Here is a 143,084-nt window from a genome sequence, read left to right on the forward strand (position 1 = left end):
CCTGCCCGCACCCCCTCTATCCTACAGCATATTTAGGGCTGGGGTGATGAGTCCAATTTCTGTGAGCTGTACCCAAGGCCATGCTGACCAGCGCCATCCCTAGGCATCCTCACAGGAATTGGACGTTGGGGAACGCGGGTTGAAGTGGAGTCACCTTGGACTCCAAAGGGCTTTAGTTACTGAATTGCCACGTGCAGATCTGAGCCAGGTGTTGTCAGGAAGGAAGGAGTTCCTGTTTTGCAAATTTTCATCCTTCTTCAGCCAACTAGCTGAGGCTTCAGAGTAAGGGCTACTGCCAGTGGTCACAAAAATAAAATTATAATCATTAATAACCTAATTGGCTGATTATTGCTTAATTAGTACTAATTTTACTGCGGCTAATAATTATTCTCATTTCTTATGCGCTCACAACGCTAGACCAATTAACTTATACACATGAGCTCATTTAGGCTTCCTAACGGCCCCTGAAGGACACGTTACCATTTCTGTTTTATTACCGAGAAAACACGTTCACTCATTTATTCATTCAGTCGATGGTGAGGGATGCAACGTGAATGAAACGGCTGCTGTTTCACTGTTGATGGCTCGCCCACATCCCTTCACTGGGCAGGTGGGCCCGTCTCCAGTGGCTCTGACCATTGGCCGCTAATGCCTCACAGAATTGCCCTTGACCAAAAGGGAGCTGCTTCAACTGGGAGGCTCCCCGGCCTGCTCCCCTGCAGCCCACGATTCACCTGCACGTAGAGGAGCAAAAAGCTGGCTCCCTTCTCACCTCAAGATGGACAAGCCCTGTGGTGTAATTCATGCTCTAGAGCTCCCCATGGGACTAGGCTGAAGAAATTACCTAGTTTCCAGCTAAGACTATATCCTTCCTTTCACATCCTTTCCCGTCCTCACCCCCTTTCTCTTGTGAATGCTTCCTATATAAGTGATGTGCACTGGTGTCTCAGGCTCCATTTCTGGTGGGCCCACCTGCCACAGCTGGGCAGTAGAATGAGCATAGGCTTTTGTTTCAGACAGACCTGAGTTCAAATATATCTGTGTGGCTGTGTAATCTTAGGCAAGTCAATTAACCTCTCTGAGTCCTAATGTCTTTATCAGTTTTTAAGAGTTGAAATAATACTACTAATTTAATCTTCATTCCTTCCTCCTGGCAATAAACTTTAACATTAGACTCTACGCTGGGAAAATAGAGACGAAAATGCATGTTGTGAGAGAGCAGGTTCTGCGACTCTTCTATCCCTTCCTCTTGCTCTCAACGCCACCCTGCTCTGGGATTCTTCCACCCGCTTACTCCACTGCGGCGAGCTTGCCTGAAGGGGCCTTGGACTGCTCACTGATGATGTACAGTGGCAGCAGGTTGGGGGCCCTGAAGGAGTGCGTGTGGATCACAGCACACCCAAGGATGCTGGGCCTTGGGGTTCAAAGAATTCAAAGGATCAAAGTGCTGACCAGGAGAGGTTGACCACCAAGGGGCACCATTTACAGAGTTTACTCCAAGCCAAGCACAGGCTACGTGGGCTTTACATATGTAGCATCAAACCCTTACAATAACATGGAAAGTTAGATATTATTAGCTTCATTGTCCAGATGAGGAATTTGAGGCTCAGAGAAGTTTACTGCTTTGCCCAAAGTTACACAGTAATTGCTAAGCCAGTATTTGAAGCCAAGCATACCTGACTCCAAAATGCCTACTCTTACACTGTCCATCCTTGAGTATGTTGCTGTCTTGTAACATCTTAACTTGCAATGAACAGTTCAGCATATAATAGGAACTCAATAAATACTTTTTGTATGAATGAACAGATGGACAGATGGATGGGATGGTTTGGGGTGCCACAAGGAGCTGTCCCTTGAACTCCAGCCCTTTGTTGACTTTTCACCTGTGTTGGAGAATATTTGGCTCTGTATATGTGAAAGGTACAATTTTTCTGAATGAAGACACACTATTCATCAAACTAATTATCATCAATGACAATTTTTTTTTTTTTTGCGGTACGCGGGCCTCTCACTGTTGCGGCCTCTCCCGTTGCGGAGCACAGGCTCCAGACGCGCAGGCTCAGCGGCCATGGCTCACGGGCCCAGCCGCTCCGCCGCATGTGGGCTCTTCCCGGACCGGGGCACGAACCCGCGTCCCCTGCATCGGCAGGCGGACTCTCAACCACTGCGCCACCAGGGAAGCCCATGGAACTTCTTTTTAATTATTGAAAGAGAGAAGGTTTTGTGAGGCCTGGAAATAAACCCTGGGGCTCCGCTGGACACTGATCATTTTTAGCTGCCCGACCTCTGAGCCCCACGTGTTCGTCCCAGCCTCCCTGCAGGGGGCACAGACTCATGACCAGGCTCAGCCTGTCAGGCACACCCACCAGACTTGGACACAGAGAAGCAGGGGCCTGGCAAGACCACCTTGGTGGTGATGGGGGCAGCAGTGGTGGCCACATCCTGGAGTAACCCACTGCAGTACCAGTTGTGTTGACATTGCCATGCCTGGCGCTGGACTAGTTCTGAGGCTCAGAGCCTCCCTCTTTCTTGTCCCACTTCCTAAGTCTGATTTTCCAGCATTCTTGATGATTTTATGAGCTCCCCAATATCCTTTACTATAAATTTATCTTCTGCTTATAGAGGCTAAACTCAGGTTTCTGTTGCTTGCCATTAAGAACCCTGACTACTACAGGGCTCTGCTCTGTGATACTCCATAGCAATAAGCACCAGCACCAACAGAGGGTGGAGACGTTCAGTGACTACTGAGATCAGAGGGATGACTGGAAAAGCAGTAGCCTCATATAAGCCTTCCTAACCTCTCACAATCTAGCTTCCCAAATGTGGGCAATTAGGTATTCTTTGCATCTCACAATTTGAAGTCATTCGTCTCTGTGCTTTTTCAGAGTGTCTGTGGTCTTTGGAAGAGATGTCTATATTTGAAGTTATTATGCATCTGGGCATTCTGGCGTCTTCTTCAGACGGATTTCCTGCACGTGACGTGAGCTATCCAAGCTGGTGGTAATTTCACCACATGGAGGCAGAATTTGGATGGGAAGCTTTCAGCCCGAGCGTTCATGACCCAGGACTCCTCTGGGGGATATTCTTCTAGAGCTCCATTTCCAGGATATTTGCATATCTTATTTTATTTTTTATTTTTTTGCAGTACGCAGGCCTCTCACTGTTGCGGCCTCTCCCATTGCGGAGCACAGGCTCCGGACGTGCAGGCTCAGCGGCCACGGCTCACGGGCCCAGGTGCTCCACGGCATGTGGGATCTTCCAGGACCGGGGCACGAACCCGTGTCCCCTGCATCGGCAGGCAGACTCTCAACCACTGCGCCACCAGGGAAGCCCGTATATCTCATTTTAACATGACAGCCACTGCAGCTGTGCTCAGGAGACCTGATTGAGGAAGAGGTTTCCCTGCCTATCCCTAGCTCCTTTTTCTGAGCTCTGCCTTAGTTGGGAGCTACCGCATGATTAAGGATAGCCTTCTATCCTTAATCATGCATCTTAGTTTAGTACAGAGGTAGGCACATAATAAATAACTTTAAAAAGCAATCCAGGGCTTCCCTGGTGGCGCAGTGGTTAAGAATCCGCCTGCCAATGCAGGGGACACGGGTTCGAGCCCTGGTCCGGGAAGATCCCGCATGCCGCGGAGCAACTAAGCCCGTGCGCCACAACTACTGAGCCTGTGCTCTAGATCCCGCGAGCCACAACTACTGAAGCCCGCGCCTAGAGTCCGTGCTCCGCAACGAGAGAAGCCACCGCAATGAGAAGCCTGTGCACTGTAACCAAGAGTAGCGCCCGCTCGCTGCAACTAGAGAAGGCCGCACGCAGCAAAGACCCAATGCAGACAAAAATAAATAAATTAAATAAAAAAAAAAAAAGCAATCCAAGGCTTTCTCTTCGGCTGGTCTGTGCACTGCAGATAAGAGTAAACGGAGACCTGGACTTCCCTGGTGGTCCAGTGGTAAAGAATCCACCTTCCAATGCAGGGAGTGTGGGTTTGATCCCTGGTGGGGGAATAAGATTCTACATGCCGTCGGGCAACTAAGCCCACACGCCACAACTATTGAGCTTGTGTGCCTCGACGAGACAGCCCGCATGCCACAAACTCTAAAGCCCATGCACCCTGGAGCTCTCGTGCCATAACTAGACAGAGAAAAAACCCGCACACCACAACCAGAAAGAAGCCCGCACGCCACAACTAGAGAGAAACCCCAACAGACCGTGCACCATAACGAAAAGTTCCCACATGCCTCAACAAAGATCCTGTGTGCCACAACTAAGACCTGACACAGCCGAAAAAAATAAAATAAAATAAGGAAAATTAATTTAAAAAAATAAATATTAAAAAAAGAAGAGTAAATGGAGACAGTTTTAAGACAGTTTTAAGTAATTGATAAGTAAAACTGAGGGATGCATGGAAGTCAAGTCCAGTGTCGGAGGCTGTGGACTCTAGAAACTGGGATGGGGCAGTAGGAGCTCATCTGTCATTTTGGTTACTACTGTTCAGGGAGAGAAAGATGTAACGACCGTGAGGGATTTCTGTTGTCTCTAAGTCCACTGTGTTGCACTTGGCTTCACATCCCCTCTGTGCCTGGCAGAGCCATGCCATCAAATGAATGCTGGACCTTAAGGGTGGAGGGTACCTGCCCATTTCAGGGCCCTGGCAGAACATCTGGAGAGGAGGATGTGGCCCTGGAGCCAGTCAACAAGTATTTATCAGGTAGTTACCAAATGGATGGAGTGTCCATGCCACAAGATGCAAGGGCCTCCTACTTTTACCACTGAGGTGACCTTGATGTTGGGTGTGTCTGTGACAGTCTTGATCACAGTCCTCTCCGGAGAAGCCTGGAACCCAGGCTCTCTCATAGCTGGGGCTTGCTTTGTGTGTGACCTTGAACAAGGCCTAATGTCCATCTGAGTCTGTACTATTGGCCTTAGTTACTGGCTAAACCTGAATGTGGCAAGCCCTGTGCCAGGTTCTTCTATATATGCCATCTCATTTAAGCAGCTGTATCCCTGTTTTGCAAATTAGGAAGCCGATGCTCAGAGAGGCTACCTAACTTCCAGATTCACACAGCTCTAAATGGCAGATCAGGAGTCCCAACCTTTGCCCATCACAGACTTTTAAAACAAAGGACCCTATGGGTAATAAGAAAAAAATAACAGGAAAAGTTCAGATATTTGACATCTCATAGGCCCACAGCAATGGCTTCCTAATCGACCTTCTTAAGGAAGCATCCCCACAGTTGCCAGATTGGTCCAGATAACCTGTCTTTGGATTCACAGCCCCCAAGAGTATTCCTATCTTGTCTTCCCCTGATTATTCTGAAATAGTTTAAGATCTGTCTCCCTCCCTAGAGACAGACTCTAAAATGACCCTGAAGTATTCCTGCTTGCAGATTTTCATACCCCTGTGTAATCCCCTTCTCTTGAGCATGGGTGGCATCTAAACAATAGAATATGGAGAAAATGATGAGCTATCACTTCCGTGATTGTTATATAAGAGCACCACTTCTTTCTTGTTAGCAGTCTCTCTCTATTGCCTTCTCAGCTAACATGTTTTGATGAAGTCAGTGGCCATGCTGAGGAGGTCCACATGGCAAAGAACGGAGGGCTGCCTCTGGCCAAAGCCAGCAAGCAGCTGAATCCCACCATCAACAACATAAGCTTGGAAGAGGATCCTTCCCCAGTTGAGCCTCAGATGAAACCTCAGCCCTGACCAACACCTTAACTGTGGCTAGAAGCACTCAGCTAAGCCACACTGCATCTCACACAAACTGTGGGATAATAAATATGTGTTGTTTTAAGGCACTACGTTTCTGGTAATATTTATGGCAATAGGCAATTGGTATACTCCCTCAGTTGCAAGCTCCTGAAAGGCAGGGATGGCGTTCTATTCATCTTTGAAGTCCTAGTACCCAGCACAGGTGCTCTAAGAATGTGGCCCCACTGAACTGGCCTCTGTCTCCCCTCTAACGTATCCTCCACATTGCCTCAAGGAGATTGTTCTAAAATGCTAATGTAATTGTGTCACCTTCTGCTTCAGACTCCTCAGAGCCCCTTATTATTTGTAATAAAAGTCCTATTAGCATAGCAATCAAGGAACTTCACTGCATGTCCCTAAACTGCTTTTCCAGGCTCTTCTCCCCCAGTACTGAGCCTCTCCCACCCTCTGCTCCCACCCTCTCACCTACCATTCTTCCACCTGCTCCTCCATAGCTCAGGGCCCTAGCACAAGCTGGGTCCCTCCCTGCCTAGAAGACTCTTTCTTCTTTGCCTGGTGAGTTCCTACTTAGCCTTTATGGCCCAGCTCAAATAGTGCCCTTTCCTGGAGCCTTCCCACCTCTTTCTCCAGCCCAAGGGCAGCCCACCACTGTGCTCTCCTGGTACTTTGAATGCTGTTATAACACGGATTACACTGAGTTATCCTTGTTTTCAAACTGGACTTCCCTGCTAGTCTGTGAGTTCTCTGAAGAACTTCCTAGACTTCTAGTCTTCTTCATATACCTCCTCCTGTCCTTCTCTCCCGCTCTCCCTGCCTGGAAAACTCCGGAATGGATTGATGCGTGAACGAATGGCATTAATGATAATACCCAAGGCTGAAACAAGGTGCTCATGGGTCAAATAAGAGCTGAATAGGCTGCATGCATGGGTACACAGGGAAAGCTCTAGACACCTACAGTGTTGATGGACGGTGGTTTGCAAGCACGAGAGATATGATCTCACATTGCTGATACCGTTCCTTCATTGTGAGGAACAGGAGAAATGGGAAGCCTAAGAAACTTCCTCTTTCTGCTGGAGATAGCTGTCTATTTTGTATTAGAACATTACACAGTGACCTTTTTTGAGACTTTGTCCTTAAAGACTCCGTATGTAAACTTTACACTTCCTTCCTCTTCCTAAAATATTAGATGATGGGACAGGTTTGACTCAAAGGCTCTCTCTGGCTCTCTTGGACTTGCTGATTGAGACCACTAAAGCCCAAAGCAGACTATATCATAACTTCAAAGGAAATATCTTAAATTTCATGTTACTTACATGTCCTCCATGCTCTTTCTCGTCACTTCTTTTTGTCGCAGGGGTCCACAGATACCACACAAATCCAGTTATCTAGAGAAGGCATTATGGAAGGGCTGTAGACACTGGGGCTGCTCCTCATTGCTTCACTTTTTAAACCTTACAATAAGAGCAGCTTTTTCAGTCACAAACAGGCTCAGTAAGTGGGAGGGGATCCCTGGAGAAGGGGTGTATGTGGTACAAAACCATAGACCCAGTATCTTTTTTTTTTTTTTTTTAGCTTATTTATTTGGTTGCCCTGGGTCTTAGTCGCGGCATGTGGGCTCCTTAGTTGTGACATGCAGGCGCCTTAGTTGTGGCATGCAAACTCTTAGTTGCAGCATGCATGCGGGATCTAGTTCCCCAAACAGGAATCAAACTGGGGCCCCCTGCATTGGGAGTGTGGAATCTTAACCACTGCACCACCAGGGAAGTCCCTACCAGTATCTTAAACTGATAACAAACAACTTGGTTTAAATTTCAGCGAAATCTTGACACCACATTTCATCTTGAGTGTTGAAGTTGGCTAAGTTCACAATTAGATATGAAAAGCAGGAGCACATCTTTTCAATCCATCTCTTATCAGTTCATGGTTGCTTGCAGACAATGAAAAAAAATATATTTATATATATGAACCACTAGCTTAGATAATGGCTGATCCACGACATTTGCATGTCCATGCTTGAATCAGATCTGTAACGCATCCAATCCAACTGAGCAGAAATCTGTTATTCAAGTGGTTGAAAAATCTATTTGAAACTAGATAATCGTTCCACATGTAAGTAGGGTCTACCTATTTATGCTTTGCGACAGGAATATTTCCAGCCAGTTTGATTTTCCAGCACCACCTCAAAATAGAAGGTAGAAAAAATCCTTCTGCTTCGTGCCCCTACCTGAGGTGGAGACAGTGATCATTCAACAAACATTTATCAAGTACCTTCTCTACATCAGGCCCGGCAGCTGCGGAAGGGAATGAGGCATTATTATTCCCTGCTTCAAAGAGAAGGAGACAAAGGGAGCAGATTACAAAAGATGTGTAGTGAGTGGTGTTTAGTAAATGTTTGATGAATGAATGGAAGAAATAAAGAATAAGCTATCATAACACAGGGAAGCCCCGATGCTAACGGCTGTACACAGGAAAATAATAAGACTGGGGGTGGGCGGGGTCGAGATGGGCTTTTTCTGCTTCCTATCAACCTAGAATCACAACCTGTGCTATTTGCATTTTGCTCCTCCAGATTCTGTGGCCTATTAGTAGTAGCAGAGGGCAGCAAGACTCTCTGTGTGTCTTTTAAAAAATCTTTTTATATTTTTAAGATTAAGGAATTAATCATGAATAAATATTTCTGTGTAAGGTAAGGTATTAGGTGGCCGGGAGAGGGTGGGGTTATTCATAGAAATGTCACAGCTGTTCACATACCTAAGGGCAGACACAGAACCTGCCAGCCTCATGGGCATGGGATCTGGGATGCCACCAGTTGGTGAGGCAACTCCTCTCTCTCTCCCTGGCTTTCATCCGGAGCTGTAGTTTCTCTGGTCTCCACACCTGTTCCACGCTCCCCACTTCCCGAGAAATCTTTTGCTCATTCCTGGTTCCTCTTATACATGCTTCACTAGCCCCACGTTTACTACGTGATCCTTTTGCTCATTCCTGTAATAAGGCTTCCAAAGTCCCGTGAGGAGAATCCAACTGACTGCCTCATATTTTCATGCCAGGTCATTAGCTAGCCGGTGGATTAGCTGTCTTTGGGAGCCTTGTCCATCTTGGTCTAATTAGCTGTGGGCCCAGCATGGCCCTTTGATAACCCAGCATTTCTAATCAGGAACAGGCAGGCAGATTCACTTAGAAGGGGATGTGGCCTGGGAACAGGCATCTCTCATGTAGTATTACATGCCTGAGCGTGGGCATAGCCAATCCAGGTGTCATTAGACCTCAGAGTTTCTCAAGATAGAGCAAAGAGAAACTGCTCAAACCCCTCCACCCTTGGTGCTCCCACCAGGAGATCAGAGTAGCATCAGCATAGGAAGGAAGGGTATCTGGGTACTAAAGAATCTTATTCTAGAAGCAACTATTTATTGAGTACCTGCTTTGTGTAAGGCAGATTCTTAGATTCACTAAGTCTTGGATCTTTTTGGTGTGAGAGGCTAAGGGATTGAGAGCTACTTTTTAAAGAAAGTGTATCTTTTGGAGTGCTTAACTGTGCTTTATCTAATAGATCTTCATAAGAACACTGTGGAGAAGGGTATTAGAATGCTTGCTATTTTACAGAGCTCAAAACTGAGGCTCAGAGAGTTTCAGTTACTTGCCTAAGGGCACACAGCTATGGGAAATGAAGGAGCCTATAAGACCCTCAGCTCTAACTGAGCTGTGTCTCCCTCCCTCCCTCCTTGGCAGCAGCTGAAAGAAGGGTACAGCCTATTCTTGATGCACTTACTGGTCTCCCCCTAGAGTGGGGGGCAGGGATAGTCTTCATCATCTTGTGTTTAGTAGCTGCTGCAGGCCAGATGCACAGCTCCCACTCAATAGTCCAATACCTAAGGAATGAGTGAATCATCTACTGCCTTACCCAGATCAGGGGGAAGGTGAGGGAAACAAGTGAAGAAGGGGTCAGAGGGTCCAGGGCAGAGGTGAAAGGCAGTAGAAGGCTGCTTCTTTGTTTGTGGCCTTGGTCTGTGCTGGACAGGAGAGGGTGTGGTGATCTCCCTTAGAGACACGCCTTGACCTCAGCCATGGCTCAGGCTGATGCTGTTTTGGGACCTTTAGAACTAAGATTTCAAGCAAGAAGTGTAGGAGAAGGGGAAGACTGATGGAGACCTCCATCATCACCCCCTCCACTGCCTGCTCGCAGCAGCCAAGCATGGCCGTGGGAAGTACTTCCTTCTGTCTGGGAAATATGGGAAATAGGAGGGGGCAGCTTTCCTGATGCTGCTGACTCCTTGGTCCTTTTGCATAATGATTCGATTGCTTGATTCATCTGTCTATTTTTTTTTAAATTTAAAAACATGTAAGATTGCCACAACATTGTAAATCAACTATACTTCAATAAAAACATATTAAAAATAAATTAAAACATGTATAGATCCATTCTGTGTGGGACTAAAACCTAAGGCTAGAAAAATAAATACATCAGGGTCCTTCCCTTCAAGAGCTCACTATCTAGGAAAGAACAGGAAAGATCGTAAGATTGAAGATTGCAAATAACAGAGTTATATATGATGGGGAGAGGGGACACGGAATTATTCCGTGAAGCTCTTTTTTTTTTTTTTTTTTTTTTTGCGGTATGTGGGCCTCTCACTGTTGTGGCCTCTCCCGTTGCGGAGCACAGGCTCCAGACGCGCAGGCTCAGCAGCCGTGGCTCACAGGCCCAGCCGCTCCGCGGCATGCGGGATCTTCCCGGACCGGGGCACGAACCCACGTCCCCCGCATCGGCAGGCGGACTCTCAACCACTGCGCCACCAGGGAAGCCCCCGTGAAGCTCTTGAGTGATGAATGATTTCATATTTTACCCAGAGAGTATATCATACGTCAGGCACTGTGCTTGGCACTAGGATGGGGGCCCACAACAATCTTATCAAAGGCTGTAGCTGTCCGTAGCTGTTTTTAAAAAGTATTTATTAAGTTATAATTGATATACAGTCCAATAACGCACATATCTAACATTTCATAATTTGATAAGTTTTCCCTGGTGTATACATTTCCTTACAATTAATATAGTGAACGTATCCATCACCTCCAAAAGTTTCCTCATGCCCCTTTGTCTTCCCTGTCTCCCATTCCTCCCCACAGCCCCCCATTTTTAGACAGCCACCAATCTGCTTTCTGTTATTATAGATTAATTTGTGTTTTCTAGAATTTTCTATAAAAGGAATTATGCAGTAGATATTCTTTTCAGTCTAGCTCCTTTCACTCAGCATAATTACATTGAGACTCATCCATGTTGTATGTATATCAATAGCTCATTTCTTTTTGTTGATGAATAGTATTCCATTGTATAGACATATCACAATTTGTCTATTCATTCACATGTTGATGAACATTTGGGTTGTTTCCTGTTTATGGCTAATTCAAATAAAGCAGCTATGAACATTGGTGTACATATCTTTGTATAGACATATGCTTTCATTTCTCTACAGTAAATACCTAAGAGTGGAATGCTTGGGTCGTATGATAGGTATATGTTTAACGTTTTAAGAAACTGTCAAGCTGTTTTCCAAAGTGGTTATGTCATTTTATATTCCTACTAGCAGTGTATGAGAGCTCTGCTCCCCCATATTTTTACCAAGTAAGGTTTTACGTTTTTAACCATTCTAATAGGTGTGTAATGGTGTTTAATTGTGGTTTAACTTGCACTTCCCTACTGACTAATGATGTTGAGCATCTTTCCATATGCATGTTTGCCACTCCTATACCTTCTTTGATGAAGTGTCTGCTCAAATCTTCTGCCCGTTTTTTAAAATTGAGTGTTCTCTTATTATTGAGTTTTAAGAGTTCTCTTTCTAGATACACGTCCTTTATCAAATATGCATTTTTCATACATTTTCTTCTAGCCTGTAACTTGTCTTTTCATTCTTTTCAGAAGAGCAGAAGTTTTAAGTTTTAATATAGTCCAACCTGCCAAAATTCTTTTTGTGGATCATGCTTTCAGTATTGTATCTAAGAAATAGTTGCTTAACTGAAGAGCCCAAAGATATTCTCTTATGTTTTCTTATAAAAGTTTTATGGTTTTAGCTTTTACAGTTAGATCTATGAGACATTTTGATTTAATTTTTTGTATATGGTGCAAGATATGGATTGAAGTTCTTTTTTTTTTTTGCACATAGGTATCCAATTGTTACAGCACTACTTGTCAAAGATTCCTTTCTCAACTTTTCTGCACCTGTATCAAAAATCAATTGTCCAATGACCACCTAGAGGGGTGGGATAGGGAGGGTGGGAGGGAGACGCAAGAGGGAGGAGATATGGGGACATATGTATATGTATAGCTGATTTACTTTGTTATAAAGCAGAAACTAACACACCATTGTAAAGCAATTATACTCCAATAAAGATCTTTAAAAAAAAATCAATTGTCCATATGTATATATGTTGGCCTATTTCTAGACTCATATTCTGTCACATTGATCTATTTGTCTAACTTTATGTTAATACCACATGTTCCTGATTATTGTAACTTTATGATAAGTCTTGAAATCAAATAGTCCTTCCATTTTGTTCTTTTTCAAAGCTGTTTTGGCTCTTCTAGATCCTTTGCAGTTTCCAATGAAATTTCGAATAAGCTTGTCAACTTCTACAAAAATAAAAACTTGCTGGGATACTGATTTTGATTGCACTGGCTCTATAGATCAATTTGGGAAGAATTGACATCTTAACAATATTGAGTCCTCCAATTCATGAACATGGTATATCTCTCTGTTTATTTAGGTCTTCTTTAATTTTTTCAGTAGTGTCTTGTAGTTTTTACTCTGTGGTTTTCTACATCTTTTTTCATGTTTATCCCTATATATTTTATAGTTTTTGATGATATTATAAATATTATTTTTTAAGTTTTGATTTCTGATTGTTCATTGCTAATATGTGGAAACCAATTGATTATGGTATATTGGTCTTGAATCCAGCAACCTTGTTGCTATGGGCTGAATAGTTACCCCAAAATTTACATGTTGAAGTTCTAATTCCCAGTACCTTAGAATGTGACTGTATTTTGAGATAGGGTCCTTAAAGAGGTAATTTAGTTAAAATTAGGCAGGTCCTAATGCAGTATGACTGATGTTCTTACAAGAGGAGGAAACTAGAACACAGACACACAGAGAGAAGACCATGTGAAGACATAGGGGGAAAATGGCCATCTACAAGCCAAGGAGAGAGGCCTTATAAGAAACCAAACCGACCAAACACCTTGATCTCAGACTTCTTGCCGCCAGAATTGTGAGAAAATGAATTTCTATTGTCTAAGCCACTCAGTCTATGGTACATTGTTACAGCAGCCCTTGCAATTAATACACTTGTTAAACTCACTTATTAGTTCTAGTAGCTTCTTTGTAGACTCCATAGGATAGCCTATATAGGCAATCATATTATCAATAAATACAGTTTTACTTCTTCCTGTCCAATCTGGATGCCTTTTATTTCTTTTTCCCGTCTAGTTGCTCTGACTAGGACTTCCAGTACAATATTGAATAGATGTGGCAAATGGCTTACCACTTTGTGCTTTAATTTCTTCACCTATAAAATGGGGGTAATAATAGTATGTATCTCATACGGTTGTTATAAGGATTGAAATGTGTAAATATTTATAATGCTTAGAACAGTGCCTGGATAATAAGTGCTATATAACTTTTTTTCTTTGTTTATTTAAAATCATGGAAGGCTACCAGATTCTGCTTCAAGATGCAAGCCAACCATGCTGGCTTCCAGATATGGCTTTTGCTCCATCTTTTCCCTAATCCCTGCCGTCCTTGGTAGCACAGTTAGAACTTCAGACTGGTAGAACTATCATTTAGTTCTACCGCCAGCCCAAGGCAGGAATCCCTTCAGCATGCCACACCTGACCAGTTGCTGGCTGTGTTCTGAGCAAGAACTCTTCATTCAGGGAGCCTGAATTTCTCAACTCTTCGGAATGCCAATGATGTCTGGCTGTGAAGTGACAGTGAGAGTTCCCAGAGGCTGGAAAGCTACGAGTCTGTGTTCACTGTATGCACTGCTAGGTCCTCCAGTTGTTTCCACCACGACACCTGGCATGGGTGTTTGCATCTCCTATGATAGAAATAAGCTCCATGGAGTGGGTCTCCTGGGAACTGGCAGCTCCTGTTTCTTGTCACTGGGGAAGCGAATTAGGGGCAAGGGTAGGGCTGGCTTCTCTGCCTTAGCAACTGCCCAGATCCTGAGTCAACACCTGACTGGGCTCTTTTTATTTAGCCCCGTTGGGGATGGGAGAGGAACCAGTCTCAGTCTTTTCAACATGGCACGTTAAAAAAACAAGTAGGACTCAAAAGTGTCTCATTCCTGAGAATTCTTAGCTAGAAGATCTCAGTTTCAGATTTAACATGAGTCTTTTTTCTGATGCAGCAGCAGGCAGCTTTTCTCACAGAGTATTGTTACATAAACAAGCAAGAGATGGGTTTGCCACAAGCAAAGTCAAAATTTCCATCTAAATTTTAGCTAATAAGACTATTAGGACTGCTTCAGGCTTTAGAGTTTTACATCTCCTGAGCCTGGCAGCTGTGTTTTCCCTCTTTCCACTAAATTCTGTAGTGTAGAATTTAGGGAATTATGGAAAACACACTTGCAGCACCAGAGCTTAAATGGGGTAAGATCCCTGACCAGTAGTAATTGCTGATGTTGGGGGAAAAAGTCTCTTGAAAATCATCCAGCTGCAGGAGACTGAGCAAGGGGTCTCAGGCTTTCTTAGTTCCAGGACCATCCTTTTTCTTAAAATACCCTTGAGAATTGAGTGCAAAAATATGCCAATGTCACATTTGCTGTGTGCATTTAGTAACAGAAAAATGTGCAGTGCAAAGGCGTGTTTATACAACTAGCAATTGTACTGCAAAACCATCAACAGCTCACAGCCCAACCAGTCTTCCAAAATACAAGTGTGAAGCATTTAAAATCTGCAACTTTGCAACGAGGTGCCCACAAAGTACCTTCTTCGAATTTGCATATTTGTGTACAAGAACACAAACCGTTTATATAAGGCTTTAGCCCGTTTTAAATGTTAAAAAAAGTCCCCATGAGTTGCTTTGCTTAAAATGCACGCTCAAACTTTATTAAAAACATTTTTCAAAAAATGTTTCATAAAGCTAGCCGTCAGCGAGGCTCACTGGAGGGTGTGGAAAATGGATCGTATATCTTTAACCCGCAGAAGTTAAAAGGTTTTTTTTTTTTTTGGTTGTTAGCTAACAATGGAAACTTTTTTTTTTTCAGTGTTTCCCTCCCTCGGTCTTGCCAAGCAATAGAAAAAAAAGAAGAAAAGAAAAACTTGTTCCGCTGAGTTCAACCCCAGACAGGCTCACAACTTCCTTCCTGCTTTCCTCCCCCAAGCCCCCGCCTTTCTCCCTCCTCCCTCCTCCACCCCAAACCACCCCCCGCCCCAACTTTTTTTTTTTTTTTTTTTTTTAATCGCACATTGAACAAACACTGAAGTAGCCGGGAGCAGACACTGACAGGGGTAGTATCTCCACAGCCCACAAGGGCGTGCAGGGCCGGCCGGCGTCGCCACCGCCCGGATCTCCCGCCCCGGCCGAGGAGCTTTCCCTCTTTTTTCCCATTCCCCCCTTTTTTTTGTCTTCCAAAAGAAGTGAGGAAACCATTTCCGAGCTTTTTGACTTTTAAAGCCGTCTTTCTCCTTCGAGGTCTGCTTCCCCGGGCCATGTAGTCTGCACAGGACGCGGGAATCTTGAGCAATTGTAGGTAAGTTTGGCGGCTTTTTAATGGCTCTCGCCTCCGAACCCTCTTTCCCCTCTCTCTCTGCTCTGGAGCGAATCTGAGGGTTCCGGGTTCTGAAAAGGCGCAGAGAGGTGGGCCGGGGAGACGGGCAAGGGGGTTTGATTGGGGAGGGTGGCGTGGAGAGGAGGGAGAAGCGAGTTTTCGGCGTTTCCCGTGCTCGCCTTCCGGGCCGCTGACTCCCCGCCGCCTACCTCGGCGCGCTGCAGGCGTCCACGGGCTCCGGCCGCCGGGCAGCCGGCTTGGCGCCGGGCGAGGCTGCCCAGGATGCGGAGAAGCCCTGCACTCGGCCGCGCCGCCTCCGGGCTTAGAGCGGGGCCCCGGGAGGTTTGCAGAGCCCGGGCTTCCGCCCGGCTGCAGCCATGCACACCCTGGAGTCCTTCCGAGTGGGCAAGGGTCCCGGACCCCGCAGAGGCAGCCGCGTCCTCCGGCACAGGGTGTGCGTAGTGCGGACTCGCTGTCCGCGCGCGTACACACACACACACACACACACACACACACACACACCCCTACGCGGGGGGCGACAGCGTGCGGGGGGGCGGCGTGTATTGGTTCCGGTACAGGGGACGAGCAGCGCCTCGGCCCCGGGCTCGCGCAGACGCACCCACACTCACAATACACACTTGTTTGGGGACTGGCGACAAAGCCAGTGCTGAAAAATGCCTAGGCTGCGGCCCCGCCGCGCGCCCAGGCCGTCGTAGGCCGAGGGACACAGCACCAAGGCCAGGGTCAGGAAGGTAAAAGGCAGGCACGCAGGGGTCTTCCTAGATCCGGGCTCAGGCAGCGACCGGGGAAGGCAGGTCCAGCTCAGGTTCCCTCCGAGTCGGTCCCTGATGGCCAGAGAGGGTGGAGCGAGGAGATCCTGAAGCCCAAGGCGGGTGGGGGGAGCTGCCCCGTTATACCGGATGCAACCAGTGTTTGCAAAGCCGAGGGGACCCAGAGACGGTGGAGGGGGTGTTCTCACTCTCGGAGAGCTCGGAATCTGCCGCGCCCCGCACATAGCCCGCTTAGCAATCAAGTGGTTGTACAGTCCCCCGCCCGTCCGCGCGGCTCTGGAGGCAACTCTTAGAATTTGGAATTTGAAGGGACCTTCAAGCGCATCACAGTCTGGGGCGAAGGGTGGGAGCGCACTCGGAAAACACACCCACAACCTAGCTGGCGACCGAGGGCCCCCGGGGTTTGTGTCCTCGCCGTGCCGCACAGCCCCTGTAGATAAGATGTCCAGTGGCACCGATCCCCGACAGATTGGGGGATCCCAATACCAGTCCTAGTCCGCTAGCCGTCCCCCGCACCCGCCCTCTAGGGTCCTGACTTTTCTCCCTGTGTCTCCACAGCGGCGCTGTTGTTTACGGAACTCGGCGGGGGCTGAGCCCGCGGTCTTGCCCCCCGCCCAACGCCCAGGCCATGCCACCCCATCCGCGCGCGGAGCCGCGGCCGCCGGGCTTCTGGGGCTGAGCCGGGAGCCGAGAGCCTCGGGAGGAGGAGGCGCCGGCGGCGGAGCCGGAACAGGAGCGGCGGCGGCGGGCAGCGCGGCGGACCCAGTACTATGGCTATGTACTGCTATGCACTCAACAGCCTGGTGATCATGAATAGCGCCAACCAGGTGAAGAGCGGCGGCGGCTCTCGGCCCAGCAGCAGCGAGACGCCCCCGCCGCCGAGGAGGGCCGTGTTGAGCCCCGGCAGCGTTTTCAGCCCCGGGAGTGGCTCCTCTTTCCTCTTCCCCGCAGCCGAGTCGTCGCCGGAGGAGCCCGGGAGCCCCCCGGGCTGGCGGAGTGGCCGGCGCAGGCTGAATAGTAGCAGCGGCAGCGGCAGCGGCAGCAGCGTGGGCAGCCCGAGTTGGGCGGGTCGCCTAAGAGGCGATGGGCAGCAGGTGGTGACCACCGGTACCCTCTCCCCTCCGGGGCCGGAGGAGGCCAACAGGAAGCTTCGAATCCTACAGCGCGAGCTGCAGAACGTGCAGGTGAACCAGAAAGTGGGCATGTTCGAGGCACACATCCAGGCGCAGAGCTCCGCCGCTCAAGCGCCCCGCAGCCCGCGTTTGGGCAGGGCTCGATCGCCCTCCCCGTGCCCCTTCCGCAGCATCAGTCAGCCCCCAGGAAGGGTCCTGGCTCAGAGTGAGGGGCGGAGGACAAAGTCCTGGGGGGAACAATGTCCGGAGACTTCAGAGGCCGGGAGAAGAGGAGGGACGCCCAGCCAACGCCTCTCGAAGGACAAAGAGGGCGTAGCACCTTTCCCCGGCCCTGCTGCCCCGGCAGGATCAGCGGCTCAGGGTCCAGGCGCTTCGGTGAAAATGAGGAAGCCGGTCCCGGCCGGACCCCATTGTGGCTCACCCATTGCTATGGAAGTTGACAAGAGGGTTTCTCCTCCTTTGGGAACTCAGAATTACCAAGCTCCCCCGTTGGGGCTGGTCGGAGTGAACCTAATGATGGCCACAGAAGTGGCAGCGAGAGCCACATCCACTGGGCCACACCATCCACAGGACCCTGCCCTCACTGAGCTGTCTGAGAGGGCCCGCGAGCTTGGGGGTGTGTACCTTCGAGAGGCCCTGGCCAAGAGTCAGGGGCAGTCTTTGGGCAGTGAGACAAGTCCGGCCCCAGAGAGGGGCGGGCCCTGCAGTGGAGAGCCCCCTGGGAAGGTGGGGAGAGGAAATCTGCCCGGTGGCATGCCGGGCTCCGGGGCGCCTGAAGGGGACAAAAGGCCAGAGGAGAGGACTGTGAACGCGCAGAGTCCGGCGGACTCCTCTGAGGCCCCGAGCTGGTTCAGGCAGCCCAGAGACTGGGGCTCAGTAGGCTCCGAGGGGACCCAGAGTGGGGCCCTAGTGGCCAGGGAGGCACGGCCGCGCTCCAACAGAGTGGATGAAGGGTCTGCGTCGCTGGGCTTGCTTGGGGGCAGCAGCTCAGCACAGCCAGGCCCGGGGGAGTTGGAGGCGGGGATTCCCTCTGGCGGAATGCTGGAGCCTTTGCCCTGTTGGGAAGCAAAAGATCTGAAAGAACCTCAGTGCCTTCCTGGGGACAGGGTGGGTGTGCAGCTTGGGAGCTCCAGGGTTTGGCTGGGCTCCATGGAAGAAGCGGGTCTGGCCTGGACGTGTGTCACAGGGGTACAATCCGAGGGGACTTGGGGAAGCCAGCCTCAGGGCAGAGATGCCCACCCCAGCCCAGAGCAGCTCTCCCCAGATCAGAAGGACAGGCCTTCCCGGGGAGAGGCCTGCAGCCGAAGCAATATCCCTGCCGTCATCATTACAGACATGGGTGCCCAGGAGGATGGTGCCTTGGAGGAGGCGCAGGGAAGCCCTCGGGGCGGCCTGCCGCTGAGGAAACTGTCCTCTTCCTCTGCGTCTTCCACTGGCTTCTCCTCCTCCTATGAGGATTCGGAGGAGGACATCTCCAGTGACCCCGAGCGCTGCCTGGACCCCAACTCTGCCTTCCTGCATACCCTGGACCAGCAGAAGCCCAGAGTGGTAGGTCTTGCCCTGAGATTTTTCTAGAACTTGTGCTGCTTTCATGCCCACGTGTCCCTTTTTCTTACCTTCTACTGAGTCAGAAAGACTCTGACCAGGGCCCTGGGGCAGTCACAACTTATAATTCTCTCCAGGTGTGTTTGCTGGGGAGGTACCTAGGCACTGGCCATGCACTTTGTAGCTTGGACAGTGAACCGGAGTCATTTCTGTTGTTATTTCCATGTACATCTTAAAAGACATTTTTTAAGGTATCTCCGGTAGGTCACCACTCATTTTGGGGGAACATAATATTCATGGGTGTTACCAAAAGCTTCCTGGTGAATCTCCAAAGATAGTGAACAGAGCTGCTGAGTGTAGCTTTTGTCTGATCAGGTGAAACACTTAATTCTGTGATTCATTTGGGCAGAGGAGAACTGACAAGGATGTCATCGAATTAACTCAGACTCTACCAATAGGCTAGGAAAATGAGTGACGTGATTCTGGAACAGGGCCCTGAAACCTGCAGATGTGGCATTGGCCGGTCTTTTGGGTGAACAACCACCTAGCCTCAGTAAATTGTCAGGACATTGCAATATTTGTGGGGCCAGCAGAAGATACAGTTTGATGTATGAATTAAAATGAAAACTAGGCTTTGAGCTAAGCAGATAGTTTCTTTAATAACAGGATATTACAGTACATGAGGTTGAATTGCATCTGGGTGATATCCCTAGGGTAGATACCTCCTCATGGATAGGCTCATTGGCTGGTACAGGTACATTTCAAGTACGTTTTCAAGTGCATCTCTTGTAATTCAGCACACTGACATCTTGTTCTGGCGCTGGCGGTAGACGGGTTTATTTCTGTACACAGTTCATCTCAGTCCTAGGCTGTTTTCACTTTTAGGAGGATCAGAGCATCGTATGAAAGATGTAAGAGTTGAAGCTAGCACTTCTGAAAAGGTCTGGACTTTCTCTCAGCTTTTCCAGAGTCTGGGGAATTTCCTAGTTCGGCGTGTAAGGGGTTCTTGTGCTACCTTGGGCGAAAGTCTGTATTTCATTGTAGTAGGTAGTCTTCCGATTTAATCTTGAATATCAAGTACTATTCGCTGTACCTCAATAACTTAAACCACAGCAACTGAGAACTTTATACTTCTACTCTACATGCTGCTCTAAGTTATTCTGGACTCCAAAGCATGTGTCTGTCATACTCCCACTTCAGAAATCACAGTCTGAATCTCTGTAGACCAGGCATTTCTTTTCATGAGACTCTGCCTTCTGCTGACGATGGGGAGGCAAATATGTATGCAGAATCTGGCCCCAATCAGCCTGGCATTTTGTGGCCAGCACAGGGCATCTGGCACGGGCACACCACCTTTAGAGGAGGGATGGTCCACCTGGAAGGGGACGGATGGTGGTGAAGGGCAGGTGGAAAATGCTTCTCACTGAAGGTATGGCTCAGGTTTCTCGGTCTTCTTGCCCACAATTAAAGGTCTATGAGATGGTCCTCTGTTCCAGTCCTCCCTTTGGCTTTTTATACCCTGGAGCGTAGCCAGCATAGCCAAGTTGTTTTAACTTGTTCTCCAACTTTCCATTTGCCCTTTCTAGTGGTGGATTAGCAGCTCCTACTGGCTGGCTCTCAAAGTATTTTGTGTGTCCCAATGTTTGAAAAGGGCTCTTGTCTGGAAGTGAGTTAAAGGGGAGATAAATAATGATAGATGACAATTTTATTTTTTTCATTTGCCAGAGGGATGCCAGCTGAGAAACCAGAGGATTGAGTGGTGTCAAGGTAGCGAACGGGTCCAGAGGTAGCAACGAGGCCTGCCTGTGGTCCAGCCTACCTCCCTTCTTTAAACAAGGTTTCAGACACCCACAGAGAAGGGCCAGGGAAAAAGCCCCTGCCAGCCTCGCTCTCTGGTCATGTGCGGCTGATAGGGAGTGTCTGTGGGGGAAAGGGTGGGTAACCAACTGGAAATTATGGGATCCTAGGGACTTTTGAGCTTTTGGTTGAGTGCTTGCACGATACGCTCAGTTTTCCTTTTCACGTACAGATTGTTGTGGCGGAGCCTTATCTGTGACACCAAAACATCTCCTCCTTGAGTCAAAAATCACTTGATTACCTGAGATTGATATTTTGTCTACAGAAGGCCAGACAACTTGATTGACGGGGCCTTTTGGCTCGGCTGTTCAGTGTTTTATAGATAAAACCCCAGCCGGCGCTGTTTGAGGCTCTACAGTATCAATACTCGGTCCTCTCCTCGGACTGTGCTGCTTCTGTCTACACTGCTGCACCGCACTCAGGGGCCCCCGTCCTCACCCGTGCGCACCCTCACACATACACTCCCAGCAGCCCGTTCACACACACAGGTTGGAAATTGCATGTTCAGCCTCTGGTCACACAACCAACCCCTGACCTTCAGACCCATACTGAGAACACTTTTTTTTTTGTGCTGCTGTGTCTTTGAGCAGGGTTAGACCTTTCATGCCTCGTGTGCGCGGGCGGTTCTTTGCTCCTGCGGAGGGATGACTGTGTGTGACGAGGTGCGCAGGCAGAGGTGACAGCCCCGCAAAGCCTGGAGCCTGGCTGCTGGGTTAGCTCTCCTGCTGTGTGGCCTCCCTGCCAGCTCATCACTGTGAGAAGTCCCAGCGCCAGCGTAGGGGAATTCGAAGATGTCCCTGTAGTTAAAAACAAAGTGCAAAGCAGGTTGTTTGGAAATGCACTCTGAAACTTACTTAGTCATTTAGACTATGCACATTCGCTAGAGGCCTTTTTACTGAAAGGGAACGTGTTGAGAAGCGCCTCTGCTCATTTGCTTCCACGGGCAGGAGCTGTATGCAAAGTGCTTCAGGCCTTTCCTACAGCTCAGGCTTCAGATATGCCTGTCTCTGAAATAGAGTGTTCCAGAGTTTCTGCTCCTCTGTGTCTGTTTGTAAAGGAGCAGGCGCTTGAAATTTGCTCACAAGTAGTTGTATCACGCGCTTTGCGTTCAATGGCTTAAATTCGGACGGGTTCACATTTACGGTTTTCTGAGATCTGAACAGAAGCGAATTGCCCTGAGGAAGAAGGGTGTTCTCTCTTGTTCTTTAAGACAACTAGAAATTAATCAACAGCTCTTGACCTCCCTGTGTTATGCCATTTAAAAGTAACTGGGCCATTGAGACACCAGGTTTAAAGTGCTAAATTAAAATAAGCATGCATCTTCCAAAAATAGGTTTTCTTGATTTATTCCAAAATTGTACTATCAGTCATGTGTACAAAAACCAAAACAAAACTCTGGTCTAGTTACCTGGGGGACATTGAAGGAATTGTAATACAAAATCCTTGCCTTCTTGGTGCTCACTATTTTTTCAGGGCCATTGGAATTTTGTTTCCTTTAGTTTTTTGTGTGTTGACTAGTTTTGTTGCCTTTTTTAAAGTAGAAAACTAACTAATATATATGGTAAAAAAATTCGAGCAGTTTAAAATGGTTTTATGTGGTTTTTAAAAGTGTGAAATTTTTATTTGATGGTAAACCCAATTAAAGTTTAAAAGCCTTAGAGGGATACTTACTTAAAAAAGAATATGGTGGTAAGTACTTTTAAGTGGGAAATTCTTATCTGGAAGAGAATATGGAAGGTCCAGATTTATCGGGTCACGAGTTCGGGTTGCATATGCTGTTTTCTTAAGATGGGGCACCCTTCCCCCTCAGGTGTGCAGCCAGGATCTTTCTGGAAAGGCTTCAGGACTTTTCAGATCTGGGAGGACCCCTAGTCATTTATGTGAGGTTCTGGGTGTTACCCTGATCTGTTTAAGAAGGAGGAAACCAAGACTCAGAGGGGCAAAGGGACCCAAGGGCTGCAGCTCTGGCTCAGATTCCTCCTTTTAAAATACGCATTCTGCGTGAGGGCGAGCTCATGGGGGCCTGTAGAGTTCTAACTCTCTGTGACTATGTAATTCCAGACATTTGATTCAAAACCTGCTGTATGTGAAGTACGTATCATGGTGTCTGGAAATGTGACAAGATTTCTTTGGTGTGGACCTTGGGCAGTCGAGGCCGAAACTGGGCACATTTAATTGTGTGCTTTTCCTTAAGATCCATTAATTATCTGCCTCTCATCTCTCTTAACTGGAAGAATGGTTCTTTGTAATTTCACATTGAAAAAGTATCATCAAAATAAATGAGTACAATACCCAAGATTCTCGTTAATGGTTAGACTGATTGATATTAGAGGCTGTGCTGGTAGGATGCCAGCACATTAACCTGACAGTGAAAAATGCATTGTTCTCTGAGGGCTTCGGCCTCCTCAGATAGTTAAGTTTGGAAACTGAGGCTTTGCCTCTGCAGAGCCAAAACGTCAGTTCAAAGACCTCGTTTTATCAAAGATGAAAGTAATTCATCCAGCTTGAATCCTTTCAAATAAAGGTGGGACACAGAGAAAAAGAGAGATTTGTGTTTAGGCATCACAAAAACACAGCTCAAGATTTACCAGCCTTTTAGGTTTAACAAGGAAAAGCATATTAAACTGGACGGCTTCTGCTTTTAGAGAAATGTATTTCAGGTGTTACAGAAAGCATTTTCAGAACTTTGCTTTTTAGCGCCAAATTGCTACCAAGCCACTTTTTCTGATTTTGTTGGTACATGCCAGTTAAACGTAGTTACAGATTAGATTAGTTCTCTGTAGTTTATTTATATTCCTGCGAGCATCGATAACATTGTTTAGGCTTATTTTATTTTGTCAGGTTTCAATGTAGTTGTCTAAAGGCAGAATTTTAAAATATTTAATGGTAAGAGTTTTATATCTTGGTTGAAAAAACTTTGTAGACTTCAGGTAATCAGTGATTCAGGATTAACTCACGAACTCTTCTAACTTGTGCTGTGGACACACTGTCAGCATGGAAGGATCTATCTATATATATATTTTAAATTTATTTAGGCTGCACCAACTCTTAGTTGCGGCACTCGGGATCTTCAGTTGTGGCATGCCAACTCTTAGTTGCAGCATGCATGCTGGATCTAGTTCCACGACCAGGAATCGAACCTGGGGCCCCTGCGTTGGGAGCGTGGAGTCTTATTCACTGGACCACCAGGGAAGTCCTGGTCTATGGGTTTTGATAAGAGATGAGATCTTGGCATTGTAGGTTATACACATTGTTCCCTCCAGTCCATGACAAATGTGCCTTGCAATGATTTTTTCCTGACTGGGTGGAATTGACATTGTGAATGGTGTATTTTTCATGAATTGGGGAGCTCATTGTTTGCATAATCACACCAAACCCAACTGTGAACTCTCTTGTAACGTGAAAAGCCAGTTAGAGTGCCAACCTCCATTGTCTCATTGGGATATTTGGGATTTTGTATGTCCGGTTCTCTTGAGACTGTGTGCCCTCCTGTGGTTGCATACTGTTATCTTAGTTAACTAAGGACTGTGGTACTACAGGTGGCCTCAACGACATGGAAACACTCAGCATTGTAGCATTCCCTCAGACCGATGGGTCCAGTCTGCTAGACTGTGGAGGCCACCCTGGGGGTCTGGAAGAATCTGGTCCAACGTGGTCCCATGATCCTGTAGTCGGACATGACTTACTGTAGTTCTGCCATCAACTATCTCGTTGTGGTTCCCCCAGACACCTGGTCGTTCATTTTTCCAGGGGTGTATTATTATTTTAAAGACAATTCAGGTCTCCTGGGCTAAAAGACACTATAGATATAAATATGATCTCATTAGGGAATTAGGCCTCTGTTCTTAGAATTTAAAAAATAACATTTTTTTTCTATAACCTACATAAGTATCATAATATAAATCTGAGTCTGGGAGAGGCTTTAGAGCTCATTTTCTCCAATACCCACATTTTACAGGTGAGGAAAGCGAGGCCAGAGCGTATTCAATACAGTCATGTTTACATTTTTCTTTTCCCTTAAAAAACTTCATTAGTGGACAAACTGCTTACTCACCTGGGGAGATCCACCTTGGCTTTAAACATAGGTCGTGTTTTTAAAATGTTTGTTAAAGGAATGGATGAATGAATGAATGATAGACAGTAGCTCTGCTGCATTATCTACCCATAAAAGAACTGTCGAGTCATCCGGGAGAGGAGGAACAAAAAAAGGGAAAAAAGAACAATTAAGGCAGGCTCATTGCTTATTCCTGTGACCTTCCTGCCATAGGAGTAGGGGTGCCAGACTGGGGTTTAGGAGACCTGGGTGAAATCCCAGTCTGCACATGGCCTGCAAGCCCTCTGAAATATGGAGAGAGTAGGCATGACCTCATGGGGTGGGGGATGAGAGTTCAGGGATGCAGTGTTCTAAAAGTGCCTCGGATGGCTCCTGGCACATGGTACAGGCTCAACTAATGTTAATGGAGGTGGAATTAGGAGACATCTTAAGTACTGGTGAGGCAGTGTCTGTCTGGAAAATTCGTTGGGTCCCTTGGAAGAAATGCTTGGTAGCAACTCTAGGATTTTGTTGAGGTGCCACTTTCACCCAGTACCATCCTGGAAGATGATTCTGCCTCACCCAATACGGCTGCAATGAAATGGATTTCTCAAAGACCGGTATTCACAGGCTACCCGTGAATTCACACGCTATTGTGGGACCACAACAGCTTCCTGAAGTGTATTTCATGGAACATTGAGAAGAAGGCTGGTCTTACCCTCTGTCTCTGTTTCCTAGTGTAGTTTCCTTTGGTTCAGTTATGGGGCTGGGGATCAAAGACCAATACAAGCCTCAGGGAACAAGGTCAGTGACGATACCTTCTCACAGAGTGTGTGCAGGGAAGACCGCTCTGATGTTTCTCATGGGAAGGCAGGGCCCTCCAGGCTTTCTCTGATGAGGAATGATTTATGATCATCATTTCACTGGTAAGCCAAGACGCAGGCTTTTGACTAACTTGTCTGGTGTGTTTCTCAGCAGTTCCATTAAGAATTCACTCCTTAGGGCTTCCCTGGTGGCGCAGTGGTTGAGAGTCCGCCTGCCGATGCAGGGGACGCGGGTTCGTGCCCCGGTCCGGGAAGATCCCACATGCCGTGGAGCGGCTGGGCCCCGTGAGCCATGGCCGCTGAGCCTGTGTGTCCGGAGCCTGTGCTCCACATCGGGATAGGCCACAACAGTGAGAGGCCCGCGTACCGCAAAAAAAAAAAGAATTCACTCCTAGAGATCTGATCTTTCCCCTCCATTGAGCTTTACTTGGGCGTTTTATTTACTTGATATCACTTTATGGAAACCCATTCAACAAAAGGTATCTCTTCAGGCCACTAGTCAGTAATGTTTTATTTTCTGAAATGTTTATTTCTATTTTGCTTCAAACCAGCTGATAAGTTTTATAAGTAACCAAAAGTAGGAGCTGCAGACAGGAAAAGTGGTGAAAGTGGCACCTCAACAAAATCCTAGAGTTGCTACCAAGAATTTCTTCCAAGGGACCCAACGAATTTTCCAGACAGTAAGCAGAAGCGGAATGAACCTCTGCAGTTCATATTTATGTATGATTTAATGGGGTAGGGGGGAGCGTGGAGGGGGAGTATACTTGTATACTCTAAGTATACTTGTTGTTTTTTATGTTTTTATTTTCCCATCTCAGAATGAGTAGGAAAAAACTTCTCATTCGACCTGGTGGTAACCAGTATTCAACTGAAGAGACTCCACCCTCTTGAAGGTCACTGTTATCCTGTTAATCTAGCATTTTACCTTTGTGGTAAGATTCTTGGGTGGAAAGGGAAAATAAAATGATACAGCATCTCAGACAAAGGCATTGAGATCATTTCCATTGACCTGGTGCCTAAGATTAGGGTTCGCCTAACCCAGAGATGATATATGTATTGTGAGGCCCAGTAAGGCTCTGTCCTTGGAGAGCTTGCCGAAAGGGTGGTCTGGTCCATTCGCTCATGTTTATAAAATTGGTCTTAATGCATCCGGAGGGCAGGAATGAGGTACTTTGGCCTTGGGCTTTGGGGGCTGTGACAGTTGTTTTCTTTCTTTACCCTTCTTAATGGGTCCTCTGCATCCTGCCCCCCCCATTCCATTTAATCAGGAGAAATAAACTGATTGTTTATTGTTCTTCCAAGAAGAAGCTGTAACACATTTTATATTAGCAGTGCTTAATATTTTCATTCACTATGGGGAGTCTTCGGTGTGCCCCGGGACGGAGGGATTTGCCATCCACCGGCTCACCTGGCAACTTCTCTTGGTATGCTGACAGTTGGTGGGACCCCGGCAGTTACCGGGGAGGTCCCTGCACCCCCAGGCGGTTCCCAGCGAGTGTTTTTCCAATTGCACTGACATTCTTTCCAGGCTCAGCTCAATTTGTTTTCTTCTTCTCTATGGTAATTGATGACTGAGTCGTAAAATGTATAATTCAGCAGGATCTTGTGTTAAGTGCTTCTTCCACAGTCGTGCAGGAGCTGGTGTTTGGCTAATCCTCTGCTATACCTGGGTGTGTAAGATTTTCTTTTTGCAAGTTAGCTATCTGGAGAGTAGGTTTCATACAATACATCTCATAACTACGGGGAAAGGAGACCGGCTGGGGTATGGAGAGGAACTCAGGGAGTATCACTTCTGTAATTCTTATCTAACCTGAATCTATTAGCAGGAAACTGAAAAGGCCTGTGTATGACAATGAGATAAACAGTTTAATCTATTAACAATGTCAAGTGGAAAATCCAGCCGCAGCCAGTAACTTAAGAAATGGCTCGGAGGTTTTGTTGGGACAGCAGATCCTGAGACCCAGGTTGCTGAGCCAAGGGTAGGAAAATTGGTTGCTGTATATTCAAACTGGGAGGTTGGGAAGACACCGGTTTGAGAAACTACTGAAAAATCCTTACGGATACAAAAATATGCTAACGTAGGGGACATTTTGAATGCGTTATAATTGATATTTTAGTCTGTGTGAGGCCATTGAAACCTTTTCCTCCTCTTCACCATTGTCACAGCATTTAAGTACTCATTAGTATTCAGCATCTTGCTAATTCCAGGTAATTTAGGACATGTAAGACCTTCTCTGAGAACTTTCCTGGGCATACTCTAGAAGTGCAGTGTGCTGGAAAGACTAGGACTCTCAGATTCGGCGCTTGGCCTCTTTGGGCTTTAGTGTCCTCGTCTGTAAAATGGGTGCATCGATAATCTTCCTACATCATGTGGTCTTTTGTGAGTCTTAAATGAGATTGTGTCTGTAGAGTCATTTTGAGAGTGTATTCTTTCCCGCCTAAATTTTTTTTTCACGAGTGCTATGATGTTGCCTTTTTCCCCCAGATTTTCTCTTGATTTCTACAGTACTCATTTGTTTATTTCTGTCCTGCACACTCTAAGTATACTTGTTGTTTTCTAATAAACAGTGATCTATTTTATTTTTTTAATTGACGTGTAATATTGCCTTATAATATTATATTAGCTTCAGGTGTACAACTGTGACGTTGTTTTTAAAGCTTTCCCAGAAGAGGACGGACCAGGGCAATCACTGCACCAGTGCAAGATATTCCCACATCTGTGTTGCTGAAAGAGAAATCGCTAAGGACTCTGTCAGAAACAACCTCTATGTCCACAGCACAGCCAGTTCTGACGTGGGCATGGCAGTGGGCCCGGGGAGCAGGGATGAGTAGACATTCGGAATTACATCCTATTTCCACGCTGCGGCTGCTCAGTAGCGCCGCCTCCTGCCCAAGGGACCATCGAAGCCAGTGCTGACTGTGGACGAAGCTTCATGCCCCTGTGGTTTGCTAACTGGTCCATGGAGATGCGAATGTGCGAATGTGATGGACCTGAGGAAGGGCTGGAGGGAGCGAGGAGGGGCCGCAGAGCAGGGGTCTGATGCTCCTGGAGCAGGTCTGTCAGCTACTGAATAATTGAGAGCAGACTCCGCTCCATCCAGAGTCCGAGCATGCTTAACGGCAGCATTGACTTTTCCAGTACCGAGTCCAATACTGAAGGTTTTCCCTTCCGTGTCCTGGAAAGTGAAAGGGAGGAATTCGGCAGTCTTGGGTGTTTTTAAAGCAGACGTTACGTTCAGCAGCTATTTCCCGGGCACTTCCTAAGTATGGCCGGGCCCTGGGCTAGATCCCGAAACCCTTTCACAGGGCTGGACCTCCCTTCTGGTGGCTGCCCACGTTGAGAGGCGGACGTGGCCACCCCGTGGCTGCCAAGCAGCAGGCATTTATCCACCGCCTCTGTCTTCAGATACCTGTGCTTCGGAGAATGGCTTAATTGATGCTATCCCTGTCCTTGGGGATGTGCCCTCTAAGGCAGAGTGGATGCCAACAGACAGACTTGAGATTTGTGAAACTCAAGAACGAGTTGTCTAGCCATTAAACGAGCACATTCATTAAATATGAGTCGATAAATAATGAACCAGTGTTGGCATGGGAAATGCAGGAAGCTTCAGTGCGTGTCGTGGAACAGGGAGTAGAGGAATTGAATTTGGGCGACAGCCACTGAGGAGAGTCAAGGCCTTGAGGGGTTTGCTGTCTCTGTTAGAAGTGGTCAAGCAAAGGGACTATTCTGGATCCAAAGACTCTGCGAGGTTGGAAGGGAAGAGGGCACGCCCCTCCCTCCGCAAGCCTTAACGCCCTGCGTTGAACACCACACAAATTGATGCTCAGCAGATAAAGGATGTAGCGCTTGGACGGCTAAAATGGGGCCTCGGGAGGACCCCCATCCCCACCCCAATCCACCAGAGGGACATGGTCAGGAAAACTTGGGAGGGACTTCTGCTCAGTGAGTGTCTGCTCAGTCTGAAGCTTTGGAAGAGCCCTGGGGGTGGCTGGGCTGGGGGTTGTGTAGACCCTTCCAGGGAGAGAGCCCTGGTGTGGCGTCAGGGCAGTCCTGGGTTTGAGTCTAAGCTCTGCCACTTCCTGACTGTGTGACCCTAGAGAAAGGTTTTACCTTTCTGTCCCTCAGTTTCACCATCCGTGCAGTGGGGCTGCTAATACCAGCCTTAAGGTTGTGAGCCTTAAACGAGGTCATGTGTGAAGTGCCTGGCACAGCGACTGGACATACTATAAATGCTCAATAAACAGCAACTGCGAGGACTTAGAGGCAACCGTGCTCTCGTTCCTGAGCGTATTATGCTGAACCTGCAAGTCCACCATTCTCTTTGTTTAGGTGAAAGTGACGAGGGTAACCAAGGGAGTATTGCTTGCGGGTGCCCTTCTTCCCCTAGCAGAAAAAATGGGGCCTGGGGGCTCGTTGATGCTGAGGTTAGTAGGAGGTCTGTGCTAGAGTGGGGAGGAAGTGAGAGGGTCTGCTGGAGAGGGGGCTCCGGCCAGCCACACCTGAAGCCACGCCCTCACTCCGTCCCAGACCTTGGCAGGGACTTCACTTCTTTGAGCCTTGGTTTCTTCATTTCCCATGTGAGGATGACAACCCTCTGTCACGCGCTGTTGCGAAGATGAACTGAGACCGTGCGGCCCGAGGACCTGGCACAGAACAGGCAGGGATAGAGGCAGCCCCTCTTCTGCACCTGCAACCCCCAGTTGCGACGCTAACTTGCCTTCACTGAGTGGCCTCAGCCACCTCATCCCAAAGTGCAGTTACTTGTAAAGGATGATGACCAAATCGGCAGCAGGACTTATTTTTCCAAGAAGGTTTCTCAGTTGCAGGAGAGGCCTCACTTTGTCACCAGGGCTCAGAGCTTAAAGTTTAAAAAACAATCCATTTTATTCAGTAGCTTGGCAAGAGGTGTCAGGTTACTCACCAGGGACCAGCCTCTTTTTATTCTGTTTTGGAGGTGGAAACTGGCTGAGGTCACCCAGGCCCGGGAGGCCCAGCCTTTGCAGGCGAGGAAGCCTCCATCTCTTCTCTCCCCTCCCCTCACTCCTCTGCTTTCTTGGTGTGTCTTTTAGAGTCACCATTGCTCGTAAGAGAGAGAATGAAATATATATACATGTGTATGAGTAACATCACCGCTTTGTATAGCTGTGGCTCTTCCTGCCAGGGAGGTCTCTGAACTTGTATGGGATTTAACTGGCCTCCATTGCTTTCCTGTGCCGTGTCTGGTGGCGGGCTGGGTACGTGCTTATTAAGATGTTTCTTCTTCTCTTTCTTAGAATAAGGAGATGCTTTCTTCCATTGCAGACCCAGTTGAGGTCTTGAGGCCCAGGCTGGTGGTCTCTGTAGCACGCTTTGCACACCCCAAAGGAGGGTGAGCAAAGGAGAGCCTGCCCAACGCTTCCTAGCCACACGGCTGCTTTTTGCCTTTGTCCTGGCTGAGCAGACCCGGCCTGCTGGCCTGTTCTCAGGGCTGGGAGGGTGGACGGTGGTACGGAGGGAGAACGCAGTCAGGCGGCCGGGCTCAGCTGGACTGACCTGGGCATACCAGCATGCTTTGGAGTTCCAGGAGGGCCTGTGGGAGTCTGTGCAGACCCTGGCTGGAGCTGGGGCTCTGTGGCCACAAGTCCCCGCCGAGCAGCACAGACTGTTCCGGGGCCAGACATCACCATAGTCTTGGGCACCCTGCCTGCTAAACACGGGCTTCTACTTTGCTACACACTCGATGTGTGATGTGGAAATCCCTCTTTCCTTCTTGGCTGTAATATGGGGTGGCAGCCTGTGGTGTGTACCCTTGGGGTTCGCATCCTTCCTGTCTGCCGCTGATCCATGCTCACCTTCCCACCCCAAGATGGCCACTAAGCATCCGGGCAGAGTTTCCAGGCCCTAAACTGTTGGGTCCTTCACGTGACGTCACTGGGCCACGCACCTTTCTGGAGAGATGGGTCTCAGGGCTGGCCTGTGCTAACATCCCCCCTCCCCCGAGCCCTAGTCTCCTCCTGTCCTTTGCAGGGATGGAGGGGCTGATGTCTGGAAGGAATGAAACCACGAAAGGAACTTGTTAGTATGTGGCAGCCTTGACCTCAGAGGCGGTCTGGAGAGTGGGTGCACAGGACAGTAACTCCCTATTGCCCGGACCTGGAAATATACACAGGACGGTAATGAGTTTCCATCCCGGGCTAAAGCCACATGGAGCAGCGTCTGGGATGCTGTTTACATTGCGGTATCACACTGCACATCAGAAATCAGCCCGCTCCCTCCGGAGAGCCGCCTGCCCCCTCACTGTGGGCCGGCTGCTGGTTCACGCTGAGAAGCTGAACAGTCTTGCAGGTCAGAGGTTCTTCCTGGCATCCTTTCTTTGGCATTCTGCACTGGCCTAGATTTTCTGATCTGTCACCATTGGCCTCAAGTACCACATCCCCAGGGGAAGGCAGGAGTGTCTCACCAGGAGATGCAGAGGAAGGGAGCTGGCCCTAAGGGTCGATGGGGATGAGCCTGGCGGGAAGTGCCCTGAATGTCCCAGGTGGCACACTGCTGGGGATCATTAGCTTGACCTCCAACCGTGGTCTGCAGACATGTTACACTGATTTTGGAAATAAGATTTCAAGAATTTCAGAAAATAGTTCAGTATGACTCCATGACCAGGTATTGTAAAAGAGGATGTAAGTCCCGAGTCGAGGTTTTGCAAAGTCAGCTGCATGGAGGATGGGATGGAGGGGATCCAGCTCAGTAATATTTCTTATGAAATTCGCTGGGAGTTATAATGTTAACAAAAATTCAGCGTGCGTTAGCTGGCGGTGCAGCTGTTACAGACGCCCAGCAGTCTTAGGCCACACGGCAATAATCAAACAACGGTGGCCAGGATTGCAGAAGTATCTGTTCTGTGCCAGGCACGTTCCATAAGTTACGTCATTCAATTTCTGTAAGGTGTATATTACCTTCCTCCTTTTACAGCGAGCAGACCAGGGATCAGGCAGATGAGGTTGCCAGTCCCAGGGGCACAGCTGGGCATTGGCAGGGCTGCGATCTGAACTCATGGGTATCTCCCAGCTCCCTGCTCCTTCCGTTGTCCATCACCTGGAGGAGAGAGGAAGGGGCTGCAGCTCTGTGCAGAGGGATGCTGAGTCAGTTCTGGGCTCCGTGCTTCAGGAATATGGGGACTAACTGTACTGAGTACAGAGGAAGATGCTGGGCTGACGAGGGGTCTGAACCACAGGCCTTGGAGATGGTTGAGGGCACTAGAGTTGCTTGTTGCCGCGGACATATTACATCTGGAGGGGGGCAGGAGAGTTGCCTTCACATGGTTGCCTTGGAGTAGCATTTTAGTCTGGTTCAAGATCAGTTTTCTGTTCACAGGGGTGGAACTGAGAGAGGATTCTTTTCCTTCTAAATGAATGGGCCTTTGTACAGAAACACAGATCGGTAGATGGAACCGCAGCAGAAGCGAGCTTCTGGAGTTGCCTCTCGGCCCCCGGCCTGGTGGAGTGGAAAAGTGGAGAACCCCTAACCCAAAAGGGCAATGAAAAGTGAAAGCTCCTCACTGCTCGGACAGAGCTGGGCTGTGAGCCCCTCACCGTGGCGGGAGGGGAGGGCATCAGGCATTCGTCCTGCAGCCCCCAGGGGTCCTGGGGACTCGCCTGCCCCCTCCCATAGGAGAGAGAGGGCGGTGCTGCCCGAGGACAGGGGTCCCCGCAGAGCAATGATTTGTATGTGTCCCGTTTCCTCAGGCCACCCAGAGGGGCGTCACTGGTCTCTTCGTTTCGTGGGTTCCTGGATTCAGTTATACGGTGCAGCCCCAGGCGTTCTGGCTCCTTTCAAATGGCACAGGTGAAAGCCTGTCCTGGGTTTATATTTCAAACACAGTATTAGCACCTCACTTGGAAGTGGGTGCGTCATGTTGCGTCACCTGCCTACAGACTTCAGATAAATTAGGAGACACTGGATGAGCTAAGGGAGGAAGTTTATTCCAAAGGGGCAGGTGGCCGGGAGGCCCAGGCTTCACACAGGATGACTGCCTCGGGGCTCCTGACCTACAAGAAGAGACTTTTCTGTGCATAGCTTCAGTGGGCAGAGCTGAGACCCGAGGGTGTGAGCTCCGAGGATGCCGTGCGTCTCCTTAGAGAGGAGCACAGCACTGTCACCACGTGAAGGTGACCCCCGCTGAGCACCACGTAGGGGCCACGTGGGGCAGCGAGCAGTGCCACAGGGCAAAGGCAGGCCGGGGCGGAGGGACCGCCAGCCTCTCACGGGGTCCCTCATCTTGTCAGTTGGGATTCTCAGCCTCGGCTTGGCCTTCTGAGACTCTGAAGAAAGTCTCACTTTTAGGAGGGGACATCTAGGTGCTTTCCAGTTTTTGGTTCTTTAGATAGAGCTGCTGCGAACCTTCACGTACAGGTTTTTGTGAGACCGTGAGCTCTCATTTCAATGAGCGGAATGTCCAGGAATGCAGGCGCTGGGCCATAGGCTGTTGCATATTTATTACGTTTTTTAAATAAACTGCCAAGCTGTTTCCAGGGTGCCCACACCCTCGTACGTTCCCACCAGCAGTGATGCCGTTTCCCCGCATCCTCGCCAGCACGTGGTGGTGGTACTAGTTTTTATTCTAGCCACTCCGATGGCTATGCAGGGCTGTCTCTTTGTGGCCTGATGGTGTTCAACATCTTCCCATGTGCTTATTTGCCATCTGTATACCCTCTTCGGTGAAATCACCTGACTTAGAAAAATAAAAAAATTCCGCAGAGTTGCTGTGAAACCATGGGCAGGGGTCAAAATCCTTGGGCATTGGTACCCCGCCCCCGCATGAGCTTCCCCTCTGAGGGCTTCAGGTTGGGGGTGCTTGGTCGTCTCTGAGGTCCCTTCATGCCCCCAAGCTTCTCTGACTCCAAAATAGCGTGGTGACCTAGAGCAGCGCCTCCTTGGCGGGACCGCGGTGTGCAGGAGGGAGGTCCCGGGCGTCCTCACCCACACACCGTCAGCTCTTGTGTCCTCAGGATCCCGCCCAGGCTGACTCATGGGTGCTATATTTAAGGAAAGGTGTCGTTGGGCCTGGAAATAAAAGGAAAAACAAAGGAAGAACTGTCGAGTGTCTCCGTGCCCCCTCTGGGCCTCCTGGAAGTTTGTGGCCCAGCAGGCCCCCGGCCCCCAGATGCTCCTTTCCTCTGCGTCTCCTCAGCGGGGCCTGTGCTGTGTGGTTTAGTTTTGCAACAGGGTCATGCTGAAGGTCCCAGCAGTGCTTCCCTTTTTATGTTAATTAAACAAAAAATGTGTTTGTGTAATTTAAAACGGCTAAGGACAGTGGTGACTGAAGTCAGTTTTCAGGGTGCACTGAATCGCACCCTCTCAGCCTCGCCTGCTTGGCGGTGTTGTTGATCTTTCTCCTCTTGCCTCCTGTGTCAGGAGTAGGGGCGGCCGGAAGTGGTCTTGAGTGTTAATGGAATTGCTACCCGTTTGAGGGCCTGCTGGAGGGTTTGGTCTCCACTGGGAAGCAGGGTAGATGACATCTGCTTAAGAATGTAATTATTTTTGTTTTTCTGCCTAATGATGTATATGGGACTTTACAGCACGTGAAATAAGCATCCTTGATCTTAGCGTCAGTGAGTCATAAGAAATGAAAAGACATGGTTGTTTCTCCCTCGGTATAATGAAGTATATAATATTTGCAAAATCTCCTTTGGTGAAAGTGTACAAACAATCTATCATAAAGAACGAATTGTTTTCTGTGTGGGCTTAGAGGAGTTTCGGAAAAAGAGCAGAGGAGTGTCCCTTGAGCCTGGCCCCGGGCGGTGGAGATAGTCTCCTGAATGTGGATGGTCACGGGCTTTTTCCCCGTGGCCCGTTAGAATATTCCAGCACATTGTAGTGGTCATTTGATTGGGTCCAAGACCAAAGATAGAGCTGAATCACATGATGGTTTGGTTCAGAATACTTTTCTGGTTTGGTACTTTTTGAAAATCTAGGTTTATTTCTGGTTTGAACTTGTTCAATAGAGTTAAGAAAGAAAAAAAAAACTCTCTTGTTACGTCCCTTGTTCAAATTAAAATTTTATGTTTGCACTTGGTTTGAGGTTGAATAAATCAGACGTATTATGGCTATTGGTGAGAAGTTCATTTTGATTCAAGTCACTTCTCCAGATAGCATCACTGTTATAAAACTCATTTCCCATGAACTTGCATTCTTCCAGGATGGTGTGTGTGTTGACCTCATTTCTTAAATATTCTGGATAATGAGAGTTACTCTACTTGCATTAGTACTTTGCAATGAACTAGAAGTAATAAAATACTTAACGTTAAAACCAGCAGAGGTTTTGTTAAATGCACAGACTTGGTTTTCTTGGGACCGGGCGGAGGGTTTTATCTACTATTTGCAACTAGCTAACTTTCAGGGAAGGGTGAACTAACTCTTTATTCCTACGGCCCACAAACATTTATTGTGTGCTGACTGCATCCAAGTTGTGCTGACAGGTAGGGATCTGTATATTAGTGAAGCTTAGTTCCTACCCTCTAGGAATTTTCAGTTCAATCGAGGAGGCAAATGACAATACCTAACATCTATCCTGCGTTTATTTAGTTCACTTTTTTGTTTTGTTTTGTCTTTTGGTTTTTATGGCCGTGCCACGCAGCATGTGGGAACTTAGTCCCCTGACCAGGGATCGAACCCATGCTCCCTGCAGTGGAAGCTCGGAGTCTTAACCGCTGGACCGCCAGGGAAGTCCCTATTACGCATTTATTATGTGCTCGGCATTGAATGAGGAGTTAAGTGACCTGCCTAAAATCACAGTAGTAGAAGAGTCAGAGTATGAATCCCGACATTCTTATTCTAGAATAAGTTTTCTCAACTTTGGCACTATTGACATTTTGGGCCATATATATTGGGGGACTGTTCTGTGCACTGTAGGGTGTTTAACAGTATCCCTGACCAATAGCACTCCCTCAGGTTGTGTCAACCAAAAATATCTTCAGCCATTGCCAAATGTCCCCCGAGGGGCAAATCACCTCTGGTTGAGCCGCTGCTCTAGAGCTTGTCCTAGTAACCATGGCTCTATACTGCCTACCCAGGTAATAAGTGCTTAGCCCAGTATCCATGTGTTTAGAATGATAGGTCCATGCAGAGTCCTGTCGGAAGCAGAGGACAGATGCCACTCTCTCTGGGGTCACTGGGAAGAGAAGTCTCCAAGATAGTGCTGTTTGAGTTCAATTTTGGAGGAATTCACTTAGGTGGAGAAAGGGGAAGGATATTCGTAGTAGAAGGACCCACAGGCACAAAAGCATGAAAGCGTGAGAAGACAAGGCGGCTTTAAGGGATGACCGTTCACTCTAGACCCTTCACTTCCCTCTCTTGATGTTGTCTTGTTTCCTTAGCACCAGGCTGTGTTCACAGCAGCCGTGTAATTCTTACTTTGAATCAAAGGTGTTGTATCAGTCAGGATGAGCTCGGTTTTGTCGCATGACAACCTCGCAATCAGCCGTTTAAAACATCAAGCGTTTGTTTCTCGCTCGTGCCGCCTGCCTGATCTGGGTCAGCTGTGGGCTCTACCGCTTGTCGTCTTCACTCTGCGACCCAGGCTGGTGGTGCAGCCACTGTCTGGAACACTGCTGGGCACCAGGGCAGAGGGGTGGCGTATCCCATCCTGGCTCGTAAAGCTTCAGCCCAGAAGTAGCATCTATCACTTCTGCTCGTATTTAATCGGCCAAGCGAGTCTCGTGTCCTCAACTTTAAGGCGGCAGGGGATTCGAGTCCTACCACGTGCCCGGGGAAAGAACCGGAAGTGTGCTGGAGACAGCACTCACGTCTACCACAGGTGTCAAAGGTCCTCACCTGGGATGCGCGACCACAGACACCTCATCCTCTCTTTGAGGGCCTCCTAGCTTGGCTTTCAGTGATGGCCTATTGCCAAAGCCAGTGTGAAATCGCTGAGCAAAAAGAGAAAATTAAACTATTAAGATTCCAAAAAATTTTAATACTCTGAATAAGCCAGAGAGGTCCTCGTGGGTTAGGACCAAGTCACAGGCCCTCATTTTAGAGTTTGGACGTTGGGGGTGGGAATGGGAGAAAGGAGTCGAGAAAATAAGACCTGGATGCCGTAGGTTGTTTTATGGAAGTGGGTGTAGTTGTTCAGGACACTGGTAGTTATCTCAACACCCACCCAGGAGGCTTTCCCTGGCTGGTCCTGTAGTAAGTAGAACAGCTTTCAAGCCCGAGCCAAGTAGCAAGATGGTGTCCTTTGTGGACTGTAAATTTATGGGGCTGTTCTGAGACAGAAGGAAGCCCTGGATGAGAGCAGGAGCCACCGAGAGCATTTGGGATGATTTTAGAAAGTCTCAACCGATGCCTTATAAATAACCCAGGAGCATTTTCCTTGCTGGAAACTCGCTCAGACCGCGCCTCTGTCCCAGGCCCTGGGGTGAGGAGATAGAGACAGAGGCTGGCTGCAGTGGATCTAAAATGGGAAAAAACCGGAAACCTGTGGGGAGGATGCAGTCCTTGTCACCCCTAGGCAGAGGGGGCACAGAGGTCTTAGAAAAATAGAAATAAAGATAGCAATCGTTGGCCACTTCCCTCCCCAATGAAGTGCTCTCTCCAAACCTGGTTTCCACTCTGTTTCCAAACTGTTTCTCCCCGTGGTGTGCAGGGAGACAGGGCAAGTGAGGTGGACAGAAATGGGGAGGGCGGGGGCGACACACAGGCATCGACCCTCAGGGAGACAGGATGAGTCACAATCTGGGAACTTGGAGGTAGGGACTCCAGGCACCAGAAGAGCTGAGAACAGCCAGCTAGGTCCAGAGTCTCCTTACCTCTGGGGTCTTGCTGGAGCGTGTGTGAGTGTGAGTGTGAGTGTGAGCGTGCGTGCGCGCGCGTGTGCAGCTGTAGGGGCGCGTGGGGTGCCTGTACCCAAGGGAGGGCTGCGATGCCAGGTGTGCAGTGGGGTAGCGTTCCTGACCGTCCTGCGGTTTGCTGACAGCTGCCTAACCTGGGTTGCACGGGCTTCCTCCCTCTGCTGTCGGCTACCCCAGGGTGCTCCGTGATGCACGGTGGCTCCTTTCCATTTTTCACACCCCCATCCTGTCCTGTGCTTTCTCCCTCTGAGAGCATCAAAGTCGATGGTGCCCCTCAGCAGGTTATGCAGGACCAGACGGGAACAGACAGGTGGGCCTGTGGGGTGCAGGGCCAGGGCCAGGCCAGCTGCCCCTCCGCCCAGGCCAGGGCTCCCCAGTCAGGACCAGCGTCCCTTCAACACCTTTTTCTCGGCTGTAAAGTGGGCATCCTGCAGGTAGCCGAGCAGGAGCTGTTTGCAAGTGCACGGGCTCTGGGGACCTGTTTGGGCGGAGGAGGCCTGTAGCCCAGCTGCCTTTGCCGTCTTTCTCAGTTGCCCACTTAGTGTGGGGAGGCTGTGAACTCTTGCTAACCCTTCACTTATCCTCGGATTGGCACTGTGCCCACAGAGATCAAGAGTGCAGGGGACCCAGACTGCTGTGGCCCCCACAAGGGCCCGACCCTTCCCAGCAGGGCTCCGAGAAGGGCTGCTTCCTGGTGAGCCCTACCCACCCCTGGGGAGGTGGAAGGTGGTTAAACCTGTCCTTCCCCGCTCTGAGGTCTCCGGAAGACACAGGTGCTATATATAAAACTCAGCGATTATCTCACTCTTGCTAAGTTTCCACCCTGGCTTGGCTCACTGTAGCCACCGCAGGGAGATTTCCTGAGGCCCTCCTCCCAGTCCCAGGGGCTGGGGAACTCTCCCCGCGAGGGCATTGCAGGGTTTGCTTGGGAGGAGGGTGGAAGGGAGCGAAGGGCATCTAGAAGAGTGATCAACCTCACACTCAAGCTCCTGCTAACTGACTTGGGGCCCCAAATGGCCCCAGCCTGCTGTGAAACCCCTCTTTCTTGCCCTTCACGTGGGGCCTCGGGGCCAGGGACCAGCGTGGTGGGTGAGGGATGCTAAGTACTGGCAGACACCCCAGCAGTTCAGCTCAAACCTGGAAGAGACAACGGACTCCTGAGCTATTTCTGTTGTCGCCTCCATGACAAGGGAGAGGAGGTCCGGAATGGCAGGTTTCCACTGAAGCTTTGGTGACTCGAAATTCCCCTGCGTGGTTTTTCTAGCTGGGGCGTTGCTGGCATATGCTGGGTAGGACCCGTCTCATAGTTTGGGACTGCCCAGCACACTGCTGGCCATCTAGTATTTTCCACCACTGGGCAGTATTTGCCAGTAGTAACCCCCCTGTCCACTGTGCACCCCCGCTTCCAGACACCCCCTGGGGCCAGGCCACGTACTGTGTCTGGTTAGGAACCACTGCAAGGAATTAGTTACTTGGGCAGCATCTCAGGAGGACACCAGTCACAGCCAAAGGATTTTGGAGAGGTGGGGAGAAGACAGGGGTGGGATATTAGGCAAACACCTTGCTAGCTTGAGCCGGGTATGGGCCTCATATATATATTTTTTGGTTTTGGTCATTTATTTATTTTTTAACATCTTTATTGGAGTATAATTGCTTTACAATGTTGTGTTAGTTTCTGCTGTATAACAAAGTGAATCAGATATACGTATACATATATCCCCATATCCCCTCCCTCTTGCATCTCCCTTCCACCCTCCCTATCCCACCCCTCTAGGTGGTCACAAAGCACCGAGCTGATCTCCCTGTGCTATGCGGCTGCTTCCCATTAGCTATCTAGTTTACATTTTCATTCCATCTTCTCTGAATCAGCACTGTTACCTCAGGGCCGGCTTCATGGGTGCGTGGCAGTGCAGTCACACAGGGCTCCGTGCTCCCTGCAAAGTCCCCACCCTTGGGCTTAATGCTCTGTAGTCGCCATCTTGAAATTCTTAATAATTCTGTCTTTGAGTTGTGTTTTGTAAATGAAGTCCTGTGAGACAATGGAGCCCGGGTCCCCTGGGTTGGGGCGCCACCTGCCTCCTTTCCCCACCCCCCAGCAATGGCTGATGTCCCAGCAGGGGCCTGGGGGAGGGGTCAGGGAGGGCCAGGATCTGTGCCACTGGTGTCGCAAGGTGGGGCGTGGTGGCCATCTCCACCCCAGGCTGGCAACGCCACCAAGCAACAACTTATTGGGTCGAGCCTCACTCTCCCTCCCCATCCACGTACCAAGAGTGTCCCACACGGAGGTTGTGATCCTTTGGGTGCTCCCATCCTGGGGTAGGTGAGCCCGTGGGGAGAGGAGACCTCTCTGCCCCTGACCTGGCGGCTGGTGGGAGGGGACCCAGCAGCCCCCTTGAGTGGCCAGAGTCATGGGGTGAGACGCCTGGGTCCCGTGAGGGTCAGCATTAGCCCAGAGATGTTAAACAGCAGAGAATCAACACTGCCTCCGGTAGAGAAAGAGAGACTGTGGAACAAAGAAAAAAGTTTTATATTTTACTACCTTTCCTGGCCCTTTTCCCTGCATTTTGAACAACAGGTGCTACTGTTTTCACTTTGCCCTGGGCCCTGCAAATTATATAGCATTCTTACCTGCCGTTTCTGTTTAGCTCTCCTTCCCGTTTCTGGAAGGAAAAAAGACAAGTAATTAAAAGGGATCACTGTGAATGTAGGAGATTCCATGTGTTTTCTCCCTCTGTCCTTCTGAAGGTCATGGTCACCAGCCTCAAACTTTTCCAACAATACCTGTTGGCACAGCAGCTTCTACAGGAAGCAGCAAACGGGGAAGAGAAGAGAGAGGGGAGGGGAAGGGAGATCTGTCTGTCGCTGGAACGTGGCTGGAGTTCTTGGTCAGTCAGTCAGATCTTCCTTAGTCGGTAGGCTGTTTCTTCACAGGCACTTACTGTGTGCCAGTTCTGGGCCAGTACTGGCCTAGGCAGGACACTGGAGGGATCCCAGACAGGAACCATAAAGCCAGGTTCCAGGAAATGAGGCTCCCCTGTCATCGGCAAGCTGTATTAAGGGATTGTCTGTGAGCAGGTGTAGATAGTGTCGCACCAAGCAAATTACACACACCTCGTGCTCGGCCTGGGGGACTGTGCCATAAGACATGGCCTGCTGGAGAGAGACCATGCGGCCGACGTGACCACACATGAGGTGAGTCTACAGACAGTGGACCGGCGCTGCCCAGAGGCAGGGGAGTCATATTCAGACAGGGCAGGCGCAGGGAAGTTTCTGCTTCATCGGTGAAGCTCTTTTGGGGGAAGTTGGAGGTCAGGAGCCTCTGTGTTTCTCCAGGTTCTCTACCGCCTGCTGCATAGCTGCCAAACCTCCCAGGACCGTAGCGACGCCTGCCCCACCCCTGCATTTGAAGCATTAGCCGCTTCTTGTCCGTTACTATATCATGCTTATCAGACCTTCCTAGAGTCATCGGAGACCTCGTGAGGCCAGACGCAGGCCATCCTCCTACCCATGGGCCAGACACATCCAGGGCAGCCCAGATGATGGCCGGGGGTCAGGGGGGCCATCTCCATGTCCAGTGTGCAGGCAAAGGCCTTTGTCCCTAATCTGGTGCCTGGAAGAGGGGGGAGAGCTGGAGCAGAGGCACGGAAGCCTCACGTATGGGATATACTTATACTAAAAAGTTACCGTTCTTTATCTGACTCAAACTTAGCTGGGTGTCCTGTACTTTTCCTGGCAGCCCTACTCCAGAGGGCAGTTTTGTCCTAGGCTTTGTGAAATGTGTGAATCCAGAAATGAGCGTTGGAGGCCAGGAGGCCTCTGGAGGTCCCCTCTTAAGGGGCCAGACGTCTGGGGCTCTGCTGCCCAGTGCTGTCACCTGCTCACTGTGCTACCTGGAGTTGTCCTTAGGCCTCTTTTGTAAGATGGGGATAGAAAAGCCAGTGTCTTCTCTTCTTCCACCTCCCCTGACCTCTCTCCCGGGATGGGCTACAATGAGCCTCCTGGCAGAATCCACAGGGCCCGGGGCTTCGAGGGGGCTGCGCAGGCCCCCTGCCTCATTAGTTAAGATGCTCTCGCTGTATCAGAAAACTGCAATTCTGCGGGCTTGAACGGTAAGGAAAACATAACGTTTCACCTTAATTAATTAGCTCCAGCATAGGCAGCTGCAGTGCTGGGTAATTCACTAGAGCAGCAGAGTCACTCATGTCCTTTGCATCGATCTGCTCCGTCCCCACAGCACGGTGATGCCCCTCTTCTCTGGGTGGCAGGACAGCTGGTGCAGGTCCAAGTGTCCTGTGTGGAGGGAAAAAGGGGATGACTCTTCCTTGTGTCTGAGGCATCTTTCTCAGAAGATGGCTGGCAGATGGCCCCGTCTCGCTGAACAGAATGTGTCACAAGCTTGTGCCCAAGTCCGCCTGTGGCGTGGAAGTGACTTAAAACCATTAGTACACGTTTACTCCTGGAAAGCTTCACCCAGCACACGTTTTGCTGGGTTCCTTCAGGGCGGATGTAGACACCCAAACACTATCAGGTCCCTTGCTCTGTTCCCTGCCTCATCCTGCAAAGGGTTTGAGGCAGTGTTGATTATTTCCTTTGTTCTTTTTGATTTTTAACATAAACATTAGGGAGAAAGACTCTTAACGATAACCGTGATCAAACGAGGGATTTCACTCATTCTGAGTGTACTTTGATAAGCTGCGTAGTTTTGTTTTACATACGTGTAATCTGATTGTAGTATTGATAGTTTTATCTTTTGATTTCATCATTTTAATGTCATCTCACATTTTCATTTTCATGAATTGACATGGTGTCATCTGCTTGTCATTTTAAGTGAATATAATAGTGATAGCACCTAACTTTTATCAAGTACTTACTGTAGAGCAGGCACTGTTCTAAGTGTTTTCTATGGATTAGTTTACTTAATCCTCATAGCAGCCTATTTTCAGATGAGGAAACTGAGGGACACAGTATCTAGAAAGGTACTGGAGCCTGATTCCTGAGTCTCAGCTTTGAACCGCTATGTAATTTACACGGTCATGCCTTTACTGTAGCAGCAATGAGCATTTTTGTAAAAATTACCCTCTCTCTACTCCCTTTAGTAACTAATTTGGAAAATGTTCCTCTTAGTGGTATTGTCGGTCAGAGCCCAAGAACATATGGCTGTGTCATCTTTCCACCTTACCCTCTGGAAAAACTGAACCAATTCAGCGTCATCTGCAAGGTCTAAATGCTCTGGCTTCCCTGTCACCATTGGGTTTTCTTTCTAGTTTGGTATTGTCTAATTGTCCCTTAAAATTTTTTTTCCCCTAAAATTTTAATTTGTAATTCTTTAGTTAAAGTGAGACCCTACATGTTTCCTTGTGATGATGCCTTTAATTATGCAAACTGGCTGCTTAATCCCCATTGAGCAGCCATGTAATTGAATTGCGGTATTAATGGCCCGTGTTGATAGCATTTTTCTATAGTAAGTGATCAGTTATATTATTTACAAATGTCTTTCTATTCTGTGGTTTTCTCTGAAAAGCATACTTTATTTTGCAACAGTGTTTCATTCCGATTTATTCTAATCTCTTTTTCTCCCCCCTTTGAAACTGTTCTTAATTGCCTGGCCTGGAAATAGGGACCATGTGGTACTGGAGGGCAATGATTTTTACTGACTTTTCTTATGCAACCAACCTTTGTGATGGGTCCTTGGAGGACTGAACTGTGCCTCACCCTGTGAAGACTGGGTTTTTTGAAAACCCCCTTTTGAACTCCCAGGAGGCATTTTGGTGGAGAGCTGGTGCCTGGGTGCTGGCTAGCTGGCAGCTGGCCATATCCAGCCATCCCCAGCCCCCGGGCCATCTGTACACCTTGGCAACCGAGTGGCAGTGGCGACCCGACCGACACACCCAGGCCCAGAAAGCCAGACAGAGTGGCGGCTGGAGACTTCACGGAATCCTTGTAATTAGAAAGGGAAAGAGCCTGTTAGCGCATGCGGTGTCCTCCCCTCCCACAGGCCCAACCAGCTTTAGAAGGTGGCTTGTAATTTGCTCTGTCACCTGGAGCACTCAATTGAGTTTCTGGGTCTTTGAAGTCCAGGAGTTGGACTAAATCGGTGGTTTTTAACCCCCTTTTGGGTCTTGTGCTTTTGGAAAGTGGTTGAAAGCAGTGCACCCTTTCCCTGGAAAAATGCACATTTCAAAAACCATTTTGCATTCTCTTTCAGGACGTGTGCAGCTAGAAGCCCATCTCAACTTCATTCCACAGTCTGCAGGTTTAGAACCCAAAGACTCGTTGATCTCTGAGGTCCCTTTTTAGCTCAGAAAGTCCAAGTTCCAGAAAGTTTCCGGTCAAGGAACCTGGGATTAGAAGTGGGCAAAGGAGAACCTCTTGTATGTACTTGGAGGAAGCAACTGTCCAGCCCGAAGGGTTTTACCATCTGGTTTGTTTGTTTGTTTTGTGTTGTTTGTTATTTTCCAGGGTTGAGTTCAACTTTGTGATACCGTGTTCTTTTATCTTATTCTTTCAGAATTTTGTAGTGCCTCTGAAACTATCGAAATCTTTTAGGGTTTTGGGGGTGGAGATGGGTTCCGAATGCTTTTTGACATTCCTATCACAGGAAGGGGGAGGGGAACATCTGCCCAGATGTTCCTGGCAACTCCCAGCAGCTATTAGCCTTTGCCTGCTGACCCTTCGCCTTTAGCAGCTTGGGACATGAGAGAACGGGCTGGTTGCATTGATGTTTTTGTGAGCAGATGGGTCCTTGGGAGTTGGAAGAGGGGGAGGAAAATTTCTTCTGGTTCATCAGAGTGCTTTCCCAGCACCTCTGGGCCTGCTTGGTTAAGAGGCTTTGCTTCAGTTCCCAGGGACTTTTCTAATTCCTCAAATGACCTGCCTGAGAGGGAGCTGAAAGGAATGACTCGGGTCTCAGAGATCTGTTCTCATGGGTCAGGAGAAAAGTCCCAGTGTAATTTGGTATTAGCTGGAGGGGAGATGCCCACAGTCACCAGCTGGGCCTCCAACTGTCCAGGCCAGCCCAGCCTCCTGCAATGGGACGGAGACAGTCACAGATACAAGTCTTTCTGGTTGGAGGTTGAAGGTATGTGTGCGTATGTGTGCACACAGCTGCTTCTCGATATTTGGATTCGACCCAGGAAATTGACAGGACTTGGGGCAGGAGGGAGAGAATCAGAATCTTCAACCCCGATTTTATGTTTCTGGGATCTCTTCCCTCCCACTGGCCGTCAGAATGTTTATGTAAAATGTGGGGCAAGTGATAAAGGAATTAGCCCCTAAATATTTTACAGAATTTTAGGATGATTTTGCTGTGTGGGAGAGTGGTCTGAGTGTGGGGAACCTATGGACCTGTTTCTACCATAGTTACTGGTACTTTTTTAGTTTCCTGCGTATTCTGGAACTCACCTCTGAACAGTTAGCACTTTTAACCAAGCAGGAGCAATGCTGTGATTCTTCTAGAAAGCACACACACGATTTTGCCAGTAGTTCTCCCTTCCAGTTCAAAGTTTTGAGGGGTTTTTTCACAGTGCAAGAGAGCCTACAACTTTAAGAAAGTTTATTCCAGCACAAGATTTCAAATGAAGCTGAAACTGTGTGAAGTCACAGTTTTTCCTGTATCAGCTGAGGAGGCGAAAGCCTCTTACTCCTAGACTGGGCACTGCATTGTTGAACGTCCATCACTTACCGTTTAAGTAGCCAGTGATCCCTGAAAAAAGCCTTCCTGTAAAGTTGCCAAAATGATGCACTGCTTTGTTTCAAGCCACTGTAAACTCTCTTTCCCCATGTCATTTTTATCTCCAGTGCTTTGGTCAAGGTCTTTTTCTGTTTGTTTCTGCAGAGTGAGAAAATGTTGCATTCCCCAAGAAAATCTCCCGGAAAGACAGTTTTCATTGTTGCCTGCTCAGTTCAGCTCTTCATAATGACCCAGGAAAGAAACTTGCTGGGTTTTTCTCCAGTCTCATACATTTTCATCAGCACACACAAGTTTTACACAGGAAATTCTCACAACTTTGACCAGTTATGTTGGCTGTTGCGGGGTGGGTGTGTGGCTAGCCTGGATCATATAACAATTTTTAAAAAGATAAGTCATTTTTATTACTTTCTTAGTCATGTACAATTACATCGGGGACCTAATTTTATAACAGTTAATAATTTGTAAATGATATTTTATGGCATGCTAAATAGATTTTTCTTAAGTGCTTGTACTGTTAATGTTTCTTCTGCTCTAAACTCTTAGTTTAGCAGCCCCCTTTTTTCATACATATTGAATTCAGCCTAAGACTGAATTATCCCAGGTTCTCTGGGCTGTGAATAAATAGTATTAGAGCCTGACCCTCTCAGTGTTTGAGGTCTAGGGAAATACAAGCTTAAGTCTGTCGGTTTCATTTGCGGAACTGGTTAGTACCCTTCGCAACCGGTCAGTACCCTCCACAAGCTGTCTGTGGCGTTGGGCACAGTGTTTTCTGAATAAATGAAGGGTTTTGTTTCTTTGTGGGTTTTGGGGTATCAGCCCTTACACAAAAGTTAACTAACAGTGAGACCAGAAGTTGTTGCTCCTGGGGTGTGAGAGGGATGGGGAAGACATAAGAGCCGGTGAGTTCGGTAATTCAGTGTGGGCTGAATTCAACATACTCGGCGGTATGAAAAACGGGGGCTGCTCAACTAATGAGTCATATAAATAGTAACAGTACAAATACTTTAGAAAAACCTGTTTAGCGTGCCGTAAAATACCAATTACAAGTTATTGCTAACTCAGTAAATTAGGTCAGCAGACCTAGCTTGTCCCTTTCGGTTCTCACAAAATCCCTACAAAAGAGCTATTCTACCCATTTTACAAATGCCGAAACCGAGACTTCGATAAATCCTCCCAAGACCACGGAGCTGGCGGATAGCGGCACTGAGATTCCTTCCCAAACGGTGCAGTGGCGGACCCCAGCCTTTCCCACCGCCAGGGCACCAAGCAAACGCCCAGGAGAGGCTATTAGGTCCCCCTAACCCGGCTGCCGGCAGAAGCGCGGACCCGCCCCTGCCGTCACGTGACCGCCGCGGGCGCGCGCCCCGCCGCCGAGCATGCCGGGAGACGGTGGCCCCTTCCAGGCCGCGGGCTTCCGCGAGTGGGCGGCGGGCGGCGCGCCCCGGAGGAGCGCGCGCTGGGTGGTTGTGGCCGGGCGCGAGGAGGAGCCGCTGGGCGGCCAAGCCCCTCCGAGTGCCGGCTCTCTTCCGACCTCCCTGGCAGGGCGAACCAGAGCGGACGGCGGAAGGCCCGCCGCTCCGTCGCTTAATTGTAAACAGCTCGAGTGGGAAATGAAGTCAGGCTTGGCCCCCTGGGTCCCCGGTGCAGGCTTCGCTGGTTTCAAGGGAAGCTCAGACCTTCACACCCAGGGGCGCTGCCCCTCGCTTTTTCTCATGCTTAGGCGATAGGACTTTGTGTGCAATCTCATTTTTCTAGCGATGTGTGCACCTCTTTTCCCCTTCACCTACTCAGACATTCCCGTGTTTCTTCATAATCACTTTCTCCTACTTAAACATACACACTTAGCCCTTGGCAAGCCAAGTGGAATCTTGGGTCCTTGTCAGACCTCAATGTTTAAGCTGCTGAAACGCAGGGCATATTTGGTTTAGATATTTTACTGTTGTGAAAATAAACCACCTCCTGCAGTCTCACCAGCTCAGATTTTTCCTCGTTAGGGTCAATGTAGATTATCTACTGGAGGAAAAAATGTTTAATTAGAAAGGAATGAAATTATTCTAACTCCTGGTTCCTTGAGACTGGGGGGAGCTAAGGCAAGGAGCAGTTACATAGATGAGTACAAAACATACCAGGGACTAAAGAAACCCCTGTTGAAATGCAATGTCTGTTGGCTCCTGGTGATGGACTTGCCTTAACTTTGCTTTCTGGCTCACAGCACGTGGCCCCAGGTTCCCTGGCTCTGGGTTTCCCTGTTCTTACTCCGCTCGAGTCTTAGAGAGTTCTAGACCGATGAAGTGGGAAGGCGCTCTGTTAATGGGTCTGCATTACCACCTGCCCGGTAAAGAGACTGAGCAGTTGTTCCATGGGTTTCTTAGAGCCAAATGATGGGAATTAAATCTATGCTCTTATCTGTGTGTAAGTGTGGTCGCTGCCTCAGCTCCTCTCTCTCTAGGCATAGTGCCTGTTGTTTCCTGCCTTTTTAACAGAGATGCAGTGAGGCCCCAGAAAGATGACAGGCAGCACGGCAGAAGGTAACTCTTGGTACCTCACTGTGATGAGATAGAGGGGGAGTCTCAAGTTGATCTTTCTGTTAGGGAGATAGTTGCCCTGCTCAATAAATACCTGGTGCAGTTTTCTTGTCTCTTTCTGTTCTCTGGTATTTTCTCTGGCCTTAGGCAAGCATTTCCTGCTTTTTCTGATCCTCTCAGTGTGTGTGCAGGGGTGTTAGAGGAGGAAGGAGGAGGAAGATTTCTGATAAGGGAGCAGCCGGTGAGCAGGAAATGGCTATTTGGTACTGGTTGTTCTGCAGAAGTAGGGAGTGTCTATGGTGCTGATGCTGTGAGGTCAGTGAGAAGCATTCAGTTCGTGACCACGAGCCTTCTCATCACAAGCGGGTACGTTAGTGAGGGTCCCTGAAGTGTGCTCATTTCAGGCCCAGTCAGCAGTGGGCGGAATCCCCACCTCTTCTACTCCCTGCCGTGCTGACAGTTCACTGAGCAGGTCTCCCATGTTTCCGTGGCGCTTAAAAGATGAGGTCCTTAGAGGACATGGGGAAAGTCAAGTTTTCGAAGTAGGGCTCTTGTTAGAAGATGTTAGCGTCCTCAGAGCCTTACAGGAATTCTCCTGTTGGGATTGTACTTTCTGTTCTGTAGAAATGGTACTTCCAAAAGCAGGAAGTTCCCGGCTAGTATAGCAGGGAGCCTCACCTGGAGCTCACACTGACCCTGCATGGCTGGCTTCTGAGTGCCAGGAGTATCTGAAGCTCTTGGAAGCGTGTTCACACGAAGAATGGAAGGCACTGTGTACTGCCGTGCGATGCCCTGTGCGATCTGAAATCCAGAGTCCAAGGGAAAGCTCAAATGATGACAAACCTAGGTCCAGAGAAAGACACAGACCTTTACGAGACAGTGAATTGCTTCTGAGGTCCACAGCGTCTCCTTTTGTATTCTCTTCTTCTCTTTCTTGACTTCTGTTTGGGCTTCTGTTCCCGTCTTGCTCTGTGCTGAGCAGTCAGGCAGTGTAGCCCGTGGGAAGAAGAAGCAGGCTCTGTAGTCAGAGGCTGAGTTTCAATCCCAGCCTGGACAGTTACTGGTATCATCTTAGGCAAGATATTTATCTTCTGTGAAAATACTTCCTGCATTGGGCTTATGTGGGGAGTGAGTCATGTAAGTCTCCACGGTGCATACGTGGTAAACGGTACTAATTGTTTTTGTTTTACATCGATGAGGCCGTGCTACACTGGGCACTGCGGAGAATATCCGAGTGAGGACTGCTCTCAGAAACCTGACAGTAAAGACGATAATAGTTAACTACTGTGGGTTTACTATGGGCCAGGCATTGTTCTCGGCGTTTTCAATCTCTTGGCTTATTTAATCCTCATGATGGCCCTGTGAGGTAAGGCTGTTAATATATCTGTTTTGCAGATGATGAAACTGAGACACAGGTTAAGTAACTTCTCAGGTCTCAGAGAAAGTTCTAGTATGTGAAAATAGGCAGCCTGGCTCTGGGGTCTGGGCTCTGAACTACTCTGCTCTCCCCTGCCTCTCAGTATAGGCTGTTAGACTAGGGAATCAGTGTGGTCAGCAGCCAGTGGGTGCCTGGTGGTGCTAAGACCCTCAGAGGTCATCCTCCAGGCATCCTGCCCTTGAACCTTTCCTTACTCTGTCCCAGTGCCACTGTGACTGGGAGGCCGCCTACTCAGCTTTCCTACTAAACAGACGGCCCACTGAATGCTTCCCTTTTGGCTGGGACCTTTCCCTCTCTCTTGGCCTGATAGACCCTTATTATCAATGTGTTAGAAAGTCAGGGCTGTTCTTTATGGAAGATGGTTGGGGGGAGAGGAGGCCACGGGGGGAGAGGAGGCCACAGGGCCTTGGAGAGTTCAAGAAACCCAAGGGAAACTTAAGGCATTGTTCCTTGGCCATCAGCTGCTCCCTGGGTCCTCCCCAGCAGTTTGTTGCAGTTTCCAGATGACCCTGGTTTGATATGAGTTTTCCAGCTCTTTCTTGAGCTGCCAGGTTCAATCTTCTTCATTTTAAGCAAGTAAGTGCAGCAGGTTGGAGAGGCCTGAGCTGTGACCAGCACAGCAGAGCGAGTGGTGCCCAGGGCTCTTCCTGGAGCTCATCAGCAGATCTGTGAGTGCCGAGTCAGCAGCAGGGGAGGAGAAGCCAGGCGCAGGGCTGAGTTCGAGCTCAGTGGCCTGGCGGGGAGAGGGTTGCCCCATCCAGGATGCAGCCTTCCAGGACCTCCTGCACGTGACGCCTCTCCTCTTCCTGATGCTCTGGCCTCAGTCAGCAGCTCCCGAGCTTTGGGATGGGCCACGTGCATCTTTTCTGTTTGTCTCCAGCTGCTGGAGTTATGACCCATTCAAATGTGAGTGAACAGTACCTGTCACCGAGCCTCTGTCTTTCCAGGTGTGGTTTGGTCGGGCCCTGCTCTGAGCTTGGGGAGAGGCGAAATGAAGTGAAAAGACACACACTTCCCAGCCTCACGATTCTGAAAGGCGCTTCTCCTCTAATTAGCTCACAGCATCCACATTCTCAGTTAAGAGAGGTTTCTCATCACCCATGCATTCAGCTTCCCGAGCCCTGCCCCTCTGTCCTGAGGCCAGCCGCATGCAGTCCAGAAATGAGCTGTAACTGCTGCTTTAGAGGCCTTAACGAGTCAGTGACCTTTCTCATCTTTCACATCAACAGAGATTTCCTGAACATCCACCCCAGGCCAGACACCATGCTAGGTGCTGCAGAAACAGAAATTCAACGTATCTTCTGCCCTTAGGAAACTGTCCAGTGTGAGTGATTCCTCTTGGCCCCTTGACAGTCACATCCATGACATTTAGGGAACAGAAAACAAGGTTTGAACCGGTTGGGCAGAGAAACCCAAAGCTGCCCTTCAGCCTGTGGTGCTGTCCTGCCGCGGGACAGTGCCACACCATCTGTCTGGAGGGGGCAGTGTGACACATGTGCCTCTGGGCCTGGTAGCTTTGACCAGCCCTGTCCCAAGAGACTGTTCGCGCCTCTCTGGGGCCCTTTGTGTTGCTGGCTGTCCTTGCCCACTGTGACAGGGCCCTTCCCTGGAATGATCTCTGAGGAGCTGCTTCAGCCTTCATGCATGTGGAAAGGCACTTTTGGGGGATAACGTGTAGCAGAGGACCGGCCACATCACCAAATTCTGCCCTCCTTTTAGGGTTCGGCTTTGGAAGTTACTTTTCCCTTTGAGGGCTTGGCTTGGGCAAGGAAGGCTCGAGAGCCCGTCGCCCCTCAGTCCTAACCCCTCAGGCCCTCACCCACCTCTGTGTGGTCTCCCAGGAGACACCAACAATCCTAGCTAAGGGCCCTGGCCTGGGGCATGGCTGGGGCCCAATGTGCCAGGCGAGGCCGGAGACCCGTGGCCTCGCTGGGGCAGCCCTTGCTGGGAGAGGTCAGGGTTCTGGGCAAAGATCCTGAGAGTTGTGTCTCTCTCACTCATGCCACCCGGAGCGGGCTGCCGGCGTCTTCCCCTGTAATCACCCACCCTCCAGCCCCGGCAGTTGTGCTGAGAAGTGACTGAGCCCTGATTAGAGTGCTGGGAACCACGTGGAGCCCGTCTTCATGTGAGATGTGCTCCATGTCAGCTTCCCCCTCAGCGTGGAAGTGGCTAGATGTCAACTGCAGAGTTGGAGAACCGGAGCAAAGGGATCCCGGACCCGATGTCCGGGCAGGGAGGGTGCCAAGAAGAGGAACCGGTGCCTTCACTGGCTCGTGCCAGAGCTCTGTCTCCTGTGCTCGCTCGTCTCCAAGGCGGGGATTCTGTTTCTCGTGTTCGCCGTACTGTGCGTTCGTGATCTTTTCAGATTTGCTTATTGGTGGAGAAAAGGGAAAGAAACTTCACCTCTGTTGAATATTCGCCAAACACTGCACCGTGCCCTTCAATGCGTTAATCCTTCATCACACCCCACGGTGATTATTTCCGCCATCTCTCAGCCAAAGAAACAGATGCAGAAAGGTTTAACCACCTTGCGACAGGCACGTAGCCTGAATCAGTGGATTTCCTCCTGGACCTACCAACTTGTAGTCGACGCTTGCCCATGTTTTCTGGTTCAGTGAACTATATGGTTATTATTCTCAGATGATTACAACTCCAAATTCAAGTGAACCAGTTTGTTTAGTGGTTCCTGGTATGATTTGTTCCCAAGAAGGCTGGATGAATGAACGTCAGGGTGCGTCCTCTTTTTAATCAGGGACACTTTACCTGTCCTTATGTAGGAGGCTGGCATCCCTGAGTGTGATCCGTGCTGGGGATGTTTCCTGGGAGTGGGGACGGGTTGTGCCGAGCTCCCTGCAATCCCTAAGGGGGACTCAAGCCTAAGGGGGAGGCTGGGACCATGTCACCTCTGCAGTGTCTCAGCTCTGAGATTCTGTGACCTTACTAAGTGGGATGAAGCACTTAGAAGATATGCAGAGCCCTCACTGGACGTCAAGGTGTTGTGTGTTGTCTCCCTCATTGCTAATGCCAGCAGTGACTTCTCCGGAGAAAATCGGTCTTCTTAGTGGTCACTTTGTCTCTGAAGGGACCCTGAGAAACAGGAGCAGCTAATGCTCCAACTGGAAGACGATGTCCTCAGGAAACGGAGGAGAAGGTGCAGGGCCTGGCCCGCCACCGTTTCCTCTCTCAGCTGTGGCCTCGTCAGAGGTGGGAGCTGGCACACGGGGTAATAGAATAAGGTTACTGTCCACCTGCCAGGGTTGTCCATTACATCTAATTCCAGGTACCAGGAGCACTTTTTGTGGGCCAACCTAATTCTCATTTAATCCCATAGCAAAACTATGAGCAAAACTATTATCCCCATTTCACAGATAAGGCAACTGAGGCTTAGAGAGATTAAATAATTGGACCAAATCATACAGCTAGTAATTGGTAAAGCCAGGATTTTAACCAATTATATTGAATTCCAAAGACTCTCAGGTAGGGCATTAGTGAGCGGGTAGTGGGCGAAGCTGGGTGTCCTAGGTGAGGGGCAGGCAGGAGCTGGAGGGACGAGGGAAAATGAAAGTGGGAATGACAGTTGGAGGGCTGGGGGCCATGAGTCTTTTCCCCTGCTCTGCCTTTTTCTCTTTTCTTCTTGGTCCTGGGCCTAGGGCCCTTCCGCCCTCTCCCTGCCCGCATCCTCCTGCAATGCCCCCGCACTGGGGGTACCATTGGTGGTGTGGGCCTTGCCATATTTTCTCCATTGCCCTCCTCCACTTCTAGCCATTTCCCCCACCTCCCTTCCTTTCCCCTCTCTTCCTTCTTGCTGTCTGTCTGCCAGTTTTACGGCACGCCGGACTCCTCGGAAGGGCAGGGTGAGGATGGGGTGGAGGCAAGTTCTCCAGGGGCAGCGGGGGCTCTGCAGTGTCTCAGGGTCCTCTGCCATGGGTGGGGAGGGGAGACAGGACCACGGGGAGGTGCTGGGGCAGCGGAGCTGGATTGAAGGGCGGGAGACACCTGTACTTCACGAGCTCAGCCCCCGCCCCCGGTCTGCCGTATATAACTGCTGTTAAACCGGCATCAGCCTTACGGCGCAATGGGTATCTTTAACACCAAAATACGGACTCCATTCTCTTTTATTATTGATTTTGGCCTACCATTTCACTCAAGGTAATTCTGACTCCTGTGAATTTCTGTGATTTATCCTATTCACTGTCCCGCCCAGCTTTTTGCAAGGGTAGGAAGAATAAGGAGACTTGAATGCAAATACAGCCCTGGCAACTTTTTAACTCTGGACCTAGAGACATTTTTTGTCTGTCACAACTACAAGGGAGGGGGTGCTACTGGTATTTTATGGGTAGAGGTCATGGACGCTGCTCAACAACCTACATGCACAGCAGAACAAAGAACTACTCCATCCGAACTGTCAGTACGGTAGAGGTTGAGAAACCCTGATGGCTGAGTCTGAGTTTCTTCAGCTGCAAAATGAGGGTCCCGATCCCAGGCTCCCTCACTTGGGAGGCTCAAATGAGATAAGATATGCGAAAGTACTTGATAAAACTGTGATGTGCAATATGGGCGTCCAGTTCATCTGGTCAGTTATGATGGAAGGCATTCCAGACCAGTTAGTCCTGCTGTATTCACCAGTTATAAGAAGTCATTGATATCAGTGAAAAGGCTGTCTAGGATTAGACTCAGGAAGGAACCCTGTGGGGTCCTAACAGAAGCATCCCTCAAGGTTCCGAAAGGTCTGTTGTCAATAGTCCCCAGGATGTAGTTCAAACAGCTTCAAAACTGTTCAGCCACACTCTCGTGCAGATTTTATTTCTCTGCTTCTTCATGCAACTTGGTGAGATATAAACACATTCTCTGTGGCATTCTTCCTGGTTTTGTAGCCTGCATCCAAAGAAGAAACGAGAGTGGTTTGTTGAGATTTTTTTCGTACTGAATGCATTAGACTGTTAGCAATTTCTACTTTTCTCTGTTTGTTCACAAATCACTTGTTCTATAATCCGGCCCTTTGTTTGCCAGTTGGCAGCTTCCAGAATCCAGGTTGGCAGAACATTAGGCAAATGCATATCGACCTGTCTGTAGTCCTCTGAGCCTTCTCGTACTCTCTGTGCTATCTTAAGGGTTACTCGTAGTGATTCTGTGAACACCCAGTGGAGTTCTTTTGGGCTGTCCCTGAAGACAAGTATAGTAAGCAGAGTGCGCTGGGAGATCCCCTGTGGCTGGGGCCCTCGGATAACTTGAGTTCTCTTAAAAGAACCACACGAGGCTTTGTGGGGAAATTGGGGTCATCCAGGAAAGGGGAATAAGATACACATCAGCCCCCGACGTAACCCTTCCGTCTGACCCATGGTGTCAGCACATGATGTGAACTCATGGGAGGACTGCCTGCTATGGACATAGAAAGTGGTTCTAAAGTCTAGAAATTAAGTTCTTAAAACCATGACTCTTAGACAAGCGTTTCCCTAATCTCTGTGTATAAAGAGGTTCTCAGCATTGCTTGATGGTATTCGGTTTAGACCAGCCAGGAAAAGGCAGGAGAGGTGGAAGGGGGTGATGGAGGGCCCTAACTCCTAACAGAAGCCCGAGGCAAACTCAGTGTCTTTCGTGCTCTGCTTTTGGGCTCCTGGGCCTCCCATTCCACGCAGTAAGTTTAGTCCAGCTTCTGGAAAAGCTCTGTGCTGTCTGCTCCCAGCAGTTGACCAGAAGGTCTGTTGTAACAGTGTGGCCTCGAAGGGCTCTTTGGTCCTCGGACAAAAGCAGCAAACTGGACCGAAATGCCTGCTTTGTTCCCTGACCAGCGAGCTCTGTTCCAGTCGGGTCTGAAGTAGCTCCAGGGCCAGGAGACCAGAGCCGTGGACTTAGGGCCAGATGTTGAGATTTTATTGTCTGCTGGTTGTTGGTACGTGTTAGGAAAAGAGGAGGAGGAGAAATGAGAGACAGCGTTCGCATTGGCAAAAATACTTCCACAAGGTGCTGTCGCATGGTGAGTCGGCCTGTCTCTTTCGTTCTTTCCATTTCTTAAGAAGTTGGCATGTTCCTCAAACTTGAGTATTTATATTCTGGACATTAATAGTTATGCAGGTGAAGCTAAGTTTCTGGAACACCATGTGCCCTCCAGCTCTTTCTTTGGGGTTCAGCCGGGTGGTGGTGTGATGTGACTTTTCCTTAAAGTGGTGGCTCAGAACTAGCCAGCATGGCCCGGACCCGCAGGCTCTCTAGAGGCCAAGTTCAGCCTCAGCTCCTTTGGGGCCGGGTAGGGTGGAGATCGGCCCTGGTTTCTGTTGAGGATTTCAGGGCTGCAGAATGAGGGTGCTTTCTTTAGAAGCTTACCCCTTTAAAAATAAGTTCCAGTTTCCTATTTATTTGAAGAGGCTTTTGGACTTGGGTTTTGGAAACCTCTTCCCGCCATTTCACGTGACTTGGGACACAGCAGCTGGGAAGATGTTCTTTTTACTCAAATGGAAAGTTGGACTGGGCTGGGGCCTACAGAAAACTTGGGAAAGCTTAGAATACAGACAAGTGAGATTTAAAAAAATATATAAAAGGCATTGTGAGAGGCAGCTGAGCGTAATGGAAAGAGTGTAAACTGTGGAGTCAGATGACTTGGAGTTGAATTCTAGCCCTTCTTTTTGGGCAGATCGCTGAATTTCTTCTCCTTCATTAAACTGGACACCTATACGGTTGTGAAGGCTCATGAAAAATTAAGGTCTAGCATCGTGCACATAGTAGGCCCTTGATAAATACTGACCCCCACCCCCCCACCTCCCCACCCCAGGCCTTTTATCCTTGTTTTCCCAGAGCTGTTATGTTTCATTACCGGCCCTTCATAAGTCACCATGTGGTCTCCAGCCGGTACCTGGGAGCCCAGGACAAAGAGTAGCCGCTATGGACTCTGGGTGGGTCGTGGTTGGGCCTCCCGGGACCCACTGCAACTTGCCTTGGGGATTAGGGCTGATACAATCTAGAGCTGCTCCCAGAGCTCTTCTGTGTTTATTTTTAGTTTGGGGTCATTTAAAACTGAACTCATCACGTACAAAGACTCCATGGGGAGAGATGGAAGCAACACAGAAGAAATATTTGGAAGCAGAGTACACAGCTGTTGAGGTGACAGGACAGACTCCTGGGCATTACAGCATTATTATTTATCAGGGAAAGTTGAAATTGGTCAGAGAACAAAGTTTTCCTTAACACATCAGTCTTAGTACCAGAAGTCTCTTTTTATTGTTCCTGCATCAAAATTATTTGCTGTGCTCTGTATTGGGCCAACTACACGAGCCAAAATACTGTTTTGCAACTTGGGAGGGGGCATGTGTCTGCTAATTCTAGGTCCTCCGTTTCCTCCTGTTGATTCAGGCTCGAGCTAAGACATTTATATACGTTTGGGGGCTTTTTCTGGGGCTCATTCTAGAATGTCTGCTTACTGTGTGTACAGCTGCACTCGGCCACTGCCTGCTGCTGACACTGGAAGCCTTATGGCCTGAGGTTGGGAAGAGAATAGAAGAAACTGATCTTATGAATGTGTCTGCGGTTAATTTGAGGAAAAGAATATGCATCTCACTCCCAAGGAGAATAAACAAATTTTTTTTTAAGTGTGGAAAATTTACTTTTTTTTAAAAAAAATTGAAGTATAGCTGATTTACAATGTTGTGTTAGATTCTGGTATACAGCACAGTGATTCAGATATATATATCCTTTTTCATTATAGGTTATTACAAGATATTGAATATAGTTTCCTGTGCTATACTGTAGGACCTTGTTGTTTATCTATTTGATATAGAGTAGTTTGTACCTGCTAATCCCAAATCCTAATTTATCCCTCCACCACCCCCTTTCCCCTTTGGTAACCATAAGTTTGTTTTCTATGTCTGTGAGTCTGTTTCTGTTTTGTAAATAAGTCCATTTGTGTCATATTTTAGATTCCACATATAAGTGATATATTTGTCTTTCTCTGTCTGACTTACCTCACTTAGTGTGATAATCTCTAGGTCCATCCATGTTGCTGCAAATGGCATTGTTTCATTCTTTTTTATGGCTGAGTAGTATTCCATTATATATACACACACCACATCTTCTGTATCCATTCATACATAGGTGGACACTTAGGTTGCTTCCATGTCTTGACTATTGTAAATAGTGCTGCTATGAACATTGGTGTGCATGTATCTTTTCGAATTAGAGCTTTCTCTGGATATATGCCCAGGAGTGGGATTGCTGGATCATATGGTAACTCTATTTTTAGTTTTTTGAGGAACTTCCATACTGTTTGCCGTAGTGACTGCATCAGTTTACATTACCAACCAAAGTGTAGGAGGGTCCCTTTTCTCCACATCCTCTCCAGCATAAAATTTACCATTTTAACCGTCTTTAAGTGTGCATTTCTGTGGCACTAAGTACATTCACATTGTTGTGTAGCCAACACCAGAGCCATCCATCTCCAGAACCTTTTCACCTTCCCGAACTGAAACTCCATACCCATTAAACACTAACTCCCCATCCCTCCCTCCCAGCCCCCGGCAGCCACCATTCCACTTTCTGTCTCTATGAATTGGACCACTCTCGGTCCCTCATATCAGTGGAGACATATAGTATTTGTCTTTTTGTGACTGACTTATTTCACTTAGCATGATATCTTCAAGGTTCATCCACGAGTCAGAATTTCCTTCCTGTTCAGGGCTGAATAACATTCCATTGTAAGTGTAGAGCACATTTCGTTCATGCATTCATCCATTGATGGATACTTGGGTGGTTTCCACCTTTTGGCTATTGTAAGAAACTAGTTTTGACATGTTGGGATGAAGGCCTGCTTTCCCTGCCTCCTCGTGAGGTTGACAAGTTGCGTGGATGGTACTCTGTGTGAGTGAGTGAGGCACATCTGGTTGTGTCTGAGTGTCCGTCTGTCTGTCTACGTTTACATAAATTGTTAGGGTATAAGAGTCCTGTTTAATATCTGGAGAAACTCTCCCTGCCCACCTGGCTTGTCACAGAGTCCTGACGAAAGGATAAACAGTAGGCGCGTGCAAGGCAGGCTCTCGACACAAGAGGAGACACGCGTGGCAAGCTCCTCCCCTGGGCCCAGATGGAGTTTCCCTGCTCTGAGCAGCCTCTTCTGACCAGCCCCACCTCACCTCCTGTACTAGGATGGCCTGTTTACTGCCGGGTGCTGCCGTGGTGGGAGATCCAGCTGGGAGCCTGGCAGCCTGGGGCCAGCACCGGTCCTGTAATTCCCGGGTTGTGTGACTTTGGCTAAATCACTGAACCTCACTCAGTCTCAGTCTTTGCATTTAAGAGGACCTTTTTTTTTGGTGTGCGTGTATTAAAGGCAATGTAGCAAAAGCTGTTAGCCCAGTACCTGGCTTATGGTATGCATTCCCCCCCAAATCTTTGTTCCCTTTCTCCTCCCTTCTCCACCAGATGGTGAGCACCTTGCTGGGACAGGCCTTGTTTTATTTACCTGTGTGGCCTCGGGGCCTAAACAGTGCCTGGCTCACAGTAGCAGCGGCTAGTTCAGTGCTTATGACATTATGCCGGACTATATGTAAAACAGAGGCTCTGCTGCGACAGGACTTCCCAAAAGTGTTCTGAACAAACAAAGCACCAGTGCAACGAGGGCAGGGCCCCCTAAGGAGACCCCTTTGAAGAAAATATTGTTTATTTGGTTGGGTAGATTCTGGCTTGATTGAAAAACAGAAACCTAATACTGGTCTCATTACTTTTTTGCTCATCGCCTCCTTGCCTGTGTGTAGAGTACCTCTCAAAGATTATTGGTTGGGACTTTAAAAATAGGCCAGTTGTCAGATATCTTGGCAAGAAAACATTCCCCAGTAGCTTTAGGTATTTTCGTAAAGCTAAGCATCTCTCCTTGGAGAGAGCTCTTTGGATGAAGAGTCACTAAATACCCTGAGGAAGTCGGAGAACAAACTCCGTCTGTCCCAAGCTAGTGGCGTGGAATCTGGATGTCAGTAAAGTGGGGAGGGCTTGTGTGTGGGCGTTGGGGGCCGAAGGATTGGTGACTGGAGCATAAAGGGTTCAAATCCAACCACCACCCTCCCTTCCCCCCCACCAAGGGTGTCTGTCTTTGGTTTGACCAGTGAATCATACCAGCCTCCGTGGGTAGTTGGTGACTTGGGCAGAGAGGAGGATGCAGGGATTGTTCCAGACGCCAGGTGGAAGGCAGGGGAGAAGGTTCTGGCATAAAAGCTCTGTCCTGGGCTGGATAGGCTCCTCCCACACATGGGAATGTTGCACTGGCTCTGAGATCCCGTGGCTCTGAGCATCCCCCTAATTGCGATGGGCCTCGTTAGCATCGGGCCATGGGCCCAGCAGTGTGTCTGCCGTCAGGGCTGCTTTGGTGACGAGACCTCCCTTCCTCCTTTCTCCTCGTGGCCTTCATTATTACCTAATGCCAAATATAGTGGGATGGGTGTGGCTCTTCTCTTTGTCTTACAGGAGACGCTAAACAGATGGGGCCGTCCTGGCAGAGCCGGGGGTTTACATTCTGGGTCTCCAGGAACAGCTCTGCCCAACATGGCAGCTGTCACATAGAGGGCTGCGGTGATAAAGGGAGCACTCTTCTTTTCTGGGCCCTTCGGGGCTGCAGGGATCTTCTTTACAGGAATATCACTAGTCTAGTTTGTCATTTCAGAGGGACTTGGAATCGGCGCTTAGCTCTATAAGATGGGTTAGGCCCAGGGTTTTTTTTCCCTTGCCTTGGATTTGGGCCAGACTTGGTATATAAGCTTCCACTTTTCCTTATCCTAAGGAAAATTTAGGAAGGTTGGGTGCTTTCTCCTGTTTCTTGTTTAAAAAAATAAACAGGGGGGAAAAGGTTGTTGCAGACACCCTTGGCTGGTCCTGGTTCCCAGGGGCAGCTCTACCCTCTCCCCAGATGCCTGCAGGAGCTGGTGAGCTCCCTGAGGAGGTGTGGGATGCTGTCTTTTGACCTCAGCCTCTGTTGCCTCGCAGAGGGCCACGTGTAAGGGGCCCTTGAAGGTGCGGATCGATCACGGAGCTGCCCTGGCCCTCACTGGCATCTGCTTGGCTGTCTCTGCTGCAGGCAGGGCCGAGGGAGGGCAGGAGGCACTGTGTCTCCAGGTGAGTGGAGCTGCTAGGACCAGGATTTCAGGGGACTCCTCGGTTTCACTGGCTTCAAGTCTGCAAGCTCAGAAGCAGACTTCGTGTCAGAGCTCGCTCACGTTCCTTTACGCTGGAGGAAGCCGTTTCCGGGGACAAAAGGCAGAGGCTCTTTTCCAGGCTGACCCCTGGGCTGGAGAACAGAAACCAGGGAGCCTTGGGGGACATGGAACACAGCAGATGGCAGCTGAGACCCTCCGGTGGCCCCTAAAAAGGCCCACTTTTGGCAGCTCTGTGTGGGCAGTGGGTGAGGTTTTTGTTTCCATCCAAGGATGAGAGCTGTGGACTCATGACCCTGAAAGAGCTCTCTAAACAAATAATTCATGGTTCCATACCTCATGGGCTAAATATTCGGCAGCATTCCTATTTCCTATCCCTATGCTCTGTTTCTGCGTTCTCCTCTTAACCAGAGTTTACTTTGCTCCACCCTGAACTAACTTAACTTCAGCCCACGTGTAAATGACGCTATAGAAAGATTCCTTTTTTAGGTATTCCTTTTTGCTCACCAACTACAGAACTCGAAACTCAAGGCAGCAGATGACTTGTACCACATCAGTGAGGCAGGGGTTGGTCCAGGGCCGCAGCACTCCCTGGAGGTTCAGGCCGTGCACCCAGCCAGGCGAGCCCTCTGGGGGCTTTTGTTGTCACACAGTCAGATCCTCCCCAGCAGCACCTTTCCTCTCCCCACGTGTCCTCCTGCACCTCATGTTCTGCCCCTCCCATCGCCATAAAGCAGCCACAAGTAGCCCCCAGGCACATATACACCCAGACCCTTTGGGTGCCCTTTTCCAACATTGTGCATAGCTAATACTACAGAAGGGAATCCTAGGTGGGCAGGAGGCACTTTTAGCGCTGGGTTGGTCTGTGCTGGGTGGAGGGCGCTCACAGCTCAGGCTGGAGGAGGCGGGGCCTCTCAGAGGCTGGGGAGGGGCGGTGCAGGAGCTTCGTGTTTTCCCACTGGGCGTGTTTTCCCAAGGAGCCTTGCTTGAATGGTCCGATCCTTCTGAATTTATCCCATTTTCCCAAAGCCCAAGGTGGATCCCCAGCTCTGGACTGCAAAATGCTGGAGGGGACCCGAGTCCAGTAATGGTATCTGTGTGAACCCGAGGGAATTTTTCAATGTCCTTTGGTAACTAACCATGCCCTCCTTTTCGGTCAATACGAGGCACGCCCAGAAGTGGAATTAGGCTCACTGGGCGGCTAAGGAATTGGAGACGTTCTCCAGCCAAAACCAGTTGGGAAGCCTGCTAGCCCACATGGCTTTCCCTTGGGATCTCCTGAAGTTCCCTGGGAGTCCTGTGGGCACGGGCCTTATCTACCATGCTGGACGAGCTATTCGCTTTCCTGTGGCAACTTGTCCCGTTAATCGGGGGTGGGTATCGTCATCCTCCCCCGACTCTTCACTCAGCTGCTGACACCCATCATCAGCTCCTGTGTTGCTCCACATCTATCTGCTCAGGGAAGGCCTCTTCCCGAAGGCTGCCCATCAGTCCCCTGCCCTCCTGGCACTCAGAAGCCGCTTCACTTCCCCAGATCAAGAGCTCTGTAATCAAGAAAGGGGATTTTTCTTTTTCCTTCTACAGTGTGTTTGGACTTTTCATTAGTTCATTTTATAAACACTGAACTAAACACTTGTTACATGCTAAGCATTCCAGCTGAGCGAGACCCACTGCCTGCCCTGGAGGAGCTGGAGGTGTAGCTGGTCACAGCGGTGCAATCAGGTCCGGAGCCTGGGAGTGGCAGGGCAGGGCCGTGGGGCACGCTGGGAAGCCTCCAGCCCAGAGCCATCCGTGAAGGCTTCCTGGACGCGGGGTCGGTGGAGCCACGTCTTCGCTGGTGAGCTGGACATCGGTGGCTGGACAGGGAGGGAAGATTCCATGTCAGAAGGGCCAACAACCGAGAGACTTGAGAGAGTGTGGTGGGACCGGGAAATGGTGAGTGAGCGGCGTCCCAGGACGGTGGGGCAGGGGGTGGGGAAGTGCCGGAGTGTCTGTACCGAGGGTACTGAACATTGAGCTCAACGGAGGCCGAATTTTGACGGGCATCACTCTCAGTAGATCCAGATATCCTGTGAGTGACAAGAGGACATGTCGAGGTTTGAAAACGGCAACAACACATCTAGGTGTAGAGAGGCAACTCCGACGACAGGGACTTTGGGATGACTCTCCGACCATGTTGTTCCCGTTGATGGGCTGTTTCCCTCCTGGTGCATGGAAGGCTACCTCCTTCATTCCCCACCTTGGTTTCTTTCGATGGACCTGTCGATCAGTCTGATCCTGAGTTCTATATTCTGCTGCCCCGGGAATGCTGACCCCTGGGCATGAGTGGCGGAGGGCAGGAGGCAGGGTGCCAGGATGGAGAGGACAGCACAGTGGCCTCTGAACCCCCCTGTGTCCCTCTGGGCGAGTCATTTAGGCCCCTGTGCCTGGGTTTTCTTATCTGTAGATGTGAATGACTGCACACTTTCTGGCTTCTCCCTGAATGGCAAATGATAACCCTGCATGCGTGCATTTGTAGTCCTGTACCTGGCCCCCGCAAGGGCTTTCACTGGCTTCCTCCATTGTGGAAACGACTTCCTGCCTGAGGAGAAAGGGCTCTTAGAGACCCCAGTTCTGGGTCATGTGTGATTTCGGGTTTGTAGGGACTGTACCTGTGCATGTCCCTTTTTGGTTTAAAATAAAAAATAAAAAAAGAGCTACCTTTCGTCCACCCCTCCCCGCTCACCGCCAGAAGGGCTGCTCCATGAACCCAAGTGTAGGCATTCCGCACAGGCTTTTGAAGGAGGTTGGTGGGGTCTAAGGGCTGGCTTCTCTGCTGCCTGGGTGGTGCTCATTTCCTACCGGAAGCCTTGTGCCAGGCGGGCCGGTTGGAGAGGGCCTGGTAACAGACGAGCAGGAGTTTCTCCTGCCCTGAGTCCTTCGGGGATGAGTCTGTACTTCTCCCACATTCCCTTCTGGTAACGCTTGGGTGGGTTCCATCTCATTCCCCTCGCTTTTGTTCCTAATAGCGCCACATCACTACTTCATGCTAAGGGCAGGAGAGAATTCTGTTGGTGAGAATTGGGTGCTGTACAGGGGCTACTTTTCTACTGTTTCAAGTTCATTTACTGTTTGTATTGGACATTTCCCTGAGACCCATCAAGCCAGATGGTTTGTCAGTATGGAGCACGCCTTGGGGAATTAGCAGGATATCTGTGCCTTCTTTGGCTGGAACTTAACATTTCCCACTTGGGATCAGCAACGAATAAACTCTCTTTGCAAAATACCTTGCACTATCCTCATTTCCTTAATTTTTTAAAATGAAGTTTGGTAAGATTAAAGCTCTGCTCTGGGGCATAGATCTTGTAAGGGGCTTGGTGGTTGGTTTTCTAGTCCTCCTATAACCTGGCCTTGGGTAGGTGGCTTGGCCATTTGTCAGTTGAAGATAGGAAACAGGCATAGAAAAGAAGGAATGATGTGTTGCCCACATTTACAGTTTTGGAATTGAAAATCAAGCCTGCCACCTCTCCTTATCCCCCCCCCCGCTCCGCCATATTTCACAATTGACTTACACTACACAGCTAGTGGGAGGGATTTTGAAATGGGTAGGGGCAAGGGGACATAGCGTGGTGGAGAGAAATGGGTTCTCAGTACACAGACATGGACTCAAGTCCTGGTTATGCCCCCTGATGAGTTCTGTGACCTTGAGCAAATCATGGGATCTGCTGAGCTTCTGTTTTCTTATTGATGAACAAGGGTAATTTAGTCCCTGCGTTGCCTGCCTCACAGGTCTGTTTTGAGCGTCAAGTGACATAGTATATGCAGAAGAGCTCCATCAACTCTGCGGATGTGGAGGAAGGAGAGGAGAGGAAAAGGAGACATCACCGTGTTGGCAGCAGGGTCTTTTATGCTGGGCTGCTCAGAGCATGAATGGGGAACTGTTGTTCCGGAGTGGGATTCCCCCCTTCCTCTCTGCCTTCGGACACCTGTCACAGATTCCCAAGCTCTGTCTCTTCCACCCAGGTCTGCACATGTCTGTACAGGACAGGTGACAGTTTGCTGTGGTGTGGCCGCACCCCTGGGGCCTGGCTCCCCTCGGAGCGTCCTGACGTCATGGCATCAAGTAGGAGGGAGGGAGGAGGCGTGGGTCCCTGGGCGGACAGACTTGTCCTGGGCAGAGCTGCCTCGGGTGACATAACCCAGGGTGACACAATCCAATCTGATGGCCACGCACTTTGGGAGGTAGAGCTGTAGCCAAATGCATTTGGATTTTCCCCCGAGGACATCCCTCCTCCTGAGGCTGAATTTGGAAGTGAAAAGGGGACTGGAGGTGGGGAACCAAAGTGGGAGGTGTCCCGGAGGCTTGGAGGGCTGCCCTGCCTGTCTCCCATGCCACTTCCGAGCTTCATGGATCTCCTCCCCAAAGAGGTATGAATCTCACTCACTCAAGGGGGCCCCGCTGAAGACTGCCGTCAGCCCACAGCATCCCTTCTCTTCATACCAAGTGCGAGTTAATCCTAGGTGGTTTGTTAACAGGGCATCACCTACCGAGGACCTAATACGTGCCAGGCAATGTCCTAGTACAGCTAGTCCTTAGAACAGCCCTGTGAGGGAAGTATTATTATTAACACCTCCACTTTACAGACCAGGAAGCTAAGGCTCAGAACCATTAAGTGGCTTGGCCTAGGTCACACAGTGGGCAACATGCTGGAGCTAGGGTTCTGATTTCGGCTTGCTTGGCTCTGAAACCTATGGTCTACCTTGCCAACTCACCTTCACTGCTGGTCAACAGAAGTCCTCAGGAACCCCGAATGGCTTGCTGAATGTTACTTCTGTTTTCCCAGCTCTTTGGGGCCACTATGACCAAACACTAGCCCAGTGGTTCTTCCCTAGGCTGTACACTGGAAACGTGGGAGCGTTAAGCAATCCCGATGCCAGACTGCAGTCCAAACCAAATACGTCAGACTCTCTGGGAGTGGGACCCAGGCAACAATGGTTGTAATGCTCCCAGGTGGTGCTGTGCAGCCAGGAGTAAGGACCACTGCACTCGCCCACCAGGCCTCTAGCCGGCGGTGCTCCTTTGAGTAGCGGAAGTTAGATGGTGGCAGCTGCCTGGGATCCTTCAGGAGGCCAAGAAATTCTTCAGCCCGCCCTTTAGGTGGCCCACCTCCATGGCTGCTACAATCTTTCCAGATAGCTCTGCCACTGACTTTTCATTTAATGATGTCAGACAGCCTGTAAGCTTTTTTTTTTAAGTTAATTTATTTATTTTTGGCTGCGTTGGGTCTTTGTTGCGCGGCACGTGGGCGTCTCATTGCGGTGGCTTCTCTTGTTGCGGACCACAGGCTCTAGGTGCACAGGCTTCAGTGGTTGTGGCATGCGGGCTTCAGTAGTTGTGGCTCGCGGGCTCTAGAGCGCAGGCTCAGTAGTTGTGGTGCACAGGCTTAGTTGCTCTGCGGCATGTGGGATCTTCCCGGACCAGGGCTCAAACCCATGTCCCCTGCACTGGCAGGCTGATTCTTAACCACTGAGCTGCCAGGGAAGTCCCAGCCTATAAGCTTTATAAGCAGCATGAAAACTCCCAGTCTGGGTTTCTCAAGACAGATGTGGGAATGAAGGTATTTGTTTTGAAGAGGGAGGTGAGGTATTGTCAGGAGAACTGTGTGTCCTGCAGGGATGCCAAAAAGATGGCCAGCTAGTAGACCTGCATTCACTCCCTTTTTCAGCACTCGGGTTGAGGCATGTAAATGTTGCAGGTGGGAAACGCTAAGCACAGATCCAAATCTGTACAATGCAAAAATATGCAAATTGGGTTTTAAAATAAAATACTATATTTAATTTTTAAATCAAATCTTCTACCTTGATGTAGGTGCCCCAGGCAATTGCAGGAAGGCAGCCTGACATCTAGCAGAACTGGGTTAGATCTGGGCCTTGGATTTATCAAAATTTCTACACTTACCCACTCTGTGCCCTTGCCAGGGTGGTGGATAAGCCTGAGAGAACGGACACAGTCTCTCTCACACAGTGCCAGGCATGGAACGCACACCCGATGCATATGAATCCTTTCCCCTTCCTTCTCTGCCCCATTTTAAAGACGGGGATGTCTGTTGCTCTGCAGTAGTGAACCTGCCCGGTCAACCCAATGTTAAGTGAAGTCAAACCCCTCAAGAGCAGAAGGCCTGGTCTAGGCAGGATCCACAGGCTGGGAAGAAAGGAGCTATTTGGCTTCTCCGTGGGAACTGGCAACAGCCCACCACACAGTGTTAGATCTTCTCTCAAGACCACCCGGTCTGACGTGGTAAAAGAAAGCGGATGGTTAATTTTCTGACCAAGGTGCTCAGCTGAAAGGCCACCGGAGGTGGCACTAATAATTCTGCCATCCCTGGTGAATTTTGGTTTCAGAGGACAGTACCTCTCAAAGGCACTGTCAGGCACAAGGACTTCACCTCACAGGCTGACCATTTCCTGTTTGGGGACATTTTCTCAGCATATGAAGAAACACACCCACCTAGCCATCACAAGGCGTGTGTGTGTGTGTTGGAGTGTGGTGTGGCCTCACATTCACCCAGCAAGAGGTGGAACATTCTTCCCCGTTTATCGCAGGGACAGGCTAGCGCTCTTATGTCCAGTGGGCTTCAAGGCAAGAGGGTAGCATAAATCCCTGTGATGACAGAAGGCATTTAAAATGTCTCCTGGACAACAGTTCTTGGCTTAAGTTCCCTTGATCTGACTTTTCTTCGGCTTGAGTTGCATCCCAGCTAAGCTGAAAAGCCAGGGTCCCCTTTTTGCTTCCTCCCCAGATTTGCTTCCCTTTTTAATACAAATCGTGGCTAACTTAATACAATTAATCACGGTAAAGTAACTGTCCAGTAACTCCTCCACCCGCTGTTCTTAGACAAGGACCCTGAAACGTTCAGTCTTATCTCTTTAGGGGAAGAGTTTCTGTTCCTCCTGTCGGTACTCAGCTGCCCTCGGGCTTTCCTGCCTTCCACCTCGCGGCCAAAAGGGATTTAGAACCTCAAATCTCAAAGGAATGCGAATTAAATTTCCAAAAGCGTGGCGCTCTTTCCGGGTCGCGCTGATTTGGGCGGCTCGTGAGCCCAGTGCGCCGGTCCCTGCGCTCCGGCCCCGCCCTCCAGCGCCGCGACTCTTCAAGGCAGGGGCGGGGCCGCGGTCACGTGGTCGGCGTGAGGCTCGGGGGGCTCAGCCTTCTGACTTTTGGGTTAAGTTTCAACCCCCTGCTGGGGCCAGGGCGGCTTGGGAGTTCACTACCCGCCCAGAGATGTGTCTTAGGCTTGGAGGTGGTCTCCGTAAGCAGGTTAGAGGCGTAGACGCGGGGCCAAGGTGCCCACATCAGTAGGAAAACAACAGGTTGTCAGAGGCTTTTCGCATTTCACTTTCTCCCACGCGTGGCATCGCGTTAACTCTTGTCAGGTTTCTGCCTGGTTGGGAGTGAGGGCAGTTCACAGTGGTGAAGAGGGATATTTCTGAAGTCAGATTCTTTCTTAACCCTTTCTCAGGAAATATAATATGGAACAGGAACGTTTAAGTTTCTTGAAAACGTTATACGTCCATTGTAGACAATTGGATAAATCCAGAAAACTATAAAGAAATGAAAATCACCTATACTTATCGTGTTAGACATTTTTAAGCATTTTTTTAAAAAATTGCTTTCATACTGTCAAAATGCAATTTTAAGTATACTCTTTTGGGTTACTCTGATAAGGTACAAATTTTCCATTCTCTTATCTGCTTTCTCTCTTAAAAATCACTTCAAAAGGGAAGCAGAATATTAATGCAGGTCAGTAACCACAATTTGGCCTTTTTTGAGATTCTCCCAAGACCACGGAATTTCAGAGCCAGCTATTGTTTTTGAGTTTATGTGGTTAACCCTTCCGTTTTGTGGACTGAGACTCAGAAGTGACATGACAAGCTTGGGGTTGCCGAATTAGCTGCAGATCTCCCCAAACTCCAAGAACACGGAATATGACAACTCATTTTCAGGTTGGAAATCTAAACTAAGAAAGGCAGAGAAGGGTACAGGGGAAGTAGGCAGTCAAGTTAGAGAGGGACAATTTTCTTTGGAATTTTGATACATTCTAATTTCTTTTTACAAATGGAAATAAAATGACGTTTTCTAAAATTCTAAATAGATGCTGTCCCCATTGGAAGAAAACACCAGCAAGGAGATGGATACATAGAGAGGCAGAGGTCTCTGTTTAGAGAGGCACGCATTTTTTGGGATACATGGCCGTATCTATGAAGAAGTCAGCCCCCAAATCCTCTAGCCAAAATCCTGGAGGCTGTGTGCTTTCTCCTGCTGGTCTGTCCTCCGGGCTGCCACCATTCTCCATTCGCCCATTACTAGCACCTTCTCTGGGGCCTGCCCCTTGGGGATGCTCCACTTCCTGGCATCCGCTCTGTGCCTGCCCTGTTTCTCTTCCTGGGAGAATTCATTGACACTCCTTGTCACTTCCTGGGAGGCCTCTCTCTTCACACAGGAAACCTCTTTCCTGAGAGCAGCCTAGAGTAAGCCTCTTGTGAACAGGGTTGTCAAGACCATGTAAAATCCCAACCAAAGCCTTAGCGCAGCTTGGCTCTTTTTGGAATAGATAATTCACTCTTTTTCTCTCTGACTGGGACGGTAATGATAATAAAAATGGACACCTGTGAGACAGGAAGGAAGGGGGCAGGGCACAATCATTAAAAGAATGACACAACCATTAAGAAGAACAGGATACCACAAAAACTGGTTAGAACCTACTAGGCCCAAAATGGCAGAAGACTTGACTTCCAGTAGACCTTGAGCCTCATTATACACTCATTGTATAATACATCAGCATATGCTAAATGACACACCCACAGGTGCCTTGACAGTTCCAAGGCCGACCATAAAAGGCCAAAAAATGGGTGGTGCCCAATTCCTAGAAATTCCCACCCCTTCTCCAGTATAGTTAGAATATTCCTCCCCCTCATTAGCCTATGAAATTACCCCGCCCATAAAAACTAACCACCCCACACCTTGGGGCCTTTTGAGATAGACCAGAATGCATTCTGTCTGTGGAATGTGTTTCTCCCAGTGCCCTTTCCAACCCCATGCCCTGGGACGGCCTACACTCTGTCTGTGGAGTAGGTATCTCTCTAAATAAACCTGTTTTCACTTAACTATGGCTTGCTCTTGAATTCTTTCCTGCACGAAGCCAAGGACCCTCACTTGGCGGCCCATCCTGGGGACTCACGCGATACCTGGGACATGACCATCCTCTCACACCCCATTTTTTCCTACAACACCTAGAGAGCATTTAATGCTATCTCACTGTGTCCCATGCTCATTTCACAGATGAGGAAACGGATGGGGCACAGACAAGCTTACCGGGAGTCATAGGGCTAGTAAATGGCAGAGCCAGAATTCACACTTGGCCTGGCTCCAGAGATCATGTTTCTAACCACTAGACTAGACTAATTGGTTTCCTACAGGGGCTCAGCCCTTTCCCTGTGTGACAGCATACTATAAGAGGTCCGCAGCCAGCTACGCAGGGATTTTATTTTCTTCTCTCCTGAGCCAGAGTCTGAGGTCTTGAACACTAGGTAGAAGCCTTGGTTCCTATGCTCTGTCCTAAGAGTGCATGGCAGCCAGTTTTCATTTTGTGTCATTTTCTTTTCTTTCCCCCAGGCCATTTTTGTCATGTTTAATAACTAATTGTCATTTAGTAACCGGTTCTTTTGTCAAATTTTTCATAGCAATAATGTTAGAAAAATAATCTTGGTCAGCTTCCATGTCCCGGTTTGGGTTTGGACAAGTGTAGATGTGTGACCAGAGAGCATATTCTGGAATTGGACAAATCTGTTTAAATATAGATCACCACTGACTGGCAACATATCTTTTTAAAAAATTCCTTCATTTGATGTTCAAGTAATGCCTCTACAAGCTTGATACAGCGAGTGAAAGAATATAAGTGAAATACCCGTACAGGCGGGATAATACATTACAAGATGTATAGAAGTGAAGTTAGTCATCTCCCCCTTCAACGCTGTCCGTCTTCATCAGTGTTAGACACTTTCTTCTCCCGGGCAGTTTACTTAGCCTCCCCGAGCTTGTTTTCTTGTCTATAATGTGAGCATGATGCCCCGCTTTGTGAAGGACTGAGCGTGATTTATGTAGAAGGTCCTCTTTATTTATTTAAGGTTTTTTTGGATGTGGACCATTTTTCAAGTCTGTATTGAATTTGTTACGACATTGCTTCTCTTTTATGTTTTGATTTTTTGGCTGTGAGGCGTGTGGGATCTTAGCTCCCCGACCAGGGATCGAACCCGCACCCCCTGCATTGGAAGGTGAAGTCTTAACCACTGGACTGCCAGGGAAGTCCCTAGAAGGTTCTCTTCAAATGGTAGTTGTTTGTGGAACCCCCCCCAAAAAAGATATGAAGGAATTTATTTACAAAACAGAAACAGATTCACAGACACAGAAAACAAACTTAGGGTTCCCACAGGGGAAAGCGGGGGTGGGAAGGGGGATAAATTAGGAATTTGGGATTAACAGATAGACACTACTGTATATAAAATTGGTAAACAACAAGGGCCTACTGTAGAGCACAGGGAACTATATTCACTATCTTGTAATAACCTATAATGGAAAAGAGTCTGAAAAAGAATAGATATATATATGTATAACTGAATCACTTTTCTATACACCTGAAACATTGTAAATCAACTATACTTCAATAAAAATAAATAAATAAAATGGTAGTTGTTACGCAGTGGGAACATATGTCCGTTAGGGCTGCAGTAAGTTGCGTTTTTGCCGTGGAAAGGGGCTCGCTAGCTTTCCCACTCGCTCTGTTTTTCCAGGCTCCTCCGTCTTGCAGCCTCTGGCACAGCCCGGAGCTCGGGGGGAGCGGGCAGCGGCCACTGGTGACTCCCAGCGAGGCCCAGAAGGCGGGTGGGAGCTCACCTCTCCGCTCCAGCCAGAGTGGATCTGGGTCTGGGTCTGAGTTCCAGGCCTTGTGATCCTGGGCCTGGGCTTGTCTGAGGTTCAGATGAGGTTAGAGAACTCAGGAGGAAGGAGAGACAGCCTTAATGCCCCCTCCCTCCCCCTCAAACCTCAAGCAGCTCTTCATGCTACTCTCCTGCACACACACCTCTTCCTGCCTTCTCCACCTTGACACACAGGTCTCTCCCCAGCCCGGTGGCATCTTGCCTGGTGCTAATAATAGAGAGGGGTATCTTGCCAGGCAGTGTATTCAGGAGGCTGTCCCAGCTCTGCTCTGGCAAACTTGCTGGGCTGACTTGGTAAATAGCCTTTGTGAGCAGAATAAGCCTTTGTGTGTCCTGGAAACTCGTGCTGTCCCTCCCTGAGGGCAACACCCTCCTGGAAGTGTGATGGGGATGCCTTTGGCCTGGAGATCTTAGGGAAACCTAGTTTCAAATAGCCCTAGACTTCCAACCCAGCTGGGGTCCGGGAAGGGAGGGCTTGCAGGTTTGGCCAAATTGCTGTCCCAGGTGCTGGGGGAAGAAGTGGGAAGGCGGTGTGTGTGTGTGTGTGTGTGTGTGTGTGTGTGTGTGTGTGCGTGCGCGCGTGTGTGCGTGTGCGTGTATGTGTGTAAATGTGAGGAGGCTACGCTGCATAGTTCTACCTAAAAGACAACACAATATGCTTATGGTAGTCCTTTTCAAGGCCCTAAAGCAGAAATCAGAGTGAAAGAAGAAAAGTAAAAGATCTCCAGTTTTCCTATTTAAAAAAATCCCCAAAGCCTACTCTCCAGTTCATGTGGTGGTTTTTGTAACTTGCTTGTATGAACTTCTTTAGAAATTGTTCAAGCATCCCTCCGGGCAGCTACCTTAAATTCTTGTTAAATGAATGCAGGATATATGTCCATTAATGGATTCAATAAAACACTTCCAGATTTGGGGGTTATTCTCCAGGCACTTCTGCTAGGTAATACCTCGCACTTGGATGATGTTTTGTGGTTTGCAAAGCGCTTTCACATCTGTTTTCTCACTTAGTTGTCACAATAACCTTGGGAGCCAGGCAGGGCATGTCTTGTTATTATCCCTGTTTCACAGATAAGGAAGCCAAGGTTTTGGAGGGTTCAGTGGCCTGCTCAAGGTCACACGGGGAGCGGAGAGGGCCCTGGAGCTCAGGCTTTCCTTAACTGGCCTGCCTCCCACTGAGATGAAACAGCAGGATGGTTCCTGGGACCCAAGATCTGGGGGTGGGGTGGGGGTGTCCTTGGATTAAATTAATTCACAGTTCTTTTAAAAATAAATTTATTTTTGGCTGCGTTGGGTCTTTGTTAATGTGCGCGGGCTTTCTTTGGTTGCGGCGAGCGGGGGCTACTCTTCGTTGTGGTGCGCAGGCTTCTCACTGCGGTGGCTTCTCTTGTTGCGGAGCATGGACTCTAGGCGCACGGGCTTCAGTAGTTGTGGCTCGCGGGCTCTAGAGCGCAGGCTCAGTAGTTGTGGCACATGGGCTTAGTTGCTCCGCCGCATGCGGGATCTTCCCGGACCAGGGCTCGAACCCTTGTCCCCTGTATTGGCAGGCGGATTCTTAACCATTGCGCCACCAGAGAAGTCCCCACAGTTCTTTATGAGTGTGTGGACCTGCTGGTTGTGGCTTTTCTTCATTAGAATTTGCACGTAAACAAAGATGGCTGACTTCTGTGCCAGACCCAGCCTGCTTTCGCACCATGCACAGTGGCGTGGATTAGCGTGGGGGTGTCCGTGATTCTTTTCTCTGCATTGCTTTACACATCAGAATTGCCCTGCAGGTAATCGTGAGTTAAAAGACCATACACAAAGGCATCAGACAGCAGCCAGATGTTCATTTTAATAAGTGGAAAATATGACTCCAAACTGGGGCCACTCTGACCCACCAAGCAGGCACATTAGCCATTGAGGATGAAGTCTTTGTCTTTGGATTGATTGTAGAAGATGTGGGAGCAGGGGCCCAGGGTTACGTAGTTCTGTTTCTTTCTCCCCACTTTTTCTGTTTGCTCTTGCTTAGATCCTCTGACCAGACTCTCTAGGGTATTCTACCAAAATTCTGCAGAACTGTGGGCAGGATATTAAACAAGGCTCAAAAGGATGAGTTGGGCAGGTACTCAAGTGGAAATGTAGCTGAGGGGATGGACTGGAGGAGCCGGAGGTCAGCACTCAGGAAAGCTTTGTAAAGACTTGAAGCTTGTTGATGGTAACAGCCTTCATGGGCATAGCACGTTGGAGCGTCCTTTATGCCTTCACCTTTATGCCTTATTCCATATCAATCTCACAACAGCCAAGGATGTGAGCCGAGCAGTTAATAATATCCCCGTTTTATAGAGGAAGTAGAAACCGAGAAGCAGGGAGGTTGAGTAACTTGCCGAAGGTTCCACAGCTAGTAAATGGCAGAGCTGGGACTAAACCCAGGTCTTCCGACCCTTGCTTAGTTGAGTGTTCTTTCCAGTCTGCTTTCCGGGCTTCTTCCCCTTCTCCTCCCCTCAGCTGCCCAGGGGGTCCTAGCCATCCCTCTGCTTAGAGGTAAGAGAAGTGATAGTGAGAATTTTTCCAGTGCTGAGATGTTTCTGGAAAAAAGTGGAGCTGTATCTGTGTCCTGATCTGTGCTTTTTAAGGTTTAGGGTAATAGGACTGAGTCTTAGACACTCAGCGCTGGAGAGTGCTGTGCAAGCGTTTCCAGGTGTGGCCGGTTTCTTGCACGCTGCTAGTGGAAAGTAGTAAGAGTTCCATTTTCCTGTTTCAAGCGAGCATTTCCCCCTTGGGGTTATAGTAACCACTTCCTCCTCAGCACCCAGTGGAACATGGTAAACACCAGTTACAGAAGAGTATTCCCTTCTGAGAGCCTCGTCGGGTTCCTTTTTTTCCTTTTGTCTTTAAATACACACACAGGGCTGTGAAGGATAGGTCCCTTTCCCCTCTGGCGTAGGGTTTTCGGAACACAGAAAACCCACACACAAGTCAGGTGCAGGTCTGCCGAGGTGCTTTGTCATCCTGCTTCATTTTGGAGGGAACTGGGTTGGAGGCAACTTAGTAGGAATACGGAGCCGTTAATTATCGGGGGTGGAGGGGGACACACTGCATCACATCGCAGACTCGATGGTCAGGTTGTTAGAGAGGATAAGGAACAGACCCTGCAGTGGTTCTTTTGAAATTGGCAAGGGGAGCAGAGCAGGACTTGGTGGTTAGGTAATGATGAAAAGGAAGCAAATAGGGATTCTAGAGAAATTAAAAGGGTGTGGGGAATATAAGGAAAGGGTCGGTAAAGGATGAGTAAAATGTCTGAAGATACTGCTGATTTTAGATATTTTTCAAGTACTTTAATACTGAAAAAAAAATTGTAATTGCTGGTTTGGGGTTACAAGAACTTCTGAACCCACCCCAGTCTTTCTTAGAGCCTTGAAGACCGTTAAATCCCATCACCAGAAAATGCTTATGATGTAGATCACCCTGATCACCCCTGACTTTGGAGGGTGGCAACTGAGATTGACCAGGAAGTGGAGGAGTTTGAGGCATGCATGGGCTGTAAAACCTCCTGACTCTGTCCTCCAGTTATGCAGTAACTGAGCCAAAGGAGGGGGAAAAAAGAAAAGCCACTCTTTGTGTAGTTTGTGCTTAATCTTTATGCGTTATTTTATTTTATTTTTTATTTACTTTTGGCTGTGTTGAGTCTTCGTTGCTGCGTGCCGGCTTTCTCTAGTCGTGGTGAGCGGGGGCTACTCTTCGTTGTGGTACACGGGCTTCTCACTGCAGTGGCCTCTCTTGTTGTGGAGCCCAGGCTCTAGGTGTGCAGGCTTCAGTAGTTGTGGCACATGGGCTCAGTAGTTGTGCCCCGCCGGCTCTAGAGTGCAGGCTCAGTAGCTATGGCGCACGGGCTTAGTTGCTACGCGGCATGTGGGATCTTCCCGGGCCAGTGCTCGAACCCATGTCCCCTGCGTTGGCAGGCGGATTCTTAACCACTGCGCCACCAGGGAAGCCCTTTATGCGTTATTAAATAGAACAATACAAGAGCAGATCTCCGAGAGATCTCTCGACAGGACAAGAAGGAGCTTCCTGCAACTCTGGCAGAGCTGCAGGGCAGTTCAGATATAGAAACTTAAATTGCACACAGGCTTGTAACGTTTCTCACTTTGCGCAGATAGATAATAAAGCTGAAAGGCCAAGAAACAAAAATATATGACGTATATCTAATGTATATGATGTGTATTATGTATCAATCTATAGCTATGCTATACTCTGTACTCTGCAGGCTCCAGAAGACCTATCAAATATTTCCATATGTCTAGAGAATTTAGGAGGATCCCCTGATAGGTAGGAGTTGAGACTGGCTACAGGTTGGGTGTTGGCTGAACTGGTTACTAGTACCGCCCCCGGTTGCTGTTGCTTGTGTTTAGACGGACCGAGGCGTCTGTGTTGGCCTTCCTCATATCATCTCCACTCCTGAGCAGAACTGAACCTGTTTCCACAATTTCTCCAGTGCATCCCTTTTTTTAAAAATGGGAATATCTAGAAGAAGAATTCTTGTTACACTTGGTACAGTTTAAAGCATGTTCTCCATTTGTCAGAAGCAGGATTCTGGTTAGGAAGGGCCAGTGTTCTGAACGTGGTGGGGATTTCTCATCACTGGAATTGGGGGACAGAAACCAAGTGCAGGCTCTGTACCTGGGACCTACTTCCTGTTTGTCTGCCCAAGTTCACACCTCTCTTAGGAGCTGAAGTCTGGAGTGAGATTATTGCACCCCTAATCAAACATGGAATTCCTTCCAGGCTTCACCTCCCACCGATGCCCACCCAGGGCAGCGCCCCTCACCTGCCCACAGACAGGCTCATATCTCTGGCACAAGATTCCTTCCCACTTCCCTGTTGGCAGGATCCCAAGGTCTTTGGAAGCACCTACTTTGAACAGGGATCTCGCCTCCAGGCAAGAGTGGGCATGTGAAGGAGCTGTGCTCTCACACCCAGAGACCAACAGTCATGGTCCAAAGCAGAGAGCTGTTGGTTTTCTTAAAAGTCTGTCTTCCTCTCTTACCTGGACGATTACAGCAGCCTCAAAACTGATCTCTCTTCTCTGCCCTGCTTTCTATTCCCCAGGTCTGCTCTTCACAGGCTGAGTGAGCCTGATTTTTTTTTTTTTTTTTTTTTGCGGTACTCGGGCCTCTCACTGTTGTGGCCTCTCCCGTTGCGGAGCACAGGCTCCGGACGCGCAGGCTCAGCGGCCATGGCTCACGGGCCCAGCCGCTCCGCGGCATGTGGGATTCTCCCGGACCGGGGCACGAACCCGCGTCCCCCGCATCGGCAGGCGGACTCTCAACCACTGCGCCACCAGGGAAGCCCGTGAGCCTGATTTTGACACTCCTCTCCCCAAACCCTCCAGTGCCTTTCTGTCTCCAACATCCTCAGTGCAGCCTGAAGAGCTCTGCCTGAGTGAACCTGGTTTCATTCCACGCCCCCCTCTGCTCACGCTCCATTCGGCCACTCTGTTGCTCTTGCTGGCCTTTGAACCTGCCCAGCACGCCCTGTCCCAGGCCTCTGTACTTGGCTGTTCCCTTGGCCAGGACCAGGAGGTGTGCAGGGCTCAGCCCCTCACTTCCTGCAGAAAGGGCTTCCCTCAGCGCCCAGCGCAGATGGCGCACCCTCCCCCTGCCCTCGGCCATACCCTTTCCTCCACCTCCCGTTCTCTTTCTTCAAAACACTTGCTGCCATCCAAGGTACTGTGTATGTATTTACATGATGTACTATTTATATATTTATGCCTTTTTCTACTTGGAAGGGAGGGGCTTTGCTGTGTCCACTGCTGCGTCCCCCATGCCTAGGACCCTGCATGTGGTAGGTACTCTATAAATATTTGTCCAAAGGCCAGCAAAGAAATGCACCCACAAGCTGCAGCATTTATGGAGCTCTTGCTTGGGCGTCGTGTTTGTAGCAAGGGGCACAAGGATGAATCTCATAGCCCTGCTCGTTGCACAACGTTGATCTCTTCTCTGTGGGAGGGTTTCACACATAATTCTGTTCCCCACTCCTGTTCTTGCCTGTGCTTTTTGAATATTGGGAAGGCCACTCACCATGTGCTTCTAGCTGTTTGTTATCCTCTGCTAATGTTCCTGGGCTTCCAGAGTTCCACGGGGTCCCGTTCAGGGAACCGTGTTCAGTCTCGACCTTGAGGAGCCTACCCAGAGGGGAAGGAAGGCTGCTTCTCGCTCAGATGAAGAGGCGTTTTGGAGGGGGCTGTGTTCTCAGATCAAATGCAGGGAGAAGCACTGAAGCTGCTGGAGGAGATACAGTAGCAGCGTATTCATGTCGCCTGTTTTGTGTGTGTGTGTGTGTGTGTGTGTGTGTGTGTGTGTGTGATCTGTACACTTTTTAAAATTATAAAAGCAGACTAACCACACGCAGACATTTAAAAAATAAAGCAAAAGGGCCTAAAACCATACTATCATCATAACCCTAAAATCTTAACTAAATCTATTGATTCAGTTGATTATTAATTGGTTACTTTATATTCCATCTTAATTCAAAAAGGTTTGAGGATGCTTACAAACATATGTAGTGCAATAGAATATAATAAATAGCTAAGAAATCAAAGGGTTGAATACGTTTGTAGAAGTCAGTATAAATTTAATATGCAGAAATGCGTACTAATGCAACTATTCATATAAATTGGTATAGATCTTCCTGGCCTTTTTTTTTTTTTTTTTTTTTTTTTTTTTGGCGCACCACACGGCTTGCGGGATCTTAGTTCCCCAACCGAGATCGAACCCCTGTGCCCTCAGCAGTGAGAGCCCAGAGTCCTAACCACTGGACCACCAGGAAATTTCCCCCTCCTGGCCTTTTAAATATGCACATTCTTCACATTCTCTTCTGCTTTCGACCCCGCTTAACATTTTACCAAATTTTCCATGTTTCCTTCTAAGTCTTATTGTTCAGGACCGAATGATAAATCCCAAGGACAGACCCCTAATTTATTTAATCATTCCTCTATTGTTGGATCTTGGGTTATTTTCAATGCTATTGTTAAATAAACAATGGCCTAATTAACATCTTTGTGCTTGTAATTTTTTCCATATTTTAGAGTATTTCCTTAAGGAGATTTCCAGAGGTAAAATAATTAATGAAAAGTTCAGACATTTCTATTGCCTTTGAAACATATTCGAGGGTTGCTTTCCCCGAGGGTCCTGTGCACTTGGGATGTCTCCAGCAGACTTCTATGGTGTCCTGGTCTTCACAATCACTTGTATTGATTAGTTTTCTGGGTTTTTTTTGCTAATTTCATAGGGAAATCGTATATTGTTCTTTTCATTATGTGTTTGTTGAATTTTGTGTATGTTGCCAAGTTATCTGTTGGCATCTAAGAGGCTTTTTTCACCCATTTCTTTGAGTTCTTTGTGTACAAAATGTGTTAACCCTTCCACCATAATGTATTTTGTAAAATATTTTTTCCGGTTGATTTGACTTTCATTTTGATTTGGGGGTCTCTTTGCCTTTGATACTTAGAAATCTTACAGTTTGGATAGTCAAAGCTCTTGTTAATTTCCTCCATCGTTTCTACCTCTTTCCCTAGAGACTGTCGTCCAAGTTCATTAGCCCAGCAGTCCAGGCCTTGGTGACCTTGGCTTTCTTCTCCTCTGCCAGAGCCTCACCTTCTGCTCTCTTCTCGAAACCGTCTGGTCAGGAAGCTCCATCAGTGGCATAGCTAGCATATTTGGCACCTGGCATGGATGATTTTTTTTAACACTCCTCTCTTCTGTATGACAGAGTTATTTTCAGTGATAATTAAGAGATAAAACAAATAATGAAAACGGCCAGAAAAGAACTGCAGACAGTGAAACTTTTCTCTTACTGAATTTTGTGTATATGATCATGGCAGTAAATAAAAGCTGTGTGTTTGGTGGGGGGGCTGGGGATTAGTAGTGGAGAGAGCACAGCTGGACTGTTTGCTCTCAGTAAGGATAGACCCTTCTGGAGAGGAGGGCTGACAGAGGTGACAGACATACTTGTGGAACCAGCTTTGGCCTGTACGGAGAGACCTGGATTCTTCTCTGCTGAGCTTGTGATCTGAGCAGGTCCCTTCCCTTTGGGCATCCTCTGTGGTGATGGACCTGCACAGGGTGGCCTAAACGGTGGCTGCTTCTTGCTCCGACGGTCAGAGCATCACACAAGGTGCCTTTGGGGGATCTGCCTTCCTTGTGTGTCCTAGTCCCCAGGCGGCCCTGCCCTAGGTCTGCGGGAGGAAGCCGACCCACAGTGTGTTGTGTGCAGGCCAGGACCAGCCTCTGACAGCGGGGAGGCCTGGGGGCCCACCCAAGGATACCTGCCTGGTTCCGGGGTCTGGGGCTCTCCCTGAGGGGCTGGCCCTCGTGGCGGGACCTCATGCAGGCCTCAGAGGCTGCTGCCTCTGGTTCTTGACCTCTGCGTGAGTGTCAGGCTCCCGTTCCCGGTTTAGGAACCTCCAGCCTTCAGCCAGACTCCTTAGTGAGGGCTGGGGATTGCGGGCATGTCTCCCTCCTGCCTTCCCACCCAGGCTCTGCGTCTAGGGGGCTCCCAGCAGTTTAGTGTTACAGGCACGAACTGCTTCCTGACCCTGGGAAAGTAGTGTGCTAGGGCCTAGGGGTTCAGCTGTTCGCTGCCCTCAAGGATGGCTCTCTGTAGTGGGGGTGAGAGCCGGGGTGAGTTGAATACACTCTAAAAGGAGCAGCGAATGCATGTACAAGGTACAGAGTAGCAGGTCTGCAGAGGAGGAAGCAGTGAGCTTTTTCATGCGCTGGGCAAGGGGAAATGGGGTCTGGGGAAGGGCAAGGAGCAGGTGATAAGTGAGCATGCTTTGAGAGAATGGAGGAGAACTCTCTGGGCAGGTTAGGGGAGGGCTCTCCAGCCAGAGGGAACAGCACAAAAGGCTCAGAAGCGTGAAGCAGCAGGATGTGTCTTGGAGGATCGGTCAGTTTTTCTTCAGCATAGGGGGTAAAGGGGCATGGCTGGGCAGGAGCGCTTGAGAGTCCATCTGAAGGAGTTTGGTCTTTGTCCTGAAGGCTTTGGGGAAGCTATTGAATGAAGGTTTAAAGCAGGGAGGGGTGGGCTTCCCTGGTGGCGCAGTGGTTGAGAGTCTGCCTGCCGATGCAGGGGACACGGGTTCATGCCCTGGTCCGGGAAGATCCCACGTGCCGCGGAGCGGCTGGGCCCGTGGGCCATGGCCGCTGAGCCTGCGCGTCCATGAGCCTGTGGAGGGGCCACAACGGTGAGAGGCCCGCGTACTGCAAAAAAAAAAAAAAAAAGCAGGGAGGGGTCTGCTGGAATTGGTGTGATGAGCTTTACATTTTAGAAAGATCTCCAGGGCAGAGGTGTGGAGAGGGGCCTGCAGGAGGGCACACCTGGAGAACAAACAGGAAGGCTGTCAGATCCAGGAGAGATGGGAGGAGCAAAGGGGTGGCGCAGGTAGGGATGGGAGAGGTGTCAGGGTGGTAGAATCGGGGGCCTTTGGCCATCTCCTGGATGTCCTGGAAACACAGTACCAGGGTCTCCTTAGCTCCCCTGAGAGGAGATTCCAGGGTCCCCCACGTAAGTTGTGATTCTCATAGTTGCATCAGGACTGCTGGGCGGGAGCTACAAGGCCGGGCATTGGAGCAGGACTGTGCCCAGAGCCCCTAGAGCCCCCAGCCACCAGGAAACCGGTTGGGGGTGAGGACAGGCAGTGGGGCTCCTCCCCTCTGGATGCTCTGGGAAGGAGTTGGTAATGCCAGGAGCAGGGAGCACTTGGGGTCCGCCCTCTGAGCGCCTCTGGCTTTTGGGGAGGCGCCCTGATCGGGTGGCCCATCGCCGAGTCCCCACCCCCTAGCCACAGGCACGCAAGCCATGGGATCCCATCCCGTGCTCCCTGCTCTTCTCGTTTCACAGTCGCTCTCTCCCCAGCCTTCCCTCGTGTGTTGCCTTCGGGAGGACTAAAGGATGGAGGTGGGACCAGGGCATTTACCACTGAAAGCTCTCCTCGTCTGGGAGAAGCCCCTTGGCGGCTAGCCCTTCGAGTCTGTCATTTCGTTCTTATTTTCGGCAGGTTTGGGGGAAGAGAGAGGATGGGGCAGGGGCTCTGGCTCTGGCATGGCGACTGTCCTGTGAAATACTCAGAGGCCGTGGGACCCTCTGGTTTTCCCCTAGCATTTGAGTGTTAAGTTTCACAGCCAGGACGTGAGGCTTCCTCCTGACCCGCGGCAGATGCCATGGCGAGTGTCACCTCTCCAAGCCTGGGCGCACTGTCCGCAGATGGAGAAACAGAAGCTCAGGGAAGGAGGCGACTTGTCCATGTTACGTGGCAGTGAGTTGCCTGCTTACGACCGGTTGGGGTCCTAAGGCCGTCCTTGGCACTCCGTCCCCTTGGTCCGTCCTCGAATGCCGTCGGGGGTCGGGCAGGTGACGCACATGAACAGGGCCTGGTGACGGGGGGCGGAAGGCGCGTCTCAAGGTGTGCAATTTATCTCCAGCCCACAGACGGTCGCTCCCGGGAATGTGGACCCAGCACTCCAGAGAACTCCGGAGGTGTGGATGTCTCTGTGAAATGTCCCGAGTTTTAAGTGTTGGCAACTAATTTAGAACAACAACAAAAATCGTTGCCAAAGAAAATAAGTCTGCTGGCCACTGGCCGGAAACTCAGCCCTGCATCGTTGGTCCCTAAGTGGCTTTCCTCTGGGTCTGATTCAGGGTTGAGGGGGAACTCCACTGACTGACTTCCCTGGCAAAGGGCAGGGGAGAACGGAGCTTGGGAAGTAAGGGAAGAGGAAACGGTCCCAGGAGCTGCCGGTGCATTCGCGTCATGCTGGCCAAGCACCGTGTAAACAGCTCAGCCGCCTGCATTCGCAGGGCAAATACTTTCCATTTTCCTCTTGGGTCACCCTGAATTCTGGGGTTCTTTGGAGGTTTATCGCCTCACTTCCTTTTCCAAAGATTGAAATGACGATGGCTTGAAAATATTTTCTTCATTTGGGTTTTTCCTTGGTGACCTCATTCAGAGACAGATGTGCCCTAATAATAGCATTGAAAGTTGAGGGGAATAAATCAACCAGCTGGTTCTGTTCCCTAGAAGTGATCTTACAGTTCCTAAATGTGGGCTGTCCCCAGGGACCCAGGGGTGCGGGCGGAGCCTGCGACAGGGCCACGGTCATTGTGAGACTCCGGAGTGTCCCTCCCTCTGGGACAGAGTCCCCGCGGCTCTGTTCATCCAGGAGGGCAGCGCTCACGTCTCATCCGGGCTCCCAGCTTAGCTGCCGGTCTGCCGGCACACGGCGGGTGGACATCGCAAAGAAGGTTTGCACTTGTCACAGATTGTCAGACAAAGCTCTCACTCAGCTCCTGCCTTTTCCCTGTGCCCAGAGGCCCGGAGCTTGGTGACACCTAAACTCAGTCTGTCTCGAGCAGTCCAGTCCTCCAAAGGGTCTCTCCAGTTCCTTTGGTTCAGGGCCACTGGCCGGAAGGACCCTAAGTCGTTAAGCCCCTACCTCAGCCCCTCCCATTCCAGAATACATTTTCCAGACGACCCACTCACGTCTCTCAATAACGTTTCACTTCCTCTAACTCAGTAGGAAGGGGATGAAACGCGTCTAAGAGAAGCAGAAGCATTCCATAAGCGCACAGGCAAGAGGGGGACTTCTGTGGGTCAAGCTTTGAGGTAGATAGAAAAGGTACCACCCATACGCAGGTGCTGATCCTGGGTTGTGGGTTAGCTTCTCTTTAAATCCGAGGGAGAGGACAGGAGGGACTGCAGCGGAAGCCGGCTTTGCCCATCTCTAACACAGGAGATCCCCACCACAGTGTCGTGAAGGTCCGTCCCCCATGTAATTACCCCAGGAGCTGCTGTAGAGTACCTCAATAGAAATTAAATGTTAATGCATTGTAGCCTAAAGCCAAAAGGTGATGGAAACAGGGGTGGGGTGTCCTTGCTTCCAGGGTGCCAGGGTGTGGGAGACCCCCTTGCAGTTGGGCATGCAGGCTGCCAGGGATAGCGGTTGGGGCAGGAGCCCCAGGTCTGTCCCCTGATTGGGACCCAAGCCTGGCTGAGCCCCTAGGCCCCTGCTGCTCAGGGAATGAGAGGTGAGTCCGCTGCCTGTTTCTCAGGGCCCCGGGAGGCTCCTGCTACACAGGAAAGTGCTAAGTAAGCACTCAGGGCCCCAGTTGACAGAGATGCACGGGGACCGGCGATGAGTCAATCTATTTATGAAAATCACACATACCGACACAGATGTCAGGATGACCACCCCCGCCCCCGGGGTCATCTCACAGCTGTGCTCTGAGAGCTGACAAGTCTTGCTTATACTTGGGGGTTCACTGGTGTGTCTTTTTGGCCTCCAGCAGTCTACACGTAAACAGGTGCACGACCGCCTCGCTGAAACAGGCCTGTGCCCTGAACAGCCCTGGTCGGGAGAGGGAGGCCGGGTGACTCAGAGCCGGCATTAGTGTTGTACCTCAGCCTCTGGTGGGCAGGGCTGCAGCAGCTGGGTTTCTGAGCCTCTGCGAGTCTGCCTTCCCATTTGCTGAGCGCCGTTTAGCCACGGGCAAATCAGTGTAATCTGTCAGAAATATGAATTGCACCAGTATGTCTTGCTGGGAAATATTTTCTAAATATAGCTAAATATTTGATACTGCACATGATTTGTTCTCATGTGGTATTCATGCTCTTCCTGAAAAGTTTCCTTGTTAGAAATTCCTTTGGTGGGAGTTCCCCCCAAATCTGACTTTGGAGTTAGTCCAGAGTAAGCCCCTTACCAAATCCCTTACAAGTGCTTTCTGGGTTCTCCGAAACTACTTAAAAGGTAGTATTTTGTCTGTGAATGTTCTTGGCCTGGAGAAGTAAACTTTCAGCAAACTGGAGATTGAGGAAATCTTGTCCCTTCTACTATGTACACAGTAGGATCCTTAGGCTCTCAAATTTATAACCAGAAGATTTTCCATCTCAGGGAATCTCGGAGAAAATACAGGAGCTGCTAACACAGGAGAAGCTTGTTTCCATAAGCAGGGCTGTGCTTGTAAGTAAGAGCTGGGGGCAGAGAAGAGGACTTTTCTGATTCTTCCTCATTTTGCAGAAAACTTCGTTTCAGATTGCTGGCTTAATTTAAATGTCATCTTCCAGCATGGGATGAAGCAGTCTGTTTCCACATGGGCCACCTGTCAGAGCCCATGGGTCCTGTTGCTGGGCTGAACCTCCCTGGGAACATTCCTTCAGACTTTGGGTCCGTGGGGTGGACTGGGGCAGTGGGAGGGAAGGGTCTGCAGGAAACAGAAGGACCGCTGGTGGCTTCCGTGCGAGGCCGCCTCCTTATGTGCCGCCTCTCACACCCATCCTAGAAGGGCTCCTGGGCGTTCTGGACTTCCAGAAAGTCTCTGTTTAAGGCCAGCCCCCAGCTCCTCCAGGGTTCATTTCATGGCAAGGAATCGGCTAGTTACTGGGGACCCACTGCCTGCCGTCTGTGGCCTTCACCCTCTGCCCTTTCCTCTTGGAAAAGTGGCCCCTGAAGGCCAGGGCTGGGATAGAGGAGGAGGTGATCAGACCCTGCTGCTAATTCTGCTGAGCGAACGCAGAGTCTCCTGTGTGTTTCATCCCACAGACAGTCTCACGCCCTCAGGGGGCTTACAGACCAGACTGGACACAGGAGAGGTTTGTAGGGTAGGTGGTGTTCCCATTTTACAGATAAGGAGGAAACTGAAACTCAGAGAGGTTTGGTAACTTGCCTAATACCACCAGCCAAGAATAACAGGATCTAAACCTAGGTTTATCCGGCTATAAGTTTACGTGTTACAAATGACCAATGAGGCAGCCTAGCAGAGTGATGGAGAGCTTGGACCCTGGAGCCAGACTGCCTGGGTTCAAATCTTGGCTTTGCCACTTATCATGTGTAGAGCCTTGGGCAAGTTGCTTAATGTCTCTGTGCCTCAGTGTCCCCATCTGTAAAATGGGCTAATGAGATGACCTGTGTGACAGGTTGAGATATTTGTATCATGCATACATAATACTTACCAAGCACTTGGCATTGTGTCTGGCTCTAGAAAACAGTCGAGACATATCACCTATTTGTTACTAGAATAGCCCACAATGCTAATGGCTCCACCACACTGCCCGCCTGGCCTTGCGAGCTGAGAAGGAGGGGTTGAGCTGCAGGAGCTGTGTTGGGGCTGGGGGTGTCATGACTGGCCCCTGTGAGGAAGTCGCCCAGGAGGGGCACTGGGGGGTGCTCAGCCGTCTCAGGCCTTCGGTGCCAATTGTCTGTTGACCAGTGAAGACCTTCAGTAAATTTCCACCCTCTGTAACTCGGCCTTGTTTTTTGCATTTTAACCAAAGTAAAAATAAAATCTCTGGGGAGGGGTGGACGAAGCGGAGGGAGGGAAGGGACCTGGTGTGTGTCGCAGGGGCCGCCTCCACCAGCTGGGCAGGGCTCTGGATGCCCTTTCCCAGAGGAAAGGCTGAGCCTTTCTGTCCTGTGAGCTTTGTCCGTTAGGAAGTCAGCTGCTAGAGGCTGCCATTCCCCGTGCCCCAGGGCTCTTCCTCAGCCCCCTGGCCACTCCCTGTTTCCTGCAATTGTTGCCTCCCCCCCTCAGCCTCGGCTCCAGTGGCCCCGGCAGGCTCCTGGTGTGAGAGGTAGGCTAGGCCCCTGCGCACCAAAGCATTTCCTTTGCTTTCAGCTGCTTCCCCTCTCTGGCCTCTTTCTTCTAGCGCTCCATTATTTTTAGTTCTTAAGAAGGTGAAGTCCAGGAGGGAGGAGGAAGGAGAAGCCAAGCCTGTGACCTTCTAGATCAGAGATGGAGCATTTGCCGGGCCTTCCTGGTAGGGAGTATTTGGAGCATTTCCATTTTGGGTGAAGGATACCTCCATTCCTTGGTAACCAAAAAAAAAGGCTGGTTTGGCAAGACTGTGAGCCCCTTTGTTGCCAGCTCCTGTAAAGTTAGGAAGAGGGGAGGAGGGTGGATCTGGAACAGTCATTGGGAGAAGTGCTTTCTTTGCTGGGTTGACTAACCAGAGTGAAAGAATGTCCTCCAGACCCTCACGTGTACATGCGAAAAGGCCCTGGGGCTGGGGCCCGCTGTCCTGGAGCCTGGTGGTGTGTAGTGAGCCCCAGGCAGATTGAACAGGAAATCCCCCCAAGTATTCCCCCTGGAGATGTCTCTGGAAAGCTCCAAGCTTGAGCATGCCAGCATAAAGAGGTATGAGCTGGTGGAGGTGTATTTCAATTCCCAGGAGATGGCACGCAGCAGGGCCTGAGCCCCGGCCGTGTGATGGACCTGTAAAATTTTCTCATCGGTCACGCAGCTGGTAGTATTGTACTCCCACTGTGTGTCCAGCCTGGGGGGGGCGTCCAGAAGTGTTAGGACAAATTCCGGTTCTCCAGAAGCTTACCCTCTGATGGGAGACACAGCACAGGACACAAGAATCATGAAGTACTCAAAGCCTATCCTGCCAGCGGGGAGGATTCTTGGAATGGCCTGTGGCTGGTCTGAGAGGCTTTATGGAGAAGGTAGGGCCAGTTCACGGACTCCAGCACCATCAGCTGTGGGGACAGGTGGGATGTGGATAAAGAAAAGGAGGGGGGAGAACACTGCAGGTAGAGCACCTGTGGGAGCGGGGACCTGGAGGTGGGGTGGGCATGGGACAAGAAGGTGGCCAGCCCTGCAGGATCAGAGAGGGCATCCGAGAGCGTGAGCGTAGGAGAGGAGGGTGGGCAGGTGTCTGGGGCGGCCCTCTGTCCCTGGTGGGGGCCTTGATCCCGCCTGTAGGTGGTCAGGGAACTCTTGGTGGCCAGTCGGGCCAGCTGGGCCTGGGCGGACTCCTCAGGCAGGGATTCTGGATGATGGTAGGGGAGGGAGAATGGCAATGAGGGATGGACCTCTGTGTGCCAATCTGGGTGCTACCCTTGTCCCAGAAACTGGGCCTCTGGTTGCGACAGGAAGAAGGCAGCTGCTCAGGGTTTTCCTGGCCCTCGGGAAGGGCCAGCCCGAGCTGAACACTTGTATCAGGAGCTCCTGTTTTTCAACAGGAGCTCTGGGCCCTGACCGGGTCCTACGCTCCAAACCCGGAGCAGAGCAGCCCTCTGATCCGACCAGGAGTGGATGGAGAGGACAGAGCACCCACCCTGAGCGGGTCCCTGCCTCTCATGCCCTCAGTAGCCAAGGGGTCCAGGCCCGCAGGGTCTGGTGAGGGCCCGGCCGTCCTCATTCTCCTGCCCTAGAGCAGCCACTGATGCTGTGGGAGGTACGTCGCCCACCCCACTGCCTCAGCGTGATTCCGACCATCTGTGGGTGGGTTCCCTGCAGGACAGGTGAGGAAACGCTGGGCCAGCCGTAGGACCCTGAACCACTCATCCTGTGGGAACACTGTGTGGGGTGGGGAGAGAGATAGGGATGAAATTCAACATAACTCGGGTCTTTCTCAAAGAGTGTTTCTGCATTCGGTTTTTAGGGGAGTTTCCTTGTCTGTTAAAGGGGAAAGACGGTTAGTCTTAAAATCCAGATGCTTATTCTTAGCCAGAGCTACCTGTCTTGCCAAGTCCTTGGGCTTTGTTTCTCCTACCCTTGGTGTCTTGGTTTTGAAAGGCCTTCCCTCCTCTGCTCCAGGCTCCCAGCTCACTTTGGCAGGGGTGGGTTTGGCCCCAGCCAGGTTTCTAACCAGGCCTCCAGGACGGAGCTATTGAGCCAGGGGCCCCTACCTGCCTGGGCTCGCACCCAGCTGCCGTCACAGGAGGGCCCTGCCAGGGCGAATACAATGAACAAAGTTGTCTTGCCCAGGCTCTGCCTCCTGGGAGAAGCACAGCCTTTTCCCCAGCGAAGGAAAGAACGATCACTAGGGAAACCCAAACTGCTTTTTAGAAAGACCAAAAGAAGAAAAGAAGGAAGAAAAAAGCATTTTTTCCAAACATGGACAACTCAGTGCCTTTTGCTCAGACTTCTGCAAGGCCAGAACAAAGGCACTGACACAGAATGAACCTTCCTGGGCACGGGCGTCTTCACCCACTTACAGCGCTTTGTTAATGTGTCTTCCCAAAGTGGGTGTCAGTGAGGCTGTTCTGGGAACCACTTGGAAAGGAGGGCAAGGCGGGTCATTATTCAAGCCTGCCCCATCTGAAAGGTCACTCTTTTGACAAAGCACTTGCTGTTTATCTGAGGCTATTTTTTAACTGGAGGAGAGGCGATGGGGGCCCAGTTACCCTGTTGGCTGAAACAAAACAAAATCCTCGGAGCAAACCAGGAAGCTGTGTGACCTTGAGCCAGTTACTTAACCTCTCTGAACATGTTTCATCATTTGCAGAATGTAGATAAGCATCAGTGCTGTGAGTGAGGATTACATGAAATATTAGCATAGTACCTAGCTACATGTTAGGCATTTAATATGTGATTTCTCTGCCTCTTTCCCCGGACAAGCCAGGTTATCACCACTAACCAGCACATATGCACAGACATCATAGATACATGCACACGTGTGCAGCAAGGCAAAGGATTCTGGCAATATTGCTTTGGAGAGTCATAGGGTCCAGAGATAATTTCCCTTTTCTGATATTTTAGAGATTTCCCTTCATCTCTTCCACTCAAAAACAACAACAAAGAAAAGGATACTCTTTATAATTATCTAAAAATAAAAGCTTGGCAAGTGATCTAACTATTTAAATAAAAGGGGAAGTACTGGAGGAAAGAGTAGAATATTAGGGGAACAGCTCAGATGGGAAGGGGGTTAAGAAGAGTGTGTAAACCCTCTGTATAAAATGAAATCCGTTCAGCAGTCTCACTGTTTATTATGTACTTCTCTGGTGCCTAGCAGAGTTCCACACGTGTGAAATGGCGTTCTTTGGGGAACTCTTCTTTATCCTTTTAGCAACTTTACTGAACTTCTGGACCAGAAACTGGTGTCGAGGCACCTGGACGCCGGCCGGCTCTGCTCTCCCTGAGTCACAGAGCTCGAGGCCCCAGGAGCCGCCCTGTGTGTTCGCAGTTGCCATGAACATCCAAAGGGAAGTTCTGTAAGCAATTAACCACACAATTAGCTCATCTTCTTGCCACCGGCGATGACTGACCCTATGGAAGTGCCCAGCGGATTTTTGCCAGTCTCCCATGCCTTGGAGGAGAAAACTGTTTCAATTAAAACAAAACAAAACAGACACAGAAGTACAAACAAAGTGAACATCTAAGGTTCACCTGTCCAATGACGGTATACAGAGCACCCGTGTACATGTGTACCACCTCTTCAGTTCTCTCAGAACTGATCAGGTAGAGTGGGCCTCAGGGCAAGTGTGATGTTATCGTGCCCAGTTTACAGGTGAGAACGCTGAGGTCGGAGAGGTTCAAAGGCTTGCTCACAGCTGCAGCCGGGAGGTGGCAGAGCCAGGGATCGTTCTAGCTCCAAAGCCTGGGTCGTGTGCTGTCTTCTGGAAACAAAATCCAACGCTGTGGCCTGCCTCAGAGGCAGAGGATTTTAAACACACTCGAGACGGAGGGGAAGAGCGCGTCGCTTCAGCCTGAGTTTGCAGGGAGGAAACAGCGGCAAGCCTGGCAAAGCCAGCGGGAAGGGAAGCTGCAGGAAGGGCCGGCTGCCTTGGGTAAAGAGGCATTGTCAGGAGCTGTCTTCAGGAGGCCTGCTTCTCCAGACAGGAGACAGTGCAGGCACTGCTGGGGCCGACAAGAGGGCAGCAGAGCCCGCAGGACCCTGGAAACTTCAACTTACTTCCAGAGGCCCTGACCAGGTTCCCGCCTGCAGGCCTAGCTGACTGGCCCTGGTGGCCTCTCCAGGACCCGCGGCAGGGGGTTGCCGAGTATCTGGTGGAGCCAGGTGCTGGGGGTCCTGGCTGTCGGGAGGGTACACTCGCCCAGAGGAGAGCTGGGGTGCAGGCGTGCCCCGGGCACTGTGGGAGCACCCAGGAGGGACAGCTCAAGCAGAGGAAGGGCCTCCGGGGTCTCTGAGCTGCCCGGGGGTTAGCGGAGTCATTTGCCTCCACTCCATTGCTTGCGAAAAATTCCTGGTGGCGGAAGGTGTCACCCTTGCGGTGTCTGAGGGTGGGCGAGCCAGGGGTCGCCTGCAGAACCTCATGGGCCTGAGAGAACACGTGTTTCCTGAACTGCAGGTACCTCCGTGTGTGGATGGGGGAGGAGAGCTAGGCCTGCAGACATCCTAGGGCATGTGAGGCAGTCCTCCAGCAAAGGAACAGCTGGCCCCCGTGTCACCACCCCTTCTGGGCCGTGCATATCATGCAGCTGATCCTGATGACAGCTAAAGTGTCCTGTGAGTGGGGTGCCTAGAGGCACCCCCAGCCCCCAGCCTCGGCTCTGGGTCCCTGCTTCCCCGCCTTCCTCTCCTCATCTCCACCAGTCCTTTTGGCCTGTTTGATGGAAGTCAAAGAAAGGCCTGCCTTTGAGGTCATCCACTTAGCCTTTTTATTTAAGGCAGTGTTCCCTGCGGCACGAGGCGGATGACTGGCTGGGGGAACCAGCCAGAGGGTGGCGTTTACCCAGGAGCCGTTAGCATCCCTGGGAGGCTTGGAGTCCGGTTTAGATAAACACAGAGTCAGAGACGCTGCCCAGGCTTCCTCCCTTGGGCCCCACTGGCCAGTGGACCGTTTCCGCGCTGGGCTCTCAAGGGCTCTGGGTGAGTCCAGGCCAGAGGGATGAGAACCTGCCCTTCCTCGCCAGGGCCGCCCCGGGCGCCCTGAGGCACTGCGTGCTGAGCGGAGAGGTCGCCACACAGGGGTATCGGCCGTCAGGGAGTAGATGCACGTCTGCTGTGAGGCCAGAAGTCTTCGGGCAAAGAGGAGGAGGGAAAAGTGAGAGCCCCCGAGCCTTCCAAGGGCACCAGTGGCTGGAGAGGGCTCAGCTGGGGTTGGCCAGGTTCTGAAACTCCCTTTCCAGGTGACTTCTGTCACCTCAAGCTTAAAGAGGGGTGGGGTTTTGTTGTTACTAGGCTTTTTCTCCTGCTACAAATCCCTCTCCACATTCTCTGAATATTTCAGCTCCTGTCAAGTCAGGTATGAAGGGAGGGAACTGCCCAGAGCAGCTTCAGAGCCCCAGGCAGTCTCCAGCAGCTCTGAGTAGTAAAGGACCAGCCTCCACTCCCCAGGTCTGGCTGTTTTCTGATCCTTTTGAGCTCCTCTGTGTGAATTAGGGCCCTACCTTTTCCTGCGCAGCCAAAGTAGAGAACATGACCCCACCTCTTACAGAGTGAGGTCAGGGCTGTAACAAAAAGGCCGTGCCTTGCACTCAAGTAGAAAACAGAGCGAAACAAAATCAGTGCTTATTTAACCCAGGAGTGCAGTCGTCTAGGGATTTGTGGAGCTGGGTCATCCAAGCCCATGAGCCTGAGGTGTCACCTGAAAAACCTCACTTCTGGTCTGCAGCTGGCTTACACCCAGCACAGAATCAAGGTGAGAGCTGTGTGTCGTCAGCCCACCCTGGGGCTCCTTCCCTGCTTAAGAGGCAATCGGCTTTGTGGGGCTTGCCTTTCCCTTGAAGTGCCGCCCAAGAACATCCCAAGTGTAACATTCCAGCCACAGTCTAGGAGCGATTAGCTGGTCTGATCTGACTCATGGGAGAGCCTTGTGTCACCTGGTGGCTAAGCTGGAAGTGGCACCTGCCCAGCCCTGGAATGAGACCTACTATCTGGGGTTTTGATGGCCAGCTGTGGAGCCTCTCCCAAAGGCTCTGGGCTCCTCTGCTGAAGAAACAGCCGGAAGACCCCCTACCCCGGAGCACTGTCCTGCCAGCCCAGCGGCCTGGCCGCCCAGGGGAACCTCCTTGAAGGAATCTCCTTGTCCTTCCTGCCCAATCTTCTGTCCCCATCACCTTGCCCAGCGTGCTCTGGGCTGGAAGGACCCCTGCTTGTTGACAGGCACAGCAGTTGGTGAATCGGTTTGAGGTTCCCAGGGTGATGTGGCAACCTACTGGCAGGGAGGAGAATGGAATGACTTTGGCGAAGCAACTCAGCTTGTAAGATTCTTCATCTTACAGAGAAAAGAATCCTATCTACCACCAGGTTGTTTGAAGATGAGAAATGAGGCTGTAAGGAGCCCGGTCCAGCTCCTGTCACTTAGCGAGAGCCCGTAAGTGATGAGTCATGAACGCTCACGCCAGGCCCAGTGCTGGGGGAGGCTGGCCGTCCGTCCGTCCTGTTGCACATCTAGGGAAAAGAGCCCTGCCGGTGAGATGACCACGGATGCCAGCTTGCAGGGAGTTTCTAAGAGCCATTCCCTTTGCTCTGTCATGCCCAGCGGACTTAGGAAGAACACCCCAGCTTATCCATTAGGTAGGCCATTTTATCTATCAGATCTGCGTGTAAGTAGCGTGCCAGAGTAGAGCTTGGCGGAGTCAGCTAGCTGACTCCTCAGATTTATACAGGAGGACCCCGCCGCCCAGAGAGGCCAGGGGGCCTGTCAGGCGTGTGGAGCTCTGGGGGGCGTTCCAGGAAGGGTCAGCAGAGGGTGTCCAGATGACCCTGGTGATTGGGAGGTGATGGAGGGATGGGGCCAGTGAAATCAACTGGCAGCCAGCGCTGCCGAGGGGGAGGGACCAGGTGCCCTTTGCCACACCGTGTTCAAGGCATTTGAGAGCTGCCTGTGTGTGTGACATAGCTCAGCTTGAGAAATTCGAGACCTGGGACTGTAGTCTGATTGCAGAGAAGTGACTGAGGCTATTGAGACTCTCCCGGGAGGGAAAAGGTGATCAATTCCTCTGGATGGAATTCTTCCAGCTTGTTGGGCTGCCCTCCTTTCCTGCCTCGTCGGCTGTCTTTGGTGGGGAAGAGGACCATTTCTGAGGACTGTGTCTTCCTCCAGCGAGGGGCTTGCAGGGAGACTGTTAGCCCAACTGACCCTCTGGGACCCACCACCTGCAAGCGGCTTCTACCTAGAGTTGGTGGTTCTTAAATGGGTGTTGTGGTCTCCCGGGCATCGTAAGGGAATCGATTCTCTGTCATCTCCTGCCCTTTTGTTTCTCTCCACTCCCGTGGGCCGGGGGTAGGGGCGGTGATCACCCTGCCGCCGTCTTTCCTGGGCCTTTCCTGGACCTGCGTTTCTGTTTAATGTTTGGCAGCGACTCTAGGCACTGCCTGGGTGCCGCTATTTAAAACTCACAGGAAAACCCCCTGCTTGCTGCTGCCAGCACAGTCGAGAAATCCCGTGGTGTGCAAACCCGCCCCAGTGGAATATTCCACCTTGGAAGCAGGGGGACTCTCTGGCCTTGGCCATATGGGGCCCAATTTTCATGTTGAAGAAATGCTCCCTTGTGGAGGAGGTGTGGGAAAGAGGAAGCTACGCGGAAAAAATGCCCCATTTACTCAGCTCAGCCGTGTTGGGAGGCTCTTGGATCCCGCGAGCCATCAGAGGACCCCACCCTGGAGCACCCCTCTCCTTTCTGGACCCCTGAAGAGCGGTCCGGGAACTAGAGGTTTTGCAGCTCAGATGCCCCTGCTGGACTCGAACCTGGCTGTTCTCGCCCAGCTCTTTTCCCTCCTGCCTCCCGGGTCCCAGGCCCACTGCCCAGTGTGTCCCCGTGGATCCCCAGAGAGCTGCATCCTGACAGGGTGGGTTTGGTCCAGCCCCAGGCTCCGTGACCTTTATTCCTGAATAACTATGGCAACACCGCCACTTGGCTCCGGACTGACTGTTCCTGGGATGACTTCAGGGGCACCCCTCCTTGAACTCAGACCACTAAGACTCTTCCACAAACACCCCTGTGCCCATGAACTTCTAATGGCTTTACCTCTGGGGCTCGCAGACGCAGCCAGGATTCAGGCCCAGGGCAGCCTGCCTCCCCAACACCACACTGCCCAGAGTCCAAGCGTCTCGGCCCCGCGTGCAGAGCTGGCCTCGCCCTCTAACCCTTATCAGCCACTGCTTCCGGCTCCCATTCCCAGCACATCCGGCCCAACTGCTCCAAAGCCCAGTCCCGGACCTCTGTTCCCACAGGCCCCGCTGCCTGCAATAGTCTTCTTCTGCTCCCTCGATTGTGCCCCCAGCCTGCGTCTGTGGGGTCAGCCTCTGTGATGACCTTCCTCCCCGGCAGGCATCCATCTTTGGAGGCCCCTGACCCCGGCAGCGGGACACATCCTCCCTGGGTCCTCTGCTGGCACCGCATCTGCAAATGCAGTAGGAGGTGACACGCTACAGCTGGGTGATCGTGGCCTTTCTAGTCTTCCTCTGAGGGGCCCTTGCTCTTGGGATGCGAGAGGTCATTTTTCGGAGTCCTAGAGTGTCCACTGATCCAGAGAGCGTGGGGGGGGACCAGTTGTCCATCCCTCACTAGACAGATGAGGAAGCTGAGGCCCTGAGAAGGGGGCATGAAGAAGGGCAGTGTGGGTTTAGTGGTCCCCTGATGGGGGAGTGGCATGGGATGGGGTCCGCCCTGGATGGAGAATGCTCTGCCCTCCCCCTCCTCCCACCCCACTCTGAACTCGTCAGACCCTCGTCCCCTCTGAGCTCTGTTGCAGGGGTATGACCAGCAGGTGGTGAGAGCTGTGCACTTCTCTTCTGGACAAACCATCACTTGGTTGGTCATCCCATGTAATTAGGTTTTCCCATTGCTGCCCTCGTGCATTGTCTGTCCTGAGTGTTTGTGCAGCCTTCTGGGTGCTTAGATAAGAAACGCTGGCTTTCCTTAGCCTTCTTCGGAGATCTCCATCAGAAGGATCTAGGAAAAACACCCTTGTCGGTGAGGCCGGCCCTTTGTCACATGGCCTGGCAGAGCGCTGACCTCGCTTTAGACTAGGTCTTGGCAGTGGAGTGAGGGTTTCTGGGGTGGGGTGAACATTGCCAGGTTCGGTAGGGAAGAATTCTTCTCCTTAAACAGATTTTTAACTTGAAGCCTTGATGACAGAAGCAGCTGAGTCTCACCAGAGAGAAAAAAACGAAGGAGACTGATTTAACCTCGGGCTCCAGCAGCTGGAGTCAGTCCAGCAACCTCAGCGTGGCTGCTAGCGGACGCTGCAGGACAGGGAATGAGGAACCGCCTCTCCAGGGGTCCACTGTCCAGGCAGGAGCACTCCTCACCTCCCTCTTCTGTAGAATTCCCAGCTTCTCCTTCCCAGCGCAGAGCCTTGGGGGTTTACTGTCTGGATTTGCTGGTCAGGGACCCGCTTCTCAGGAGCTTGAAATGCTTCACTTCTCATCACTCCCTTCAGGGGCTCATGTCTGGGGACACTTGATCTTCATGTCTACAGCCCGTTCTTATTAAAGTAACTTAGGGATATTTTTATAGAGAGAAATGTTTACAGCTGGGGATAAAAAGGATTTTCTTTAAAGTAGTCATATAGGTGAAGGTTTAAATGCGGCTTTATCACTTACTTGTCTGAGGCTTGGGTTCTGCAAATGGAAATAATGATTACCTTGCATGCTTGCTGTGAAAATAAAATAAGAAGGTGCTCAATAAATGTTAGTTCTCCTTTCTGTCCAAGGAGCCCCTCCTACACACACACACACATAGAGTTTTTACTTAAGAAATGTCTTGAGAAGGAGAAGTGCAGTGGAGAGAGAGTCCTGCGGGCTGGCTCACCCCTGTATGCACCAAAGCCTTGGAGGCTCTGCTGTCCCCGGGGAGTTCCCTTTAAAGTCTCCTCAAACCTCTCACAGGCAAGAGGTACCTCTGCTGGCACCGTATCTGCAAGTGCAGTAGGAGGTGACACGCTGCAGCTGGGTGATCGTGGCCTCCCTGGTCTTCCTCTGAGGGGCCCTTGCTGTTGGGATGCAAAAGGTCATTTTCTAGAGTCCTAGAGTGTCCACGGATCCAAAGAGCATGTGGGACCAGCTGTCCATCCCTCACTAGACAGATGAGGGAACTGAGAGGGGGCACAAAGAAAGGCAGTGCGGGTTTAGTTGTCCCCTGATGGGGAAGTGGCGTGGGATGGGGTCAGCCCTGGATGGAGAACGCTCTGTCCTTCCCTTCCTCTGTTCCCAGAGCCTGTCAGATCCTTGTCCCTTTGATTCTGGGTGTTTTGCTCAGCCTGTTTGTAGAATGGGACAAAGCCCATAGATGCATGCCACGTAGTTGATGGAGGTGAAGTCCTCAGACTCACCTCTTGTCCTGTGCCACAGGCAGGGGGCTCCCCGGTTTTGAATTCATCCTAACCAGAAAGTAGTAGTTCTGTTTCTAATGTAGAGCTTTTCGTTTGCTTGTTTCTAGAGCAAATCATGGAGGAAAATAAAAAACATGGTGCATTGGTCTCCCTTTGTCATGTCCTTCAAGAAGAAGTATCCCTGGATCCAGCTGGCAGGACACGCAGGTAGCCACAGCTCTCCCGGACTTTCTGACAGGATGTCCGGCTCTCTGGGGAGGCGTCCAGCGCGTGTGGGGGACGGGCCTGGCCCTGGATGCTCCCGGGGATGAAGCATCTGAACAGGTGCTCCCCGAGAGACTTCGTGGTCTGCAGTCGCAGGCATACTTGAGAGACGGGCCTTAACACTGCCTCAAAAATGCACATGGACACCCGCCCTCTCCACAGTCTGTGCCACCTCTTCACAAATCACACACATTCCCCCCTCGGTCTCTCTGTCTCTTTCAATCTCTTTCTTTCAATCTCTCTTCCATTTTAACTCAATAAAACAGTTGAAGTCATCAGTCTTTATAGCTTGCCTGCCATTTGTCACCTGGGACAAAGAGACAAAGCTAAGTGCTTCCCTGAGTGCCTGTTGTATCCCCTCATCAAGGTGTTCCTCTGGGTGACAATACGTATGTAGATATAGTGTCAGCCCCGAAGGAGCTCGTAGCTGGTGGGAGAGGCAGGCAGGTCGCCCCAAGAGTGTTAAGACGTAGTGGAGTACCGGCTGCAGTGGCCACGCCCTGGGCTAGCCGTGAGGTCTCCAGGTGGCCCCTCAGTGACAGGGGAGGATGTCTAGGGCTGTCTAGCCCACTCATGGTGGTCCTTTGGTGGGCATCGTCCCCAGGGGACAATTCAGTGGCCGCCCGTGGATTTCAGGCCAGCACAGGGTCTGACATTTTTTTTTTACACCCTTAACCACGTTGGCCCAGACCCCAAGGCAGGTGGATGGACACCCTTCCTCAATACTTACCTGAGGGTGTGGCTCAGAAGGAACACCACCCAGCTCTGCAGAGCCTTGGACCGCTGCTTCTCAGCCAGTCTCCCTCTCCTGGCGCTAAATCCGGTTCTAACAAGGCTTCTCCTCCACTGAGACCGGAGACACTTTCGTGGCTGGGAAGCAGGGTCGATGGTGGGGTTGGGAGGTGGTAGTCGCACAGAGAGGGGTGAATAGGTCCTGGCACAGACCTCTCACTTCGTCTTGTTCACCCTCCTGCGGTGAGCACTGGTGTGCTTCCATCTTCAGAGGAGGAGCCTGGGGTCGGGGAAGTCCGGGAGCCAGCCCAGAGTTGCCTGTCAGGGCACGGGGTGTGGCCGGGGCAGGGCGGGGACTGGGACTTGCACCCACTCCGCTTAAAGGGCTCGGTCCACCGGTGGAGACCGGGGCACACCTTCAGCCCCGCGCTTGGCAAGCTCCACGGCATCCCCGAGAGGCCCGGGCCCTGTGACGGAGGGCATGCCTGGCAGGGGCGGGGGTCAGAGCGGGGAGGGCTCAGGCTGGGGACCCAGGGCCTCCTCCCACCTTGCTGTGCAGGGAGCTTCAAGGCGGCTGCCAATGGCAGGATTCTGAAGAAGCACTGTGAGTCGGAGCAGCGCTGCCTGGACCGGCTGATGGCCGATGTGCTGAGACCCTACGTGCCTGCCTACCACGGGGACGTGGTGAAGGACGGGGAGCGCTACAACCAGATGGACGACCTGCTGGCCGACTTCGACGCGCCGTGCGTGATGGACTGCAAGATGGGCGTCAGGTGAGGCAGCCTCCTCAGATGGGGCACACCCGCCCCTCAGCCCCCAGCTGGCCGTGCGGCAGATACCAGGCACGGCATTCCAGGCTTCCAGGAGGCCGGGCTTTCTGGGCTGTCCCTGAGGCCTCATGTGGACGAGGCCGGGCCAGGGGTCTGGTTGGACCCCGCTCTGGTCATCTCACATATGTGCTGGCTTTGCTCAGGACGGCCCCTTCCCTTCTCTGGTGAGCCAGGGGCCGGCGGGGTAGGGGCCGGTAGCCGGTAGCCGGTGGGACCAGAAACGGGACCTGGTGGATGCGGAGCCTCCCCAGGGAGAGGGCAGAGAGAGCTGCCCATCTGGTCAGGTGGGATGGCTGGGGAGAGCAGGGGGCGGCTTCCCGTTAATGTGGGCTGCGAGGGGGAGACTGGAGTAGAGGCTGTTCTCATCCCACCCTCCCCCACCCCCCACACCCCAACACCGAGCCAAAGAGGCAGCCGGTTAGCAGATTGTGTTGATCTGCCAGAAGAGACTTGCGCCTGTCATAAGGGTGCAGTGGAGGAGAGAGGAGCGCGAGAGGCCCTGACAACAGTCACCAGCTTGCCGCATTCTGGACTGGGGCTGGCGGTGACCCCAGCCCAGTGGCTGCGTGGTCCAGGGCACAGGGCCAGATGGGTATGTGGGCATGTGTGTGGAAATGGGTGTGTCCCCCCACACACCAGGCTCCGCCCAGAGAAGACCTGGGAGGGAAGGAGGTGGGAGGAGTGGGCTGGAGAAGACAGGAAGTGGGGGCAGAGCCAGGAGGACCCGAGCCCCAGGTGCCTGTGCTCTGGGCCCTGCTTTGGCAGCAGGGTTTTCTCATCTCCTCTCAGACTCTGACTATTCCAGTCTCAGGAGTCGTGGAGTAGGTCCTCCCCGGCGGGTCAGCGGCTGGTGAAGTCCTCTGAAGCCTCAGAGAGCCGCCGACTGCAGGTGGCCAGACGGGACGGCCAGACACGGGCCTCCTCCATCCGGCCCGCCGCTCTCCGGGGAGACCAGGCTCCGAGACGCAGAGCTCACAGCTGGAGCCTGCGTTTACCTTGGATGGTTTAAGCGGTTTTATTTCTTATAAGAGGAGTTTGAGAAAGGGGTGTGGTGTGTGTGTGTGTGTGTGTGTGTGTGTGTGTGTGTGTGTGCGCGCGCGCCCGCAGGAAAGAAGCAAGCCAAACCAGTCAGTTTTCCTTCCTTCCTCATTCCTCCTGGGAATTGTGTCATAAAATCAGACCCTGACCCTGCAGGCGGACCCGCTGTGTTCCCTTGGCTTGGCCCCGAGGGCAGGGAGGAAGGGGTGGGGAAGTAGAGACCCTACTCTCTGCACTGTCCCCAGCCTCTCCCTCCCTCCATCCAGGGGTCTCACCATCTCCAGCCCACACGGAGAAGATAGAATGTCCCTCCAGCCACCACTCGGCCACTGCTCTCCCCAGAGTCTTATTTCTGTCCCTGGAAGGCCTTCCCGTGGTGCACCAGGATGTGCCCTCTCAAGGGGAGACACATAAATATTCTGATCGGTATTCACTCAGACCGGGGCCAAAAAAAGTACACCCTGTGGGTAGAACGTGTGGCCAGTCCTAAAAGGCTGCCATGGTGCCTGTCTGTTCCCTGGGAGGCTGCTGGGGACAGGAGCCCCCTCTCTTACCAAGGCTGCCCCATCCCCCTGCTGCCTGGAGCTTCTGTCCCACTGCACCCAGGGCTCTCAGGAGAGACCCAGAGTGACCAGCAAGGCTGGGACGTGTTTAACCCAGTCCTGGGCAGGGCCGCCTGGAGGCTGAGGGAGGAGGTGTGTGAGGATCCCCTATGGAGGGGAGGAGGTAGGTCTCCCCAGGACCAGTCCCACCCCAGCACCCCCTTCCCTGTCTCACGGGTCCTGAGGACGGGGTGGAGGCCCTTCTGTGCTCCGAGCGCTGGGTGTTCCTTACAGCCGCCCTGGCAGATGGGACCATCCAGTCTGAGCAGTCCCTTTGACACCAGAGGCTAAGGGACTCCCCAGGGCCACGCAGCCACACAGCCTGCCTCTGCACCAGGCCTCTGAATACCAGGTCGAGCCTGGGCTGCAGCTTGGCACTTCCAAGGGTTCTGTGCTTGCCAGAGGGAGGAGGCCGCAGCCCAGGGCCACCACCGACCCTGAGTCCGGGGCATGAGAGGTTGAGACTTGTCACAGACTTGTCCCAGTGGTGGAAGGGCTGACTGGTCAGCAGGCCCAGCCATGGTGAGGCCTGAGGAAAAGGTGATGCAGCCACCTGTAGTGTCCTAACGAGGGGTGTCTTGGGACCCCGGTTCCACATGGACATAAGCTCACATTGCTCTAGGGCGTTTTCTTAGGTTTGACTCCGTATCTCTTGTGTGTCATGTAGCCTGCCGTGGAGAATCAGGAGTTTCTTCCCGACCTCTGGACCAGGGCTGGCAGGTGGAGACCAGAGCTGTCTGTAGCACCTGTGCCCTGGTGGGAAGCAGGTTGGAGAGAGCATGGTGGGAAGTGGATGGCTTTGGTGTATCACCTGTTGGCTCCCCATGGGCTGGCTGACCTTCCTGCTGGGGTGGGCAAGGTGGGCCGGGCCAGTGTCGGGACACCAGGGTTGGGGAGGCTTTGCAGCTCACCTCCCGGTGGATCCCTGACCCCACCACCAGGCTCGTGACCCCTGTGGGCATCTCTGCCCGGCCCTTTTCCTCTCCCAGAGGGCGAGCAACTCTGCCCAGACTGTGCTACACAGGCCCTTTCTGGAGCAAGCCCCATGTGGAGGGGATTTGACGGTGAGGGCTGCTTCCTGCTTAAGGAACTACTGAGAAGTCTTTGCAGAAGTGCAACACCCACCCACCCGCAGGCCCCTGCAGCGCGCTCAGGAGCACTGGGGATGGCAAACCCTTTGCCCACCACGCAGCACACACACACAAATACACACATGGGCCAGCATGACACAAGTCCATGCAAAAGCAGCCTGCCTCACAGCTCTGCATTGTAGCGCTCATCGGCACTGACCTGGCTCTGCACGCGGTAGCGTTTGTACGTGCACGTGTGCGTGTGTGTGTGTGTGTGCGTGTGTGTGTGTGCAAGGGCACAGCCAAGGACAGAACCTCCGTATGGTCTGCATCACCCGCTGGAAGGTCCTAAACGACCAGACCCAAGTTCACCACCAAGGATTTGCTTTTTTCTTGAAAGAGTTGCCACAGTGGTTCTGGAAACTTATCTTTTAAAGGATTTGACCAGTCTGTTCTGGGTCCCAAGCCGGCAGGTTGGAGGTATGGTGGGAAGTGGTAGAGCAAGGCCCCGGGGACAGATGGAGAGTGGAGGCTGGGCCTGCTGTCACAGGCCGCTGTGTGGGCAACGCCCACGCACACAGGCCCAGGGAGACGACTTCCCTCTACTCAACTGACGCTGCGGATTCCTGTTTCAGGAAGGGTCACAGGCAGCAGCTGAGCCCACTGTGGGGGAGAAGGGGAGCTTCAAATAGAAGCAGGGAGGAGGGTGGGCGTCTGTGATGTGCAGCAGGGGTGACTCACCCCGTTGGCGAAGGGGCCAGGGAGGCGGCCTGGGGCCGGGAAGCCGGTCTCGGGCTGCCCAGATCCTGTACTGTCCCCAGTCCTGTTACCTCTGCCAGTTCCTAGGGGACCCTACCAGCCCGTGCGGAGGTCAGGGCGGTGAACTGTTTACTTGGCCATGTTGTCTTGAGGCCTGGGGTCCGAGGGGCAGGAAGAGCCCAGCACGTCTCTGTGGTACAAAATGAGCCCCGAGGCTTTGCCTCCCATCACGGGCTTCTCCCTCCAGCACTGGGGCCACTTCAGAGGCTGCCTTCTGGCCTGAAGGTGCCCCCTCTTTGGAGAGAGCCCTTAGGCTGTCGGGGCACCAGGGAGATGTGGATGAAATGCACTCCGCGACTCACACAGGTGCTGGCTTACGAAGCCCTCGCCTCATGGAAGGCAGCCGGGGGGACAGCTGGATCCTGGGGGGACCCGCCCTCAGCCCCCTGCCCCACCCTCACGCCAGCAGGACGAGCTGCCAAGCTGCCCCTCTTCCTCGCTCCTCTGCTGGTCCTGTGAGGTGCCCAGAAGGAAGAGCTCCTTGGGCTTTGTCGGGCCTTCCCAGCGCTCTTGGAACGAAGCTGCTCGCATTAGGCAAGGCTGGCCCGTGCTTGGTTGACAGCCAGGCCCAGCGCAAGCAGATGTGCGCCTGTCCGGGACGAGGCTGACTTGGCTAAGCTGACTGCAGCCCTCGGGCAAGGCACCAGTGGGCCTCACTCTGGACACTGGCCCTCACGTGGCTTCCCCTCCCTCCCAGGACCTACCTGGAGGAGGAACTCACCAAGGCCCGGAAGAAGCCCAGCCTCCGGAAGGACATGTACCAGAAGATGATAGAGGTGGACCCAGAGGCCCCTACCGAGGAGGAGAAAGCCCAGCGGGCTGTGACCAAGCCGCGGTACATGCAGTGGAGGGAGACCATCAGCTCCACGGCCACGCTCGGGTTCAGGATCGAGGGCATCAAGGTGAGGACAGCCGGCGGTGGCCTGAGCCGCCCCGCTCCTGGGTGGGGAAGGGACTGGGTCCTGGGGCTCCAGCAGCATTCACCCAGCGGTCCTGGCTGCTCTCAAGACCCTACAGAGGCTGTAAGATTCCTCCCCATACGGACCCAGGGCATGGGCAGCCAGCCCCCAGGGACAGACATCTGGGGAAACCGGCCTACTCCTTGGTCTGGGTCTGGGAGGGATGGCCATGTAGGGGGCTGGGGCCTCGGAGCAGGGCTGGCTTCTAGCCCCACCCAGCGTTGAGCCCTCCGCCGAGGACCCTACATCTAGCCCAGACCATGCCCAGCACTGAGAACCCCACCCACCCAGGAGGCAGCTTGCTGCATGCCAGTGCCGGGAGCTGGCTCATATTCTGCCCAGGGCCCGAAAATCAGGACTGGCAGTGAGATGCAGCCAAGAGAGGGAGCGTGCCGGCTGCCTCTGACATCCGAGCCATCTGCCTGGGAGGCAGAACTAGGCGCTGCTCCTCCGGTCACCAAGCCCCTCTGGGGAGGCTGCACCGAGGCCACTCCCAGCATCGGGGCCACCTCATTGTCTTTTCTTTCCTCTCACTCTCCCAAGAAGCGCCTGAGAATGCTCTCCCTAGACCCAGGCTCCCACACGCCTCCTTTGCTGCTAGATTGGAGAGCCTCTGCTCGGACACACGCTTCACCCCAAGGAGCAGGGCTGTGAGGCGCTGGCCCCTCGGTCTCGGGCAGCCATCCCTCTCAAGCAGAGGACAGTCCGAGCGTACTCGGGTTTCTGTTTTCTGCCCATTCTTGGCCCACGTTGGCCAGCCCTCGAGTCAGAGTAGGGCAGCGGGGAGCCCTGACTCATGAGCGAGAGAAGCTAGGACAGCCTCCTTGCCGATGGCGTTGTCTGGAAGTTCCTGCGGGGCAGTGCCTCACTGCCGATGGTTTCGAGTGGGGCAAAGTTTTCGCCTTCCCCTGTGACAGCTGCTTTATGATCTCTAGGCTTGAGAAAGCCATCTGCCCCTCCCCTGTCTTCTGAAATCGGCTTTTGCTGTATTTTTGGATCCAGTGGGAGAGTAAATTATATGCTCATCCTCTTCCTCTTAAGGCTCCTTTCCTTTCTGTATCTGTTTGAAACAGTCTGCTTTGCCCTTGACCTCTCTCTCCGTCTCTCGCTGGATCTCCTGGTCTCTGTCCACTGTCCAGCTGCAGGAACGGCCGACAGCCCATCTTCTCGGGCTGCAGGCCACCAGCTCCGAAGGAAGCCAGCTGCCTTCACCAGCACACCCCCGCCTCCTCCATCCCTGGTCCAGGAAAGGCCCTGCAGAGACCCCTGTGGGGAGGGCCCAGCCCTCGGCTCTCTCCCTCTGCCCAGGGTCCTGCCTATTCTTGCAGGGGCAGTGGCAGCGCTCAGCTCCACCCTGGTGGTGCACAGACGCACGTCTGGGGGCCTAGTGGAGCCAGCCTTTCTCACCCTTTGATCTTAAAGAACAGCTTTCCTCGTAGAGATGCTGAGCCCCACGTGTTGCCTGAACAACCTGGAACAGACATAGTACCGGGCTCAGGAAGTGGAGCCATTCTGTGCACTGGGTGGGGAAGGGAGCGGGACGGGCTGTGTTTTATCCTCGCTTTCAGGGAGCCTAAGTAAGAGACCTTCCATTACAAGGGAATCGAGCTGAGCTTGGGGCGAGGAACGCATCTCTCCTGTGGTGAGGGAGGGTGTCCCTGGGCAGCAGGGACCTTCAGGCACCCCGGTTCTGGGGACCCAGCCCCTCGTGGAAGCAGAGGCCCGTGCATCTCCCTCAGCCCCCAGTTGCTCACACTCAGGACCCTCAGGATGGACGGGTGGGCCCCGCAGCCTCACTCCTCCAGTCTTGGTCCAAGCGCCCCTCGGGCCTCCGGGCCTCCCTAATGCCGTTTACTCTGCCTGGGATGCTGGTGCCACCCGCTTTGTTCTCCTCAGCCAGGGCGCATGACAGGCCCCCCCGTGCCGTGCGGTCGGATTGACCACGCGGCGCCTGCCTCCTTGTGCCCCGTGTGGGCACCTGGCTGCCCGGGGGTCAGCCTGGGGCTCGTGGCTCTGAGGCACTGTGTCATTCTCCTTCTCAGAAAGAAGATGGCTCCGTGAACCGGGACTTCAAGAAGACCAAAACGAGGGAGCAGGTGATCGAGGCCTTCAGAGAATTCACTAAAGGAAACCGGAACATCCTGGTGAGTCGGGTGCCCCCTGTGAAGGGGTCGGGCCGTGTGGTCTCCGGGCAGGGGTAGCTGCACCCCCTCTGGAGGTTCTTGCCCAGCCCGAGACAGAACCGAGGTTCCCACACAGAAAACCCTGGCCCCAAGCTTCTGCTTGGAAGGTGAGGAGGGAGGTGGTGTGGTTGTCAGCCCATCCAGCGGGTGAACACGCGCTCACTCTTTCCCTTAGCCAGCAGCTCAGCTCCCAAAAAAGTCTCCATCCCCTTCAGAGCAACCCCTTCCGATGCCCGTATTCCTCTAAGGCCAAGTATTGTGCCAAGTGCTCATCAAACCCTCGTAGCAGCCCTCTGCCGCGGGTTGGCATCCTTGTCCCCATTTTACAGATGAGGAGACTGAGAGGTCAAGGGCACACAGCGAGGAAAGGGGGAGCTGGAGCTCACACCCAGGTGGGCCGGCAGCCTGCTGGTCCCTGCGCTTCTAGGCCTGGCTGGGCCTCCACCAGGCTGAGACTGAGTGAGGGAGGTGGGCGGGCATTGCGGGGCGGGGTGCCGTGTCACCCTTCCCAGCCAGAACTGATGGGCTCTCTCTGAGCCTGGAGGTGTGGGTGGCAGAAGTTCACAACAAAGTGACTTCATTCGCCGCCGGCAGGCTGCTGGACAGAGGCTCTGAGCACTGAGATCAGCTGAGGTAGGGTGTGTTGAGTCCCCACACCCCAAGGACAGGGCGCCCTGTGACACTCAGAGACCTGGGTACACCAGGGACCTGAGCCCTGGAGCCCCTGTGAGAGGCACCGTCCCCTGCACAGGCTCCTGGGATGCTGAGTGGGGAGGGCTGGACCCAGACAGCCTTTCTCCAAGGAGCCTCAGCACCGGCTGGAACTGGGGAGTTTCCCTACCCCCCTTTTCCAGCTGGGAGACTTCGCTTGGCCATGGTAAGAGCTGAGGCTTCAGTCACGGGACAGGCACCCCAACTCTTCCATAGCTGGAGCCTCTGGACGCCGGGTCAGCGGCCGGGGAGGATTCCGGCTCCTCAGCAGTTTGCCACAGAACGCGTGCTGCCTGCGCCCGGACGAGAGGGATTATTCCTGGTCCTGAGCCCCAGGCTGGCGCTGCTTCAAATGGGCATCAAGGGACCCTATGTGCCTGTGTGCGACAGGCTTCCCTCGCAGCCCCTGGGGAGGGCGGGCACCCCCAGGGCCAGCACAGCTCTGTGGAGAGGCCACTGGCAGAGATATTTGTGGCTCTGGCTCTCTTATTCTGTCCTTTTCAAGCGTTCAGGGCACTGAAGTTTGTATCAGGAAGACAAGCACCATGGCAACCGGGCTCTCTGGGTGCTGCCTCCACACTGCTGGCGTTCCAGGATAGACTTAACCCTCATGTGAGGGGCTCCTGGAGGCCTCCGGGCTGCTCGGGAACTGTCCCCCGCTCCCCCGTCCCCAAACCGCGCCTCCTGTCACAAAGCAGTGTGTAGTGGAGGGAGTGTGGGACCAGAGCCCCAGCCGCTCCGCCTTCTTTGGGCCTCAGTTTCTTCGTTTCTAGATGAGGAGGTTGGAATAAGCAGGGTGTAAGGCCCTCTCACGCTGATGCTGAGAGACTCTAACGGGCCGATTAGCACCTAAAATCCACCTCCCACACCCACGTGTTTAAAAATCTGGTCATCTTTTCTGTTCCCAGATCGCCTACCGGGACCGGCTGAAGGACATTCGGGCCACCCTGGAAGTCTCTCCCTTCTTCAAGTGCCATGAGGTAGGTGTGGGGCTTTGTCCTCGGGGACGGACAGCCATGTTCCGTGTGGTTGGCCACGACCCCTGGGCACGCCCGCCTGAGCTGTGTGCCTGACCCCGGTGCTAGCAGACCTGCTTGCTCCTAGACGGGCCGCCCATAAGGAAGGAGTGGGGCATACGGAGGGCCGTCTCGGCCTGGCTCTGCCCTGTGTAGCTGCACTGGGTCCGGCCATCCTGGAAATGCCCTCTTCTCCCTTTGTCCTCACTGAAGCCCCGTGTCCCTGGGTCCTTGGCTTCTCCTGGGGTCTGTCTGTCTTCTTAGCTTTGTGCAGCGTGCAGAGCTTCCTCCAGCTGGCCTGCTTTCTCTGGAGGACAGCCTGGGGCCAAGGCTGAAAGGACCTGAGGCCGAAGAGCCGCCCATGACCTCCTGTGTGGACGGAAGGACCCGCGGCTGCCCACTTGGCAGCCCCAGGCTTCGTCTCACGGCTTTGCCCCCCCTTCTTCAGCACTTTGCTGTTACTTCCTGAAAAACTGTTTTGCTGTACTCTTTCTGGAGTTTCACTTGGAAACTTCAGGTCTAGACTGAGGCCAAATGAACTGGGGCTTCTGCTTTTTTCCATCCGGGAAGAGAAAGCCCCCTTCTCTGAGCTCAGCACATCCAGGGGGTCTTCCCTGCCCTGGCCAGGGCCCTGGGAGCTAGAATGACATTTCAGCGCCTCCCCACACCCCCACGTCTCCTTCGGGCCTCACACAGGTGACCCAGGGGGTTGGAGGGTGTGTTCATATTTGGGAAAGCGCCTTACCCCGCGCAGGTGCTCTGACCACAGCAGGGAGGGGTCTTGGTGCCCGCTGTCCCTGGCAGAGACTGTGAGCAAAGACCAGCCTCAGAAGCCCTGTCTGCCCAGGACTTGCAGCAGGTGTGCTCCCGGACTGGGGGTGACCTGAGCCTGGCGGCCCGCCCTCCCCGAGGGGCTGTGAGTGCCTTGGGACAGGGTCCTTTCCGGTCTCCCCACAGACAGGCGTGTGGCATCTCCTTGGCACCTCCCCCTCGGGCAGTTGGGTGGCACTCAGAGATGCTGAGGGATGGGTCAGCTGTGGTCTAGAAATAGAGGAAAGTGTGCAGGTTGGGACTGGGGGATGGGGACGGGGTCTGCCCTCCTGGACATTCCTCCCTGGCAGTGTGGGCGGTCATCGTTCTGGGTCCCATGTCCCCCGTCCATGGCGTGGCCACTCGGGCAGGCTCTGCCGCTCAGGTGAGAATGGGGGACAGAGCCCATCGGCTGAGCAAAGCTCGCTCCACTTCCCTGAGGTCTCAGGCTTTTTTCCAAGCCCCCCTAAGGTGCCGGCTTGTTGTCTGGAGGGCAGGGCGGGGCCCCGGCCCTTTCCCTGCCTCACCCCCCTGCTCCCCTCCAGGTCATCGGCAGCTCCCTCCTCTTCATCCACGACAAGAAGGAACAGGCCAAGGTGTGGATGATCGACTTTGGGAAAACCACGCCCCTGCCCGAGGGCCAGACCCTGCAGCACGACATCCCGTGGCAGGAAGGGAACCGGGAGGACGGCTACCTGTCGGGTCTGAACAACCTCATCGACATCCTGACGGAAATGTGCCCGGGCGCCCCCCTCTCCTGAGGCTACCCTCCGCCCCACCTCGTCGCCACCCTGGCGTCTTCTCCCCCTTGCTTCCCTTCTCCTTCTGAATTTTTCCTTCACTTCCACCTGGGTGCAAGCCCTAGAACTGACCCTCCCGAATGGCACTACAAGACACTTTGTAGACGAGATGAGATTTTCTAGTTACTGCCTGATTGAAGGGTTTGGAGCCGGGGCTTCCGTTTTGCTTTCTCAATAGGATCTCTTACTGGCAGAGAAATGCCCAAACCCAGTCTTGGCCGCCTGCAGGGAGGTCAGTAGGGTTTAGACCTGGAGGGAGGTTCAGGTAGCCGTGGGGTTCCTGGCTCCAGCTAACAGAAGAGCCCCCCACCCCCAAGCGGCTGGGCAGGTTACCTGTGGAGGCCTGCTGCCCCCTGGTGGCCAGTGAGTGCTATTGGCACCACTGTTAGGCACAGCCGGTTCCTGCCCCATCCTCTCAGCCTGGGGATGGGCTGGTGCTGTAAAAATAGGTGCCTGGTGCCAGGCTTTCTGGTATTTGGGGCACAAAACCACTGGGAACAGAATGTTGGCCATGAATAAAGTACCCTCTGCCTAGCAGCCTGGGGACTCCGAGAGATGCCGTGGTGGCCTTTGTAGGGCCGCTAAAGCAGAGACCCCATCCATCCGGTATTGAAACCCTCCAGCATTGGGACAGACCCAGGAGCCAGAAGTCCAGACCCAACTTGACTGTGCTCTCTGACACTGGCCTTCCCAGGAGGGGGCAGGCAGGAGCTGCGTTCTCCCGTCTGTGATTTTCGCCCGTGAATTCAGAGGGACATTCTGCAACCCTGAGCTTCCAGGGATGCCACCCAACCCCCAGAGCCACTTGTACCTCCCACTCCCCGCCTTGCTGTGACAGGGTCCTCAGGGCTGGAGGGCAGTGGGCCAGGGCCCAGGCAGCCCCAGGGGAAAAAAGACAGAACCTGCCAAGGACATTCCTCGCCTGTCCCCTCACCTCCCAACTTCCTGGTGCCAGGTGGTCCACCTGCTGCACACCCAGGCTGCTCGTGAGGCCCAGGGTCCCCAGCAGTGATGGGGCAGAGCTCCAGGCCAGCGCTAAGCAGGGAGGAGGCAGGAAGCTGGCTTACTGCCATCATTCCCCCACCCCCCACCCCCACCCCCGAAATAAGTCTTAACGGCCTGAAGGGCTTAGACCCGCTTTCCCAGATACGGTGTGAGCAGCTTCCAGAGTATGTGGAGGGTGCCAGGCATCTCTTCCTGGGGTCTCTAGGTTGCTTGAAGATTCACAAGGAACCAACTGTAAGCCTTATTTTAATTGTAAAGCAAGTAGGTCTACATTATTGAGAAGAATGTAAATTTGCGTGAGTTGTAAAGAACAAAAGTCCAGCTCTTTGGCCATTTGGAGCTGGACCCCAGGTGTTCACCTTTGCTGTCGGAGGTTGGACCCATTGCTCTGCAGGGAGCTGGTCCAGGGACACTTGGAGATGATGTGTCCCCAGGGGTGTGTGCCTGGAGGACCAATCCAGGGGGAAGCCTTCCTGGGCTGCCCCCTGTCACCGCAGGGTCTCTGGGGGAACTGTCAACTTGCCCACGTGACACGTTCGTTTCCCTTTTCATGCTGGGTGAGTGACGGTCGGTGGGGGCAGAAGGTGGGACACATGAGGATGCATAAGTACAGAGTTTAAAAATGGAAATCAGTTTTGAACTTCCTGGCTCTTGTTCAAAACAGCAGTGAGCTCCCGTGTGGGCTGCCTTGCTAAAGGTCACACCCCCTCCCGGCTGAGCACGAGAGACCTTGTGACACCACATGACCCTAGAAGGCAGAAGCACCAAAGTCAGCCCGGGGTCTTGGGAGCTGTAGTCAGCTGGGTCAGAAGGGACCCCGGGGGTCTGGGCTGCTCCTGTCTGCGGGGAAGGGACAGCATTAATTCAGATGTAAAAGTTCTACGACTATGGGCTGGCCAAGTTACCCTCATTCTATCTATGAAAAGAGTTTGCTAAAGCAAATTAATGCTATGAACAAAAATTACAGGGGACCAACTTAACCAATTTAAGAGAACAAACTTTCCAAGCACTTTAGGCAGGTACCAGTTGTTTGCAAACAATGTGCTAATATGCCAGTGACTTGTCCATTAAAGGAGGCCCATAGGGCCTCTTACTGGCGATCCTTTGCTTTGAGTTACAGTATATATGTGAATGGTAGAAAGTGGCATCTTTCTAGGGTTAATGCTATTAGGGGTTTGGGGGGTTTGTAGTTCCCATGCTAGTTCTCTTGCATACCTACTCTCTCTCTCAACCCATTCTCCCCTCTGTCCCCCCACTCCCTTGACCGAGCGGGATAGATGGATCCTGGAATGTGATTTCCCAGAACCCCTGCCCAGGCGGTCTGAAAACCTTCCCCAGCCAGCCTGGTCCAGGCAGGGACTCCCTGGGTCCCGGCCGTGCAGGTGCCGGGAGGGTGGGACGTGGTGTGCACACCTGCGCACAGGTGAGTGGGCGCCCTTTCTGCCCTGTCCCCATGGGGCCCCGGGGCCCTTGGGGTTCAGCACTGCTCGGCAGTGGAGGGAGGTATCTCAACTGCTTGTCCCAGATGTGCCTTTAGTGTCATGTAAGAAGTTTTTAAGTTATATTTATTTTGTCGGGTTTTTTTAATTGCACAAAACACTAAGTCTGAGAGGCTGGATTCTGTTCCTCCTTTAAAGCTTTGCCTTCTTTCTGAACTTCCTTTCCCACCCAATGGAAAGAGCCGGATGCAGCCCTGGCCATCCTCCCACCCTACCCCACCACCCTCCTCCATGGACTCTTTCCACGCTTCGCTGTATTTAGCTTTGAGTTTCTCTGCGTCTGGTCAACCCCCGTGTGTATATAACCCAGGCCGTTGCTTGGGAAGAAGCAGGGTGCTCACCCCCTGCCAGTGCCTTTTTCTGGAGGAGAGAACTCCCCTGAGCATCCTCCTTCCTCCTGCACCCCTCTCCCTGCCACACCTTTGGAGAAAACGGAGCTGTTACAAACCCCCGCACAGTGCCTGGCAAACAGACTGCAGATGCTCTGTACCTTCCTAAATAAAGGCCCTGGAGACCACGGTGCTGGGTGCTGTCTGCGTGTGGTCCTTGTCACCCCAAGCCCTCCAGGAGTGTCTGGGGGTGAGGGGGTCTTTGGTAGCTGGAGGATCCAGTGGGGACTATGACAACCCCCAGGGTTGGGGGTCAGATTTGGGTAGTATTTTAATCTGCAAAGGATTCTAAACACTCTTCAAAACTGCTCTTTTCTGCTCTCTCCATGAAAACTTTTACATAGCAGCTCAGGGACGAAGCAACAAACTGCTCCCCACCTCCCCCACCCCAGCTTTTGCTTATGGAGCCTCGCTCTGTACGAGGCACTGGGTGCTTGCATCTGTAGTCCCCTTTGGTCCCTGTATTAACTCCATGACTAAGGCTGTATAGTCTACAGATGGGGAAACTGAGGCTTAGAACAAACACCTTGACCTAGGTAATAAGTGGGAAGCAGGGATTCAGATTCAGAATTTGTCTGGTTTCAAAACCAATTGTCTTCCTCCCTCCCTAGGGAGCATCTAGACGGCAGAGAGCTTGGCTTATCTTTACCCTGCATCCCAGGCGCTAAGCATCGGGCCTGGCACATAGTAGCTGCCCAGCGAGGGTTTGATGGACTAATGAATGGCCGTGTGGCTGGGATGGCCAAGAAAGACAGCTGAGAACAGGAGCCCCTGCAGCATATCAAACATTCACCACGCACTTCCCTTCAGGCCTCTCCAGCTCTGGATAGCTAGTGGCTTCATTTGCAGAACTCAGAATTCTGTATCTGGGGGCTGGTGCCTCCTTCCTTTATCATTCTGAAAAATTATAGGACAAAAGTACAAAAAGGCCACAGTGCCTTTGCACCTTCTGTCCCTTCTGCCTGGACTGCTCTCCCCAGGTTATCATGCGGTAACTATGCTCATTCCGGATTCTCACACCTGTATCTCATTCCTGCCCCACAGCTGGCTCAGTGGGCTCCAACAATTGTCTACACAGGTTCACGCAAACTGCTTCCTGCCCTTCCTCCCCTGTCAGCCCAGAGCCCCGGGAGGTACCCAGCCCTGTGCCCGTGTAACCCTGAAGTCTGGGGGATTTAATCCCCCTATGGTACAAACTTTTCCCCAATGGGAGATGAGAACAGGTCAATAGGTCCCTGCCCCTTCACCACACCCCTCCCTGATGGATGCAGCCTGATTGGCTTCCCCGAAAGTGGTGCTATGAGATCAAGCAACCAGCTGCACTTCGTGGGGCTTGCACTCTGACAGAGCAGCAGGAAATAAGCCTCCTCCTCAGGCTTTTCTCCCTGGGGAACCTGAACAGTTACACCATCGTTTAGATCTTGGCTCACATGTTGCCTCCTTGGAGCGGTCTCTGAACCCCCAGCTAAAGCAAGCATACCCCAGCCGCGCTCTCCGTGCCCTGTCTCATCTCCCACACTGTTGCTCAGGGTTCAAAACCATCTACAGGACTTGGGGTCTGTCTCTTCCATTGTGACACTGCCCCTGAGCGTGGGGACTTGAGCTTTTAACTGTTGTTTTCAATGTCTCACAGTGCCAGGTACAGGTGCTTAGGGAATGTTGATGGGGTCCCTGAGCACCCTGCGTGACCATGGCAGTTGGACACACAGACACCCCTTCTTAGGCAGGAGAACAACTCCCAGGTCGGGTGGATTCTCTGGCCTTGGTCCTCTCCTGCGGTCTTATCTGCGCCCCTTTCAGCCAGCCGTTCTCAGTGTCTTTCTCCAGATCTTGCTGTTGCCAGTAATTGACCAGTAAAGGCACTCAACAAGTACTTTCTGGAATGGGTGAGTGACACGCCCTCTTCTCATCCTTTCTGCTCTGGTTACCCCCCACCCGGGGCTTTGTGATCACCCCCAACCCATGTGGAGCCCCTGCGGCCATGAAACCCCGGCCTCTTGTGTCCGCCTGGGTTTCCCTGCTCAGCCTCCTGTGTCCAGTGCAGGCTGATGGAGATGCTGCTTCAACCCTTCCGGGGTGGTGCCACTGTCCCCAACTCCCGCCCTCCCTGGGACTTGGGCCACCCACTGGAGGACGCTCTCCTCTCAAGCACTACACTTAGGGCACCTGGAGCACCCAGGCCTTCTCAGCTTCTGCACCCCTCATCCTGCTAACCTGGAGTGGACGCCACACATCCCCTGGAGGCTCTGGCCACAGAGAAAGGACCAGACCCCAGGCCATGGGGAGACCCTTAGAGGAGCCTGGGCACCACCAGGGCGCCGGCCCCTGGGTAGGGAAGAGTTGTTCTCTGGCTCAATTAATGGGATCTTGGGTCTTTCTGCCTGCTTCAGACAAACTTCACTGGCCAAGGCGGCCTGTCGAGCTCTGCCTGCCCTGGGAAGGGAGAGTCAGCCTGGGAACCAGTGGAGCTCAGGGAGCCTGCTGCCTACAGGCCCCATTCATCCTGGGTGGAGACGGGATCGGCGGGCGAGTGGGGTTCTGAGTCCTTCCAGCGCGGTCCAGCCGCCTCAGAAGGGTTTGACCTTGGTCCCAGCAGCAGGGAGAAGTGCCACCTCTTTCCCTCCATGGTTCTCAGCTGGCTGGGCGTCTGCACAAAACATCCGGAAGCAGCTGAGCACAATCGTCTGCTTCATGGGGAGAATCTACCCCAGTCAAGGCGCTGAAGTGAGTTTCCATCCGCTGCGGATTAAGCCCATTTCAGTTATATCCCCGGGAGCCAGGCTGGCTCTGTGGACCCACTGGACTCGCGGTGGGATGGCTAGGGGCCCAAACTGCTTCATCCCACGGACTCTACAAGCTCCTCTCTAAGCAGAGGCCCATGGTGGCCTTTCAGGCGTCAGGCAGCCCTGTGAGCACAAACCCCAGAAGACTGACGGCTGGTGCCAAGGGAAAGCGCTGGCCCTCCCATAACGAGGGCAGCCCACAGAGCCTGGCCACTGACTGGGGCCTGCCCTGCTCGCCTTCCACCTGCCCCTCGCTCCACTGGACCACCTGCTGACACAGCTACCTCGCTGCCTCCAGACCGGTGGGCAGGCTGACTTCTCAACCCCACCCGGAGGTTCCGCTTTCTAGGGTGACAGACTGTGCGGGACAGTCCTGCGTCATGGGGAACCTGAAGGTCAGTCACCCTGCTGCTTCCCAGGAACACTTCTGGCACCAGCCACCTCGGCTGGGTTCCCTGAAACACGGAACCCAGGGTAAAAGCTTATGAGATAACACTTCATTGAGAAGGGCGGTCCCAATACTGAAGTCTGGGGAGTCACGTGGCTTAACACAGTGGTTTTTCACCTTTTGAGGATCACAGATGGCTGAGATAATCTACAGGGAGCTATGAGCCCTCTTCCCAGAAAAATGTCCATAAGCATATACATAAACAAACGTATGTACAAATTTAGGGACTCCTAGACACCCCCCAAAGCCCCTTGAAAATATCCCAGATGGTCTACGGGCCCTGGTTTAAGAACCCTTGGATTGTAATAGCCCTTCCTAATAATACATTAGGGACACGTGCCCGCCTCCCCTCGCTGCATGGACATCTCTGTGCATCAGAGACCTGCCCGGCCTCTGCAACCCCCCCTTTCCCCTCCCTTAACCACGCAGCCTTCTGTACAGGCACCACCTTTGAACTACGGCCCACCTGCTTTTAAGCAAATCTTTATGGGAAACAACCATGTCCATTCCTTTATGTACTGCTTCTGGCTGCTTTCATATTAAACAGCAGAATTGGGTAGTTGCCAGAGACTGAACAGCTGCAAAACCTTAAGTATTTACTATCTGACCCTTTATCAAAAAGTCCTCCAACCCCTGCCTTAGAATAACGGTGACCACTGATGAAGAATTGCTACCTGTCAGGAACCATACCAGGTAATTTAAGGCTACATAGTTTAATCCTTATAAAAACTTCATGAAATGAGCTTTGTTAACCCCATTTTGTACACAAGAAAGAAGAGGCACAGAGAGGGTGAGTAACTTATCTAAGATCACACAGCTGATAAGCAACAGACCAGGTTTTGAACCAAAGCTCGAGATCTTTCCATGACCCTGCATGACTGAGTTTCCTCAAGCAGCAGGGCTTGTCCCTACACCTGGCTGCATCACAGAATTGCTGGAATGGCCCGTTGTCAAGCCAGGAGTCCTGGTTTTGGCGACTGTAAACCTGACCAGGCCCTGGGAATGTTAATCCCAAGCATGGCCTTCTCCTGGGGCTGGGGGATGAGCTGCAGAACCCCCAAGACCAACAGGCTGGACCTGGTCTCCAGCCAGCCTGGGGGAGTCGGGGGTGGAGGGAGACCCTGGATCAGGTGCTCTCTGATGAGGCACTGTTTGTCTAGGCTCTGTGGGACGCTGCAGGGAAGTGCAGCCTGCACAGCACCGTGACACCAACACTCGGACTCACACTGCTCCCCCTACCCCACCCACAGCAGACCGTGCAGAGCCAAGTTTTGCCAGTTCACGGGCTGACTCACACGCCTTTCCACAGAAAAACAGAAGACGCATCCTAGCTTTCGAAAACACCAGGAAACAGCACGTGTGTCGTTTTTCTCTCTTTACTGTGACAGCTGTGGCCTGCTCCTGGCTTTCGGTGTGCCGTGTGCAGGCCTGAGGTGACAAATTCAGCAGAGAAGTCAGGAAGGGAGTGGAAAGTGCTGAGTGAGAAGAGGGCTTTCACACTTTAGCAAGAGGTGAGGGCTTGCGGTGATTTCGTTTTTTTAAGAAGAAAATAACTAGTTTGATATGATACTGACAACAATAATAATATAAGAAAGAGAAGTGCTTCCCTGACTAGGTACCTGTCTCAAAACATAACCCAAAGTCACAGACTGGGTGGCTTAAACAACAAAAATTAATTTTCTCCCACTTCCGGAGGGTGGAAGTCCCCGATGAAGGTCGGGCAGGGCTTGGCTTCTGGTGAGGGTTTCTCTCTTCCTGGCTTGCAGATGCTGCCTTCTCACTGTGTCCTCACACAGCACAGTGGCCAGGAGTGGGAGAGTCAGCTCCTGTGTCTCTTCCTCTTCTGCTAAGGGCACCAGCTCTATCTGATTAGGGCCCCACCATTATGACCTCACTTAACCTTTATCAGGCCCTCACAGACCCCATCTCCAAATACAATCACTTCTGGGGATTAGGGCTTCAACATATGAATGGGGCAGGGAGAGACACAGTCCGTAACAGAGCTCCTGTGCTACCTAACTTCAGGGACTGTTTCCAACTCCACCTTCCAGTCCTGTACCTTCCAAACTGGTGAATTAGTAAAGCAGTTTGGGGGTGGGTTTGGGGCGTGCAACGCTAGTTTCTGTGGTTTGCAATGTGGTTTGCAACCTGTATTTGGGTTATTTTAAAAATAGTTTCTGCAAATCATGGACAAACAGCATCTTACTGAGACAGTTTGCTGTCGACAGCAGCCCTGTTTTATTTCAATGGGAAAAAATGCCCAATTTTAGTCATGCTTTCGAGAACACATGCCGGAGTGAAATCAAGACTGCAGCCTACAGAGGCTGCTGAAATAATGCGGCCACTTCAGGGGAGGGTGCCCCCTTCTGGACAGTCATGTGCATTATAAGGTACATGAAGAAAAGGAAGATGGGTGGAGAGTTCGTTGAATTCCCAGGTCTGGGAGCCCCGCTGCTCAGCGAGACTCCTTCTTCTGCTGTCCCCCCAGGAATGCCCTGGGGAAGAGAAAGTTCCCTTCCTCTCATGGCTTCTCCAAGCCTAGCTACATCTTTAACTAACAGGGATGCAGTGGCCGTGGCAATGATGAAGGAATCACCAACTACCATTACAGAGGGTTCAGTGTCAGGTGGGGAGGCATGGTGGTGAACACAGTACGTACATTACCTCATTTAATCCTTAAAACACCCAGCTGAGGGAGGTATTGTTAGTACTACTACCTGTGCTGTCTAAATCAGGGAACTGAGGCTTAGAGAGGTTAAGTAATTTGACCAAGCTTGCACTGCAAGTAAATACCAGCTGTGGACCCAGGTGTACAGGCGTGGCATGGAGGTGGGCAGTAAGCAGGCACATGCGATGCAGTGTGAAGAGGGCCATGTTGGGGTAAACATGGGGCTCCACGGGGCACAGAGGAGGGTGCCTGATCCAGGAGAGGCACAAGAAGGCCACTGGAGAGAGTCTTTGCAGAGGAGGTGCCACCCAAGGTCGGTTGACAGGCTTAGTAGGAATTATCTGGAAGGGGAGGGCAGGTAGAGGGAAGAGAACCTGCAAAGCCACAGAGGCACATGGGAGGACACGGGTCAGCTGTCACTCAGGTGGCAGGAGTATAGGGTCTGTGTGGGGCTGAGGTGGCGGATGGGACTGGGGGACGGGCAGGGCCCTATCACAGGGCTGGTGAGCCCAGTGCAGTGCGTGGACTTCGCCCCAACCCTGATAAGGGGCCGTCCTATAGGCTCTTACATGAGGACGTGATGAGATCGCCATTGGCACATGGCGGATGTCTCTGGCTACCTGTGCCTTGGGGGTGCGCTGCGGGGACGGACGAGGTGAAGGGATTCATTAGGAGGAGGTTAGGATAGGCCAGAAGAGAGATACTGCGGTCCTGAAATGAGGCGAAGGCGGTGGGCTACAGAGATGTGAGAGACGCAGTGTGGGTGCCCTTCCATGAGTGGCTGCAGGATGGCTGGGCCTGGGGGCCCAAGAGTGACCAGCTGGTAGATTGGGGCAGGGTGGCACCACTCCCCCAGGGGAAAGGCGGGGAGGAGAAGCAGGATCGGGGTCGGGCTAGGGGGAGCAGATGATGAGTTTAGTTTAGAAGTCCTGAGTTAGAGGTTCCTGGGGCACATCCACGTGGAGCCGTCCTCGGACAACTGGGCACACGGGCCTGGAGTTCAAGAGCCAGGCCCAGGGGAGAAACGATGCTTCTGGAGTTGTCGGGATAGACTGTGAGCTTCCCCAGGGAGGCCGGAGCAGGGAGAATGCTCACAGTATCACCAGAAGTAAGAAAAGCAGAATTCAGAATTGTATGTGCAACTCAGCCCGGGTTTTTGGAGTTAAAAGGAAACCATCAGATTATTAACGGTGTGTTTTGTGTGTGATGGGATCATGAGTGCTTTTAATTTCCTTCCTTACAGTTTTCTATTTAATCAAAACTCTCCCAGCAAGCATAATTTGCTTTCATAATCAGAAATTTTGTTTCAGTCACTACCTCTGTAACCAGATCATCTGGAACCCTCCCAGCAGTGGTGGGCACCCCTTTCCGAGTCCCTCAGCCCTTCTGGTGCTTATCACACACGGTTGTATTTGCTGAACTGCAGGAGGGTCCAAGTCCTGGTCATCCCAACGTCCTCAGCTCCAGCCCAGGACCTGGCACACAGAGGTGGCATGATAAATGTTGCATGAATGGAAAAATAAAACCTAAAAGGCCTACCACAAAGCATGTACCCCAGAGCCTTGACGGTGCCCTTGTCAGGGTTCACAGGCTTGGGCAGGGGACAGGAACTTGCTTTTTATGGAGCTCTCAATCCTTGGCAAAATCTGTTTATAAAGAAAAATATATTTGTAAATGCTAGTGAAATGCTAATATGAAGTAAGGATCAGTAATGAATAATATATCAACTCAGAAATGAGCTCATAAACAGCAATGCTACTCATTGACATATATACACTACCAAATGTAAAATAGATGACTAGTGGGAAGCAGCCGCATAGCACAGGGAGATCAGCTCAGTGCTTTTTGACCACATAGAGGGGTGGGATAGGGAAGGTGGGAGGGAGACACAAGAGGGAGGAGATATGGGGACATATGTATACATATAGCTGATGCACTTTGTTGTACAGCAGAAACCAGCACAACATTGTAAAGCAATTATACTCCAGTAAAGATATAGTAAAAAAAAAAGATGCCATATAAACCCAGATTCTAACCACCTCCTCCAAGGTACTCATCACTGGGTGCTCCCATATGTATGCACAATGCACACATTAATAAACTTCTGCCTGTTTTTCTCTTGTTAAAAAAAAGAAAAGCAATGCTACTTTCATAGGGGAAATTTTGGTGGTAAATAGTCCCAAGTTTTTAAAGCATATACATACCCTCTGACTGAGCAAAACTGTCCAGGTGTTTACTTATAGATACCATAGCCCATATGTCCGATGACACTGACACAAGTATATTTATTCCAGGACAGCAAAAGATTGCAAACGCCCTCCGTGTCATCGTGGGGACTGTCTAAATGCATCCTTCTAACGCAGCTGTTACAAAGAACGAAACGGCTCTATCAGTACTGAGAGGCAACCCGCTCCAGAGCATATAGTTAATTGGAAAAAAGCTAGGTTGATAACAGTGTATGTTCGTTATTGTGTAGACTCTTTGGCAACAATACTTGCTTCCGGGGGTGGGGAGAGCTGTGGGTGGGATCCTGTGGGAGGGGTCCTCTTCTCGCTGCAGTGTGTCTTTTTGTTACTTTGAGTTTTGTACCATGTTTAGGTACCCCCATATGAAAAAATTAATAAAATAAGATAAATAAATAGTTAGTGAGGCACAATACCAAGCTATAGCAAATACATATTTTATTTTATCTATTAATTTCTTTGGTTGTACCACACGGCCTGTGGGGATCTTAGCTCCCCGACCAGGGATCGAACCCCAGCCCCCGCAGTGAAGGCATGGAGTCCTAACCACTGGACCGCCAGGGAATTCCCAGCAAATACATATTTTAAACCACAGCGTGTTGTATTTTGTTTTCCCCTTTTCAGACAAAGTTCTGCTCAGAAACACGAACCTCTCTCATTTTCAGGCAGCGTAACTCTCCTCTCTATGTATCTTAACAGATTCTCTTGAAAAAAGTTTAGATGAAGGACCGGTTTGGTTGTTTTTTTAGAAAATGAGATTGAGGGGCTTCCCTGGTGGCGCAATGGTTAAGAATCCATCTGCCAATGCAGGGGACAAGGGTTCGAGCCCTGGTCTGGGAAGATCCCACATGCCATGGAGCAACTAAGCCCGTGCGCCGCAACTACTGAGCCTGCGCTCTAGACCTCGTGAGCCACAACTACTGAGCCCACGTGCCACAACTACTGAAGCCCGCATGCCTAGAGCCCATGCTCCACAACAGGAGAAGCCACCGCAATGAGAAGCCCACGCACCACAACAGAGAGTAGCCCCCTCTCGCCGCAACTAAAGAAAGCCCGCGTGCAGCAACGAAGACCCAACACAGCTGAAAATAAATAAATAAATAATTTAAAAATGAGATTGAATGTGCCATATCTGACTTTCCTGCCCTTTTCTTTCTTCCAGTCCCACGAAGGGGTCGTTCAAGGAGCTACCAGCTGCTATGTGGAGCAGATTAGGTTGCAGGTGGCCTGTGAGGATGGTGGTGGGCTACTGGGAAGGTGCAGGTGGGTTGGAGGAGCCATACGTGGAAAAGCCCCTGACCCTCATCTGCCTGAGGTTGTTGGACCTCTCATTTGCTAACTGGTGTGAGAAGAACCAACCTTGCAGGGTCCAGAGGTGGGAACTACTGCTCGGAGCTATGTGGGCTTGAGCTTCAGTTTCCTTCCCTATGACATAAGCATTACATCAGGCTCAAAGGATCACAAAGGAGGGAAACCCCTGCACCTTCCAAGCAGGATAGAAGCTCTGGATCCAGCCCCAGAGCATCATTCCCTTGGATTTCCTGTGAATGGTGCTCCCTGGAACCCACAACCTGGGCCTTTGAGCTTTATTCCAACTGGAGAACCCCAGGAACCACCCTTGAGGGTCTGTGGTGGACATTGGCCAGATGGTGGCTTGGGGTGTGATCAGAGGGAACGAGTGTGTCCTAGGTCCCCAGGGGAGTGGGAGGTCAGTATCCAGGAAACTGACCAAAGAGTGAGTAGGACTTTAAACAGTGCGGGGTCAAGAAGCAAAGGAGCACAAGAGCGTGAGAGGAGGGGTCCAGGGCAAGGTGCTGAGGGCCTGGTTTTGCTGGGTGCTGGGTGAGGGCCGGACAGGCTGCCCCTTAAAAGTGAAGGGCCAGGCTCACAGGTGGGAATTTTGTTGGACCCCACAAAACAGAAGGAGAGATGGTCCTCAACATTCTTCCCCTAGACGCTGCCTGGAGTCTCCCTCCAGGCTGTCCTCCCACTCTGCTGAGGCCCAAGAGGTCTGGCTCCCCTGGCTACTGGATGTGGGCATTGTGATTCACACAGGCCTTGTGCTGACAAACACCCAGGATCTTTAGAGAAAAGAGATTTGTGATTTGGGGGCCTGTTCAGGCTTTAGTTTCCAAGACCTGTACTTCTATAGGGCACCAGGGGGCTCAGGGCTGAGTCAGACTGGGAAATTTGGGACATTACTAAATGCACCAACATACATGTATGTAGACTACCAGAAGGAGAGGAGAGAGAGAAAGAAGCAGGGAAAAAAAATCATTAGAAGATATGTATGAAAGACAGACTTTTAACATTTGATGAAAATCACTAATCTACACATCCAAGAAGCTCAACAGACTCTTAGTATAAACACAAACACTTCATAGAATAAATCCTGGAAGACAAAGATAAAGAGAAAATATTGAAAGCAGCAAGAGAAAAATGACTTGTCACATATAAGGGAACCCCAATAAGATTATGGCTAACTTCTCATTAGAAACAATGAAAGCCAGAAGGCACTGGCATGACATTTCAAAGTGATGAAAGAAAAAAAAAAAACACAGAGTCTTATATCCAGCAAAACTATCTTTGAAAAATGAAGGTGAAATAAAGACATCCTCAGTTATAAAGACAATAAAATATGTTGCTAGCAGAACTATCTCACAAAAAAATACAGGGAGAAGGGAGAAGCAGAACTATTTCTTTTCACAAGCAGCATGATCTTGCATATGGAAGATCCTAAGTATCTACTAAACAAACTATCTGAACTAATATACAAGTTCAGCAAGGCTGAAGGATACAGGATCAATATAGAAAACTCAACTGTATTTCTATATACTTGCAATGAATAATCTGAAAATACATTTAAGATCTATTTAAAATAACATCAAAAAGAATTAAATAGGAATAAATATAACAAAAGAAGCGAGAAACTTAACTTCTGAAAACTACACAACATTACTGACAGAAATTAAAGAAGACATAAATAAATGGAAAAGCATCCCCTGTTCATAGATTGGAAGACCTAATATTGTTAAGATGTCATACATCCTAAGTTGATCTACAAATCCAATATAATCCCTATTAAAATCCAAGCTGGTTGGATTTTGCAGAAATTGACATATTGATCCTAAGATTTATGTGGAAATAAAGGGATCAAGAATGGCCAAGACAATCTTAAAAAAAAAAAAAAAAGAACAAAGATAGAGGACTCATACTTTCTGATTTCAAAATTTTCTAAAAAGTTAGAACAACCAACAGAGGTGTGACCAAGATGGCAGAGTAAGAAGACCCTGAGCTCATCTCCTCCTGGCACATCAAAATTCAACTATTTACAGAGCAACTACCCATGAGAATGACCTGAAAACTAGTAGAAGAGATTTTCCACAACTAAACTAAAAGTATAAAGAAGGAACCATAATGAAATGAGTAGAAGGGGTGGAGATATGATATAGTCAAGACCCATATCCCTGGGTAGGTGACCCACAAATGGGAAGAGAGTCACAACTGCAGAAGTTCTCCCCAAGGAGTGAGGGGTTTGAGCCCTACATCAGCCTCCCCAGCCTGGGGGTCCTTTACCAGGAAGATGAGTCCCCAGAATGTATGACTTTGAAGGCCAGCAGGGCTTGCATATAGGAGAGATGGAGGGCTGTAGGAAATGGAGACTACAATCTTAAAAGGTTCATGTAAAATCTCACATGCTCTGAGACCCAGTGCAGAGGTAGTAATTCAAAAGGAACCTGGATCAGACCCACTTGCTGATCTTGGAGAGCCTCCCAGAGAGGCAGGAGGAAACTGGGACTCCCTCTGGGCACATAAATGCTGGCAGCAGCCATTTGGGGGAGCTCATTCTACCACAAGGACATTGGTGCTGGAAAGCACTATTTTGGAGTCCTCCCTCTAACCTATTAGTGCCAGAGGCTTACCTGCCACCAGTAGGCCACCACCAGCCTCAGGTGTCCCCAGGTCCCACACTCAGCCACCCTGGAACCCAGCCCTGCCCACCAGCAGGCTGGCAGCCCATTCACAAGGCAGGGTCTAGCAGCCAACCAGACCATGACCCATCCCTGCTGACCAGTGCATTCACAGTAGTCAGCGCTGCCACAATAGAAGGACCCATGTAGCCCAGAACATATAGTTCTGGTGACAAGAGGGGAGTGGGCCACTGGACCCCATTGAACTTCTCCTATATAAGGCCACTTCTCCAAGATCAGGAAAGGTAACCAACCTATCTAATACCTAGAAATAAACACAGAGAATTAGACAAAATGAGGAGACAAAGGAATATGTTCCAAATGAAGGAGAGATAAAAGAAGAACTAAGTGAAGTGGAGATGAGCAATCTACCTGATAAAGAGTTCAAGGTAATGATCATAAAGATGCTCAACAAACTCAGGAGAAGAAAGGATGAACCCAGTGAGAAACTTAACAAAGATTTAGAAAATATAAAGAACCAAGTGGAGATGATGAATATAATAACTGAAATTAAAAATATACTAAAAGGAATCAACCAAAGATTAGTAGATCAGTAAAGGAATGGATCAGTGAACTGGAAGACAGAGTAGTGAAAATCACCCAAGCTGAACAGAAAAAAGAAAAAAGAATTAAAAAAAAATGAGGATAGTTTAAGAGACCTCTGGGGCAACATCAACCATACTAACGTTTGCATTATATGGCTCCCAGAAGGAGAAGAGGAGTGAAAGGGGCAGAGGACTTATTTGAGGAAATAATAGCTGAAAACTTCCCTAACCTGGGAAAGGAAACAAGCATCCAAGTCCAGAAATCACAGAGAGTCCCAAATAAGATGAACCCATAAAAGTTTATACCAAGATGCATTATAATTAAAATGGCAGAAATTAAAGTTAGAGAGAGAATCTTAAAAGCAGGAAGAGAAAAGCAACTACTTACAAGGGAACTCACATAAAGCTATCAATTAACTTTCAGCAGAAACATTGCAGGCCAGAAAGAAGTGGTATGATATATTCAAAATGATGAAAGGAAGAAACCTACTACCAGGAACACTCTACCTAGTAAGCCCATCAGTCAGATTTGAAGGAGAGATGAAGAGTTTTACAGACAAGCAAAAGCTAAAAGATGTCAGCATGACTAAACTGGCTTTAAAAGTAATGTTAAAGGGGGCTTCCCTGGTGGCACAGTGGTTGAGAGTCCGCCTACCGATGCAGGGGACATGGGTTCGTGCCCCAGTCCGGGAAGATCCCACGTGCTGCGGAGTGGCTGGGCCTGTGAGCCATGGCCACTGAGCCTGCGCGTCTGGAGCCTGTGCTCCACAATGGGAGATGCCACAAAAGTGAGAGGCCCGTGTACCGCAAAAAAAAAAAAAGAAAGGTTAAAGGAATTTCTTTAAGAAAAAAGAAAAGACCATAAATAGAAATATGATAATTATGAAAGGAAAAAATTTCATTGGTAAAGGCAAAAATACAGTAAAGGTAGTAGATCAACCACTTATAAAGCTAGTAGGAACATTGAAAAACAAAAGTAGTAAAATCATCTATATCAACAATAAGTAGTTAAGGGATACACAAACAAAAAAGATGTAAAATATTATATGTAAAACATTAAACATGAAGGAAGGAGTAGAAATTAGAGGTTGTTAAAATGCCTTCAAACTTAAGAGATAATCAAATTAATCATGTATGTATATGAAATAATCATAGTGTTATATATGAACCTCATGGTAACCACAAACCAAAAATCTATAATAGATACATACACAAAAAAGAGAAAGTAATCTGAATATAATGTTAAAGATAGTCATCAAATCATAAGGGAAGAGAGTAAAATAAGAAGAAAGGCACAAAAAAGAACTATCAACACAACCAGAAAACAATTAACAAAATGGCAATTAGTACATACATATGAATAATTAGTTTAAATGTAATGGACTAAATGTTCCAGCCAAAAAACATAGAGTGGCTGAATATATTTTTTTTTAATTTAAAAAAAGACCCATATATATGCTGCCTACATGAGACTCACTTCAGATGTAAGGGCACACACAGACTGAAAGTGAAGGGATGGAAAAAGGTATTCCATGCAAGCAGAAACAAAAAGAAAGTTGGGTAGCAATAATTATATCAGATGAAATAGATGTAAAACAAAACCTGTAAAAAGAGACAAGGACATTTCATAATGATAAAGGGATGAATCCAGTAAGAATATGTATAACAATTGTAAGTACATAAGGGCCCAATGTGTGAGCACCTAAATACATAAAGCAAATATTAACAGACATAAAGGGAAAAATTGACAGTAACACAATAATAGTAGGAAATTTTAACACCCCACTTACAACAATGGATACATCACCCAGACAGAAAGTCAATAAGGAAACACTGGCCTTAAATGATACATTAGGTCAGATGGAATTAATAGATATGAAGAGAAAATTTAATCCAACAGCAGAATACACATTCTTTTCAACACATGGAGCTTTCTTCAAGATAGATCACATACTAGGCCACAAAACAAGTCTCAATAACTAGAAGAAGATTGAAATCATATCAAGCATCTTTTCCTGCCACAATGATATGAGACTAGAAATCAAATACAAGAAAAAAAATTAAAACTCACAAACGTGTGGAGGCTAAACAATACACTACTAAACAACTAATGGGTCACTGAAGAAATCAAAGAGGAAATCAAAAAATATATGGAGAGAAATGAAAATAGAAACACAATGATCCAAAATCTGTGGGATACAGTAAAAGCAGATTTAAGAGGGAATTTTGTAGTAATACAAGCCTAACCTAGGAAACAAGACAAATCTCAAATAAATAATCTATCCTTATACCTAAGGAAACTAGAAAAAGTTTGTGAATATAACCCAAAAGTAGTGGAAGGAAAGAAAAAATAAAGATCAGAGCATAGGGCTTCCCTGGTGGCACAGTGGTTAAGAATCAGCCTGCCAATGCAGGGGACATTGGTTTGAGCCCTGGTCTGGAAATATCCGACATGCTGTAGAGCAACTAAGCCTGCACACCACAACTACTGAGCCTGCATGCCACAACTACTGGAGCCTGTGTGCCTAGAACCCATGCTCCACAATAAGAGAAGGCACTGCAATGAGAAGCCCATGCACTGCAACGAAGAGTAGCCCCCACTCACCACAACTAGAGATAGCCTGTGCATGGCAGTGAAGACCCAACACAGCCAAAAATAAATAAATAAAATAAAGAAATTTATTTTAAAAAAAGATCAGAGCATAAGTAAATAAAATGGAGACTGAAAAAACAATAGAAAAGATCAATGAAGCTAAGAGCTGGTTCTTTGAAAAGATAAACAAAATTGATAAACCTTTAACCAGACTCCTCAAAAAAAAAAAAAAAAAAAAAAAGAGGGCTCAAATAAATACAATCAGAAAGGAAAATAGAGAAGTTGCACCAGCACCACAGACATACAAAGGATCATATAAAGATTACTGTGAACAATTATGTGCCAATACAATGGACAACCTAGAAGAAATGGATAAATCCCTAGAATCTTACAATCTCCAAGACTGAATCAGGAAGAAATAGAAAATATGAATAGACTGACTACCAGTAATTAATTTGAATCAGTAATAATAATAATATTTTAAAAACTCCTAACAAACAAAAGTCCAGGACCAGATAGCTTCACAGGTGAATTCTACCAAACATTTAAAGAAGAGTTAACACCTATCCTTCTCAAACTATTTTAAAAAATTGAAGAAGGAATGCTTCCAAACTCATTGTACAGACCAGCATCAACTTGATATGGAAACCAGACAAAGATATCACAAAAAAATAAAATTACAAGCCAACATCAATGATGAATATAGATGAAAAAATCCTCAACAAATATTAGCAAACCAATTCAATCATACATTAAAGATATACACCTTGATCAAGTGGGATTTATCCCAGGGATGCAAGGATGGTTTGATATCTGGAAGTCAGTCAATGCAATACTACACATTAAAAAAACTGAAGAATAAAAATCATGCGATTATCTAAATAAATGCAGAAAAAGCTTTTGACAAAATCCAACATCCATTTATTACAAAAACACTCAACAAAGTGGGTAGGAAATATACCTCAACATAGTAAAGGCCATACAAGACAAACCCACAGCCAACATCATACTCTGCAATGAAAACATTTCCTCAAAGATCAGGAACCAGGCAAGGAGCCCACCCTAACCACTTTTATTCAGCATATTATTGGAAGGCCTATCCACAGCAATCAGACAAGAAAAAGATATAAAAAGAATCCAAATTGAAAAGGAAGAAATAAAACTGTCACTGTTTGCAGATGACAAGATACTACATATAGAAAATCCTAAGGACACCACCAAAAAATATTAGAACTAAGTAATGAATTCTGTAATGTTACAGGATACAAAATTAATATATGGAAATCTGCTGTATTTCTATACACTAAAAATGAACTATAAGAAGAGAGATTAAGAAAATAATTCTATTTATAATGGCATCAAAAAGAATAAAATACCTAGGGATAAATCTAACCAAGGAGGTAATAGACCTGTACTCAAAAGACTATAAGACATTGATGAAAAAAATTGAAGATGACAAAAACAAATGGAAAGATACCGTCCTCATGGATTGGAAGTATTAATATTGTTAAACTGACCATACTCTCCAAGGCATTGTACAGATTTAATGCAATCCCTATCAAAATACTAAAGACATTTTTCACAGGACTAGGACAAATAATTCTAAAATCTGTATGGAAACACAAAATACCCCCAAATAGCCAAAACAATTTTGAGAAAGAAGAACAAAGGTAGAGGTATCGCACATCCTGATTTCAAATTACACTACAAAGCTGATGCAGGGGACACGGGTTCGTGCCCCGGTCCGGGAAGATCCCACATGCCGTGGAGCGGCTGGGCCCATGAGCCATGGCCGCTGAGCTTGTGCGTCCGGAGCCTGTGCTCCGCAACGGGAGAGGCCACAACAGTGAGAGGCTTGTGTACCGCAAAAAAAAAATAAATAAATAAAAAATATTTCCCCGTCGATTGGTTCAAGATGGTGGAGTAGAAGGACATGTGCTCACTCCCTCTTGTGAGAGCACTGCAATCACAACTAACTTCTGGACAGTCATCGACAGGAAGACACTGGAACTCACCAAAAAAGATCCCCCACATCCAAGAACAAAGGAAAAGCTGCAGTGAGACAGTAGGAGGGGCGCAATCACAATAAAATCAAATCCCATAACTGCTGGGTGGGTGACTCACAAACTGGAGAACACTTATACCACATAAGTCCACCCAGTGGAGTGAAGGTTCTGAGCCCCATGTCAGGCTTCTGAACCTGGGGGTCCAGCAACAGGAGGAGGAATTCCCAGAGAATCAGACTTTGAAGATTAGCTGGATTTGATTGCAGGACTTTGACAGGACTGGGGGAAACAGAGACTCCACCCTGAGGGGGAGCACACAAAGTAGTGTGCACATCAGGACCCAGGGGAAGGAGCAGTGACCCCACAGGAGACTGAACCAGACCTACCTGTTAGTGTTGGAGAGTCTCCTGCAGAGGCAGCAGCTGTGGCTCACTGCGGGGACAAGGACACTGGCAGCAGAAGTTCTGGGAAGTACTCACTGGCGTAAGCCATCCTGTCCTGGAGTCTGCCATTAGCCCCACCAAAGAGCCTGTAGGCTCCAGTGCTGGATCACCTCAGGCCAAACAACCAACAGGGAGGGAACTCAGCCCCACTCATCAGCAGACAAGCGGATTAAAGTTTTACTGAGCTCTGCCGGCCAGAGCAACATGCAGCTCTACCCACCTCCAGTCCCTCTCATCAGGAAGCTTGCACAAGCCTCTTAGATAGCCTCAGCCACCAGAGGGCAAACAGCAGAAGCAAGAAAAACTACAATCCTGCAGCCTGTGGAACAAAAACCACATTCACAGATAGACAAAATGAAAAGGCAGAGGGCTATGTACCAGGTGAAGGAACAAGATAAAACCCCAGAAAAACAACTAAATGAAGTGGAGATAGGCAACCTTCCAGAAAAAGAATTCAGAATAATGATAGTGAAGATGATCCAGGACCTCACCTCAGAAAAAGAATGGAGGCAAAGATTGAGAAGATGCAAGAAATATTTAACAAAGACCTAGAAGAATTAAAGAACAAACAGATGAACAGTACAATAACTGAAATGAAAAATATACCAGAAGGAATCAATAGCAGAATAACTGAGGTAGAAGAATGGATAAGTGACCTGGAAAACAGAATGGTGGAATTTACTGCCACGGAACAGAATAAAGAAAAAAGAATGAAAAGAAATGAAGACAACATAAGAGACCTATGGGACAACATTAAATGCACCAACATTCACATTATAGGGGTCCCAGAAGGAGAAGAGAGAGAGAAAGGACCTGAGACAATATTTGAAGTGATTATCATTGAAAACTTCCCTAACATGGGAAAGAAAATAGCCACCCAAGTCTAGGAAGCACAGAGAGCCCCAGGCAGGATAAACCCAAGGAGAAACACACCGAGATGCATAGCAATCAAAGTGACACAAATTAAAGACAAAGAAAAATGATTAAAAGCAACAAACGTAAAATGACAAATGACATACAAGGGACCTCCCATAAGGTTAACAGCTGATTTCTCAGCAGAAACTCTACAAGCTGGAAGGGGGTGGAACGATATATTTAAAGTGATGAAAGGGAAGAAACTACAACCAAGATTACTCTACCCAGCAAGAATCTCATTCAGATTCGATGGAGAAATCAAAAGCTTTACAGACAAGCAAAAGCTAAGAGAATTCAGCATCGCCAAACCAGCTCTACAACAAATGCTAAAGGAACTTCTCTAAGTGGAAAACACAAGAGGAGAAAAGGACCTACAAAAACAAACCCCAAACAATTAAGAAAATGGTAACAGGAGCATACATATTGATAATTACCTTAAATGGATTAAATGCTCCAAACAAAAGACACAGGCTCACTGAATGGATATAAAAACAAGACCCATGGAGAGACCTTGAAGATGGCAGAAGAGTAAGATGTGGAGATCACCTTCCTCCCCACAAATACATCAGAAATACATCTACATGTGGAACAACTCCTACAGAACACCTACTGAACGCTGGTAGAAGATATCAGACTTCTCAGAAGGCAAGAAACCCCCCATGTACCTGGGTAGGGCAAAAGAAAAAAGAAAAAACAGACAAAAGGATAGGGACAGGACCTGCACCTCTGGGAGGGAGCTGTGAAGGAGGAAAGGTTTCCACACACTAGGAAGCCCCTCCACTGGTGGAGAAGGGGAGTGGGGTGTGGGGGGGAAGCTTCAGAGCCACAGAGGAGAGCACAGCAACAGGGGTGCAGAGGGCAATGCAGAGAGATTCCCACACAGAAGATTGGTACCGACCAGCACTCACCAGCCTGAGAGACTTGTCTGCTCACCTGCCGGGGCGGGTGGGGGCTGGGAGCTGAGGCTCGGGCTTCGGAGGTCAGAACCCAGGGAGAGGACTGGGGTTGGCTGTGTGAACACATCCTGAGGGGGCTAGTGCACCACAGCTAGCTGGGAGGGACTCCAGGGAAAAGTCTGGACCTGCCTAAGAGGCAAGAGACCATTGTTTTGGAGTGTGCGAGGAGAGGGGATTCAGACCACCACATAAACAAGCTCCAGAGATGGGTGCGAGCCATGGCTACCAGTGCGGACACCAGAGATGGGCATGAGATGCTAAGGCTGTTGCTGCAGCCACCAAGAAGCCTGTGTGCAAGCACAGGTCACTATCCATACCGCCTCTCCCGGGAGCCTGTGCAGCCCGCCACTGCCAGGGTCCCATGATCCAGGGACATCTTCCCCGGGAGAACACACGGTGCACCTTAGGCTGTTGCGATGTCATGCTGGCCTCTGCCACCGCAGGCTCGCCCCACATTCGGTACCCCTTCCTTCCCCCAGCCTGAGTGAGCCAGAGCCCCCGAATCAGCTGCTACTTTAACCCCCTCCTGTCTGGGTGGGGAACAGATGCGCTCAGGTGACTTACATGCAGAGGCGGGGCCAAATCCAAAGCTGAACCCCAGGAGCTGTGCAAACAAAGAAGAGAAAGGGAAATCTCTCCCAGCAGCGTCAGGAGCAGCAGATTAAATCTCCACAATCACCTTGATGTACCCTGCATCTGTGGAATACCTGAATAGACAACAAATCATCCCCAAATTGAGGTGGTGGACTTTGGGGGCAACAATATGTATATATTTCCCCCTTTTCTCTTTTTGTGATTGTGTATGTGTATGCTTCTGTGTGTGATTTTGTCTGTATAGCTTTGCTTTTACCATTTGTCCTAGGGTTCTGTCTGTCTGTTTTCTTTTTTTTTTTTTTAGTATAGTTTTCAGCACTTGTTATCATTGGTGCATTTGTTTTTTGGTTTGGTTGTTCTCTTCTTTCTTTCTTTCTTTTTCTTTCTTTTCTTTATTACTTTTCAATTCTTTTTTATTTTTAATAATTTTTTATTTTAATAATGTTCTTTTCCTTTCTCTTTCTTTCTTTCTTCCTTCCTTCCTTCCTTCCTTTCTCTCTCTCTCTCTCTCTCTCTCTCTCTCTCTCTCTCTCTCTCTCTCTTTCTTTCCTTCTCTGTATTCTTCTGAGCCATGTGGCTGACAGGGTCTTGGTGCTCTGCCTGGCTGTCAGGCCTGTGCCTCTCAGGTGGAAGAACAAAGTTCAGGACAATGGTCCACCAGAGACCTCCCAGATCCATGTAATATCAAATGGTGAAAGCTCTCCCAGAGATCTCCATCTCAACGCTAAGATCCAGCTCCACTCAACGACCAGCAAGCTACAGTGTTGGACACCCTATGCCAAACAACTAGCAAGACAGGAACACAGCCCCATCCGTTAACAGAGAGGCTGCTTAAAATCATAATAAGGTCACAGACACCCAAAAACACACCACCAGACACAGTCCTGCCCACCAGAAAGACAAGATTCAGTCTCATCCACCAGAAAACAGGCACTAGTCCCCTCCACCAGGAAGCCTACACAACCCACTGGACCAACCTTAGCCACTGGGGACAGACACCAAAAACAACGGGAACTACAAACATGCAGCTTGCAAAAAGGAGACCCAAAACACAGTAAGTTAAACAAAATGAGAAGACAGAGAAACACACAGCAGATGAAGGAGCAAGATAAAAACCCACCAGACCTAACAAATGAAAAGGAAATAGGCAGTCTACCTGAAAAAGAATTCAGAGTAATGACAGTAAAGATGATCCAAAATTTTGGAAATCAAATGGAGAAAATACAAGAAATGTTTAACAAGGACCTAGAAGAACTAAAGAGCAAACAAACAATGATGAACAACACAATAAATGAAATTTAAAATTCTCTAGAAGGAATCAATAGCAGAAACTGAGGCAGAAGAACAGATAAGTGAGCTGGAAGATAAAATAGTGGATATAACTACCGCAGAGCAGAATAAAGAAAAAAAGAATGAAAAGAACTGAGGACAGTCACAGAGACCTCTGGGACAACATTAAACGCACCAACATTCGAATTATTGAGGTCCCAGAAGAAGAGAAAAAGAGAGGGACTGAGAAAATATTTGAAGAGATTAGAGTTGAAAACTTTCCTAATACGGGAAAGGGAATAGTTAATCAAGTCCAGGAAGCACAGAGAGTCCCATACAGGATAAATCCAAGGAGAAACATGCCAAGACACATATTAATCAAACTATCAAAAATTAAATGCAAAGGAAAAACATTAAAAGCAGCAAGGGAAAAATAACATACAAGTGAATTCCCATAAGGTTAACAGCTGATCTTTCAGCAGAAACTCTGTAAGCAAGAAGGGAGTGCCAGGGCATATTTAAAGTGATGAAAGGGGAAAACCTACAACCAAGATTAGTCTGCCCAGCAAGGATCTCATTCAGCTTCGACGGAGAAATTAAAACCTTTACAGAGAAGCAAAAGCTAAGAGAAATCAGCACCACCAAAATATCTATACAACAAATGCTAAAGGAACTTCTCTACTCAGGAAACACAAGAGAAGGAAAAGACCTACAATAAGAAACCCAAAACAATGAAGAAAATGGTAATAAGAACATACATATCGATAATTACCTTAAATGTAAATGGATTAATGCTCCAACCAAAAGACATAGACTGGCTGAATGGATACAAAAACAAGACCCATATAAATGCTGTCTACAAGAGACCCACTTCAGACCTGGGGACACAAACCGACTGAAAGTGAGGGGATGGAAAAAGATGTTCCATGCAAATGGAAATCAGAAAAAAGCTGGAGTAGCAATTCTCGTATCAGAAAAAATAGACTTTAAAATAAAGACTATTACAAGAGACAAAGAAGGACACTACACAATGATCAAGGGGTCAACCCAAGAAGAAGATATAATGATTGTAAATATTTAGGCACCCAACACGGGAGCACCTCAATACATAAGGCAAATGCCAACAGCCATAAAAGGGGAAATCAACAGCAACACAATAATACTAGGGGACTTTAACACCTCACTTTCACCAATGGACAGATCATCCAAAATGAAAATAAATAAGGAAACACAAGCTTTAAATGACACATTAAACAAGATGGACTTAATTGATATCTATAGGACATTCCATCCAAAAACAACAGAATACACTTTCTTCTCAAGTGCTCATGGAACATTCTCCAGGATAGATCATATCTTGGGTCACAAATCAAACCTTGGGAAATTTAAGAAAATTGAAATCATATCAAGTAACTTTTCCAACCACAACGCTATGAGCCTAGATATCAATTACAGGAAAAAAAATCCATAAAAAATACAAACACATGGAAGCTAAATAATACACTACTTAATAACCAAGAGAACACTAAAGAAATAAAAGAGGAAATCAAAAAATTCCTAGAAACAAATGACAATGAAAACACGACAACCCAAAACCGATAGGATGCAGCAAAAGCAGTTCTAACAGGGAAGTTTATAGCAATACAATCCTACCTCAAGAAACAAGAAACATCTCAAATGAACAACCTAACCTTACACCTAAAGCAGTTAGAGAAAGAAGAACAAAAAACCCCCCAAAGTTAGCAGAATGAAAGAAATCATAAAGATCAGATCAGAAATAAATGAAAAAGAAATAAAGGGAACATAGCAAAGATCAATAAAACTGAAAGCTGGTTCTAGGAGAAAATAAACAAAACTGATAAACCATTAGCCAGACTCAACAAGAAAAAAAGGGAGAAGACTCAACTAAATAGAGTTAGAAATGAAAAAGGAGAAGTAGCAACTGACACTGCAGAAATACAAAGGATCATGGGAGATTACTACAAGAAACTCTATGCCAATAAAATGGACAACCTGGAAGAAATGGACAAATTCTTAGAAAAGCACAACGTTTGGAGACTGAACCAGGAAGAAATAGAAAATATAAACAGACGAATCACAAGTAATGACATTGAAACTGTGATTAAAAGTCTTCCAACAAACAAAAGCCCAGGACCAGATGGCTTCACAAGCAAATTCTATCAAACATTTAGAGAAGAGCTAACACCTATCCTTCTCAAACTCTTCCAAAATACAGCAGAGGGAGGAACACTTCCAAACTCATTCTACGAGGCCACCATCACCCTGATACCAAAACCAGACAAAGATGTCACCAAGAAAGCAAACTACAGGTCAATATCACTGATGAACATAGTTGTAAAAATCCTCAACACAATACTAGCAAACAGAATCCAACAGCACACAAAAAGGATAATACACCATGATCAAGTGGGGTTTACCCCAGGAATGCAAGGATTCTTCAATATATACAAGTCAATCAATGTGATACACCATATTAACAAATTGAAGGAGAAAAACAATATGATCAATATGATCCTCTCAATAGATGCAGAAAAAGCTTTCGACAAAATTCAACACCCATTTATGATAAAAACTCTCCAGAAAATGGGCATAGAGGGAACTTACCTCAACATAATAAAGCCCATATATGACAATCCCAGAACCAACATCCTTCTCAATGGTGAAAAACTGAAAGCATTTCCTCTAAGATCAGGAACAAGACAAGGATGTCCACTCTCACCACTGTTATTCAACATAGTTTTGGAAGTCCTAGCCATGGCATTCAGAGAAGAAAAAGATATATAAGGAATACACATTGAAAGAGAAGAAGTAAAACTGTCACTGTTTTACAGTGACATGATACTATACATAGAGAATCCTAAGGACGCTACCAGAAAACTACTAGAGCTAATCAATGAATTTGATAAAGTTGCAGGATACAAAATTAATGCACAGAAGTCTCTTGCATTCCTATACCCTAATGATGAAAAATCTGAAAGAGAAATTAAGGAAACACTCCCATTTACAATTTTAACAGAAAGAATAAAATACCTAGGAATAAACCTACCTAAGGAGACAAAAGACCTGTATGCAGAAAACTATAAGACACTCATGAAATAAATTAAAGATGATACAAACAGATGGAGAGATATACCATGTTCTTGGATTGGAAGAATCAGCATTGTGCAAATGACTATACTACCCAAAGCAATCTACAGATTCAATGCAATCCCTATCAAACTACCAATGGCATTTTTCACAAAACTAGAACAAAAAATTTCACAATTTGTATGGAAACACAAAAGACCCCGAATAGCCAAAGCAATTTTGAGAAAGAAAAATGGAGCTGGAGGAATCAGGCTCCCTGATTTCAGACTATACTTCAAAGCTACAGTAATCAAGATAGTATGGTACTGGCACAAAAACAGACATATAGATCAATGGAACAGGATAGAAAGCCCAGAGATAAACCCACGCACATATGGTCACCTTATTTTTGATAAAGGAGGCAAGAAGATACAATGGAGAAAAGACAGCCTCTTCAATAAGTGGTGCTGGGAAAACTGGACAGCTACATGTAAAAGAATGAAATTAGAATACTCCCTAACACCATACACAAAAATAAACTCAAAATGGATTAAAGACCTAAATGTAAGACCTGACACTATAAAACTCTTAGAGGAAAATGTAGGCAGAACACTCTATGACATAAATCACAGCAAGATCCTTTTTGACCCACCTCCTAGAGAAATGGAAATAAAAACAAAAATAAACAAATGGGACCTAATGACACTTAAAAGCTTTTGCACAGCAAAGGAAACCATAAACAAGATGAAAAGACAACCCTCAGAATGGGAGAAAATATTTGCAAATGAAGCAGCTGACAACGGATTAATCCCCCAAATTTATAAGCAGCTCATGCAGCTCAACATCAAAAAAATAAACAACCCAATCCAAAAATGGGCAGAAGACCTAAATAGACATTTCTCCAAAGAAGACATACAGATTGCCAACAAACACATGAAAGAATGCTCAACATCACTAATCATTAGAGAAATGCAAATCAAAAGTACAATGAGGTATCACCACACACCAGTCAGAATGGGCATCATCAGAAAATCTACAAGCAACAAATGCTGGCAAGGGTGTGGAGAAAAGGGAACCCTCTTGCACTGTTGGTGGGAATGTAAATTGATATAGATACTATGGAGAACAGTATGGACATTCCTTAAAAAACTAAAAATAGAATTACCATATGACCCAGCAATCCCACTACTAGGCATATACCCAGAGAAAACCATCATTCAAAAAGATACACACACCCCAATGTTCATTGTAGCACTATTTACAATAGCCAGGTCATGGAAGCAACCTAAATGCCCATTGACAGATGAATGGATAAAGAAGATGTGGTACATATATGCAATGGAATATGACTCAGCCATAAAAAGGGATGAAATTGGGTCATTTGTAGAGATGTGGATGGACCTAGAGACTGTCATACAGACTGAAGTAAGTCAGAAAGAGAAAAACAAGTATTGTATATTAACGCATATATGTGGAACCCAGAAAAATGGTGCTGGTGAACTGGTTTGCAAGGCAGAAATAGAGACACAGATGTAGAGAACAAACGTATGGACACCAAGGGGGGAGGGGTGGTGGTGGTTTGGGCATGAATTGGGAGATTGACATATATACACTAATATGTATAAAATAGATAACTAATAAGAAATTGCTGTATAAATAAATAAATAAAATACGTATATGCAAATAAAGAAAAAATCTTTCCACAGAGAATAATTCAGGCCATGATGGCTTCATTAGCAAAATCTACTAATTGTTGAAAGAAACAAAAATACAAATTCTACACTAACTTTTCCAGAATGTAGAAGAGAAGGGAGCACTTTCCAACTCATTTTGTGAGGTCAGCAGTACCCTATTATCAAAACCAGACAAACCATTACAAGAAAATGACAGATCAATTACTTTCAGGAACATAGACACAAATATTTTCAACAAAATGTTAGCAAATCATGTCTAGCAATATGCAAAAAGAATAATACTTCATGACCATATGGGGATTATCCTGGGGATGTGAGACTAGCTCAGATTTGAAAGTTAATCAATGCAATTCATCATATCAATAGACTAAATAAGAAAAGATATATGATCATATTAATAGATGCCAAGAAATTATTTAACAAAATTCATCATCCATTCAACATTCAATTCCAGGTAAATAGGAATCAAAAAAACTCCTTAACATAATAAGGGCTTCTACAAAAGAAACTGCAACTAACATCGTACTTAATGGTGAAAGACTAAGTGTTTTTCTCCTAAGAATGGGAACAAGGCAAAGATATGTTCTCTCACCACTCCTATTCGACATTGTACTGAAGGTCCTATCCACTGAAATAAGGCCAGAAAAAGAAATTAAAAACATGCAGATTGCAAAGAAAAAAAATAGAATTTTCTCTATTTGCAGATGACATTTTTGTCTACTCAGAAAATCCAAAAGAACCTTACAAAAAAGCAACTAAAACTAACAGGTGAATTTAGCAATGTCTCAGGATACAAGGTAAATACACAAAAATCAAATATTTTTTCTATATACTAGTGATGAACAAATAGATATTGATATTTTAAGAACAGTACCATTTACCATAAATCATGCCAAAAATGATGAAATACTTAGGTATAAATCTAACAAAATATGTGCAGGATTTATATGCTGAAAACTGTAAAATGCTGATGAAAGAAATCAAAGAAGCACTAAATACATGGGTTGATATAACATATTCATGAATGGGAAGACTCAATCTTGTTAAGATGTCAAGTCTCAAAATTCATGTAATCAAAACCCTAGAAGGATTTTTTTGGGGTAAAAACTGCTAAGTTTATCCTAAAATATACATGGTAAGACAAAATAATTAGAATAGCCAAAACAATTTTGAAAAAGAACCTAGTTGGAGGACTCACACTACCTGATTTCATTACTTACTATAAAGCTAGAGTAATTGAGACAATGTGGCACCAACACAAGAATAGACACATAGGTACATATATATAGTGGAATACTACTCAGTCATAAAAAAGAACGAAATAATACCATTTTCAGTAACATGGATGCAACTAGAGATTAAGTGAAGTAAGTCAGAAAGAGAAAGACAAATACCATATGATATCACTTACATATAGAATCTAAAATATGACACAAATGAACCTATCTGCGAAACAGAAACAGACTCACAGACATAGAGAACAGACTTGTGGTTGCCAAGGGGGAGGGGAGGTGGGGGAGGGATAGATCAGGAGTTTGGGATCAGCAGATGCAAACCATTATAGATAGAATGGATAAACAGCAAGGCCCTACTGTATAGCACAGGGAACTATATTCAATATCCTGAGATAAACCATAATGGAAAAGCATTTTTAAAAGAATGTACATATATGTATAACTGAATCACTTTGCTGTACAGCAGAAATTAACACAACATTGTAAATCAACTATACTTCAATTTTAAAAAATAGATTAAAAAGAATAAACACATAAATCAGTGGGACATGAGAGAGAGTTCAGAAAGAGATCTATACACAGATTATGAATACATTTTCAACAAAAATGCAAAAGTAACTCAATGAAGAAGAGATAGTTCTTTCAACAAATAGTGCTGGAACAATTGGGCATCCATACACAAAATAAACAACCTTGACTCAAACTTTGCATCACATGCAAAAGTGAACTCATGTAAACTGAACTCATGTAAACTCATGTAAAACCTAAAACTATAAAACTTCCAGAAGAAAATATGGGATAGCATCTTTGTGATTTGGAGTTAGGCGGAGAAACTTCTGTTCTTTTTTTTAATTAATTAATTTATTTATTAATTTATTTATTTTTGGCTGCGTTGGGTCTTCATTGCTGCGTGCAGGCTTTGTCTAGTTGCAGCAAGCAGGGGCTACTCTTCGTTGCATTGCATGGGCTTCTCATTGTGGTGGGCTTCTCTTGTTGTGGAGCACAGGCTGTAGGCACGCAGGCTTCAGTAGCTGTGGCATGCAGACTCAGTAGTTGTGGTGCACTGGCTTAGCTGCTCTGCGGCATGTGGGCTCTTCCCGGACCAGGGCTCGAACCTACGTCCCCTGCATTGGCAGGTGGATTTTTAACCACTGCGTCACCAGAGAAGTCCCCGAAACTTCTGTTCTTTTAAAAATATTGTTAAGAAAATGAAAAGACAAGCCACAGGCTGAGAAAAAATATTTGTAAAACATGTATCTGACAAAAGATGCAACCATCGTATCCAGAATATATTAAAAAAAAATTTTTGTGGTACGAAACACATAACATGAAATCTGCCTTCTTAACAAAATTTTAAATGTACATTATGCTACTGTTAACTCTATGCACATTGTTGTACAATAAATCTCTAGAATTTTTTTCATTTTGCATGACTGAAACTCTGTACTCATTAAACAGCAATTCTCCGATTCCTTCTCCATCCAGCCCCTGACAACCACCATCGTACTCTCTGCTCCCGTGAGTTCAACTACTTTAAATACCTTGTGTAAGTGGAATCATACAGTATTTGTCATTCCATAACTGGCTTATTTGACTTAGCAGAATGTACTCAAGTTTCATCCATGTTATAGCACATGACAGGATTTCCTTCTTTTTAAAGCTAAATACTATTCCATTGTATATCTATTCTATGTTTTCTTTGTCCATTCATCCATTGATAGGCATCAGAAACTCAGCAATATGAAAACGAATAACCTTCCGCCAAATGGGCAAAACATCTGAACAGACATCTCACCAAATAAGATAAGAAATAAGCACATCAAAAGATACTCAACATCATTAGTCACACGGAAAATACAAATTAAAACCATAATGAACTGCTACCACGTACCTATTAGAATGGCTTCAAAAAACAAACTGATTGCAAGTGCTGCCGAGGATACAGAGCAAGTGGGACTCTGACTCACTGCTGAAGGGGATACTGAAGGGAATGGTGCAGTCACTTTAGAAAATAGTTTGGTAGCTTCATATAAAACAAACATACGCTTGCCATACAATCCAACAATCCCACAATCTCTCGTATTTACCCAGAAGAAATGAATATTTTATGTTCGCACAAGAACATTCCCAAATGTGTGTAACAGCTTTATTCACGATCATGAAAAACTGAAAACTCTGCTTATCTCCGTCAACTTGTGAATACCTAAAAACTGTGGTTATCCTTACAGTGAAATACTACTCAGCGATGAACAGGAACAAACTATTGGTACAGGCAACGACATGGATGAATCAGAAACGCATTATGCTAAGTGAAAGAAACAATTATTCTAGTTATAATTATATATGATTCTCATGATACGACATCCTGGAAATGGAAAAGCTACAGTGACAGAAAACAGCAGTGGCTGCGAAAAGCTGAGGTTCAGGGCAGGGCTTGAACACAGGAAACTCTTTGGTGGGAAGGAGCTCTTCTATACCTTCATGGTGGTCATGGTTATACAGCTGTATGTGATTGACAAATTGTACATAGGACTGTATATAGAACTATTCCCTATAAAGGGTGAATTATGTAAGTTATTTCTCAGAAAACCTGACCGAAAAATTAATTGATCTCTGTTATGAATAAAAAAGGCTGGAACATAAAGAAAATAAATCACCCAGCATCACTGTTAGTGTCTTGGACTAATTCCTTCTACATTTCTTTTTTGTGCATCATCACCCTTTACCCTTTGCCTGCTCTATATCAGCTCTGTTCTAGGCATTGTGCAAGTGTTATTTCATTTATCCTTAAGCATGGTTATTATTTACAGAAACCAAGTGTGATGGTCAGTTCTGTGTGTCAACCTCATGTTGCTGTGAAGGTATTTTATAGATGTGTTTAAAGTCCATAATCAGTTGACTTTCAGTAAGGAAGATTAACCCAGATAACCTGGACGGCTGGATTCAATCAGTTGAAAGACTCTAGCAGCAGAACTGAGACTTCCCAGGAGAAGCAACTCCACCTGTTCATGGTAGCGTCTGCTCACGTCCAAGCATTCCAGCACGCCCTTCCTGGTGGCCTGCTCTGCAGGTTTTGGATTTGCCACAATTGCCTAAACCATTTCCTTGCTATCTATGTCTCCTACTGGCTCTGCTTCTCTGGTTGATATGCCTGAAAGATACACCAAAACTCAGAGGCGTCATGGATAGGCATCATCTTACTCAACTAGTTAGTAGCTCAGTGGGTCCTGTCCTTTCCCACTGTGTTACTCCACTCAGAGGCGAGACCCTCAGGGACAGAAGAAAGAAACATTTTGACTTGCCTCTCAGTTTAAAAAGAAAGGAATGGCATCCTGACCTTTCCCTCCCTCCCTCCCTCCTCCCCTATTTCTTCTGCAAAATCCCAGTCAGTGAATTCTCTCTCTGGGGCCCCTTCTTTATTTTAAGCTTCTCCCTTCCTCTCTCCTTCCTCCCTACTCAGTTTCCGGCTTCCCCTGCACTAGGTTGACAAGAGCCCCTTCCCTGGTAAAAGAGCCACAGGCTTTCCTGCAGCAGGGCCTTCCAGAGAGGAGCTGGAGTCCTCCCAGCCAGCATCCACTCTCCTCCACCTGTCTCTGGCAGGCAACAGTGGCTATGGAAGAGGCTCCTTCTCTTGGCCCGTTCATTCGGGAGAGAACAGAGTGGATGCGCCAGCA

At 49.5% G+C, this 143,084-nt stretch overlaps 1 protein-coding gene across 1 annotated transcript; it reads left to right on the forward strand.

The window, feature by feature from the left end:
• Positions 1–17,036: 17,036 nt before the first annotated feature.
• Positions 17,037–109,028, forward strand: ITPKB (inositol-trisphosphate 3-kinase B). Its single transcript, XM_065889656.1, has 7 exons — positions 17,037–18,947; positions 97,341–97,440; positions 98,789–99,002; positions 103,286–103,490; positions 105,590–105,691; positions 107,350–107,421; positions 108,813–109,028. The coding sequence occupies exons 1-7, from the start codon at positions 17,037–17,039 to the stop codon at positions 109,026–109,028; spliced, it is 2,820 nt and encodes a 939-aa protein (XP_065745728.1).
• The last annotated feature ends 34,056 nt before the right edge of the window (positions 109,029–143,084 follow it).

The sequence above is a fragment of the Phocoena phocoena genome, chromosome 1 (assembly GCF_963924675.1).
Source record: "Phocoena phocoena chromosome 1, mPhoPho1.1, whole genome shotgun sequence".
Lineage (NCBI taxonomy): Eukaryota > Metazoa > Chordata > Mammalia > Artiodactyla > Phocoenidae > Phocoena > Phocoena phocoena.

What these genes read in the sequence shown, in the direction of transcription:
- ITPKB (XM_065889656.1), top strand. Translation starts at nt 17,037, where the DNA reads ATGGCTATGTACTGCTATGCACTCAACAGCCTGGTGATCATGAATAGC. An exon ending in ACCAGCAGAAGCCCAGAGTG is followed by an intron (nt 18,948 to 97,340) that starts GTAGGTCTTGCC and finishes GCTTGTTTCTAG; the next exon opens with AGCAAATCATGGAGGAAAAT. An exon ending in GACTGCAAGATGGGCGTCAG is followed by an intron (nt 99,003 to 103,285) that starts GTGAGGCAGCCT and finishes CCTCCCTCCCAG; the next exon opens with GACCTACCTGGAGGAGGAAC.